The sequence below is a fragment of the Myxocyprinus asiaticus genome, chromosome 18 (assembly GCF_019703515.2).
Source record: "Myxocyprinus asiaticus isolate MX2 ecotype Aquarium Trade chromosome 18, UBuf_Myxa_2, whole genome shotgun sequence".
Classification (NCBI taxonomy): Eukaryota; Metazoa; Chordata; class Actinopteri; order Cypriniformes; family Catostomidae; genus Myxocyprinus; species Myxocyprinus asiaticus.
The window spans coordinates 48,287,590-48,431,768 of record NC_059361.1 but is presented as its reverse complement, the minus strand read 5'-3'; positions in this window follow the sequence as shown (position 1 = coordinate 48,431,768).

Sequence of the window (144,179 nt, the reverse complement as noted above, 5' to 3'; positions counted from 1 at the left end):
ATGGATTATCAGGGTGTAAACTGGGTGCTGTTGGGTGTTTGGCCAAACTCACTTTGGATCTCACAAGATGTGCCCATGCTTGAAACATCAGAGCTCTCTATCGGCCTGACCTCTATTCGGTGAGTCTAAACCATCCCCTCTCTGTGAACAATATAATTTGTTCTTTGGAGCCAAACAAACAACAGGTAAGCTATAAAAACATAAAGATTAAAGGAGCCTCCAGTCATGCTGAACAGAAACAGAGACAGTTTAAATTATTTCAAACTGTAAATCATGCCAAAGTGATTTGGGACTCAAGACTCAAACCAAAAGTTCCCTATCTGTCACTCACTCGACATTGGTGTCGATGTAGTGACACTAGGGGTCACTCTTGGGAGCCCAAGACACCTCTGGTCTTTGATAAAAGGCCAATGAAAATTGGCGAGTGGTATTTGCATGCCACTCCCTCAGACATATGGGTATAAAAGGAGCTGGTATGCAACCACTCATTCAGATTTTCTCTTCGGAGCCGAACGGTCATGCTCATTGAGCTGAATAGCACTGTTCATTCACCTCTGCTGGATCTGACGGCACATTTCAGCGGCTTCTCCCTCCTCTGCACTGGTGCACTGCAGAGAATGCCCCTGGGCGCTTCGGCAGAAAAACGAGAGAGTATATCTTCTGAAAGAGCATTTTTCCCCTCTAAAAGAGTATATTTCTCTAAAAGAGCGCACACACAGAACGTCTTTTTAAAGACGCGTCTTTCTAAAGATTCCTTTCCGATCGTGTGTTATTCCTGGTTGCGGTCGTTTTCTCTCAACTTCGGATGGTCATGATCGCTGTCTTCTTGTCTGGGACGACCCATACGGAGGCAGCGTTTATGAATGGTTCATGTTCTCACTGCGAGAACATGACCATGGCAACGTTGCGGTCGCGGCTTGCTTTCGCAAGAAAGCAAGCCACCCCAGCGGCTCCCCGCCTCGGTCCTCCTACCTACGGGTATGAGGTCAGCGTGGCTAGCACTGGGGGCGATTTGGGGACCTCAATGGGATCGCCTCCGCCGGGTATCCCCCTGCAGACCTCCCATTCCCCAGCACGCTCGTCTGCCCCAATCGGGCTTCTAGATGAGATCGCCGGCTCGTCGCACGGCGAGTCTGGCTTCTTGTTCGGGGCCCGCGAAGATGATGAGCTCTTGAGCGCAGCATCGGAGAGCGGGCTTGTCCAGTCGGACGCAGAAGCCTCAGCTGGGCTTCCCCCTTCGGGGACGGTCGCCCAGTCACAGGCCGATGCCGAAATGACAGACTTGCTTTCCTGGGTGGCTGCGAGCGTTGGGCTAGAGTGGAACTCTCCGCTCTCCCCTGAACCCTCGCGGCTTGATGATTGGTTTCTGGGCTCGCGGCGCCGTTCAAAACAGCTGTGCCCCGCTCCAGTGCCATTCTTCCTGGAGGTGCACGAGGAGCTGACGAAGTCGTGGGAGGCACCTTTTACTGCCCGACCCCGACTCCGCAGTTCCCCAGCTCTCACTACCCTCAATGGTGGGGCGGCCAGGGGCTATACGGCGATTCCCCTGGTGGATAAGGCGCTCGCTTATGCCCGCAGAGCGCCGCCACCTGGCGTGGATGCCCTAAGCTCCCGTCCAAGCCCTGTAGGCTCACGTCGTCCCTGACGGCTAAGGCCTACAGCGCTGCTGGACAAGCCGCCTCTGCCCTGCATGCCATGGCTCTCCTGCAGGTCCACCAAGCCAAGGCGCTGAAAGAACTGCATGAGGGTAGTTCTGCCCCAGATTTGATGCAGGAACTGCACTTGGCGACCGACCTCGCCCTCCGGGTGATGAAGGTCACAGCGTGGTCTCTCAGGCGGACGATGGCCACACTAGTGGTCCAGGAGCGCCACCTGTGGCTCAACCTGGTTGAGATGGGTGAGGCCGACAAGACACGGTTCCTTGCTGCCCCCATTTCCCAGGCGGGCCTATTCGGCGACACCGTTGAGGACTTTGCCCAGCAGTTCTCGACGGTAAAGCAGCAGACGGAAGCAATCCAGCACATCCTGCCCCGGCGCAGCTCAAGATCCCACACCCCATCTGCTCATCGCCAAGGGCATCCCCCTGTGGTGACTGCACCGGCTCCGCCGCAGCCCGCCCCTCCGGCCCGGCCCTGGCGTGGAGCCCACCGCAGGAAGCCGACACCACCCGTCTCACAGCCGGCGCCGAAGAACCCACGGAGGTCCTCGAAGCGCCCCTGAGACAGGCAACCCAGGGACTAGGGAACCCACTCACGTGGAGCTGGTAGAAAGACCACTCCATCACCCTGTGGAGGGCCGGGTGGAAAATCTTTTGTTGCCTTTTTGTTTGATTTCACCGCACGCCCAAGTGGCTGCGGTACCCAACAGTTAAAAAGAGTGGCTACCTTCCTCCCTGGGTCACATACCCGGTGTGTATGGTCGTCACCACGACTACCGTCCACTGGCTTTTTCTTGCAGGATTGGCGTTCCAGCGGTGCCCTTTCCACCCCTGAGTGCCCAGCTGTGGCATACAACCACCCCCGATGTGGCAGCCTCCACAGGTTACAAGGACAGGCCTCTTCCTCCCCATCTCAGGCTGTTCCGGGGGTGGTCACAAGGAGCCAGGTAAGTGCTTCGATGCCCCTAGACTCAGCACGGCCACGACGTGCTGTGGCACCTCGTGTTCTGCCCTGCCGCGCCCTGCCCCACCTGCCGGTATGTCCAACGACGTTGTCCCCTTGGTCCCCCTCGCGCGGAATTTGGACGCATGGCTTGCGCTTCCCGATCCATCGCGGTGGCTGGTCAGAACTGTCCGACTTGGCTACGCGATTCAGTTCACCAGGCGCCCGCCCAGGCCCGCGAAAATGCTGTTACCCTGCGCGCGGAGATTGCTACCCTCCTACGGAAGGGTGCGATAGAACCTGTCCCTCCAGCCGAGATGAAGAAAGGGTTTTACAGCCCCTACTTCATCGTACCAAAAAAAGGCGGTGGGTTGCGGCCAATCTTGGACCTGTGAGTACTGAACCGGGCTTTACACAGACTCCCGTTCAAGATTCTGATGCAAAGACGCATTCTAGCGAGCTTCCGGCATCAAGATTGGTTTGCGGCGGTAGACCTGAAGGATGCGTACTTTCACGTCTCGATCCTTCCTCGACACAGACCCTTCCCGCGGTTTGCGTTCGAGGGTCAGCCGTATCAGTACAAAGTCCTCCCTTTCGGCCTGTCCCTGTCTCCTCACGTCTTTACGAAGATCGCAGAGGCTGCCCTTGCCCCATTAAGGGAGGTGGGCATTCGCATTCTCAACTATCTCGATGACTGGTAATCTTAGCTCACTCTCGAGACGGGTTGTGCACACACAGGGACCTGGTGCTCTCACACCTCAGCCGACTAGGGCTTCAGGTCAACTGGGAAAAGAGCAAGCTCCTCCCGGTTCAGAGCATCTCTTTTCTCAGTTTGGAGTTGGACTCAGTCTCCTTGACGGCGCGCCTCATGAACGAGCACGCCCAGTCAGTGCTGGCCTGTTTGAAGGTGTTCAAACAGAAAACAGTGGTTCCACTGAAACTTTTTCAGAGGCTCCTGGGTCATATGGCATCCTCGGCGGTGGCCACCCTGCTCGGGTTGATGCATATGAGGCCGCTTCAGCACTGGCTCCAGACTCGAGTCCCAAGATGGGCATGGTGCCACGGGACACACCGCGTGGCCATTACGTCAGTCTGTCACCGTCTTTTCAGCCCTTGGACTGACCTCTCGTTTTTACGAGCAGGTGTTCCCCTAGAACTGGTCTCCAGGCACGTCGTGGTCACGACAGACGCCTCCAAAACGGGCTGGGGCACTGTTTGCAATGGGCACGCAGCCGCCAGCCTCTGGACGAGTCCACAACTGCGTTGGCACATCAACTGCCTTGAGTTACTGGCAATTTTGCTTGCCCTGCGGAGGTTCCGGCCATTGATCCAGGGCAAGCACATGCTAGTTCGGACAGACATCACGGCAGTGGTAGCATATGTCAACCGCCAAGGCGGTCTGCACTCTTGCTGTATGTCACAACTCGCCTGCCGAATCCTCCTCCGGAGTTGGCAGCACCTCAAGTCGCTGCGAGCCACTCACATCCCGGGTAACCTCAACACCACAGCGGATGCGCTGTCATGGCAGGTTTCCCTCAGGAGAGAGTGGAGACTCCACCCTCAGGTGGTCCAGCTGATTTGGAGTCGATTTGGTCGGGCACAGGTGGACCTGTTCACCTCCCAAGAATCCTCCCACTGCCCGCTCTGGTACGCCCTCACCGAGGCTCCCCTTGGCATAGATGCGCTGGCACACAGCTGGCCCCCTGGCATTCGCAAATATGCATTTCCCCCAGTGAGCCTGCTTCCACAGACCCTGTGCAAGGTCAGGGAGGACGAGGAGCAGGTCGTCCTGGTAGCACCCTACTGGCCCACCCAGACGTGGTTCTCGGACCTCACGCTCCTCGCGACAGCTCCCCCCTGGCAAATTCCCCTGAGGAAGGACCTTCTTTCTCAGGGACGGGGCACCCTCTGGCACCCGCGCCCAGACCTCTGGAATCTCCATGTCTGGTCCCTGGACGGGATGCGGAAGACCTAAGTGGCCTACCACCTTCGGTGGTAGACATGATCACTCAGGCTAGGGCCCCCTCTACGAGGCACCTGTATGCCTTTAAGTGGCGTCTATTTGCTAAGTGGTGTTCTTCTCGACACGAAGACCCCCAGAGATGCGCAGTTGGATCAGTGCTTTCCTTCCTGCAGGAGAGGCTGGAAGGGAGGCTGTCCCCTTCCACCTTGAAGGTGTACATTGCTGCCATAGCAGCACACCACGACGCAGTTGACGGTAAGTCCTTAGGGAAGCACGACCTGATCATCAGGTTCCTGAGAGGCGCCAGGAGGCTGAATCCCTCCAGACCGCGCCTCGTTCCCTCATGGGATCTCTCTGTGGTTCTTCAGGGTCTACAGCCCCCTTTGAGCCATTGCAGTCAGCCGAGCTTAAGGCACTCTCCTTGAAAACTGCCCTCCTGACTGCACTCACTTCCATCAAGAGGGTAGGTGACCTGCAAGCATTCTCTGTCAGCGAAACGTGCCTGGAGTTCGGTCCGGGCTATTCTCACGTGATCCTGAGACCCCGACCGGGCTATGTGCCCAAGGTTCCCACCACTCCTTTTAGGGACCAGGTGGTGAACCTGCAAGCGCTGCCCCAGGAGGAGGCAGACCCAGCCCTGTCGTTGCTGTGTCCGGTGCGCGCTTTACGCATCTATTTGGATCGCACGCAGAGCTTTAGAGTCTCTGAGCAGCTCTTTGTCTGCTTTGGTGCACAGCGGAAAGGAAGCGCTGTCTCCAAGCAGAGGATCGCCCACTGGCTCGTTGACGCCATAACCATGGCATATCTCGCCCAAAACATGCCTCCCCCGGTACGAGCCCATTCTACCTGTGGTGTAGCGGCTTCTTGGGCCCTGGCCAGAGGTGCCTCTCTAACAGACATTTGCAGAGCAGCGGGCTGGGCAACACCCAACACCTTTGCAAGGTTCTACAACCTCCGGGTGGAACCGGTTTCATCCCAGGTAGTGGCACACAACACAAGCGGATAAGCCTGGGATAGCCGGCCGGGTGTATCGCTTGCACATAGCGCCTTCCACCTCCCTTTGAGCTGAAGACGTGTGCGCTGTTAATTCCCAGTAGTGTTCAAAAAATGTGTTCCCTGGTTGACTTCCTCCGAGCCCTGTGGCAGTCGAGTTTTCGGAGAGACTCGCTGCCGGCCCAGTACACACGCTAACTAAGAGTCCTGTTCTGGGGTAGGTGCTCCGCATGTGGTGGTTCCCTGTAAGGCTAAACCCCATGCAATCTATATCTTCCGCTAGTTCGTTTCCCTGCTGGCAAACTGCGTCTTCCTTGGGCAGAGCCCCTCTGCCCCAGTCTCCATGTTTGTAGTAACTCCTCCCCCATTGGGCAGGATCTACCTTGAAGGCTCTCCACATGGTTGGAAAGACCATGTGACGTATTTTTCCACTTAAAAATACCCCCCCCCCCTCTTGGGGTGAGGTGTGGTCTCCGTGGTGTCCTTCCCTTGGGAGGGACACCCCCCGACTAGACCTGGCGGCCCAGTTGGATAATTCCCCTTCTTTTTTAGGGATTGGAAAAAGAGAAGGGGAAAAGAGGCTGCGACTGGGTTAAGCCTGTCTCTATCTTTGGGTAGTCGACTGGTCCCTAAAAAGGGCCGTTTGACACTCATAACTGTGTTGGGGGAGGTTACGTGTCGACCTGGTGTGTTGGCTATGAGGCACACAGCAAGTCTGCCCACTACACACCGCCAGTTCACGTAACACTGTTCAGCCTTGTGGCATTTTGTATAGGGACCCCTAGTGTCACTACATCGACACCAACGTCGAGTGAGTGACAGTTAGGGAACGTCATGGTTACTGGTGTAACCTCCGTTCCCTGATGGAGGGAACGAGACATTGGTCCCTCCTGCCACAATGCTGAACTACCCGCTGAAATGGCCGGACCTTATATCGGCTCCTCAGCGTAAAACCTGAATGAGTGGTTGCATACCAGCTCCTTTTATACCCGTATGTCCGGGGGAGTGGCATGCAAATACCACTCGCCAATTTTCAGAGGTGTCTCGGGCTACCAAGAGTGACCCTAGTGTCACTACATCGACACCAACGTCTCGTTCCCTCCATCAGGGAACGGAGGTTACACCAGTAACCATGACGTTATTCTGGGGGACACCTGAATATTAAAGTATCATATCAAAAGGGGATCAAGTTCAGCATCTGCTTACGAACTCAAACTTGGACTTTAGCATTAAGTGAAACCTGATTATCTACAAACACATATGATTGATGTTCCTGGTTATGTTTGTTACAGGAAGGATAGGCCATCACGAAGAGGGGGAGTCATGATTTATATCAAAGACTTATTAAATGTTCTGAAGTGAACTGGACGTTGTTGGTTTAGAATGTTTGATGATAAATGTTATAATGTCTCCAAAAATGAATTTTAATATTGTAATTATATAAAATCCACCCTCACATGATCTCATTTTACCATGATTTAGATTCATTGTTTAAATCTTTAATGGTCATATTGAAACAATTATAATTATATTTTCATATAAATTGGGCAAACATAGCAAGCAAAAATTGATAATCACAGCCAAGCATTAATGTAACAATTAATAAAAGGCACAACAAGGATAACTCGAACAAGTAAAACTCTTATAGATCTTACCTTTACAAATAAACCTGAACGGGTAATAAAAACATAGAAAAACAAACAAAAAAAGTTTGTGGAGTCATTTTTAATCAGATTTCTAAACCAGGGTTGGTAGGCATCCCAAAGAGTAAATCTACACAATTTGAAAATGATTTAAAAAAAATTTGAAAAATGTTTTACAAATTAATGATTTGGATAGAAATTGTGAAACTGATGAATAACTTTTTCCAGTGGTTTTCAAAGTTATATGCAGCCACTGAAATGCAGTCGACAACATGCATCTCTACCGTGGATAAACTCTGACATCCATCAATTAATGAAGAGGAGAGATCTTGCTCTGAAAAAGTCTGTGATTACTAAAACAAACAGATATTTTCAGTTTTAAATCCTTAAGAAATAAAAAGTAGTTAGTGAATTGCAAAAGGCAAAGACTGCTTATTTTAATCAATTGATTGCTGAATTGGGAGGAAATAGCTCATCTCTTTGGAAGCACATTAGCAACTTACTAAATAAGAATGCAAACAAAAAACCATTATTGGAGTTGAATATAATGGAAGAATTAAAACTGATAGCAAGAAGAACTCACTATAAATTTTAAACCAGTAAAATTACCACAATATATAAGAGACACACACTTGTCCTTTTATATTTCTGAGGTTGATCAAGATAAACTACTTTATTAATCAACTGAATGATTCAAGGTCTCAAGATATATTTGAATTGACACTGCATTTATATATATATATATATATATATATATATATATATATATATATATATATATATATATATATAAGCGGCAGTCTGCTAAATCCCATAGAAAATGTGATAAATGTATCTATTAGAGAGGGCAAATTCCCCCAAATTGGAAAACCTCTATTATAACCCCAATTTTTTAAAGCAGGAGCAGCAGATAAAGTTCAGAATTATAGACCAATTTCTATACTCTCTGTAACTTCATAAATCCTGGAAAAATTGGTAAATGAACAACTTAACTATCTGGAAAAAAATAAATGTCTTTATCCTAAACAATTTGGTTTTAGGCCCAAGTATTCAACTGAATTGGCAAACTGCTATCTTTGAAGGAGCATTAGATAATGGTAATGCAGTAGGCGCAGTATTTGTGGATCTCAAAAAGACATTTGATACAGTGAATCATAATATTCTCTTGCATAAACTTAAGGGGTTCAGTTTCTCTCAGCAGGTAGTAAATTGGCGTAGATCATATTCAGAATCTCGAGATCAATGCGTTAATAAATAGTTCAAGATAATCTTTACAAAATAATAAAATGGGCCTTCCTCAAGGGTCTTCCTTAGTTCCTTTGTTGTTTTCCTTATACATGAATGACTTACCAGATTGTTGTAAAGAAACTAGATGTCTACTATATGCAGATGACAGTAATTTATGTATCAGCTAAGACTCCTTATATAGCAGCAGATTTATTAGCAAATGAACTGACTGGGGTGTCTCAGTGATTGCAAAATAGCTGTTGGACTCTGAACTGCACCAAAAAAAAAAAAAAAAAAAAAAAAAAAAAATGTCATGTGTTTTTCAATCCAGAAGCAGGGAAATGAATGGTTTTATAACTAAGATCGATCAAAGGGCAAAAGGGGCAGTTAAAGATTCTAAACAAAAATTTGATGTACATATAAAGAGGCTGTGTAGAACCATCAGAACAAACCTGAATTGTTTTCATGTGATTAGACCATATATATATCCATTAAAGCAGCTAAATTATATATTCATGCAATGGTCTTTTCACATAAAATTATAACTAGAAGACAGGTATACAAAAGGAAGTCGAAATGCATGATTGCAGCATGTTTGCATGCACTATGAGAACTAAACAATCATTTTAATAGAGGAATCTGAATGTCAGTACAGAACTTTGCAATCTTCATGAAACAGCTCTCAACAAGCCCAAAAGCTAATTTTAAGTTCAGAAAGATGTTTGGAATCATTTTTCATCAGAATTCACTTCCTTTTCACTGAAACAAGACATTTTCTAATGCCACTAGAAGGCAGCTATGCATTGCAAAAGTAAGTCAAAATGTGTGATTGCAGCATGTTTGCATGCATTATGAGAACTAAACAATCATTTTAATGGAGGAATCTGAATGTCAGTACAGAACTTTGCAATCTTCATGAAACAGCTCTCAATAGCCCAAAAGCAAATTTTTAAACTCAGGAAGATGTTTGGAGTCATTTTCAATCAGAATTCACTTCTGAATTTCAAGTTTTCATTGAAAAATGACATTTTACTATTATAACTAGAAGGCAGCTATGCATTGCAAAGGGAAGTCAAAATGAGTCATTGCAGCATGTTTGCATGCATTATGAGATCTAAACAATCATTTTAATGAAAGAACCTGAATGTCAACACAGAACTGTTCAAACTTCATGAAACAGCTCTCAAAAGTCCAAAAGCAATTTTTTAATCTCAAAAAGTTATTTGGATTAGTTTTTCATCAGAATTCACTTCCTTTTGACTGAAACATGACATTTCACTATTGCAACTAGAAGGCAGCAATGCATTGCAAAAGCAAGTCAAAATGAGTCATTGCAGCTTGTTTGCATGCATTATGAGATCTAAACAATCATTTTAATGGAGGAATCTGAATGTCAGTACAGAACTGTGCAAACTTCATAAAACAGCTCTCAACAGCCCAAAAGCAACTTTTTAAGCTCAAAAAGTTGTTTGGAATCGTTTTTCATCAGAATTCACTTCCTTTTCAGTGATACAAGACATTTCCTAATGTCACTAGAAGGCAGCAATGCATTGCAAAAGGAACTCAAAATGCGTGATTGCAGCATGTTTGCATGCACTATGAGAAATAAACAATCATTTTAATGGAGGAATCTGAATGTCAGTACAGAACTGTTCAAACTTCATGAAACAGCTCTCAAAAGTCCAAAAGCACATTTTTCATCTCAAAAATTTGTTTGGATTATTTTTTCATCAGAATTCACTTCCTTTTCACTGAAACATTTCATTTCACTATTGCAACTAGAAGGCAGCTATGCATTGCAAAAGGAAGTCAAAATGCATGATTGCAGCATGTTTGCATGCATTATGAGAGCTAAACCATAATATTAATGAAAGAACCTGAATGTCAACACAGAATTGTGCAAACTTCATGAAACAGCTCTCAAAAGTCCAAAAGCAAAATTTTAAGCTCAAAAAGTTGTTTAGATTAGTTTTTCAAAAGAATTCACTTCCTTTTCACTGAAACAATACATTTCCTAATGTCACTAGAAGGCAGCAATGCATTGCAAAAGGAAGTCAAAATGTGTGACTGCAGCATGTTTGCTTGCATTATGAGAACAAGTTTTAAGCTCAAAAAGATGTTTGGAGTTATTTTCAATCAGAATTCACTTCTGAATTTCATGTTTTCACTGAAACATGACATTTTACTATTATAACTAGAAGACAGGTATGCAAAAGGAAGTCAAAATGAGCTATTGCAGCATGTTTGCATGCATTATGAGAACTAAACAATCATTTTAATGAAAGAACCTGAATGTCAACACAGAACTGTTCAAACTTCATGAAACAGCTCTCAAAAGTCCAATAGCAACTTTTTAATCTCAAAAAATTGTTTGGATTAGTTTTTCATCAGAATTCACTTCCTTATCACTGAAACATGACATTTCAATATTGCAACTAGAAGGCAGCAATGCATTGCAAAAGGAAGTCAAAATGAGTCATTGCAGCATGTTTGCATGCATTATGAGATCTAAACAATCATTTTAATGGAGGAATCTGAATGTCAGTAGAGAACTGTACAAACTTCATGAAACAATTCTCAAAAGTCCAAAAGCAACTTTTTAAGATCAGAAAGATGTTTGGAGTCATTTTTCATCAGAATTCACTTCCTTTTCAATGAAACGTCATGGTTACTGGTGTAACCTCCGTTCCCTGATGGAGGGAATGAGACATTGGTGTCGATGTAGTGACAGTAGGGGTCACTCTTGGGAGCCCGAGACACCTCTGGTCTTTGATAAAAGGCCAATGAAAATTGGTGAGTGGTATTTGCATGCCACTCCCCCGGACATACGGGTATAAAAGGAGCTGGTATGCAACCACTCATTCAGGTTTTACGCTGAGTAGCCTATATAAGGTCCGGCCGTTTCAGCGGGTAGTTCAGCGTTGTGGCAGGAGGGACCAACATCTCGTTCCCTCCATCAGGGAACGGAGGTTACACCTGTAACCATGACGTTCCCTATCTGTCACTCACTTGACGTTGGTGTCGATGTAGTGACACTAGGGGTCCCTATACAAAATGCCACAAGGCTGAACTGTGTTAGGTGAACTGGCGGTGTGTGGTGGGCAGACTTGCTGTGTGCCTCATAGACAGCACACCAGGTCGACACGTAACCCCCCTCCCCCCGACACAGTTATGAGTGTCGAACGGCCCTTTTTGGGAACAAGTCGACTACCCAAAAATAGAGACAGGCTTAACCCAGTCGTGGCCTCTTTTTCCCTTCTCTTTTCCACTCCCTAATAAAGAAGGGGGATTATCCGACTGGGCCGCCAGGTCTAGCCGAGGGGTGTCCCTCCCAAGGGGAAGACACCGCGGAGACCACACCTCGCCCCAAGAGAGGGGGGATATTTAAGTGGAAAAATACATCACATGGTCTTTCCAACCATGTGGAGAGCCTTCAAGGTAGATCCTGCCCAGTGGGGGAGGAGTTACTACAAACATGAAGACTGGGGCAGAGGGGCTCTGCCCAAGGAAGACGAAGTTTGCCAGCAGGGAAACGAACTAGCGGAGTATATATATTGCATGGGGTTTAGCCTTACAGGGGACCACGACATGCGGAGCACCTACCCCAGAACAGGACTCTTAGTTAGCGCGTGTACTGGGCCGGCAGTGAGTCTCTCCGAAAACTCGACTGCCACAGGGCTCGGAGGAAGTCAACCAGGGAACAAATTTTGTGAACACTACTGGGAATTAACGGCGCACGTCTTCAGCTCAAAAGGAGGTGGAAGGCGCTATGTGCAAGCGATACACCCGGCCGGCTATCTCGAGCTTATCCGCTTGTGTTGCATGCCACTACCTGGGATGAAACCGGTTCCACCCGGAGGTTGTAGAACCTTGCAAAGGTGTTGGGTGTTGCCCAGCCCGCTGCTCTGCAAATGTCTGTTAGAGAGGCACCCCTGGCCAGGGCCCAGGAGGCATGATCCTGGGCATGATATGCCATAGCTATGGTGTCAATGAGCCAGTGAGTGATCCTCTGCTTGGAGACAGCGCTTCCTTTCCGCTGTACACCAAAGAAGACAAAGAGCTGCTCAGAGATCCTAAAGCTCTGTGTGCGATCCAAATAGATGCGTAAAGCGTGCACCGGACACAGCAACGACAGGGCTGGGTCTGCCTCCTCCTGGGGCTGCGCTCGCAAGTTCACCACCTGGTCCCTAAAAGGGGTTGTGGGAACCTTGGGCACATAGCCCGGTTGGGGTCTCAAGATCATTGAGAGTAGCCCGGACCGAACTCAGGCACGTTTCACTGACAGAACGTTTGCAGGTCTCCTACCCTCTTGATGGAAGTGAGCGCAGTCAGGAGGGCAGTCTTCAAGGAGAGTGCGTTAAGCTCAGCTGACTGCAAGGCTCAAAGGGGGCTCTCTGTAGACCCTGAAAAACTACAGAGAGGTCCCATGAGGGAACGAGGCACGGTCTGGAGGGATTCAGCCTCCTGGCGCCTCTCAGGAACCTGATGATCAGGTCATGCTTCCCTAAGGACTTACCGTCCACTGTGTCGTGGTGTGCTGCTATAGTGGTTACATACACCTTCAAGGTGGAAGGGAACAGCCGCCCTTCCCACCTTTCCTGCAGGAAGGAAATCACCGATCCGACTGCGCATCTCTGGGGGTCTTACCGTCAGGAAGAACACCACTTAGCGAACAGATGCCACATAAAGGCATACAGGCGCCTCGCAGAGGGGGCCCTAGCCTTAGTGATCGTGTCTACCACCATGGGTGGTAGACCGCTTTGGTCTTCCACGTCCCGTCCAGGGGCCCGACATGGAAATTCCAGAGATCTGGTCGCAGGTGCCAGATGGTGCCCCGTCCCTGGGAAAGAAGGTCCTTCCTCATGGAATTCACCGGGGGGGCTATTGCAAGGAGCATGATGTCCGAGAACCATGTCTCGGTGGACCAGTAGGGTCTGTGCAAGTAGGCAAACTGGGGGAAACGCATATTTGCACAGTCCAGGTGGCCAGCTGTGTGCCAGCGCATCTATACCGAGAGGTGCCTCGGTCAGGGCGAACCAGAGCGGGCAGTGGGAGGATTCCTGGGAGGTGAACAGGTCTACCTGTGCCTGTCTGAATTGACTCTAGATCAGCTGGACCACCTGAGGGTGGAGTCTCCACTCTCCCCTGAGGGAAACCTGCCGTAACAGAGCGTCCTCTGCAGTGTTGAGGTCGCCCAGGATGTGAGTGGCTCGCAGCGACTTGAGGTGCTGCTGACTCCAGAGGAGGAGATAGCGGGCGAGTTGTGACATACAACGGGAGCGCAGACCGTCTTGACGGTTGACATATGCTACCGTTGCTGCGTTGTCTTGTCCGAGCTAACACGTGCTTGCCCTGGATCAACGGCCGGAACCTCCACAGGGCAAGCAGAATTGCCAGCAACTCGAGGCAGTTGATGTGCCAATACAGCCGTGGGCCCGTCCATAAGCCAGCAGCTGCGTGCCCTTTGCAAACGATGCCCCAGCCCGTTTTGGAGGCATCTGTCATGACCACGACAAGCCTGGAGACCTGCTCTAGGGGAACACCTGCCCGTAGAAACGTGAGGTCGGTCCAAGGGCTGAAGAGACTGTGACAGATCGGCGTGATGGCCACGCGATGTGTCCCGCGATGCCATGCCCATCTCGGGACTTGAGTCTGAAGCCAATGCTGAAGCGGTCTAATATGCATCAACCTGAGCGGAGTGGCCACTGCTGAGGATGCCATATGCCCCAGGAGCCTCTGAAAAAATTTCAATGGAACCACTGTTTTCTGTTTGAATGCCTTCAAACAGGTCAGTACCAACTATGCGCACTCGTTCGTGAGGTGCACCATCAATGAGACCGAGTCCAATTCCAAACCGAGAAAAGAGATGCTCTCAACCAGGAGGAGCTTGCTCTTTTCTCAGTTGACCCGAAGCCCTGGTCGGCTGAGTTGTGAGAGCACCAGGTCCCTGTGTGCACACAACACATCCCGAGAGTGAGCTAGGATTAGACAACCATCGGGATAGTTGAGGATGCAAATGCCTACTTCCCTTAGTGGGGCAAGGGTTTCCTCTGCGACCTTTGTGAAGACGTGAGGGAACAAGGACAGACCGAAAGGGAGGACCTTGGTACCGATACACCCGACCCTCGAATGCAAACCGCAGAAAGAGTGTGTGTCAAGGTAGAATCGAGATGTGGAAGTACGCGTCCTACAGGACTACTGCCACAAACAAATCTTGATGCCGGATGCTCGCTAGAGTGTGTCTTTGCGTCAGCATCTAGGACGGGAGTCTGTGTAAAGCCTGGTTCAGTACTCGCAGGTCCAAGATTGGCCACAACCCACCGCCTTTTTTCGGTACAATGAAGTAGGGGCTGTAAAACCCCTTCTTCATCTCGGCCAGAGGGACAGTCTCGTCAGACGTACTGGCGGTTGGGGCCTCGCGGTGGGGTGGAGCCTGAAGTGCCACACCGTGTCATGGCCGTGCTGAGTTCAGGGACATCGAAGTACTTACCTGGCTCCTTGTGACCACCCCCAGAACAGCCTGGGACAGGGGAGGAAGAGGCCTGTCCTCGTGACCTATGGAGACTGTCACATCGGGGGCGGATTTGTGCCACAGCTGGGCGCTCGGGGCGGAGAGACTGTCGCTGGAGCACCAAACCTGCCAAATAGAGTGGTGGGCGGTGGTTGTGATGATGGCCGTGCACACCGGATATGTGACCCAAGGAACAAGGAAACTGCTCTTGCTGAACTCTTGGGTACTTCAGCCACTTGGGCATGCAGCGCAACTAAATGCAAAGTAACAAAAGATTCTCCTCCCGGCCCTCGACCGGGGGATAGAGAGGTCTGCTTACCAGCTCTAGAGCAGCAGTTTTCGTCATCCCTGGGTCGCCCGTCTCAGGGGCGCTTCGAAGCCTTTCGCGGGTTCTTAGCGGCCGCGAGACGGGTGGCGTCTGCTTCCTGTGGTGGGCTCCATGCCGGGGCCTGGACACAGGGGCGGGCTACGGCGGAGCTGGTGCAGTCACCGCAGGGGGACACCCTTGGCGACGAGCAGACGGGGTGCGGGATCTTGAGCCGCGCCGGGGCAGGATGTGCCGGATAACATCCTTCTGCTGCTTCACATCTGAGAACTGCTGGGCAAAGTCCTCGGTGTCGCCGGACTGGCCAACTTGGGAAATGAGAGCAGCAAGGAACCGTGCCTTTTCGGCCTCTCCCATCTCGACCAGGTTGAGCCAAAGGTGGCGCTCCTGGACCACCAAGGTGGACATCGCCCGCCTGAGAGACCGCGCCATGACCTTCGTCGCCCGGAGAGCGAGGTTGGTCGCCGAGCGCAGCTCCTGCATCAATCCCGGGGTGGAACTACCCTCGTGCAGTTCCTTTAGCACCTTGGCTGACTTGCAGGGGAGCCATGGCATGCAGGGCGGAGGTGGCTTGTCCAGCGGCACCGTAGGCCTTTGCCGTCAGAGACAACGTAAACCTACAGGTTATCACTGCTCCGCGCCACTCACATGTTCTGCTACGGACTCGAAGACTTCACAAGCGTGCAACTGAAGGCCACGAGACCGCAAGCCACATGAAGTGTGCCATTTGGGACAGGGAAAGGTTGACTGCTGCGTCTTTTGTGGGTGGGTCATACAGTATTGCATGCGCATTTTAATTTATTACCTTGTTAGAAAGGTATTAGAGAATATTAAATATAAAGGCTACAATTCACTCTGATAAAAAACGCTGGACTGCAAAGGTGACTGAAAGTGAGACTGATTCTAATACATGTATTTCCAAAGTGTGGGCTGCTATACGCATTTATTGCAGGGAGGACACGAGTTCCTTGAAAAATGTTATTAGGTTATCTTAAAAGATTATAAAATTGAGAGCAAATGCATAGTTGTTTTTAAATCATGTTTAATATGGAGATGCATTGTTAATTTCACTGCAAAGAGCATTTGTAAATGCTTGTCTTATTTCATAAATAAAAATGTGGATAGTAGATTTTAAAACACAGACTCTCCCTGATTTCTTAGAGGGTCGTTGGATTATTAAATTTGAGAACCTCTGGATTTTAATTTGCCTAAATCATTCAGAATTCTTTATGGGATGAGTAGCATGCAGTTAATTCCCTTATTAAATATTTTAAGCACACAGTTTTTAATGCTATTATTTCGATTTTCAAATATTCAAATATTAAATATTTTAAAGTGATTCATTTCAAACCTTGTTGATTTGTTTTACGGCTCATAAACATAGGTGGAGCATGTGGCTGGTCAAGGGTGATGGGCAATGATGTGTGAATTGATACTGAATTTTATTGTCGCTCCGGGAAAACGCTGGCTCGTAATTGCTGGTCTAGGATCTATGAAATCTCTATGAAGTGATCTATGAAATCATTTAAAATTTTACAGCAAATATTAAAGAGTGCAGTTCTTAGATCAAAACATGGTTGCATTGAAAACAAGTTCATCTAAATTGGTAGCATTTATCTGTTTTTATTATTAATTATATCCATTCAATCAAACTCGAAACGAGCCAGCATTGACTTTAGCGAAAATACATTTATCCAACACATTCCTTAAACTTGTGAAAAAGACTGTCTCTACTGGACTTTATCTTAACTTCCAAAACTTTTCAAGTCATTGCTGCATGGCATTGTCAGTGCAGAGCGCTTATGGCGAATGGGATCCAAGTGTTTAGCGCACTTAACTTTTAATGCTTTTTCCAAATCAAATCAAATACCTTTATTGTCAAATCAACCATATACACAAATGCAACAGTGGGTGAAAGTCTTGGGTGCAGTTCCAAGCAACATAACAGTATGACAATTACAGTAAACATCTGATTTACACATAACACAGTTTACACAACACAATATACAATATATACCTAATAATATACAATATACAGTATACACAAAATAAGAAGACTGTATACAATAAAAATATTATAGAAAATAACCGCAAGGGGCGATCATCGGGGTCCAAGCACATGTGAAGAAATAAACAATATAATCAGAATTGACAGAAATGATCCAGTGGATGCTAAATAATACAAACTGACAGAATAGATCCTCCCTAAACTAAATTTGCTGAAAATTGTGTACCAAAATTTTGAAGCTGTAAAACACACATAAAGGAATCATAAAATTAATCCATATGACTCCATTGGTTGAATCCATATCTTCTGTAGCAAAATCATTCAAGAGTTATGGCCCAAAATGTGATATTTGTTTGTATTATTTGTTCTGTCTGAGTCAAATGAATGAAACCGGAAGTCTCTACTATGTTCTGGTGCAGAGATATATGTTTTGTTACTTGGTTGCTAGGGTAACCCAATCTGGTGGCTTAGCAGTTACCAAGGTGATACTCAAAAGGCTCCTTGCTACCCTGAGTCCAATGAATGAAACCAGAAGTCTCTACGACATTCTGATCCTGAGATCCCCATCTAAGCATATTGAATGGAAGTCAATGGGGTTTGGTTGCTAAGGTGCTCTAAATGGTTGCTAGGGCATGGCTAAATAGTTTATCAAGTGGATACATGAAGTCTGATTGCTCACCCAAGTAAAACAAGCCAACTGTCATTTCTCTAGGACACTCTGATCCAAAGATTTCACTCAGCATTTTTTAATAGAAGTAAATGGAGTTTGGTTGCTAGGGTGCTCTAAATGGTTGCTAGGGCATGGTAAGTAGTTTTTCAAGTGGATACATGAAGTCTGATTGCTCACCCAAGGAAAATAATCAAACTGTCATTTCTCTAGGACATTCTGATCCAAAGATATCACTCTCAGCCATTTTGAATGGAAGTCAATGGGGTCTGGTTACTAGGGTGCTCTAAATGGTTGCTAGGGTGTGGCTAAGTACTTTCTATGATGATCATTAAGAGATGTAGAAATGAGATGTGAGGAATCTGTCTGTGTCTCGTTTGGAAGGCTGCGTCCTCCGGAGGTCGCATTTGTCGGCCGTCTTGTTTCAGAAAAGCGAGTAGGACACTTCAAATGCAGCTTTCAAATGTGACCTTCTTTCTCAGGAATTCGAAGGATGCATGAGATGTATCCTTCGTGGGCACTCACAACCCACAATTCTTTGCTTCAACGGAAATATATAAAAATAATGCTAATTTGCCTGTAAATATGATGTTCAAACACAAGTAATGTTAATTCCCAAGTTGAAGTACCTCAGTAGATGGGTGCAGAGTATATAATATGTATAAAGTATTAGACTAAAAGTACACCTGTAAAATCTATTTTCTTTTCTCTTTACATCATTATAACTCTCCTAAATTTTACCTCATACATTCCCTTCCAGAGGGACTTTGTTCCCTTCTCACTCAAAGCGCTCGCGCTTGTTAAAGAGTGGCGTGCTGTCATAGTAACCATGTTACGTTCCATTTCCGTTTGTCCTACGAAGGCCGTCTCTTTTAAATGAGATTTGTTAAAAGGAGGACACTCAGTATACTGCAGCCTTCAAAGGACATGTCCTACCTAGCATGCAGCCTTAGAAATGAAACAGATCCCTGTCTCTGTGAGTCCGCTGGTTTGTTTTTGTTTGTCAACATGTTCTCTGTTAGAGTTCACGTGTCGCTGACTCGTGTAATCTGCATTGTTATAGAAGATGTGATTGTTTCCATAGTAACGCTGATCATGCCAGCTTGCTGCGAACAAGCAGCACCTGATCGCCATTAGTTCCCTAGCTATAATCTACCTCCGTCATATCAATATGGAATTAGTGCAAAATACAAAAGAGCACTTAAAATGGACTCCAACTAATATTAATAATCCAGAGGAACATGAATAAATTCTTGCAAAATACAAGAGCACTTGAACAGACTACAAATACTTTTAATAACAATCCATGTGAACATGAGATGAATTCATATAAATAATACAAACATTCATGTATTAATATAAATAGCTAAATGGAAGTGCATGTTTTTTTCCCAAATGTTTTTAAAATGAAAGAAACACGAGCACAGATTTTACGCATATGCAGCTACAATGAACCTAACCCTAACAATAAACGAATCACTCTCTGAGACTGCTGGTTATTCAGAGTCATATAAAAGATTCGTTCAAAATGAACTAATTGTTCATGAACGACCTGTCACTAGGAACACATTATAAATTAATATCACTTAAATGTGATGTAGTAATTTGACACTGACAGTACTCCACTACTTGTTGAAAAAGCTGCACAACTTTAAGAGTATAGACGTGTCACATTACTTCTGCTCCCACAGTATTAACTTAACTGCTCCGTATACTTACCTGTTCTCTCGCAAGTGATGGATGTCCCACAAAGTTACGAATTGAAGACAATACAGCTTCATGTGGCTCTTCAGTGGCCTTCCCCATACTCGAAAGCTCAAAGTCTTTTTTGCATAACTTACAACGAGCTCTATGTACATTGCTCATGTCTGGCAAGAGCCAACCATAATAAAGTGTCAATGTCCAGCTATGCTGGATTGAATTTACATTGACCAGACATGATAGTTATCTAAACCAAGACCATTACTAAGGTTCAGATTAGTTGATTAACAAAAAAGAGCACACAATATCAACTGAATCTGAGCGTGAAAATGTCACTACATTTTATCAAATTCATCCACCGCAGTGCTAGTTGTAAAATGGTGAGGGAGGGGAACTCCACTGTTAACACTATTTCTAGCTAGAAGGCAGCTGTACTGTCAGTCACACAGCCCTTCCAATCAAGGGCAGTTTGTATCCTGCCTGCGGGGAATATTACAAATATCATTATAGACTTTAATGACTTTTTTATAATTTGTACAAATCGCATACACATTCCATTTTTTATTTCAAGCACTTTTCCTTGTTTTTTGAGAAAACAAGCCGACATTCCAGGTTTTTCAGACCTTAAATTTGGAAAAGCTAAATTCAAGCACTTTAAGGACCTTGTGCAAACACTGCCTTTTTCATTAAGCAGATGCTTTTATCCAAAGCAACTGACAAACAGAAGCTATTCTTCCAAAGGAGAAAATAAGAATAAAAAAGCTGTAAATGTAATAATTTATTTGTCTGATTTACAAGGAGTGGCTGACTGGCAAAATATTTCAGAATTAAGTGTTAGTACTCATTGAAGACATTTCTTGTCATGTGGCTCCCTCTGGTGGACAAAAAATACAACAACCTATTTATGTACAGCATTACAGTTGTAAAATAAATAGCTATTTCTTATTTTATAGCTCTGCCAAATTGATGACAATTGGCATGTTACCTCAGAATGTTTTCAGAAAGTTTTTGCTCACAAGATACAGGCAAATTAGTAATTACAGGCCACACCCAAAAACATATTCACTTATATCTTTAAAACGATTTGACTTATCAAAATTCTTTTGATAACTTTTTGTCAGGAGGGTCTACAGATGATATATACCAAGTTTTGGGCAAATAGGACAAATGGCCTAGGACAAGTTAGAATTTTTTTTTTTTTTAAATCTAAATGGTAGAAAAGATTTCATGTGGAAATAAAAATCAATGTGATCATATCCTTTAAGGGCACTAACAGATTTGGAAAAACACAAAAATATATATATTCTAGCCTATACAGTTCTGAATTTATTAGCAAAAATGAAAATTAGCTTATTATAGCACCACCATGTGGCCGATTCTCACAAAAATTTGATATACAGCTTCCTGTAGAGATCCTCCTGGTGTATGTTTCAGAACCATCAGCCATTCACAATTCAAGTTATTACGTGCTGAAATTTGATTGGCTCCTGGTAGCCATTTATGTTAATTTGTCGAATCGAATTTTTAATATGTTAGTATTTGAACCAAATAAGATCCATATTTAATTTGAATTTTGTCACTCAAATGGCTGCAAAGTTATCACAGTTTTTTAGTTGTAGCGCCTCCTAGGGGTGGAATTGTACAAAACTTTTCTGACATCTTCTAAACGTCCAGTTGACTATGTGTCCAGAGTTTGGTTACGTTTAGAGTTTGCGTTGAGTACATATTGATCAATTACTCAAATTGCATTAAACCGAAGGAATTATATCGTTAATATCTTTGGAAAGATTTTACGTATCAAAATTCTTTGATTAATTTTTGTCAGGGGGGTGTGCAGATGATGTATACCAAATTTTGTGCCGATCAGACTAACGGTCTAGGAGGAGTTCGAAAAAGTAGGTTTTTCAAAGAATTCAAAATGGCAGAAAAAACTTATAGACGGAAATGAAATCGGAGATATACATTTTGTAGGGCATGACTCAAGGAATCAGAGGAAAAAATAATTTTGATTCTAGCCTTAATGTTTCCAAAGTTATGAACACAAATGCAAAGGTACTTATTATAGCGCCACCTAGTGTCTGACGGATTGGTGTATGGGTGCCTGAGTAGTGGAGGGGATTTGAAACCAACCTGCCTAGTTAGGAATCTCTATGACTTACGGTCTCTGACACCCAGACACTTTTAGGGCAGAAAAATAATAATACGAAGAAATATAGCTGCGAGCAGCAATTAACAGGGTTCAAGTGGTTTAAGGCCTTTAAGTACATGCGTAAAAAGGTGTTATTTTTTATTTAGTAAACATGTAACCACCTAGATCATAGATGGAATAAACCATTTACAGCCAATACAGTTAATTTACTAAGGAAATACATGGTTTTTAAAGATTTTTAAAGCTCATAGCGCCACCTATGGTCCGATCTCCATAAAAGTCTGCAAGTTTGTTTAGAATCACATGTCACATGTGCTCACCTAATTTTGTGAAGTTCTGAGTTTTTGTTTAGGAATTATGGGCTTATTTGTACACTTGACCACACCTATTTTCTAAATGACACTGTTATAGCTACCCAAAGGGTAAAGTGCAACATTTAGTTTTTTATAATTATTGACCTAGAGAGTCCAGAGAATTGTACTGCATTGGTTTTATTGAGGTTGAGCGAAAAACCTAGGACTAGTTCTCAAAAGTAGGTTTTTTACATAATTGTGAATATTTAATGAACGATTTGATTGACAGCAGTGGTTCTTGAGGCAAAGTTGTTCAGTGTGAGGAGATCTAACAAATGATATGAATTATAGCTTTGTCCCAATTCAGAGGTTGCATTGTTCAAAGGTCGCATTCGAAGACCGATTGCGTCACTGCTGCACGACAAATGCTGTCCGAATTCGAAGGCTCCTTTCCCATGGAATGAAGGATACAACATATGGATCCTTCGCAGCCTTGCCTAACCCATAATTCATTGCGTGCCAGTGACAACAGGATTTTTTGAGAGAAATTTGCTGAATTACACTTTTAAACGTGAGTACTGGGTTTCAACTTACTCAAATATCTAATTATACAAATGTAAAAAAAATAAAAACTTTAAAGTGGTTCAAATGTTGACATATCTTACTAAGATGTGATTATATATAGTTTATACTCTTTATTATATACAGAAATGGACCATGGTGAAAATATTTAGATAGTTTGTGAACCCTGTTTTGTTTTAGACAGTTTAACATAACTTTCAAAAAAGTCCAGTACAAATGTTACAGTCACTCGGCAGCTGTCACAGTTGTTAGGCGACAAGAACAGTCCTCCTTAGGCTAGACTGTCCCAAGTAACAATGCTCAGTCCGACCTTTGCGGCCTTTGAAGGAGTGGCCTTTGAAGTCAGAGTCCATCGAAGGATGCAGCCTTTGAATTGGGACACAGCCATTGTGTGTATGTGTGAAACACCACGTGATTACAGAAGTGTAAAAGTCGTTAGTGCCATCCATTGGCCGATTTCTTTCAAATTTCTCACAGACCTCTAGGGTCAGGAGTTGAACAGGCCCACCGAGTTTTGTGCCGATCAGCCTCCATTAACCTTGTCTAATAGGTGCTCAAACCTCTTTGGCCGATGGCGGCCATGTTTTTTGAGATATGCCAATGTCCTCACAAACACCCATGGCACCTTGGACAAAGACACTGCATGCCGATTTTCAACTCAATCAGACAAACAGTTGCGTAGTTAGAGCTGTTTTCATGTTTTTTTCCTGTTATAGCGCCACCAAGTGGCCAAACTCCGCGTTTTTCTGTGACCTCAGATTGAGCTCATACACATGTGTACCAAGTTTGGTGAAAATATCTAATTTCATTCGGGCGTTATAGCCATTTTAGTAAAAATGGCCCACCCTTTTCGAACGTTTTTGATAATTGTTAATAATCAGACTCCAGAGTGTATTTCTGCACTGGTTTGGTTACGATTGGGCAAAAAACCTAGGACTAGTTCGCAAAAGTAGGTTTTTAACATTATCTGAAATATTTACCGAACGGTTTGACACACACCAATGCTTCTGGAGGCAAAGTTGTTTAGAATGAGAAGAGCTATCAGGTGATATATATTACTTGTGTTTTTTCACAACACTGCATTATATACAACCATTAACACCTAAAACAATCGTGAAAGCACCACCTAGTGGCCGATTTTTTTAAACTTTGCACAACCCTTTCTGACCAAGAGTCAAAGAGGTCCACCAAGTTTCGTTCCGATCGGTCATTGTTAACCTTGTGTAATAGCTGCTGAAATTTGATTGGCCGATAGCGGCCATGTTTTTCAACATACGTGAATGTCCATATAGACAATGATGGCAGCTGAGACAAAGACAGTGTATGCAAATTCTGAAGTCAATAGGATTAACAGTTTCATAGTTACAGCCAATTTCATGTTTTTTTCTTTTTGGTATTATAGCACCACCATGTGGAAAAACCGCACCAACTTTTCTGGACGAACAAAGATTGACCTCTTACATAAGCATGCCAAGTTTGGTGAAGATATCTCATTTCCTACTTCCGATGTTTTCACATACCGTAGCTAGCTCGAGTCGAAAGTTCAAACTTTTTTTGATAACTTTTGATATTGAGACTCCATAGAATCGTTTGGCACTGGTTTGGTCCCGATCAGACGAAAAGCCTAGGACTAGTTCGCAAAAGTAAGTTTTATGAAAAATCCAAGATGGTGGAAAATTTAAATCAGAGATATCCGTTTTGTTTGGTTTGAGCCAAGGATTCCAATGGTATAAAACACTTGAGACAAACAGTCTAGGAGTTATGAGCAGTTTTGCATTTTTGATAGTGTAGTGCCCCCTTTTGACCAATTTGGCCGAGTCCGTGATTCTGAGTAGCGAGCAATACTACTACCATCTGACCAAGTTTCAAGTCTCTAGGCCTTACGGTTTGCTCTGCCCAATCAGTTTTATGGCGGAATAATAATAATAATAATAAAAATCTTAACAATTACATTAGGGTTTCAGCGCTAAGCACTTGAACCCCTAATAATAATAATAATAATAATAATAATACAAAACTTTACAATACAATTATAATAGGGTTTCAGCGCTAAGCGCTTGAACCCCTAATAATAATAATAATAATAATAAAAATCTTAACAACCACAATAGGGTTTCAGTGCTAAGCGCTTGAGGGTTTCAGCGCTAAGCGCTTGAACCCCTAATAAAAATGCTGACAAAAACAATAGGGTTTCAGCCCCACTGTAATCAGTGGAACTAAATATGAAGTGTTGTGTTGACATTCAGCTGTCAGTTGATAGTCAGTTACCAGTGTGTTATTAAGAAAAGTATAAAATGTGAGTCCAGTCTGAGGCTAATAAATTGTGGTGCTGATATATGTATCATGAGTGATCAAGAGTTCAAAAGTCTGATTGCTTGGGGGAAGAAGCTGTCATGAAGTCGGCTGGTGCGGGTCCTGATGCTGCGATACCGCCTGCCTGATGGTAGCAGTGAGAGCAGCCCATGGCTCGGGTGGCTAGAGTCCCTGATGATCCTCCAAGCTTTTTTCACACACCGCCTGGTATAGATGTCCTGGAGGGAGGGAAGCTCACCTCCGATGATGTGTCTGGCAGTTCGCACCACCCTTTGCAGGGCTTTGCGGTTGAGGGCGGTGCTGTTGCTGAACCAGGCAGTGATGCAGCCAGTTAGAATGCTCTCTCTACAGTGCAGGTGTAAAACCACTTAACTTTTAATTCTATTTCCAGTGAACACAGTCTGGGTTTATGCTTCACATGATTAGGACAGACAGAGTCTGATTTGTGAAAACTGGTGGCACATTTGGTGGCATTTGATTGAGTAGTACTCTCATGGCGAAATTGTCAGGATTCGTACAACCTTTCTAAATTTGGCTAATTCGTATGATATCGTGTGACTGCTCTCGTTTGAATTCCTACAACTTTCACTACAGCCAGTGACGTTGCTGGACATCGTTTCCATCTAATACGTGACAATTACTTATCATAATATTAATAAGCATGTCTTTATCACCTCGTGCGTGGAACTCACGCTTACTTCTGCATTAGACATTTGGGAATTTGCACGTGATGAAGTCATACGAGTTTATGCGAACAAAATCGTGCGACATCACACGAAATAGCCACCTCGTAAATTACATATGACTTTTCATGAGATCGGGTTGTTATATCTATTCACATTCAAATCAATAAAAATCTAACCAAACTATGAATGAGCCAGCACCGAGATGAGTTTGGTGAAAATAAATTAGTCAGACACATCTTCAAACTGACATTGTCGGTGCGGACCGCTGGCGTATTTGATTCAAGCGGTCCAGACATTTCTATTTTATTTTGCTTTGAAAATTATTTTTAGAAGTGAATTTAAAAAAAAAAAATAATAATAATAATAATCATAGCCTACTCATGGAAAAATTGTTTCTATACTAATTTAAATGTCTAAAATACAAAGCACTTTTGGAATATTTATGAACATTTCTGGGTTATAATTTGCCTAGGTTAAAGTTAAATTGATAGGTAACTGTATGCAGCCTAACTGATATTTTTAAAGGTATGTGTATGGGATCAAAATCCCGTCAAAAGTATTGCAGTCACGGATCCAAAAATAATAAGCGTGAATAAAAATAATAAAACCAAAATAATATGTGCAGATAAAAAAATATGCGCAAAAATAAGTAAATAGTGCAGAACAAAATAATAAGTGCGGATCAAAATAATTAGCGCAGATCAAAAAATAAAAAGCATGAATCAAAAATATATAAACACATTTAAAATATGCTGCAAAAAAACCAACAGAATTATGAAACCAGTCATCAGAATTGCAGACAAAATCATGTTTTCTTTGGTTATAATACTGTTTTTTGTGCTCTCTGACAATTTTGCTCATATTTTGATATTTGTTGTACGCTTACGCTGTATTTTTCTTTGCTTTTGTTTCCGAGTTCTGCGCTTGGTTTTCCAAAACTTGAGTAGTGTTTCATGTAAATCAGGGGGCGTTTTGCATCCCTATTGGTCCACTAGTTCTTGATCGACAGCTCCTCCTCTAGACAATCATTCGAAGAGGGGAGGTGTCGTCACTCCAATGCGGCTCCGATGGCTACTGCTCAATCACAAGATGGTAGATGAAGATGGATAACCGTCAGCAGGCAAATCCTGAACAATCACAGGTAATTGAATATAACTATATTATTTGTGGTTGATAGATACGCTGCTTGTGTCTATTTTGAGTATTTTCTGCCAGCTCAAGGAAACAATGTGTTGTCCGAGTATGAGAGATGAGATGACAGTCACATTTAAAGGTACATGCTCAAGTTTATTATTACACCTACATTACAAGTGTAGGTGTGATATTACAGGAGTCTGGTGGTGTAGGTGTCTGCTGTAGGTGTGAATAGTCCACTCCTCCATTAGGATAGCTTAATTCCTACAAGGAAATTTCTGATGCATATACCTTAGCTTACATTAACAATGGAATAGGGTACCATATACATTTAACTGCACATGTCCACATGTCTAAGTATTCAGCATTACTGCCTATAATGTCAGTATTATGTTACCAAATAGTTTTTAAATAAACCGCCTTTTTTTGCTTGAATATAACCAGTTAACTTGGCTGTTACACATTAAGCTCTGGGGTTTTAGGCCACAGTGTATGTGTGAAATTCAGACTTAGCTATATCCGCCATGTGCTGTCATATAGCCTACTGTACATGTAAATAATATCGCATTCCATATTTTTATTCCCTACCACAAATGGTTTATTTAAATCTCAAACAGCATATGTGGAATAAGAAAGGGAAGACTCTCTTTCTCTTAAAACAATGGTAAAGAACCACCAAGTAATGCTAATAAAAATAATACTAACAATATCCACTTTACAATATAAAGTAAAATAAATTTGACACAACATTAATGAACATAAATAAAATGATCTTTCACACACACACGAGTGCGGGACAGGATGTTTATTTGCACTCTTTGTATGGTGGACTTTATCAAAGCTCAGGTGAAATATCACCCATGAGTGCAACTACAGCATGACACGCAAACATCAGCAGTCTACTGCGATCAGCAGAAAAAATCAGCAGTAGTTTAAAGTTTTAAGAAACCTGACTGTCAGACACAAGTCAGTAAGACTCTTGTGGTCATAGATGTGAGAGACAAAGTGTCCTGAAAATGATAGAAATTCAGTTTTTATCCAAATGTCTTGATTGCAAATATGTTGGGTGGAAGTTCGCAAAGAGTAGGGGAGAGTGGGTCACACACTAATGCGGGGCTACTCACATCCCAGGTAACAATTTTAGGTTCTAAAAACGTTTTCCAAACGTTCTTTAAAAATGTTACTAAAACGTTAAAATGTCCAGTTTTCTTGTTGTGATTATAACGTCATTTAAAGGTTAAAAAAATGTTTCTTACAACGTTCTCCTAACTTTATTTTCACCCAAAATATAATTTTTTATATTCTATGAACTACAAAATGTCCAATTTTTTTCGTGATTTTAACGTTATATAAAGGTTACAAAAATGTTTCTTACAACTTTCTCCTAACTTTCACCCAAAATATAACGTTCTTTGAATGTTTATTTTTAATATTCTACGAACATTAAAATGTCCAGTTTTCTAATTGTGATTAGAACATTATTTAAAGGTAAAAAAAAAGAAAGAAAAAATTTTTTAAAAACATTTTTCAAACTTTATTTTCCCTCACAATATAACAGTTTAAATGTTTATTTAAGCATTATATTAACATTACAATGTTCTTGTTGTGCTTAGAATGTCACTGAAAGGATAATGTTTTTTTACATTTTGCTAACTTTATTTTCCCTCACAATATAATTCTTGGAATGTTTATTTGTAATATTCCAAGTACATGAAAATGTCCAGTCTTCCTACCATGAATAGAACATTTGAAGGATAGCAAAACAAACTTACAAACTGTATTCTTTCTCATAATAAAGAAATCATGTAAAATTAAGTTATATGAAACATTTATTAAAACTTTTTACAACCATAAATGTTCAAACCATTTTCAAAAAACTGGTTTAAAAGTATCAAAAACAAGGACAACAAATATAAATTCGGATACATCTAAAAATTTTCATGCAAAATTATGAAGCCTCAAATTAAATGTGTGTGTGTGTGTGTGTGTGTGTGTGTGTATTTTATAACATTAACAGTATATAAGTGTGTTGGGCCTCGTGTGTTCAGATAAAAGACAAAGGCAGGCCTAACAGTCATAAAAACATAACTCAAGCCCCCACCTTCTAAGTCAGATGTTGTACTGATAAAAATCGCGCCAAAATCAAACAAAGGAAGTCCAAAACAGATTACAGATCCATGAAGCCTTGCCCTCTAAAGGATCGAGCTCTCAACTCCTATTGGATGAGGCACACCACAGAACGTCCCTCAAACATGACATCATCAGGACTTCAAATAATTCTGAAATGCTTCCAAAGTTGCTTCCAGCGACTTAGTTCACCGAATACGGACGTAGCTTTTTGCTGCTCTCCGGTGCAACCTCGTGGCCTAAGGAAGTAATGTCCGACTTGAAACTGTAGCCATACAATCTCCATCTCGCTGGACGAGTTGAGATTACTCTGTGTTCAACCGAACACTCTAACGGATCCGAAGGAGACCGCCGAGCAATTCGCATCTTCATCCGTTGGCCTACAGAAGTGAAGAGATTAGAGATTTCTCTTCCATCTTCAATCAAGTCGACATTTCTGAGTTCTCCGCCAGCCCGCCGAGAATCAACAGCCGTGCCCGCCGACAGAGCGAGGAAACGCCCCCCCCCCCCCCCCATCACCCGAGTCAAAAGTGACTGAAAGGGTCCGGGTCAAAGTTAAATGACGGAGGAAAACACATTCTACCTGTGTCCTCACGCGATTCAAGTAAGAGGTTTACGTCTGGGCAGAGATAGAATATTATAGCGTGCTATTCTTGTGTTTCAAGGTTTTTGCTTGTACAGTTTACGGACCGCCATGTCTGCTAATTATTAATACTCAGGGTATTAATTATCACGAATTTGTTTTGCTGTATTGTGGTCCAACCAAATTGGACTGTTGTGCATTTTCGCCATCGCGGGTGAGACAGCAACTGAGTTCATCCATTAAAGAGTCAAATAACAAGGGACTTTTACGAGCCCCGCTCGTAAAACCGCGTCTCTGAGTGATGAACACGGCTGCTTTATCTCCAGCTGTCGCGAAATCAGCTTTCGGGCTGTCACTTAATCATCTCTCTCTCTCTCTCTCTTTCTCTCTCTAACCACACTGACACACACACACACACACTGTCACACACACACCTTATGTGTTATAGAATTATTTTTATTTCCATATCTAATCATATCACTGTTTAGTTTGTAGTTGTAAGTCGGAAGTTTATTGACTGCATTGTATTAATTATTAATTGATATTACTGCATAAATAAACTTTGTTTATATTACAAAGAGAAGTGTTTTGGTTTGTTTCGCATACGCCTGTGTCATGCTGACGGGATGTCAGTGCTCGGATTCAAACCTTCATTCATTGTTTTTTTCCCGAAAATCGATATTCTTCGGATGTCGATTTTCCTAAGAAAACAATCTAATATTGAGATTGTTTTAATATTCGGTTATTAGTCCCTGATTCCAGGGTGGTGCCCCATCAATGTTAATCCTTATTAATATTCTATTGATTTTTGATAATTGATAATTATCTTTGATTGAATTTGAATGATCAATAAGCTAGTGTTAATTTTAATGTTTCATCGATGTTAACAATTAATGATTATCTTTGATAAGTGTTGATTTTAAAGGATTAAAAAAAGCTAACATTGATTCTCATCAATGTTCTATTAATTTTAATAATTAATAATTATCTTTGATAATTATTAATTATTGCTAATAAACTAACTTGCTCCTAAACGTAGCACACTACATTTACTGGAGTCCCATATGAGGTTTTAATGAGTTAGATCCAATTAATTAATTTAAATATTGATTAATAACTACAGAAATAATTACCAATTATTTCTGATAGTAACACCGATCTAAACAACCAGTAAAGCCCTACAAGTGTGTGTACACATTACACACACTACTGGTGTCCACTCTCCTGATTCTCCACCTGTGAAGTGAACAGATTGCCTCAAGTTATTATTTTTAATGTTTTATTGTTATTATATTATGAGATTATCATAAGACATTCACTTTAGCTACTTCATGCAATTGAACTTATTTTATAATCTTTGCTCTATAGCTGAAGTGTGTCATTTCCCACCAAGGAAAATTGCTAAAACAACCATGTTTTATTATACAACCAAGCATGTTGGCCTGAATGTGTGCCTAAAACAATGTTTTGATTGCGCCACTGCTGCCACAGTGCAAGTGTTAGACCTTAAGGTAAAGTACAAAGAAAAGACAAATAAAAACCTTTAGACCATGTGGCTTGGATACCATGTCATCTAATGCCGTATGATATTATTATTATTATTATGATATATGGGGATTTTATGCGTGTCAAAAGATCACATATGTGCATTAAGCCTTACCAATATGCCAGTAAGTCATCGCCCACCATGTGGTACACATCCATGTTGTTATAAAAACTTACCCTTGTTCTGCGATGTGGAGCATACTTTAAGGTCTCTGCAATGCATTCAACAAACACCTTTATAGACACCTATGGATGCATCTTGCGGCATGCCTCTAAAAATATATTTTTCATAAATAATTTGTTTGCATCAAAAATAAAAACGTTTAAACACTTTTCACACCTGAAAATTTTAACTCAGGGTCATTCTTATTTTCAACTGACAGTACAATAACACCCTTTCTACACTGTTCAGGTCTGTCTACACTGGATGTGAAGTGAACATTCAAAATGACAAACTTTTACTATTTCTTCTCTCCCTGTTCTAGCCTATACTTTTCTGAATGACTCTGGAACCTCATATTGTTAGCACTTCTCATGTTATTGCTGATAAATGGCTTGTTGTATTCCTCATTTGTAAGTCGATTTGGATAAAAGCTTCTGTTAAATTTTACAGAATTCTGTTGATTTTAATTTGGTTGTGTATTTTTGATTTACTTGCTGCACATCTTGGCAAGGACACTCCTGTAAAATAAATGTTTAATCTCAGAGAGGTTATCCTGGTTAAATAAAGGTTATAATAAATGAATAAATGTAAATTTACATAAAGCACATACAATCAGCTTTGAACTTGAATAACCATGAATAACCTGCATCCTGTTTTATTTTCAAAAGAGGTATTTCATTGACATTTTGGAACCCTGTTCTATTGTTTGTGCAACGCAATGTGGCGACACATCCAGAGTATACAATCTAATTTTCCTTAACCCTGGTTTAACATCTCCTTTAAACTATGGATAAACTGTGTGAAAAGCCCTAAAGAGCTTAACAAATCAAAAATGTTCTAAAGAATGTATCCCATCATTTTACAGGTGCAATGAATCTGAATGAATTATGTTGGGATTCTGAAATAACCATTTAGCATAGATAGGCAAAAGTAAAAAATAATATCTTTGTGTATCAGAATATCTCTGTTTAAAATGGCCATTTCTTGAACAAATATGCTTGCTGATTAAACTTGTATAAAAGCAATATCACAGTTGAGGTACAGAAAATCTTTTAATTGAACACTTACGAATGATCACCGTGCAAATTTCCAGGTCTTCAAGGCTTTTCTTTCCTTTTCGACCCTTCATGCTGTACTGAGCCCACACATTGTTTGTGGCAACTGTGCGCAACACCCTCCTTACAGCATCACCTGGAGTTTTGCTACCAAGAAGGCTTAAGTGATGGATCTGAAATAAATCAATTATATTTTAGCGGGCTGCATTTTTCCCATTTCAATTCCATATAGACTTATGTGCAGACCACTAAAACAGGATAACATGTTGTAAAAAGCAAGTTTCTGGGACTTATGTGAATAAAAGAATGACAAATGCTGCATTCAAAATTTAAACAAAACATCAACAGACATATCATCTACTGGTAAATTTAAATAACTTACAGTTTTATTCTTATATTCGCCATCTTTTAACTTCAAGCACAAATCATCCAATTAATTTGTGCTCTGGCAAGGATTTAACAGAAACTCATCAGAAGAGTCAATTGGTGGGACAAGACCTAAAAGCATGGATTTGATATCTGAAAGTTTCTGGTCCACTTTGTCCAGTCGAACAAATATGGCTCGTTCCAGTTTCTTCAGTTCTTCTGAATTCTCTGACATTTGTGCTGTTAACAAGTTAACACAAAAGAGAAGGTTAAAAGTAGTGAAAGACACTTTATGGTTATTTGTGAAAAATTCACATCTTCATTCACAATGACTCATCTAAATTTCATTCAATTATAAAACATTTAATAATTATAATTAATTATAATTGTATTTATTTATCACACATTATACATTTGCACATATACAGTGAAATTCTTTTTTTTTTTTTTTTCACATATCCCAGCTAAGCTGGGGTCAGAGTGCAGGGTGCAGGGTTGGGTTGAGTGCAGGGTTTAAATTTGCAGTTCATAAGTCCATAGGACAGTTTGAAACAGATTTTTTTATTGATATCCCTGTTTTATGGTATAACAGGTTTAGTCGCAGAAAAATAAACTGACAAAAGTTAATGTAGCTCATTTCATCAATAGGGATGTGCCAATGACTAATTTAAGTGCTGTTTAAACAGAAATGTTGTAATGGACTAGTTTAAAAGTTAAAAATCCTTTTAGTAAACAATCAAAAACATTATGTGCATAGGCAATCCATTTGGAAAAACGTAATTGTATTATTCTAGTAGCCTAATCTGATACTATAAGCTTCAGGAAAAAATGGACTCGCTTTTCTGCTTATTTTATATTAGGCTATCAAAATGTCAAGGATTCACTGAATCAATATTAGTCAAAAATATGTATTGAATGATTAAGCAGTGCAGGACAATGCATACTCAAACATACTTATTGTAATATTTTATTTCCATAACATCACACCTACATCACTGAAATTAAGGAAATAAAATATTACAATAATTATGTTTTTTTTTTTGTTTTTTTTTAGCCATTTTCTCCCTTTTTCAACCAATTTGGCATGTTCAATTCCCAGTGCTCACCTTGTGGTGGTGCTATCTCAGTTGCCTCTGCTACTGAGGTGGTCATCTTTTCACGTGGCTCACTGTGTGTGATACCGTCGAGACTTGGCACGTGTGGAGGCCCGTGCTATTCTCCGCTCACAACTTATCATGCACCCCATTGAGAGCGAGTACCAATATCGCTACCCCCAGGAGGGTAACCTGTGACATGTGACTCTACCCTATCTAGCAACCGAGCCAATTTGGTTGCTTAGGAGGCCTGGCTGGAGTCATTCAGTACACCCTGAACTCGAACTTGTGATTCCAGGGGTGATAGTCAGTGTCATATTCAAAGAAATGTCCAGACAATCTAAATGAGTGATAACATTACTAGGGTACAAATTCAAGTATCTGCGCTTTTGTTCTCTGCATCCAAAATAGAAGTACTGCATCCCAGATTTCACCTCAAATGTAACAGTCTCACAAGTGCCAAGCAATGTTCTTGCAGTTCTAGGAAGTTCTGGGTGATGTTCTCCGAGAATCTTAAGAGAGGCCATCAACTGCATTGTGTTTGACCTGAAACTCATTGGCCCACTGTGCAAGCCTAACTTGTAAAGATGGTGTGTCATTTACAATTTCATCAGCCATATCAGAAGAATCTGAATCATAATTTCCTTGAGCCCCTTGAACATCAGTTTCAAATTCAAGGGATGTTCCCTCAAGGGGCTGTGTTCCCTGAAGGGGCCGTGTACTAAATCTCTCTAGACTATTTGAGGTTGTTTGCACTTCTAAATTTTCCATATGAGTCTGAACAGATTTCTGCTGGTCTCTTTTAGCTCTCTTCCAAATTGTGTTGTATTTTTGTTGTTCTGACATGTCTTCAATTACCACCCCCTCTAAAACTTCTTGAACTAAAAAGGGACATATCTTTTCCACATACCAAATCAGATTCCATAATATCTTTTTTGGCTGGATCACTGTAGAGAAAAAATAAAAATATGAAAATTTAGTGTAGAGACCCACTTATTGTGCCCTAACCTTTAAAGGCATGCAGGGAATTCCAAAACTCATATACTGACGTTAATTAACTGAAGAGTACAGGACTTGAGAATTTCATAAAGATGAACAAATCAAATCAACTCTTTTGTCACCTCTCTCTTTCTCTATATATTTTTCTCTCTCTCTCTCTCTCTCTCTCTCTCTCTCTATCAAAAAAGTGTGACATTTTATTGTTTCTCTGTACATTTCACATTCATAAATGTAATTTCACTAGTATGGATGTTACAGTATTTATGAAGAGACTGAACTTTTAATTTTGAAATCTAAAAAATCAACTAAACATCTGCTATATGCAGTATGTCTAGCAAAATCAGTTTTACAAAAACAACTACACAAACCACCAACATAAAATACAGCCCGAATACCACCTGTTCTGATAAGGTGGGGGGGATTCATAATAGCAAAAAAAAAAAAAAAAAAAAAATGCTTACTGTCTATGGCTCGTTGCAACATGAGTTTATTTATTTTGTATCATTTGGGTCATTCTCCAACTAAAACTATCATGTTTCTTTTTATATCTTTGTTATATTTAGTGCACTTCACATTAAATGTACCTATTCAAAGTATGTGTGCTAGATTTACAATAGAATATCCTGCTAAAAACATGTAAAATATACTTTCAAACATTAAATACACAGTAAGATAAAACAAACATAAACTTGGTAATCAACAAAACAAACAGTTCATAATGATTAAGAAAATTAGCCACTCTTATACACTTACCTGTCGATGAAATGTTTGAAGCGGTGATCAGACTGAACGACTGTTGTCTTCGCCCGCAACTGCGCAAGCGTGAGTCGTAATTGTGTGCTCAAAAAGCATTAAATGCAGCCCGCTTCTGACTGAAGTAGTTAAGATTAGTGAGCTGTTCTTTTTGAATGGATGTGTATGGATGACATGCTTCAGTATGCTGAATAAACTGCTTTTGTGAGGAAACAGCTCGACACTTAATCAACTGAACACCTTTCCGATAATATTTAATATATTTACATTAAACAATCCTTTTGAAGTAAACTATTTGTGGAGTTTACTAAGATATAACTGCTGTTTTATAAGAGAAGTCACGGATGAATTCTCTCCCCATTCATTTAAATGGCATTCGCAAACTGTCGTAAAATGACCCTTTTTGCCTCTTTTCTTCAATGCTTCAAAAATTATTGTTTAAGTATAGTTAAGTCACAACAAAAAGCGACAAATCCTCTGCCTCCAGTTGAGCATAACCAGGAATTAAATAGAAGGGCAACAACAACATAAAAGGGAATATATATATATATATATATATTTCACAAATTAACTTAAACTTATCCAAACTTACACAAGTTTCAATCATTTGTTATAGTTTTTGTTCTAAAGTCTAGTTCCTTATTTTCAAAAAAGAAAATACCAAATTTGACTATCTTCACTGTCAGGGGTGGAAGTTCAATCTCCCTGGTCTGTAACCAGCTCTGCACATCTCTCCAAAAATGCTGCACCAATTCACAATGAAAAAAACATGATCTAAATTTTTGATATCTGTTTAACAAAATACACAATCACATCAAAAATTTAATCTTGATCTTAAATAAATTCATTTGTTGGTTAAGACTTATTTTAAGACTAAAATTTAGAAGTTCACCTCTTTAACCTTAGGAGGAAATGGAAATGACACATAACTTTTCATTATTTTCTTAATCTCTACAGCACCAAATTCCTTAAGTACATATTTCCATCTTACAGGGTTCTGGCAACATACCTGTAAAATAATATTTGTAATTACCCTGTTGGTACATTAATTGTCACAAAATTCAATTCCTTTTTTGCAGAGTTGCCTCAATTCTGGGGAGACTTTAGAATGCACGGTGTATGTAACAACAAAAATGTAATACATTTTCAACATAAACATAATAACACAATTTCTAGCTACAATGTTTTAAGCAGAGAATGTCCCTGGAAAGAAAGTTAACATGTTAAGATATCACCTCAAGGTCAGGTCACATGAAACCATGTCAGAGATTTTGCACAAAGTAGTGATGGGAAGATCAGATCATTTTACTGACTTCAATCTCTGAGTCTCGTTCAGCAAAATGAACAAATCTTTATTCAAGTCATTTTGTTCATTTCGTACATTTGAGTAGAATTAAATTAAAATGTTACATTTTTAATAGCCAAATCCCCCCAACATGTCTACTTACGCAAATTTGATTATAGTCCCAATAAGGAAAAATTGATATTGCAGCCAAGGACAAATTATGAGAAACAGAAATTATTATTTCACCTCTGGAATCCTCTTGTCGAAGTCGTTCGTTCTTTTGTCACATGACGTGCATAGCGTATACGGCTGTCACGTGACAAAAGAACGAACGACTCGGACCAAAAGACTCGAGAGGTGAACTAATCATTTCTGTTTCCTGTTCAGTGCCTATGCGGTTTTCACGTAACAAATTAACGGAGGTTGCGCAATGCACTTGCGTGGCCAACACAAAATTAACGAATCACTCTCTGAAACTACTCGTTCTTCTGAGTCACATAAAAGATTTGTTCAAAAGGAACGAATCATTCATGAACGACCCATCACTAGTACAAAGTCACTGCATGACCTTTTAAATAATTTGATGATTAAAAGACATTCCAAGAATATTGTTCAAAGGTTTCCCCGAAACTATGTAAACACACACAATTATTTTTAACATCATCATCTTGTCTCGAGTACGCTGCAAAGCTCCGGGTTCAAGCTCTTGTCATTTCAAGACTGGACTACTGCAACACTCTCTTGGCCAGCCTTACAGGCAGTGCGACAAAGCCTCTGCAGATTATCCAGAACACGGCAGCACATCTGGTCTTCAATCAGCCAAAGAGGGCACACGTCACACCTCTCGTAATCTCAGTCCACTGGCTACCTTAGCCGTCCACATCAAATTCAAGGCTTTGACTTTGGCCTTCAGGACTGCACCTCCCTACCTCAATATGCAAGTGTATGTTCCCTCATGCCAGATACGGTCAATGAACAAACGTTGCCTGGATGTTCCTTCACAATGAGGCACAAAATCACTTATCAAAACCGTCACCCTCTTTGGTGGAACAAGCTACCAACCTCCACCCGATCTACATTACAACTTTCAAGAAACAGCTCAAGACTCTTCTGCATTCACTTGACTAACCAACAACCATAATCAAAGGCACTTACTATAAATCCTATTAATAAAAAAATAAAAATAAAACCTCTCTTTCCATTTTGCACATTTCACTTCTACTCTAGCTTTCACTGTACTAATCTTTAACACCCTGCTTGGCAATGTGTCCTATGAATATTGTTAGATCTTATGACAAATTGCTTGTGATGCTGAATGAATGAATGTTCATTCATTCATTCAAATTGCTTGTGATGTTCCTCATTTGTAAGTTGCTATGGATAAAAGATTCTAAGAATGTTCTCCAAACATTATGAGAATGTTTATCAGTAATTAGTAACATCTTGAGGATGTTCCACGAATTCTGTTTAAAGTATATTTTTCCGTATTCATCTGTTGTTAATAACATCAAAAGGATGTTTCAAGAACGTTGTTCTAAGAATGTTTTCACCTAACATTATGAGAACATTATTCAGTTGTTAATAACATCAACAGTATGTTCAAAGAACATTGTTCTAAAAACATTTTCTCGCAGCCTTATAAGAACAATCTTTAGTTGTTAATAACATCCAAAGAACGTTCCAAGAACATTGTTCTAAGAATGTTTTCTCCCAACATTATGAGAACATTCGCCAGTTGTTAATAACATCAAAAGGACGTTCCAAGAACATTTTTCTAAGAATGTTTTTTAGAACGTTATGTGAATGTTTATCAAACACTTATAACGTCATAAGAACGTTCCATGAACATTATTTTAAGAACATTTTATCCTAACATTTGCATAACCTTTACAGAACGTTAGTGAAAGTTGTGGGAACTTTCCCTGTTAGCTGGGATGGGTCAAACGTTTCCACACAAACTGGTTCATTTGTTCATTTGTTTTGCCTACTTGTTGCCATTACAAAACTGTGTAGAAAAATTGTAACAAATTTTCAAGATATGGCCAAATGTTCATTTTACAGAAGCTAAAGTAAAATTTCTCACGAAAGTTGATTTTCATCTCTGTTTTTAGTGTTTATTTAAAACGAGGTAAACTCAAAATCTGTTAGAACAAACTGTATTTAATTCCATGCAGTCAGATGTGTAATTTACATAATTCCCCTTTAAGTGTGTGCGTGTGTGTGTGTGTGTGTGTGTGTGTGTGTGTGTGTGTGTGTCATCAATCCATGCATTATTTCGGCCAGTCCTATGGATTTGTTGTGTATTTATTGTCAAGTGTCAAAATTATTGCTATATTATATATGACAAAGTTAATAAATGGCTTTTACTTTTATGTATTTATTTTAATTAGATCAGAGAATGTTGATAGAAGGGGATTTTTTTATTTATAAAATTATTTAAAATTAAATTCTTAATTTTAAGAATAGCTCCATATGTCATGTTACAATGTACCCCTCACCTGTTACGACTTGTCCCATCTCTTTCCTTCTTTCCAGGTAGATGGCAAAAAAAGTATATGCTGTACTCATGAAACAAGACCACATATTTGTACCAGACGTGTAAAATAAATGTGAAAAACGAAAAATACTTTGAACCCAAGTACATTTACACAAACTTATTTTTTAGTTTGTGCCCCACTCTCCCTACAGAAGTGTGTAAAAATTAGAAAAATTCTAACTGTAAGAATTGTAGAAATATTAGCAGTTTAATGTTTTTAATGATGTGCTTTCATAAAGGGGGAGCTTTTCTATTATTATTATTATTATTATCATCATCCATGTGATTCTCTAATCAGCCAATTGTGTGGCAGCAGTGCAGTGCATGAAATCATGCAGATATGGGTCAGGTGCTTCAGTTAATGTTCACATCAACCAACAGAATGGGGAACAAATGTGATCTCAGTGATCTGGACTGTGGCATGATTGTTGGTGCCAGACAGGCTGCTTTTTTTTTCTCCCCAATTTGGAATGCCCAATTCCCAATGCGCTCTTAAGTCCTTGTGGTGGTATAGTGACTTGCCTCAATCCGGGTGGCGGAGAATGAATCTCAGTTGCCTCCGCGTCTGAGACTGTCAATCTGCACATTTTATCACGTGGCTTGTTGAGCACGTTACCGCGGAGACATAGCACGTGTGGACGCCCACACTATTCTCCACGGCATCCACGCACAACTCACCACGCGCCCCACCGAGACCGAGAACCACATTATAGCAACCACGAGAATGTTACCCCATATGACTCTACCCTCCCTAGCAACCGGGCCAATTTGGTTGCTTAGGAGACCTGGCTGGAGTCACTCAGCATGCCGTGGATTCAAACTCACGACTCCAGGGGTGGTAGTCAGCGTCTTTACTCACTGAGCTTCCCAGGCCCCCCAGACAGGCTGGTTTGAGTATTTCAGTAACTGCTAATCTCCTGGGATTTTCACGCACAACAGTCTCTAGAATTTACTCTGAATGGTGCCAAAAAAAACAAAAAAAAAACATCCAGTGAGCGGCAGTTCTGTGGATGGAAATGCCTTATTGATGAGAGAGGTCAACAACAAATGGCCAGACTGGTTCATACTGTCAAAGTCTATGGTAACTCAGATAACCGCTCTGGGGTGTGTTTCCCAAAAGCATCGTTAGCCGACTATGGTCACAAGTTCCATTGTTACCAACTTAGTTCAAAGATTTGGTGTTTCCCAAAACCGTAGTCCCAACGAACATTCGCAAACTGCATCGCAAAGTTGTGTAGCTGGAACTACAGCTCTCTACCTGTGGTTAGAAGCATAGTTCATTGTTAGTTTGCATTGTCGACGTCATTGATTTTGCCGCAGCTGGGGTGTGTTCTATTCAGAGTTATCACACCTATGCCCTATTCCTTTCAAATACTTCACCATTCACTTTGAGGGCTTTGAAAGTCTTGAAGTTGTGGTGCTCAAAGTCATTTTTATTGGAAATTCAGTTTGAAACGATCTTCCAGCGTGAATGTCACAATTGTTCTCCATTCGAAATGCTCTCTGAAGGCATTATTTATGCTGTTTGGAACACAGGATTGGCTTTGTTTTCTCATAGAAAAGGTGGGTTATTTTATTATTTACAAGCGAATATCTTTGTTACAACATTTTCCAAAGATAAATTTCACATATGGCTATATATGTAAAACACAATATGCATGTTAATGGTTTTCACTGATATAAAAATGTATCTGTATGGGACAAATCTGCAGTAATTTGAGTATAGTGTCAGAAAAGCGCTATGTAAGTGTAAAATTAATTCATTTACATATTTCAAAATATTCACTTTCATATATGTAAAAAATAATTTACAGACGTGTTGCCATGCAAGGAGCAGACGTGTGAGTGGCGAGCTCTGCGCACTTTGCTAATTGTATTACTATTTGTGTCATAAACTTGTGGGATTCGATACACCCTGATTCTTAACTGTTCTAGGAAGACAATATGTCAAAAAAATACAAAATCCTCGGGCTCTGGAGATATTAAAAGACACTTACGTGCTCAGGCTGATTCCCCTGAGAAACAGGCCGAAAACCCTGGACTCAATTCGGATGGTGAACTGAAAGAAATCCACCATGAATTGATGAATGTGTCTGCAATGCTGATGAAAGTAGTTGCAGATTTGGAAGATCTTTCTGTAATACATCCATTGATTAATGCAATGGAGGCAAAATTCTCAGAGATGGTTACAAGATTTTCGGACATCGAGAGATGGATCGATTATCTGGCGTCATCAGAGAGGGAATTAGCTGCTAATCCACTAGTGACCAAAGTAGATTTGCAGAGTGTTTGGGAAAAATGGGAAGATCTTGAGAATCGTAGCATGTGAAACAACGTCCGAATTGTTAGAATTCCTGAGCACAAAGAAGGCAGAGATATGGTGAACTTCCTAGACGAGTTCCTCCCGAGTCTGCTCGACATAACAGGCCATAACTGGAAATCGAGTGAGCTCACAGGGTCCCGGCTCGCAGATCCGCGGAGGGAGACAGGACCCGATCAATTCTGGCCAAATTCCTGAGATCATCCGATAAAGATCTCGTGTTGCATGAGGCGAGGAGCAAAGGAAAGCTTTCTTGGAAAAACCACAGCATTTTCTTGTTCCCAGACTTTGCAAATTCGACAAGAGAGAAACGTGATCTATTCAAAGAATGCAAGAATCTCTTACATCAATGGAAGATCGCTTTTGCTCTGGGTGGCCGCAAAGTATTTACATGCTCACAACAAGCATTATCTTTCATAAAAACATTGGAGTGAGTAAGCCTTTTGGTGATTTTCATGTTGTTGTCTAGTGGACCTGTCTCATTAAACATACACTCGACTGTCCAAGGAAGCTGGGTGCCTTTTTCATTTCTCTTTGTGCTGGTTCCACCTAGCGGCTGAAGTTTGTTTGTGTAATATCATTTCTTCAGGACAGCTTGTGGATGAACTGCTCATTTTGGGTGCGTATGCCTCCTGTTGGCTGGAGTTGGTTTTATGAAATACTTCTTGCAGGGCATTGTTGGGCCTCATGTATTCAGATGGAAGACAAAAGGCAGGCCTAACACAGTCGTAAAACCTAACTCAGGCCCCCACATACCAAGTCATAAATTTTACTGATAAAAATCATGCCAAAATCAAACAAAGGGAGTCCAAAACAGACTACAAATCCCATGAAGCCTTGCTCACTAAAGGATCGAACTCTCAACTCCTATTGGATGAGGCACACGACAGAACGCCCCTCAACCATGACATCATCAGGAGTAGAAATACCTCTGAAATGCTTCTGGGATTTGCTTCCAGCAACTTTTCTTGCCGTGTGTAGACGCAGATCATCGCTGCTCTCAGGTGCAGCCTCGTGGCACAAGGAAGTAACGTCCGACTTGAAACTGTGGCCATACAATCTCCATCTTGCTGGACGAGTTGAGATTACTCTGTGTTCCACCGAACACTCTAACGGATCCGAAGGAGACCGCCGAACAATCCGCAACTTCATCCGTTTGCCTGCAGAAGTGAAGAGAAAAGATTTCTCTTCCCTCTTCAATCAAGTCAACGCCGCTGATTTCTCCGCCAGCCCGCCGAGAATCAGCAGCCGTACCGCCTGCCAACAGAGCGAGGAAACAGCCTCCCGTCATCACCCGAGCCTCAAGGAACCGAGTCTGAGTTAAAGGATGGATGAACACACATTCTGCATCCTCATGCAATTCAAGTAAGAGGTTTACATCTGGGCAGAGATAGAATATTATAGTGTGTTATTCTTGTGTACCAAGGTTATTGCTTGTACAGTTTACGGACCGCCATGTCCGCTCATTATTAATACTCAGGGTATTAATTATCACAAATTTGATTTGCTGTATTGTGGTCCAACCACACTGGACTGTTGTGCATTTCCGCCATCGTGGGTGAGACCGGCAAACTGAGTTTATCCATTGAAGAATCAAAGACCGGGACGGTTTACGAGCCGTCCACCACGTCTCTGAGTGATAAACTAACAGCTGCTTCCTCTCCCACGATCGCAAAACCGGCTTTGGGACCATCACTTTATTCTCTCTCTCTCTCTCTCGTACTAACCACACACACACGTGCGAGCGATCCCTCACAAACATTCTCGGACACATTTTTGGCTAGTAGATAGCTTTGTGATAAAGCTCAGCTTTGTCCCTAAGCTATCGTACAAGCGGATACACGTGGTAACTGGTAGACGCCATTGACTGGTTTCTCTCCGCCCACATTCATGGCCATATTCTCTGGCCGGAAGTATTGCGTGACATACTCTCCACGAGAGTCACGTCCGCCATTTTGTGCACGTCCCTCCTACACACACACACACACACACACACACACACTCACTCTCACACACACACCCCCTTATGTGTTATAGGATTATTTTAGTTTCCATATCTAATCATATCACTGTTTAGTTTGTAGTTGTAAGTCGGAAGTTTATTGACTGCATTGTATTAATTATTAATTGATATTACTGCATAAATAAACTTTGTTATATTACAAAGAGAAGTGTTTTGGTTTGTTTTGCATACACCTGTGTCATGCTGACGGGATGTCAGTGCTCGGATTCAAGCCTTCATTCATTGTTTTTTCCCCAAAAATCGATATTCTTCGGATGTCGATTTTCCTAAGAAAACAATCTAATATTGAGACTGTTATACTATCTGGTTATTAGTCCCTGATTCCAGGGTGGTGCCCCGTCAATGTTAATCCTTATTAATATTCTATTGATTTTTGATAATTGATAATTAGCTTTGATGATTGTTGAATTTTAATGATCAATAAGCTAGTGTTAATTTTAATTAATGTTTCATCAATGTTAACAATTAACGATTATCTTTGATAATTGTTGATTTAAAGGATTAGAAAAGCTAACACTGATTCTCATCAATGTTTTGTTGATTTTAATAATTATTCATTATTGCTAATAACCAAACCCGCTCCTAAATGTAGCGCACTACATTTACTGGAGCCCCATATGAGGTTTTAATGAGTTAGATTCAATTAATTAATTTAAATATTAATTAATAACTAAACAAATAATTATTAATTATTTCTGATAGTAACACTGATCTAAACAACCAGTAAAGCCCTACAGCACTGGAGTGAGTTTGACTGCCCGAAGAACTGAACGGCCTGTTTTTTTTAGTTTATTGTGCTGGTTCCATTAGAGGCTGGAGCCACACACCTGTTTTGTGGAGGCACATACCTTCAAGACAGTTAAGTGGATGAATCTACATGATTTTTTTGTGTTTATTCTGCATATGGGCTGGAGTTTGTTTTATAGACAATTTTTTGCTGTGTAATATGTCTCACAAAATTTGTACAGAAGCACCGGACTTGAGCAATCCGACGGCAAAGTTGTCACGGGGGCTCTCGTAGGCGTACATGGACTGTCTGAGTTTAGAGGGATGGACGCCGGTTGGCGCTGTCATGTGCGGGATTAATGTGCATGTTTTTCTGGTTAATGCGCACGTTTTTCTTTTTTCTGTTTGTTTGATTCTGGGGAAGTTCGGGGTTTGATTGTTGCACCAATGTGGAATGTGGTCTTTATAATTTAATTTTTGACACACAATCAATTTTTTTCTCATATGTCAAAATGTCAAATATTAGTATGAGTGGATTGCCTCTCACCACGTGGAATGTGAATGGGTTGGGGCACCCCATAAAAAGAAGGAAGGTTATTTATTTTCTTTAACGTAAGAAATATGATATAGTGTTTCTTCAAGAAATGCATCTTTCCCCGCAGGAAGCTGAAAAATTTGGGAAGGTATGGAGTGGATATGTTTTCTTTAGTACTGGCTCGAGTAAGAGCAGGGGAGTCATTACATTGGTAAGTAAACATCTACAATTCAAATGTCTCAAACAGATAAATTAGGAAGAGTCATTATTGTTTTAGCAGACATTCAGGGGCAAAGGTTGATTTTGGTTAATATTTACACACCTAACACTGATGATCAGGGCTTTTTTATAAATCTTGAAGGGATGTTGCAAAGCGCTGGCACCCCTCATGATATAATATTGGGAGGAGACTTTAATCTTTTGTTGGACTCAGTCCTTGATCATAGTGAAGCAAAATTGTGTAAGCCCCCTAGAGCTACATTGACGCTTCACAGGATGTGTAAAAATCTTGGTCTTACAGATATTTGGAGACTTTTGAACCCATCTGGTAGGGACTATACATTTTATTCATCAGTTCATAAGATATATTCTAGAATAGATGTATTTTTATATATCTAAGTCCCTCATTTCATCTGTTGTTGATTGCTCAATTGGAAACATCTTAGTCTCGGATCACACCCTGGTGAGTTTGGAGGTGTTGCCACATATGGAGAAAAATAAATCATATAGTTGGTGCTTTAATGTAACCCTTTTGCAAAATCCTGATTTCCAACAAATGTAAAAGGCTGAAATCGTTTATATGGAGACCAACTGGTCATCAGTATCATCTGTGGGCGTGGCTTGGGAGGCACTTAAGACGGTTCTTAGGGGTCGGATCATACAGTATGCCTCATTCATCAAAAAAATCCAATGCTCGAGAACTCGTGGAGTTGGAAGGGAATATTAAAAGTGCTGAGGCAGAGCTGAAGCGCCGAATGTCATCTGATGGCCTCAGAGAATTGACCCGATTTAAATACAGATATAATACTATTTTGTTGCAGAAGGTGGAGTTTTGGCTATTCAGGGCAAGACAGTCGTACTTTGAGTCGGGGGACAAAGCAGGGAAGCTTTTGGCTAGATATATAAAGCAGAGAGAGTCTTTTTCTACCATTCCCTCAGTGAAATCTGCTGGTGGTGAAAAATTTACCTCAGCCATTGCTATTAATAATGCTTTTAAAGAATTCTATCTTGATCTTTATAGTTCCACATCTTTGTCCACCGAAGAAGATATTAGAAACTTTGTCGAACCATTAGAACTCCCTAAACTGATGACTGAGCAAAAAAATTCTCTTGATTCTGAGATAACCTTGGAGGAGCTTGGCGAGGTAATTAAGGCCTTGCCCACAGGCAATGCTCCAGAGCCAGACGGCTTTGATGCTGAATTTTTTAGATCTTATGCTACAGAACTGGCTCCACTTTTGTTAGAAGTTTATACAGAATCATTAAAGAATGGAAAGCTTCCTCCAACCATGACACAAGCCTGATCAGTCTGATTCTTAAAAAGGACAAAGATCCAAGTGAGGGTAAGTGTTACCGTCCAATTTCCCTGATCCAGCTAGACGTATAAATACTGTCAAAAATTTTGGCTAATCAATTGAATAATGTTATGACTTCTCTTATACATATAGATCAGGTGGGGTTTATTCGTGGCTGTAGCTCTTCTGATAACATTAGGCATTTCATCAATATCATGTGGTCAGTGGCGAATGGTCAGACTCCAGTCACTCCCATCAGGGGGAAGATGCATTTTGCTTTACAAAAACATGTACCATTACAAAATCTAATGCAAAATTAGTTTCAGAGATCAAATTAGACTGAGCATCTTTGGCGAGATTTGAATTACTGCTGATATTTTTGTGCAGTTTGAAGTGTGTAGCACCTTAAGCTGTTCTTGCAGTTGAGCCTGCACAGTCTGCTGTTGAGAGCAATATAGGAAATATATGCATTTCATCAATATCATGTGGTCAGTGGCGAATGGTCAGACTCCGGTCACTGCCATCTCACTTGACGCCGAAAAAGCATTTAATATGGTAGAATGGGATTATCTTTTTAAGATTTTGGAAATATACGGTTTCGGGAATACTTTTATTGGATGGATTAAGTTACTTTATAGACACCTGGTAGTGGTTGTACAAACAAATTGATTAATTTCAGATTATTTAACTCTGAATAGGGGCACCCGGCAGGGTTGCCCTCTTTCCCCATTCTTGTTCTGTCTTGCCCTGGAACCTTTATCAGCTCTGACAGCGTACTGCCCAGTAATGGCTTTCCAGCCAGGCGCCTTCCAGTGGCCCAAACAGGGCATTAAGTATTTGGGCATTTTATTCCCAGCAAATTTGTTTGATTTAGTTGAGTTAATTTTGACCCCTTAATAAAAAGGTTTTCAAGTGATGTGAGCAGGTGGGCTTCATTACATTTATTTATGATTGGGAAGGTTAATATCATTAAAATGAATTGTATTCCAAAATTCAACTACCTACTACAGTCTCTCCATTGAAGTTTCCCTCTTTTATTTTAAACAGTTTGATAGTATAGCTAAATCCTTTATCTGGAATGGTAAACATCCTCAGATACATTTTAACAAGTTACACAGGCCATTTGACAAAGGTGGGTTTCGTCTCCCCAAAATTTTGTTTTACTATTATGCTTTTGGCCTCAGACATTTGGCGCATTGGACGCTTCCACCTGAGAGAGCTCCTCCCTGGCTCTTTATTGAACAGGAGGTCCTTGCCCCTATCTTGCCATTGCAAAGTCTTTCTACCAAACTGCTCAGAGAAGTAAAGACACATCCCCTTATTTCGCACATGCATTTAGTGTGGACAAAAGTTTCTTGTGCGTTCAATTCGGACATTTATCTGAACATTGCCGCAAGTATTTTGTTAAACCCTAAATTGTGCATTAACAAGTCCCCTTTCTGCTGGACAGAATGGATTGGGAAGTGTGTTACTATTGTAAGAGGGTGGCCACCCACTGGCCCAATAGCAGCATCCAATGGCATGGCTAAAGGTCTCCTGCGTGTTCTGTCTTATTGTGCACATTAAATAATACATTATTTTATTTGAGTTCCATGTTTTATTAATCTTATCATTAATTATTTTCTTTATTTCATCTGACTCCAATTATGAAAAACCTCATTGATATATCTATGCTCTGAATTTAAATTTTGTATCTTATTATTTTTAGTAATTCTCTCTTCTAGACTGCATTTGTTTTTTCAATGTTATTTGGGTCCTGTGCCGGCCGGACGCAGGTCCTTTAACTACAAACTCATCAGTTTCAGATATTAGTACATTTTAGACTAAATTCTTATAGGTTCTCGGCTTTATCCATTTAGTCTTATTTGGCTAAGTTCAGTATAGATTCTCGACTATAGTTAATAAGAAATATACTAGAAAACAGTCCTTCGGAATGAATCATAATAACAATTTATTTTACCAGGTAATAGTAATACATTCAAACAATCCAATTAAAATAATAAATCAAACTCAAAGCTATCAGTGAACCAAGCATAATAATAATAATAATAATAATTAAAGTTGCATTCCATTCAAACATTTACCAAACATAAAAAATTCAAATTGCAATTACCTGGTAAAGAAAAATGACACAATGTTTTGTGTGAGCTCCTCTGCCATCCTTCCTTAAGTACCAAACAATTCTATTGTTATTTCAGATGTGTGTGTGTTTGATGTTATATAGGATCTGGTTTTATGTTTACAAAGAATTCCATATGGTTCCTGTGGGAGGGACATACTGATACTTACAGAATTCTACTAAACTCTGAAACCTTACTAGTGATTTGGTTTTGCTGGAAGGGAATGAGACGGTGTTACCAGTCGCAATGAGATCTTTCAAATGAGACCAAATATACATGATCAAAAAACCTTTTACATTACAGAACAGGATAAGTCATAACTTAATTTTTGGTGTCCTTAAAGTGACCTGAGGTGAGAGAGAGAGCAGATGTGAGTGTGATTTGCATTTTATGGTCCCTAATCAGTGGGGTGTGTTGTCTCAGGTGGAGATGCCTTCTCAGGGGGTGCCACTTCAGTGCAGCTGTCCCTTTTTTTGTGTGAGTTTTATGACAATGTTATCTCACAAGTTCTTAACTTTCCTGGAAGTGATGCAGACAATTTTGTTCCAGTCTTACAGTTCCTCCACTTGGCCCCCTGGGGACAGTTCCAGAAACGTACAGGTGGGGTCATTGTAAAACGTCTGCTGGGTCTGCAGGATCATTCTTTGTGTCAAGTCCATTGTGTCTGCCACAGCTTGTGCGCTGTGCTCGTAGAATGTGTCATCCCACCATGGGGAAACTTCAGTGTCCAGGGGTATCCTCCCTAGGATGTTGATCTGACCCATAGAAAAGTCCTCTTTTACCTCCAGGCAAAAGGATTGATTGGCAGGACAGGTCAGTCCTCCATATGAGAAGGAACTCATGTCACTGACGACACACCACTGAGTAAGGGACACCTGGATTGCGTCAGAATGACCATGTAATGACTGAACGTTTATAAGCTTAGTGTCATTGGAAGAAAAAGGTTGTAATGTGTAACATGTGCAAATAACATAGTTATGCGTTTCATGACAACATGTGCGACTGTTAAACAAAGTCTCAGTACCTTTCACCTCATGTAACCAGTAAGGTGATCCCATTTGACTATCTGATCTTTTCACTATCACGCCAATCTGGCGCATAGTATTGGAATTTGGAAAAGCTTGATCTGGATGGATTAAAGGAAAGTTGGCACAGAATCTAAGATATTCATCACCAGTACACATCATTAATATATAGTTATAATAATAATTCTATGATTGTAGAATCACAGTTACATATATAATAATCACAGTGCTAATTCAGAATTATCCAATGTGTGTGATTTGCTGGTTAAGTCAAAATCGATGATACATGTCTATTTTCAAAATGTGTAGTGGATCGATAGAAGTGGCTGCACTTCATAACATCCACTTCTTATTACTTTTGCATTGTTATTAGTGATGTGTTGAAAACCAGGGGCTCTCTGGTCTGCAACCATGCCAACAACAATCAATTGGTTCAATTTATATGTAGGTGGAAATGTTGAAATTTGGGTGGCAAGTTTGCTTGTAATTAGTAATTAAATAATCGATGTGTGACTGTAGCCATGCACATGTCCCATGTACATTACAATGTTTCAAATAAGTTGTCAGAAAGTTGTAAATAGTGCTTGTCATGTGTGCCATAATTATGACTGTTTTATGGAAACAGGTTTCTAATGTCATATATGTGAGAGGCTATGTGTATGTGAGAGGCAGACCAGATCTTCAGTGGATAATAATTTCGGAATCTAGGCCATTATTTTGTTCCATGATGTGTAGTGGTGGAGCGTGGCTAGTTTTACTGTCTGCACCAGGTCAAGATGTCATGAGAGTGTAGTGATGAAAGTGTGTGCTCTGTATGTTCATGTCTGGGAGATGGGTGGAACCTGTTCTAGAGCAATTGGTGTTGCACAATTTGGTTCCGGTTCTAAACCGGGAGGCCATATAGCTATTTTTTTGTTTGTGTAGTGCTGTGAGGTGTAAATGGCCCCTTTAGATTGCCTTCACACCCATCTCCCGCATGGCCAATCCTTTGTCCTGGCTTGATGCAGGGGGATCAGAAACTTTTTGGCATCTGTCTCTCACGAGATTGCAACCTGATATGTGAACGGCCACAGAGGCACCGGTTCTGCTGGGGAACTTTGAGTATTTTAATCACCCTTCCACTCATTAGCTCAAATGAGCTGATGGCCATAGCTTTATTATTATTTTTTTATTGTTCTCAACACAGCTCTGTGGTCAAAGAATCAATTCACCTCTTTTGGTGATGTGTTGTCTGCTTAGCATTTTTTTAAGGGTGCTATTCACACATTTGATCATCTATGTTCTATGATCTCTGTGGTCTGTCAGGGTTGTGAAATTTCGGCCTGATGTTTAGCATTTTACACACACATTTTTCATTGTCTACACAGTAGAATGGTTCCCCTGATCAGATTTAATTTGAATTGGTGCTTCTCAGCAAGAGATGATTTGGTCGTTATCACGTGCCACTGTCTTTACAGCATTGATGCACAGCAAAACGACCGTATACACTCCCTCTTGGCACTGATAACCAATGAAATTCAATCGCAAGAATTTTTCAGTGCCTTTAAGGTTGTTCAGTTGGCAGTGTCATTACAAATATACATGTATAATATACCCATCTGCATGCCATGCATAACCTTTCCCCGTCTGTGGCCATGCTTGGCCATTATAATATAATGCATATTATAATGTGATTATAATACAATTATATTATATTAAAAATAGTATCAATTAAAATAATTTTATTACTGGTTTCTGGAGGTTTTCTGGAATGAGATATTTGTCATCTCGCAGCTCTTTTGAGAATACATGCCTTTGATTTGGCCCTGTATCAGATGCGCAGTGCTGTGCACAGCAACAGATCAGGCTGAAAGCCTTTGGAGATGCTCTTGTAAACACCCAATTACTGCAGGTACATATTTACATGGGTCAAATTTCTGCTCAAGCTGCAGAGCTTTTGTGATTACAATATGAAATTGAATGCAATTTTCTCGTTTTCTTGAGTTAAGATGTCACTAGGTGTATTCTCATGTGAATCTATTTGAATATGAAAGGGGGCGGGGCAGAATCAGAGGTGATGCTAGGCGCAAAGAGTGTTCTTGAATTTTAAAGGCCTAATTAAGTTCTTCAGTCTTTTTAAAGTTACTGAAGGTTAATGCTAATTGTGTAAAACTACTGAAAGTTTGGTAATTGTTTAAAATTACTGGTAGTCACATGGAATTTTGTACTCGGTATGGTTTAACTGCAGCTATATGGTAAATAGCACAGTGTGCCATATCAGAGACAAACATTTCCGACATAGTAACACATTCAGCTTGAAACTGATGAACAATTTCAAGAGAAACATGATTACAGTTATTTCAAATTTACACAAGACGAAAAGTCTAGAATGCCCGAAGCATTTACAACCTCTAATCTAAGTGTTTCTTGTAACACTTACAGCAGAAACAGTCAAGTGTTTTCAGAAATAAACTGCATTACCTATGTGTACATGCAGTATCACAAACAACTAGTGTTAGATTATATAATCCTATAATCTATGTAGTTCGACCTTTTTGCCCCCAGCACTGTCTGTTGTCCTCTCGCTCAGGAATATACACAGTGTCGAAGGTCTGTTGTCCTCTCGCTAAGTTTATTTATGCAGTAATATCAATTAATAATTAATACAATGCAGTCAATAAACTTCCAACTTCCAACTACAAACTAAACAGTGATATGATTAGATCTGGAAATCAAAATAATCCTATAACACATGAGGGTGTGTGTGTGTGAGAGAGCGAGTGTTTGTGTGTGTGTGTGTGTGTAAGGAGGGAAGCGCACAAAATGGCAGACGTGACTCTCATGGAGAGTATGTCACGCGAGACTTATGGCTGAATATGGCTGCGAATGTGGCCGGAGAGAAACCAGTCAATGGCATCTACCAGTTACCGCGTGTATCTGCTTGTATGATAGCTTAGGGACAAAGCTGAGCTTTAGCGTGAAGCTATCTAGGAGCCAAAAATATAAGTAATCTCAACTCGTCCAGCGAGATGGAGATTGTATGGCCACAGTTTCAAGTCGGACATTACTTCCTTGTGCCACGAGGTTGCACCTGAGAGCAGCGATGAGCTGCATCTACCCACTGCAAGCAAAGTTGCTGGAAGCAAATGCCAGAAGCATTTCAGAGGTATTTCTACTCCTGATGATGTCATGGTTTGAGGGACATTCTGTTGTGTGCCTCATCCAATAGGAGTTGAGAGTTCGATTCTTTAGTGAGCAAGGCTTCATGGGATTTGTAGTCTGTTTTGGACTCCCTTTGATTTTGGCGCGGTTTTTAACAGTAAGATTTACGACTTGGTATATGGGGGCCTGAGTTAGGTTTTACGACTGTGTTAGGCCTGCCTTTGTCTTCTATCTGAATACATGAGGCCCAACAGTGATGTCTGTGTCTACTGCATTACACATTGTTGTCATAATCAGAAGTTCTACCAGTATGTCACTTTCCCCACCAGGGGTAAGACACTTTGGACCATTGCTACAGTAACTTAAAAAATGCATATATTGCTGCTCCTAAACCTTACTTTGGTAAGTCTTACCATTTGGCAATTATGTTACAAACTACTTACATCACAAGGCTGAAAGCTAATCCAGTCACAGTTAGAACTGTGAAGACATGAACTGACAGTGCTCTGATGGACCTGCAGAGCTGCCTAGAGGCTACAGATATGAACATTTTTAAGGAGGCTACAAAAAATATTCATGATTACACAGAAATTGTTAGTAGTTACATTAACTGGTGTACCTCCATCTGTGTCCCCTCCCGAACTTTTCGTGTTTTTCCAAACCAAAAGCCCTGGTTCTACTCGGAAATATGCATGAAGATCAGGAAACGGTGTACAGCTTTCAAGTCAGGGGATGTGGTAGAGTATAAAAGGACCTGATACAAGCTACAAAACTCTATCAAAGCTGCAAAAAGGGCATACTCCCAAAAACTTGAGAAATGCTACCAGGACAACAATACACGAAGTATGTGGCAGGGAATTCAATCTGTTACTAACTACAGGAGAAACACAAGTAGGATAGAGACCAGAGACACCACACTACCAGACAATCTCAACAGTTTCTATGCCAGATTTGACAGATTGAATGAAGACACCCCCTCAAAATCCCTGTGTAACCCTGAGGAGACAGCACTGCAGGTGACACACATACAGGTTATCAGGGCCCTGAAGCAGGTAAACTCACAAAAAGCAGTAGGACCGTATTGTGTGTCGCCAAGAGTCCTGAAGGCCTGTTCTGACCAGCTGGCAAGTGTATATACAGACATTTTTAACATTTCACTCACACAAGCAATAGTCCCATGATCTTTTAAGTCCTCTATTGTAGTACCGGTTCCAAAAACAAACAAACCCATATACAATGAATGACTTTAGGCCAGTGGCACTTACATCGATTGCCATGAAATGTTTTGAAAAGCTGATTCTACAATCCATAAACTCTACGGTGCCAGAAACAGTGGATTCTCTACAATTTGCCTACTGCCGAAATAGATCAGTGGATGATGCAGTAGCACTGGTACTTCACTCCACACTGGAACATCTGGGCATGAATAGAACATATGTATGCATGCTTTTTCTGGATTACAGCTTTGCCTTTAACACTATCTGACCAACAAAACTGATTGTGAAGCTGGCAGACCTTGGAGTGCCAACATCCACATGTAACTGGATTTTGGATTTCCTTACAGACAGACCACAGGTGGTGAGGATGGGAAACAACATCTCTGCCGAGCTTACTATCAGTTCTGGAACTCCGCAGGGCTGCTGCCTCAGCCCTAAACTTTATGCCCTGTACACTCATGACTGTGTTTCTACCCAGGATAACAATCTCATCATTAAATATGCAGATGACACGACCATACTTGGACTCATTAAAGGTGGGGACGAGTCATTGTACAGGGAACTGGTGAGCAGAATCATAGTCTATGGTGAGGAAAATGACCTGGTTCTTAACATAGATAAAACCAAATAAATAATTATTGACTTTAGAAGGAAAGCTCCCCCTCTGCAGCCTCTTATCATTAAAGGGTCTGAGGTGGAGCAGGCTGATAGTCACAAGTTTTTAAGCCTTCACATGATGGTAAAACTGAGCTGGGCTGATTACACCATGGCCATAGTGAAGAAAGCACAGCAGAGGCTTTACTTCATCAGGCTGCTGAAGAACTCCGGACTCAGCTGTCAGCTCCTCACCCAGGCTTACAGAGGACTTGTTGAAAGTATTCTCACCAGCGTCATTACTGTATGGATTGGAAATACCACCCAGACTGAAAGAAGGTCACTTCAACGGGTCATTAAAACTGCAGAGAGAATCAACGTTGCAGGAGAAAAGCGCAGAGCATTCTTAGTGATCAAAATCACCCAGCTCACTCTCTGTTCAGGTGGAATATCTCAGGATATAACGTCTTGGTTACTGTCGTAACCTCCGTTCCCTGATGGAGGGAACGAGACGTTATGTCAATGTAGTGACACTAGGGGTCACTCTTGGGAGCCCCAAACACCTCAGATCTTTGAGAAAAGGCCAATGGGAATTGGTGAGTGGAATTTGCATGCCACTCCCCCGGACATACGGGTATAAAAGGAGCTGGCTCGCAACCATTCATTCAGGATTTGCGCTTAGGAGCCGAGACAGGGTCCCGGCCATTTCAGCGGATAGCTCAGCGTTGTGGCAAGAGGGACACAACGTCTCATTCCCTCCATCAGGGAACGGAGGTTACGACAGTAACCAAGATGTTCCCTATCAGTCACTCACTCAACGTTGTGTCGATGTAGTGACACTAGGGGTCCCTATACGAAACGCCACAATTAGCTGAATTGTGTTCCATGGATTGGCGGTGCAGGTGCGGGCAAGCCACTGCGTGCCTCGTAGCAAGTGCACCTGGCCCTGACGTAACCTCCCCCAATGCCCCACGAGCGTTGTACGGTCCCCCGCACCCTGGGGACAAGACTGCTCATAGTGGGGACAGGCCGCGCCAGCCGTGGCCTCTTCTCTTCTTTTTTTTCTCCCCAAGAATGGAAAATCATTCACACCTGACAAGGGGAAAGACACCACGGAGACCACACCCTACCTGAAGGGGAGGTAACGTGTGGAAATATGTCATATGGACTTACCGACCAGCGGTATCGCATGTGGAGGAAGTCCCCATGGTAGGTCCTACCCGGAGGGGACAGAGCTCTACAAACATGGCGACCGGTGGCAGAGGGAGCTCTGCCCAAGGAAGACACGAGTTTACCAATGGGGAAACCGTACCATGGAAAATACATCACATGGGGTTACTCACAGACAACCAGCACATGTGGAGCACCTACCCCAGTACAGGGCATACTAGCGCACATACTGGGCCGGCATGGAATTTCACCACCGAATTCGCCTGGCACAGGGCTAAGGAGGAAGGACATCCAGGGTTCACAGTCTCGTGAACTCGCATGGGGGAAAAGCGCACATCTTCCAATCCAGGAGGGGAAAGGTGCCGTACGCAAGCGATACACCCGGCCAGTTGCCCTGCATACTTAACTGTCGTACCTGACAACACACGGGACGAAACTGGCTCAACCCGGAGATTATAAAATCTCGTGAAGGTATTGGGTGTTGCCCAGCCTGCTGCTCTACAGATGTCTGCTAAAGAGGCGCTGTTGGTCAAGGCTCAGGAGGCCACCACACTCCTAGTAGAGTGTGCTTGTAGTCCCAAAGGGGGCGGCACGTCCTGGGCCTGGTATGCCAAAGCAATGGCGTCCACAACCCAGTGGGCGATCCTCTGTTTGGAGACAGCCCTCCCTTTCTGCTGTCCTCCAAAGCAGACAAAGAGCTGCTCAGAGCGCCTAAAGCTCTGCGTGTGATCCAAGTAGATGCGCAAAGCACGTACCGGACACAGCAAGGACAAGGCTGAGTCTGCCTCCTCCTGAGGCAGTGCTTGCAGGCTCACCACCTGATCCCTAAAGGGGTTGTGGGAACCTTGGGCACATAGACCGGTCAGAGTCTTGTAAGGGGAAAGTCACCCACTGGTCCAAGGACGGTATCCAATGGCGTGGCTGAAGGTCTCCTGAGGGTCCTGTCTTATCATGCGCGACATTAAATAATAATGAGTTCCATGTTTTATTAATCTTATCGTTAATTCTTTTCTTTATTTCATCTGACTCCAATTATGAAAAACCTTGTTGATGTATCTATGCTCTGAATTTTAGTAATTCTCTCTTCTAGACTGCATTTGTTATTTCAATGTTATTTGGGTCCTGTGCCGGCTGGACACAGGTCCTTTAACTACAAATTCATCAGTTTCAGGTATTAGTACGTTTTAGACTAAGACCTTACAGGTTCTCGGCTTTATCCATTTTAGTCTTATTTGGCTAAGTTCTATTATAGATTCTCGGTTTGCTGTTTAGCCCCAGTCAATTAAGTTCTGTTTTACAGATTCTCGGTCCTACCCTTAGTATTCCCGTTTAATTCTACTTGGCTAAGTTCTATTATAGATTCTCAGTTTGCCGTTTAACCTTTTACATACTTAACTAATGGGATACTTCTGAAGTAGCTTAATTAAGCCAACTCTGACCATAAATTTGTAGTTAATAAGAAATATACTAGAAAACAGTCCTTCAGAATTTACATTTACATTTATTCATTTGGCAGACGCTTTTATCCAAAGCGACTTATAAAAGAGGAAACCAGATCTGATTTACAGATTCCCCGAGCTTCTCTGCCATCATTCCTTAAGTACCAAATGATTCCATTGTTATTTCAGATATGTGTGTTTGATGTTATTTAGGATTTGGTTTACAATTTAGGGAGTTGTAAGTCGACCTTTGATTGAGTAGGTTGTATGATGTTTACAAAGAATTCACCTGATCTGCATACAGGATCTGGTCTCTGTGTGAGACTTGGGAGGGGCATGCCCTGGATAGAATACTGTATTTTACTAAGTTCTGAAATCTTACTTGTGATTTGACTTTGCTGAAAGGGAATGAGACCGTTTTACCAGTTGAACTAAGACCTCTTGAATGATACCAAACATGTATGATCAGAAAACCTTTTACATTACAGAACAGGATAAGTCATAACTTAGTTTTTAGTGTCCTTAAAGTGACCTGAGGTGAGAGAGAGAGAGAGAGCAGATGAGAGTGTGATTTGCGTTTTATGGTCCCCAATCAGTGGGGTGGTAGGCCACTTAGATCTTCCATGTCCTGTCCAAGGGCCAGACATGGAGATTCCAGAGGTCTGGTCACAAGTGCCAGATGGTGCCACGTAACTCACCAGGGAGGGGCTGTCGTGAGGAGTGTGAGCTCCGAGAACCAAGTTTGGGTGGGCAAGTAGGCCGCCACCAGGACAACCTGTTCCTTGTCCTCCCTGACCTTGCACAAAGTCTGTGCAAGCAGGCTCACTGGGGGAAATGCATACTTGCGCAGCCCCTGTGGCCAGCTGTGTGCCAGCACATCTGTGCTGAGGGGAGCCTCAGTCAGGGTGTACCAGAGCGGGCAGCGGGAGGATTCCTGGGAAGCAAACAGGTCCACCTGGGGGTGGAGTCTCCACTCTCCCCTGAGCATGACCTGCCACGACAGATCGGCGTGATGGCCACACGATGCGTGCCGTGGTGCCATGCCCATCTCGGGACTCAAGTCTGAAGCCAGTGCTGGAGCGGTCTCATATGCATCAACCCGAGCGGCATGACTGCCGCCAAGGATGTCATATGCCCCAGGAGCCTCTGAAATTGTTTCAGTCGGACCGCTGTTCTCCACCTGAATGACTTCAAGCAGTTCAGCACCGACTCATGAGGCACACTATCATAGAGACTAACTCCATCTAGAGAAAAGAGATGCTCTGAACCAGGGAGAGCTTGCTCTTTTCCCAGTTAACCCGAAGCCCCAACCGGCTGAGGTGCCTGAGCATCAGGTCCCTGTGCGCAGACAGCAGGTCTCGAGAGTGAGCTAGAATCAGCCAGTCATCGAGTTAGTTGAGGATGCGAATGCCCACTTCCCTTAACGGGGCAAGGGCTGCCTCTGCAACTTTCGTAAAGATGCTAGGCGACAGGGACAGACTGAAGGGGAGGACCTTGTACTGATATGGCCAGCCCTTGAAGGCGAACTGCAGAAAGGGTCTGTGCTGAGGTAAAACTGAGACATGGAAGTACATGTCCTTCAGGTCTACCGCCGCGAACCTATCTTGATGCCGGACGCATGACAGAATGCATTTCTGCGTCAGCATCTTGAACTGGATTTTGTGCAAGGCCCGGTTCAGCACTTGCAGGTCCAAGATTGGCCGTAGCCCACCGCCTTTCTTTGGCACGATGAAATAGGGGCTGTAGAACCCACTCTTCATCTCGGCTGGAGGGACAGGCTCTATCGCGTCCTTCTGCAGAAGGATCGTGATCTCCGCGCACAAGGGCGGAGGCGATCTCACCCCTCACCAAGGTGAAACGGATGCCGCTGAACCTGGATGGGCACCTGGCAAACTGAATCGCATAGCCGAGTCGGATGGTCATGACCAGCCATCGCAACGGGTTGGAGAGCAGTAGCCACGCCTCCAAGCTCCGAGCGAGGGGCACCAGGGGGACAATCGCATCTGACGTACCTGCGGGTGGGGCCTCACAGCGGGGTGAAGCAGGAGTTGCCACGTTGAGGAGCCTCATGTGCCGAGCTTTTGGCTGTGCTGAGGGAAATGTCAAAGCACTTACCTTGCTCTGCGTACCCACCATAGGACCGGTCAGTGACGGGGGAGGAGGGGGACCGTCCTCATGACTCATCACAACCACCTGAGCATGGGTGTGTGTGTGTGCCGCAGCTGGGTGCGTGGAGGCGGGGGGCCTGCTTCTGCCGTGCTGTCCCTGCCGTGAATGTTCGGTTTCCGCCAATCGTAATAACGGTGGCTGTAAACACTGGGTGTGTGACCCAGGGAATGAGGAAAATGCTCTTTCTTTGAAAATGTGGGTGCCGCAGCCCCTCGGGCGTGCAGCGAAATCAAAATCAAAGGAAACAAAGGATTCTCTCCCTGGCCCTCCACCGGGGGATGGAGTGGTCTGTCCACCACTTCTAAGCTTACAGCTGGTCTTCACATCCCTGGGTCGCCTGTCTCAGGGGTGCTTCAAAGCTTTCCTAGGGTTCTTGGTGCCGGGTCATGGGATGGGGGGCGTGAGCTTCCTGTGGGGTGCTCTATGTCGGGGCCGGGCCATCAACCCGGGCTGCGGCAGAGCCGGTGTCTTCACCGCAGGGGGACACCCTTGACAACGGGCAGACGGGGTGCGGGACCTTGATCTGCACCGGGGAAGGATGTGTTGAATAGCCTCCATCTGCTGCTCCTCGATGGTGTCGTCGAATAGGCCAGCCTGGGAGATGGGGGTGTCAAGGAAATGGTCCTGCATCAGTCCCGAGTCAGGACTACCCTCGTGCAGTTCTCTCAGTGCCTTGGCCTGGTGCACTTGCAGGAGGGCCATGGCTTGCAGGTCGGAGGTGGCTGGCCCAGCGGCACTGTATGCCTTGGTCGCCAGGGATGACGTGGACTTACAGGCCCTGGATGGGAGTCTCGGGCGATTCCGCCAGGTGGCGGTGTTTTGCAGGCACAGGTGCACCGCAACCACCTTGTCCACCTGGGGAATCCTCGTGTACCCCCTGGCCATCCCACCATCGAGGGTAGTGAGAGCAGAGGAGCTCAGAGATTGGGTTCAGGCAGTAAAAGGTGCCTGCCACGATTTTGTGAGCTCCTCGTGAACCTCCGGGAAGAATGGGACCAGGGCAGGGCGCGCCCAGGAACCAATCATCAAGCCGCGAGGGCTCAGGGCAGGGTGGAGGGTTCCACTCAAGCCTGATGCTCGCGGCCGCTCCGCGTCGGCCTCAGACTGGGCGACCACACCCGAAGGTGGGAACCCAGTCGAGTCCTCCGCGTTTGACTGGATCAGCCCGCTGGATTCCGCCAAATTCCACTTGCCAATTCCCACTGTCCTTTTCTCAAAGATCAGAGGTGTCTGGGGCTCCCAAGAGTGACCCCTAGTGTCACAATGTTGAGTGAGTGACAGATAGAGAACTTAAGACATCAAAGGCCAATGAGGATCGCCACTCATAAGGCACGTTTTTATAATTGTTTTTTCCAGCCACTGTCAGACTGATTGCAAAAGACATTGAGGCTGGAGGGAAATAATACACCTCCCATCTTACTCATAGCAGGGACATTTAATTCACACACTCACAATACTGGGTTGTATTTTCATTTATCTTACTGGCTATGCCAGATAGAGTTTTTAAATAATAATTTATTTAAAATGTTATTTGTTAAATCTGAATGAGTCCAGAATAATATGTATATATAGTTTTTATAAATATATATATATATATATTGTGTTTATTGTGTCATTCTTATAAAATTTGACTCTAAGAGTTTTGCACAAGAATTCCAATGTATCTGTACTGCTTTGTACCTGTGCAAATGGCAATTAATCTAAATCTAATCTAAATCTAAATCATGTGTAACTGACCTGTCAGAAATTTTATTTAGTAGAGCTGTCAGAATTAGCATGTTAACGCATGCGATTAATTAATTAAAAATGTTCAACACATATATTTTTCTTTATCGCAATTAACAGATTTACCGTTAATACAGCATAAACACTGGTGTGAAGGGTAGAATCTTTGTAACCTGTCTGCCCAGAGTCATTAAACTGACACACAGTAATGTCACTAGTGGAGCAGTGGCTGGGCAGCCAGTGAAATGGCTGATAGCTGCTGGACGGTGGGGAGCTATGTGAACTATACAGAGAGGTGTAGATTTCGTTCATGTAAGGGGGAAGTCACCCACTGGTCCTAGGACGGTATCCAATGGCGTGGCTGAAGGTCTCCTGCGTGTTCTGTCTTATCATGCGCGACATTAAATAATACTTTGATTATCCAATCTGAGTTCCATGTTTTATTAATCTTATTATTAATTATTTTCTTTATTTCATCTGACTCCAATTATGAAAAACCTCATTGATGTATCTATGCTCTGAATTTTAGTAATTCTCTCTTCTAGACTGCATTTGTTATTTCAATGTTATTTGGGTCCTGTACCGGCCGGACACAGGTCCTTTAACTACAAATTCATCAGTTTCAGATATTAGTAAGTTTTAGACTAAGTCCTTATAGGTTCTCGGCTTTATCCATTTAGTCTTATTCGGCTAAGTTCTATTATAGATTCTCGGTTTACCCCAGTCAATTAAGTTCTGTTTTACAGATTCTCGGTCCTACCCTTAGTATTCCCGTTTAATTCTACATGGCTAAGTTCTATTATAGATTCTCAGTTTACCGTTTAGCCCCAGTCAATTAAGTTCTGTTTTACAGATTCTCAGTCCTACCCTTAGTATTCCCATTTAATTCTACTTGGCTAAGTTCTATTATAGATTCTCGGTTTACCGTTTAGACTTTTACATACTTAACTAATGGTTTTCTTCTGAAGTAGCTTAATTAAGCCAACTCTGACCATAGATTTGTAGTTAACAAGAAATATACTAGAAAACAGTCTTTCAGAATGAATCATAATAACAATTTATTTACCAGGTAATAGTAAAACATTCAAACAATCCAATTAAAATAATAAATCAAACTCAAAGCTATCAGTGAACCAAGCATAATAATATAATTAAAGTTGTATTCCATTTAAACATTTACCAAACATAAGAAATACAAATTGCAATTACCTGGTAGTGAAAAAACTACATGCAAACGACGAAGTATGGGAGATCTGATTTACAGATTCCTTCAAACATTTATCAGTAGTAAGAAATACCTGGTAGAGAAAAAACTACATGCAAATGACGAAGCATGGGAGATCTGATTTACAGATTCCCCGAGCTTCTCTGCCATCCTTCCTTAAGTACCAAACGATTCCATTGTTATTTCAGATGTGTGTGTTTGATGTTATTTAGGATTTGGTTTCCAACTTAGGCAGTTGTAAGTCGACCTTTGATTGAGTAGGTTGTTTGATGTTTACAAAGAATACACCTAATCTGCATACAGCATCTGGTCTCTGTGTGAGACTTGGGAGGGGCATGCCCCGGATAGAATACTGTATTTTATTAAGTTCTTAAATCTTACTTGTGATTTGACTTTGCTGAGAGGGAATGAGACCGTTTTACCAGTTGCACTGAGACCTCTTGAATGATACCAAACATGTATGATCAGAAAACCTTTTACATTACAGAACAGGATAAGTCATAACTTAGTTTTTAGTGTCCTTAAAGTGACCTGAGGTGAGAGAGAGAGAGAGCAGATGAGAGTGTGATTTGCATTTTATGGTCCCCAATCAGTAGGGTGTGTTTTCTCAGGTGGAGATGCGCCTCTGCGTGAAAATTTTGTGACGTTGGTACTCACAGAATTCTTTGACTTTCCCGGAAGTGATGCAAACAATTCTGTGACAGTCTTACAGTTAAGAGAGTTATGATGGAAGGTAGATAACATGCCATGGTATGTCATAATGTTGCCTTAGATAAAACATTATCTTTGCCACAAGTTTTGTAATGCTACCAATGTTTTACAACACAATAATAAAAAAAAAAAATAAAAAAAAACTGAAACATGATAAAGATGTTTGTTTTACAAGAATAAAGAAGTCTGGTTTTGAAGAACTGCCGCTATCTTACACCCAGCTTCTTCTCTCTACCTCAAAGCTATAGTGTTGAAATCTGAAAAAAATAAAATCCGGTCAAAGGTTTCAGCTTTTACAACATTAAAGTGTTATAATAAGGTTATATAGCCCACATTAGCGTACACAAATGTATAACATGTCTCATAAATAAATGAAATACATGTACACATTAGCATTAACCAAGATTAACACATGATGTAAAAGTATTGTTAATTAAATCTGAACAATTTTAAAGGAATAGTTCACCCAAAAATGACAATTTTCTGATAATTTACTCACCCTCAGGCAATCCAAGATGTATCTGAGTTTCTTTCTTCATCAAAACAGAATTTAAGATTTTTAGGATTTCATTTCAGGCCTCCTCCTTTAAACAATGCTAGTGAATGTACTCCATTTTTTGACGGTCCAAAATGCATCAAAATAATCCACACGACTCCAGTCGACAAATAAAGTTCTTCTGAACCCAAACGATTGATTATTTTTAGAAACAAAACAATACTTATATACTTTTTAACTACAAATATTCGCTTCCGAACATCTCAGCTCATGAGAGGGATGATGTAAGGTCGTTGGTAAGGTCACGCGTCACGTGGAGGAGGAGGCAGGAAGCGCGTCATTGTTTACAAGATGAGCAGCACTGTAAAAAAGTTGAATTGTCTTTGTTGTAGATTTGTATAAGTGTATTGTTCAAAATGGTCGTTTGGTGTGTGTATCCTGGATGCTTCAACCTTCAGAAACCCCAAAGTAAATGCATGCTGGGAAAAATATTAACTTTTCATCGATTGCGTATACATGATCATGAGCGATTGAAGCTCTGGCTTATCGCGCTGAACCTGGATATCAGTACACCCCTGCATTCTCTCAAATATTGGAGGGTGTGCAGTGAACATTTTACCCCTGAGTATTTCAGACCATCGAAAGAAACAAAGGGTCAATATCTGAATTCATCGACTGTGCCCGTGCTGTTTTTCCAGCTAACTCAGGTATGTGTGAAAACTATGTCATTGTCACGCCTCCCTCAGTGCTCCGCTCCTCATCACCCGATTTCTAATTCACCGCACCTGCACTCAATTCACTCGCTCAACACTGCTTGCATAAATAACTCACCTTCATGATACTTCACTGTCAAGTCTCACACAAAGGACTTGCAGTGTTTACTTACCTGTCTGTATTTGCCGTTGATCTTCGTCAATATCTATTTAGTGCTTACTCTGCTGTTTTGCCTGTTACCTCTTCTTCAGTTTGTGAATCTTCTCTTCTGTGTGATATCACCTGTACCATTGATCTCACTGCGTAAACTCTGTAAATCCTGTGAATCTCAGTAAACGCTCTAGCACTTGGTTTCACTAACTACAACTTGCGTGGCTTGAATTCCTGACAGTCATATAGCCTATATATAGGCCCAAGTAGATAACGCAATGGCATTGCTCTGAAATAAAGGAAGGTTATTTACTGCAGTAATGTTTTTTTGTATTATTATTTGGAAATAATTTTTTTTATTGTTTTATATTGTTTTGAAATTGTTTTGGACTGATATAGTTTGTGAACGGCACTTGGTCTGTGGTCTGTGCAAGTTTCTCTTGTAAACAAAGACGCGCTTCCTGCCTCCTCCTCCACGTGACGTGTGACCTTACCAACAAGCTTACGTCATCCTTCTCATGAGCGTGCATCACAGAGATGTACGGAAGTGAATATTTGTAGTTAGAAAGTAAATAAGTATTGTTTTGTTTCTAAAAATAATCAACCGTTTAGGTTCAGAAGAACTTTATTGTCGACCGGAGTTCTGTGGATTATTTTGATGCACCCTAAATATGCATTTTGGACCGTCAAAAAATGGAGTACATTCACTAGCATTGTTTAAAGGAGGAGGCCTGAAATGAAATCCTAAAAATCTTAAATTCTGATTTAATGAAGACAGAAACTCAGATACATCTTGGATGGCCTGAGGGTGAGTAAATTATCAGCAAAATTTTCATTTTTGGGTTAACTATTCCTTTAAGTTATGCGCTAATAGCAGCTGGGCAGGAGGTGGCTAAGTGACTAGTGGCTGGGCGGCTGGTAGATGAGTCACTAGCAGCTAGACGGCCGGTGGCTGGGCTAATGGCAGCTGCGCAGTCGGTGGATGGGCTGATAGAAGCTTTGCGATTGGTGGCTGGGCAGCTGGTGGATGGGTCACTAATGGCTAGGTGACCAGTGGATGGGCTGATAGCAGCTGGGCAGGCAGTGGATGGGCTGATAGCAGCTGGGTGGCCAATGGATGGGCTAATAACAGCTTTGCAGTTGGTGGCTGGGCCAAGCCCTGCAAAGGGTGGTGAAAACTGCCAGACACATCATTGGAGGTGAGCTTCCCTCCCTCCAGGACATCTATACCAGGCGGTGTGTGAAAAAAGCTCAGAGGATCATCAGAAACTCCAGCCACCCAACCATGGGCTGCTCTCACTGCTACCATCAGCCAGGCGGTATCGCAGCATCAGGACCCGCACCAGCCGACTTCATGGCAGCTTCTTCCCCCAAGCGATAAGACTTTTGAACTATTGATCGCTCATGATACATATATCAGCACCAAACTTTATTAGCCTCAGACTGGACCCACATTTTATACTTCACTTAATAACACACTGGCAACTGACTATCAACCGACAGCTGAATGTCAATACAACACTTCATATTTATTTCCACTGATTACATTATTATTATTATTTTGTGTATACTCTATATTGCATATTATTTTTATTGTATACAGTCTTCTTATTTTGTGTATTTTGTATATTATTAGGTGTATACTGTGTTGTGTAACAAGATGTGTAAAATGTGTTATGTGTAAATCAGATGTTTATTGTAACTGTCATACTGCTATGTTGCTTGGAACTGCACCCAAGACTTTCACCCACTGTTGCACTTGTGTATATGGTAGAGTGACAATAAAGGGATTTGATTTGATTGATTTGGGCAGCTGGTGGATGGATCACTAGTGGCTAGGTGATCAGTGGATGGGCTGATAAAAGCTGGGCAGGCGGTGGATGGGTCACTAGTGGCTGGGCAGCCAGTGAAATGGCTAATAGCAGCTAGGTGGTGGGTGGCTGGGTGAACTATACAGAAAGGTGTAGATTTTGTTAAGATGGTTGTGATGGAAGGTAGAGAATGTGCCGTGCTCTGTCATAATGTTGACATAGATTAAAAAAAAAAAGTATCTGTACCACAAGTTTCGTAATGCTACCAGTGTTTTACAACACATTAATAAAAAAAAATATATAAAAAAAGTTGAAACATGAAAGATGTTTGTTTTACAGGAATAAAGAAATTATCTTACACCCAGCTTCTCTCTACCTCAAAGCTGTAGTGTTGAAATCTGAAAAAAATTAATTCTGGTCAAAGGTTTCAGCTTTTAAAATGATAAAGAAGTGTTAAAATAAGGTTATATAGCCCACATTAGCATACACAAATATATAACATGCATCACAAATAAATGAAATGCATGTATAAATTGTTAATTGAATCTGAACGATATTAAGTTAACACAGACGAACATTGTATGAATTATATTATTGTACTTGTATATTGTATAAACAACAATCATACAATGCTGTTTATATGACAACAGTTTATTACAACATGGAATATTTGGATTTAAATTTCTTTATTCTGAATTCTTGAAATGTTACTGATGTCTGTTTCACAGGAAAGAAGACTGACTGATTGTGAAGAACTGCCTCAATCTCATGCTCAGCTTCTCTCCGCCTCAAAGCTATAAAAATAAATAAATATATGTGTGAGGATTAAATGCAGAAGTATTCATTTTCATCAGCTTCTTAAAGTGGGAACAGGCCTGCTGGTGCTGACAGAACATTTGGGGTTAGGGTTAGGGTATAACCCTAACCCTAAGCTAACCCTAACGCTAATATTCTTTTTGTTTTTGTTTTACTAAACAAATATATATATATATATATATATATATATATATATATATACTAAGAGCCCAAGTTAACACACATATGTAAAACATGCATCACAAATAAATTAAATATATGCATAAATTAACATTTACTACATCATCTCGGTTAAAGTATTGATCATTTGTAGCAACTCATAATGTAGTAATAAAGTATAATGTAACAACTGCACATAATGTAATAAGTTAAATGTAATAAATGTCCATAATATAATAATTTTCTCAAAACATAATACAATTCTGAGCACATAATGTAATACATTTTTTCACATAAGGCATATTTCACTTAGGTTATTTTATGGGAAATTGATTACATTATGAACTCACTGTAGTAACTCAATATAATCACTGTACATAATGTAATAACAGCACACAATGTATAAGTGAAACATAATGTATATAATAAAATAATTACATTAAATATATAACATTATATAACATTAAATAATAAACATAATAACGTTGAGGACAAAACATAATTATATATATATATATATATATAATTATGTTGGGCCTCATGTATTCAGATAGAAGTCAAAGGCAGGACTAACACAGTCATAAAACCTGACTGAGGCCCACACAGTCATAAATCTTACTGATAAAAACCATGCCAAAATCAAACAAAGGGAGTCCATAACAGACTACAAATCCCATGAAGCCTTGCTCACTAAAGGATCGAACTCTCAACTCCTATTGGATGAGGCACATAACAGAACGCCCCTCAACCATGACGTCATCGGGAGTAGAAATACATCTTAAATCCTTCCGGGAATTGCTTCCAGCAACTTTGCTCACCGTGTGTAGACGCAACTCATCGCTGCTCTCAGGTGTAGCCTCGTGGAACAAGGAAGTAACATCCGAATTTAAACTGTGGCCATACAATCTCCATCTTGCTGGACGAGTTGAGATTACTCTGTGTTCCACCGAACACTCTAACCGAACACTCTAATGGATTCGAAGGAGACAGCCGAGCAATCCGCATCTTCATCTGTTTGCCTGCAGAAGTGAAGAGAAAAAGATTTGTCTTCCCTCTTCAATCAAGTCGACGTCGCTGATTTCTCCGCCAGCCCGCCGAGAATCAGCAGCCGGACCACCCGCCGCCAGAGGAAACGGCCTGCCGTCATCACCCGAGCCTCGAGGAACCGAGTCGGAATTAAAGGGCGGATGAACACACATTCTACCTGCATCCCCATACGATTCAAGTAAGAGGTTTACGTCTGGGCAGAGATAGAATATTATAGTGTGTTATACTTGTGTATCAAGGTTATTGCTTGTACAGTTTATGGACCGCCGAGTCCGCTCATTGCTGCTAATAATACTCAAGGTATTACTGTAATGTACTGCTATCACGAATGAGATCTGCTGTGTTGTAGTCCAACCACATTGGACTGTTGTGTATTTCTGCCATTGCGGGTGAGACCGGCAAACTGAGTTTATCCATTAAAGAACCAAAGACTGCGGGATGGTTTACGAGCCGTCCACCGTGTCTCTGAGTGATAAACTAACAGATGCTTTCTCTCCCACGATCGCGAAACCAGCTTTGGTGCCGCTTTATTCTCTCTCTCTCTCGTACTAACCACACACGCGCGACCCCTCACAAACATTCTCGCACACACTTTTGGCTAGTAGATAACTTCGTGATAAAGCTCAGCTTTGTCCCTAAGTTATCGTACAAGCGGAGACACGCGGTAAACGAGAAGACGCCATTAACCGGCTTCTCTCCGCCCACATTCGCGGCCATATTCTCTGGCCGGAAATCTCGCGTGACGTACTCTCCACGAGAGTCACGTCCGCCATTTTGTGCACGTCACTCCTTACACACACACACACACACACACACACACCCATTCAAACACACACACACACACACCTTCCTCTCATGTGTTATAGGATTATTTTGGTTACCATATCTAATCATGTCACTTTTTAGTTTGTAGTTGTAAGTCGGAAGTTTATTGACTACATTGTATTGATTATTAATTGATATTACTGCATAAATAAACTTTGTTATATTTCAAAGAGAAGTGTTTTGGTTTGTTTTGCATACACCTCTGTCAAATGCTGGCAGGGGATGTCAGTGCTCAGATTCAAGCCTTCATTGTTTCCTTTTGAATGTTCTCTTAAGAAAATCGACAATCTAATATTGAGACTGTTATACTGTCTGGTTATTAGTCCCTGATTCCAGGGTGGTGCCCCGGCGATATTAATCCTTATTAATATTCTATTGATTTTTGATAATTGATAATTACCTTTGATGATTGTTGAATTTGAAGGATCAATAAGCTAGTGTTAATTCTAATCAATATTCCATTGATTTTAATAATTAATGATTGTCTTTGATAATAATTGATATTCTGTTGAATTTGATGGTTATCTTTGATTGTTGATGTGAAGGATTAAAAGAGCTAACATTGATTCAGATCAATGTTCTATTGATTTTAATAACTGATAATTATCTTTGATAATTATTAATTATTGCTAATAACCAAACCAAACTGAACGTAGCGCACTACATTTACTGGAGCCCCGTATGAGGCTTTAATGAGTTAGATTCTATTAATTTAAATATTAATAAATAAAGAAATAATTATTAATTATTTCTGATAGTAACACTGATCTAAACAACCAGTAGAACCTACATATATATATATATATATATATATATATATATATATATATGTGCAAAATGTATGCTTATTAGGCTACATTGTGAACTCAAAAATATTTACATAAAAATGTAATAATTTTGTAACTGTGACCTGTTCCATCATTTTGAGTCACTTTGACCTACAAACACATTTTGAACTTTATGTACTGAATAAAAAAAATAAAGCCTTAGTTTTCCGATTATATAATTATTATGTTTCTAATCATTGTCTATGCTGTAAAAATGCTACAGTAAAAAACAGCATTTTACAAAACGGACAAAAACCATACTATGTACATTGAAAAACAAGTATGCAAGAAACATGAAAATAATGATAATTGTAGTAAAATGAACAAAGCATCGTATAATTTTACTATAATAACAATAAATTATTTTACAAGAAAACACATTGAATAATGCAGAACAAATTTGCTTTAATGTGTTTTTTTGCCAGTAAAAGTATGATTGGTGTATAGATGATGTGGCGAGGCAACCACATATTCAGCGTCTCGCCTGGCAGCAATGGCTCTCACCATGCCCACAACCAGGGAGTGGCCTAACCAGGGACACTGAAGCTCATCAACCACTCATTAAAACAGAGCTACAAGCCATACTCACGCCAGACTAGGGTGAGCAAGTTCCATGGTATATGACAAACAATTGTGTCATTTGTGACAAACATTTTTTGTGTGGCTAAAAAACAACAGGATGCTGCACTGAAGTTGAAGGAGTTGGGTGGTGTTGCTATAAAATGTCACATACCGGGATTTATCATGGGGGTACTGCTGTCTTTATGAGATGATGTGCTAAAAACACAAATAATGAGTGAAATGGTGACAGAGGTTAGGCATTTGTCAACCAGTAGAAATTGTAAAAGAGAAGCGAGTACCACTGTGGTGATAGCATTTAACTGCAAAAGTTTATCTGAGCATATCAAAATTGGATATGTATGCTATCCAGTATGACAATATTCATCCAGCGCTGAGATTCTTCAATTGCCAAAGATTAGGTCATGTTGCTGTAGTGTGTATAGGGAAAAGGAAATGTTGGAAATGTGGTGGAGATCATGAATATGGGCAGTGTGGAGAGGGGGTTGAACCCAAATGCTGCAATTGTGGTGGGCCTCACAGTACAGCTTTTCTAGGATGTAAGGTACAAAAACAAGCTACTGAAGCAATGAAATATAAAACATTACACAATGTATCATATGCACAAGCTGTGAAGCAAGGATGTTTGGAGATGTTGGGAAAACCTATCTCAGTCTAGGGGATCTTGCAGTCACAACTGCCCTTGAGGTGTAGACACGTTGGTGGTGCGTAAGATAAATTTTGTTGCATTCATTGCTGAAGTTATTAATTGCTCAGCCCAAACAGCTAAAAGAACTGAAAAACTGAAAATCATAATATCTAAAGCTGCTCGACTCCTGGGTATTACTGAAATTTCAGTTGAACAGTTGTACTTCTTGGGCAATCTGTAGGATCTGTAATGATTCATGATTCTTCAGGCAGTCAAAGAGGTACAATTATGAAATGAAATTTACAATATTACAATGGAATGCTTGAAGTTTAATTGTAAACCATCAAGAGTTTAAAAAATGTATACTTAAATTAACAGTGTTACCTGTTGATATACACTGGTGGCCAAAATTTTGAATAATGTACAGATTTTGCTCTTATAGAAAGAAATTGGTACTTTTATTCACCAAAGTGGCATTCAACTGATCACAATGTATAGTCAGGACATTAATAACATGAAAAATTACAATTACAATTTGAAACGAATGTTCAGAACTTTTTTGCTTTTTGGGGGTGGGGGGGGTCTTCCCTTTTTCCCCTAATTTGGAATGCCCAATTCCCAATGTGCTCTTAAGTCCTCGTGGTGGCATAGTGACTCGCCACAATCCAGGTGGCGGAGGACGAATCTCAGTTGCATCCACGTCTGAGACCGTCAATCCGTGCATCTTATCGCATGGCTTGTTGAGCGTGTTACAGTAGAGACCTAGCACATGTGGAGGCTCATGCTATTCTACGCGGCATCCACACATACACCTCACCACGTGCCCCACTGAGAGCGAGAACCACATTATAGCGACCACGAGGAGGTTAACCCAACATGACTCTACCCACCCTAGAAACCGGGCCAATTGGTTGCTTAGCCTGACTGGAGCCACTCAGCACGCCCTGGATTGAACTTGCGAATCCAGGTGTGGTAGTCAGTGTCTTTACTTGCTGAGCTACCCAGGCCATGTTCAGAACTTCTTAAACTACTTCAAAGATTTCTCATTAAAAAATCCTCCATGCGCAGCAATGACAGCTTTGCAGATCCTTGGCATTCTAGCTGTCAGTTTGTCCAGATACTCAGGTGATAATATTTCACCCCACACTTCCTGTAGCACTTGCCATATATGTCTTGTCGGGCACTTCTCACGTACCTTACAGTCTAGCTGATCCCACAAAAGCACAATGGGGTTAAGATCCATAACACACTTTTCCAATTATCTGTTGTCCAATGTCTATTTCTTTGCCCACTCTAACCTTTTCTTTTTGTTTTTCTGTTTCAAAAGTGGCTTTTTCTTTGCAATTCTTCCCATAAGGCCTGCACCCCTGAGTCTTCTCTTTACTGTTGTACATGAAACTGGTGTTGAGCGGGTAGAATTCAATGAAGCTGTCAGTTGAGGACATGTGAGGCATCTATTTCTCAAACTAGAGACTCTGATGTACTTATCCTCTTGTTTAGTTGTACATTTGGGCCTTCCACATCTCTTTCTGTCCTTGTTACAGCCAGTTGTCCTTTGTCTTTGAAGACTGTAGTGTACACCTTTGTATGAAATCTTTCAAACATTTTTTAGCCTTCATTCCTCAAAACAATGATTGATTGACGAGTTTCTAGAGAAAGCTGTATCTTTTTTGCCATTTTTGACCTAATATTGACCTTAAGACATGCCAGTCTATTGCATACTGTGGCAACTCAAAAACAAACTAAGACAAGTATAAGACTTCTTAGTTAAAGGAGGAGGCGAGAAGCAGATTTTCTGGTTCAGGTAAGCGTTTTATTCTCCCCACTGCAGCAAATGCACTCTTTCAGGGCTCTCAGCGTGTTCAACAACTCCGTCTAAACATAAACAACAACTTCAGACAAATAAACTCTCATCTTTACGATAATAAGCTCTTGGCTTCACAAACAGGTCTCTAGTGCCCAGGTACTCTCTCTTCTCTGAGTGCTGCGTGGCCCTCTTTATGCCACTCTCCCCATGCTCACTGAAATTAGAGACAGGTGTTAGACATAATTTGGCTCAGGTGTAAGCGCCCTTACCGCTTTCTCTCTCTGCGGAGATATGCTTGACCACGCCCCCGCTGCCACAACAATGTTAAGCTTCATTTAGCGAACCAAATAGCTTTCAGCTGTGTTTGATATAATAGCAAGTGATTTTCTAGTACCAAATTACCAATTTATCATGATTACTCAGGGATAAGGTGTTGGAGTGATGGCTGCTGGAAATGGGGCCTGTCTAGATTTGATCAAAAATGACTTTTTTCAAATAGTGATGGTGCTGTTTTTTTACATCAGTTGAATGCCACTTTGGTGAATTAAAATACCAATTTCCTTCCAAAACAGCAAAATCTGTACATTATTCCAAACTTCTGGCCAGTAGAGTACGTGTTCAGGAAACTTGGCTTAAACCGCAGTTGAATTTCATAATTCCTGGGTACACACTGGTGAGGAAGGAATAGAATTGGAACGGATTGTGGTGAAGGATGTGCAACTTTTGTGAAAGATGGTGTAGCCTTTAGAGAGATAATTACATAATCACAGTGTGAATGTGTAGTCGTGGTGTAGACATCTTTAGGCAGTGTAAAAGTAGTTAATTTTTATAATTCATGCAATAAATTATCATTAGAACTATTGAATAAAGTAGAAAGTAATGATGAAGGGAATAAGGTGTGAAGATTTTAACCATATAATGTTCTTTGGGGAAGTTCTCGTACAGATAGAAATCTGAATAGCAGTTGAAGAATATATGGAGGAGCATGCTTTAGTGTGTATAAAGGGAGGTAAGGGAACCAGACTAAATATGAGGGATTTATCAATGTCTTGCTTAGATCTCACTTTAGTACCAGTATCAATGGCATTAAAGTGTCAGTGGGAAGTTCTAGATCAGTCAACAATAGGGAGTGATCACTTCCCAATAATATGTTCTATAGGAATGGAAATTCATAGGAGATCCACAGCGATACAACACAAATGGAGGTCTGATAAAGCTGACTAGATAAAATTTAACACAATTTGTTCTGAGAGAGTGAAAGATTTTAATGTGGATGATGAGATGGATATATGTGCAGATAGATTATGTTCATTAATAATAAGTTCAGCGGAAGAGTCTATTCCTAAATCAAAGGGCAAGGGTAGGAGGAACGTTGGTGGAATGATGAATATTCTGAAGCAGTTAAAGACAGAAATGAGGCACCCAGGGTGTCAAGGAGAACATTAGTACCAGCAAACCTAATAATTTTTCAAAGGAAAAGAGCACAGGCCAGGAACGTTTTTAAACAAGCTAAAAGAAAATATTGGCAAACATTTTGCTCTACAGTAGGAAGGGAGACACAGCTAGGAGAAGTGTGGAGTGTTTTATAGAAGATAATTGGAGTTTACCGATCTATCAATATCCCAGTATTAACATGAGAAGGGAGAGTGGCAGTAACTGAAGGAGAAAAAGCAGAACTGTTAGTCTGCATGTTTCAAAGGGCACATAATTCAAATAATTTAGATGAAGAGTACAGAAAAAAAGGAAGGAAATTTTAGAGCAACATCAACAGTTATATAATCAAAAATCAAGTGATAAGGCAGCTTTAGATGCCACTTTTGAAATGTGGGAACACAAAAAAAGTGTACTGATAAGGGTTCAACAAACTGCTCCTGGAAAAGATAGGATTTGATATATTATGCATAAACATGCAGATGAAGTGGTGCTTAAAGCAGTTTTTTTACTTTTTAATAAAGTGTGGTTAGAAGAACAGTTGCCTAGGTCCTGGAAACAAGCTGTTATAATTCCTATTGCTAAACCACGGAAATCAAAATCAAATCAAATCAAATCAAATCACTTTATTGTCACACAGCCATATACACAAGTGCAATGGTGTGTGAAATTCTTGGGTGCAGTTCCGATCAACATAGCAGTCGTGACAGTGATGAGACATACGCCAATCTACAATAAACATCAAATTAACACAACGCAATTTAAACATCTGTTATACATAATTAAACTCGACTTAAAACATCAAATTAACACAACACAATTTAAACATCTGTTATACATAATTACACAACTTAAAACATCAAATTAACAACACAATTTAAACATCTGTTATACACACAATTACACTCAACAATATACAATAATAACATACATTGCACAGTATACAATATGCTGTTTTTGTTTTTTTTTTGTTTTTTTTGTTTTTTACTATATAGATACTATATAGATACACATTATTCAATAAAAATTAAAATATATATGAAAAAAGTATATATATAGAATGTACAGTATTGTACTGTATTGACATTCAGGCTGTCGGTTGATAGTCAGTTGTTAAGAGAGACATAATATAATGACAGTAATATAATTTATGACAGTCCGGTGTGAGATAAAAGAGTAATAAAGTGCAGGGATGATGTATTTTGATCGTGGGAGATCAAGAGTTCAGAAGTCTGATTGCTTGGGGGAAGAAGCTATCATGGAGTCGGCTGGTGCGGGTCCTGATGCTGCGATACCGCCTACCTGATGGTAGCAGTGAGAACAGCCCATGACTCGGGTGGCTGGAGTCTCTGATGATCCTCCGAGCTTTTTTCACACACCGCCTTGTATATATTTCCTGGAGGGAGGGAAGCTCACCTCCGATGATGTGTTTGGCAGTTCGCACCACCCTTTGCAGTGCTTTGCGGTTGTGGGCAGTGCTATTGCCGTACCAGGCGGAGATACAGCCAGTCAGGATGCTCTCCACAGTGCAGGTGTAGAACCGTGTGAGGATGTGGCGGTTCATTCCAAACTTCCTCAGCCGTCTCAGGAAGAAAAGGCGCTGATGAGCCTTCTTCACAACGACTTCAGTGTGGACGGACCATGTGAGTTCCTCAGTGATGTGGACACCCAGGAACTTGAAGCTGCTGACTCTCTCCACTGGTGCTCCATTGATGGTGATTGGACTGTGTTCTCTGTCTTTTCTCCTGAAGTCCACCACAAGCTCCTTTGTCTTACTGACGTTGAGGGAGAGGTTGTGCTCCTGACACCAGTGTGTCAGAGTGTGCACCTCCTCTCTGTAGGCTGTTTCATCATTGTCAGTGATCAGACCTACCACCGTCGTGTCATCAGCAAACTTAATGATGGCATTGGAGTTATGTGTTGCCACACAGTCATGTGTGTACAGGGAATACAGTAGTGGGCTGAGAACACAGCCCTGCGGGGCTCCAGTGTTGAGGGTCAGTGATGAGGAGATGTTGCTGCCTATTCTAACCACCTGGCGTCTGCTTGACAGGAAGTCCAGGATCCAGCTGCACAGCGAGCTGTTTAAGCCCAGAGCCTGGAGTTTCTCATCTAGCTTGGAGGGCACTATGGTGTTGAATGCTGAGCTGTAGTCTACAAACAGCATTCTCACATAAGTGTTCTTTTTTTCCAGGTGGGAGAGAGCAGTGTGTATTGTAGATGCAATGGCATCATCAGTGGAGCGGTTGTTACGGTAAGCAAACTGCAGCGGGTCAAGATTGAGTGGTAATACAGAGCAGATGTAATCTCTGATTAGTCTCTCAAAACATTTGCTGATGATGGGGGTCAGAGCAACAGGACGCCAGTCATTTAAACAAGTTATTTTCGATTGTTTTGGAACAGGCACAATGGTGGATGTTTTAAAGCATGTGGGGACTACAGACAAAGAGAGGGAAAGGTTGAAAATGTCCGTAAAAACACCAGCCAGCTGGTTCGCGCACGCTCTGATGACGCGGCCCGGAATGCCGTCTGGACCCGCGGCTTTGCGGATATTCACCCGTCGGAAGGATCGGGTTACATCCGCTACAGAGACGGAGAGTGAACTAACCTCTGTAGCTTCGGCCGTGAGAGCTCTCTCCGCGAGGGCGGTGTTATTTCCCTCGAAACGAGCATAAAAAGTATTTAGCTCATCCGGTAGAGAGGCAGCGGTGTTCATGGCGGAGTTTTTATTCCCTTTAAAGTCCGTGATGATGTTAATTCCCTGCCACATGCTTCTAGAGTTGGTGGTGTTAAACTGTCCTTCAATCTTACTCCTGTACTGGCGTTTTGCTGTTTTGATAGTTTTTCGGAGGGCATAACTGGCTTGTTTATGCTCCTCCGCGTTCCCGGAATTAAAAGCGGAGGTCCGCACATTAAGTGCTGCGCGAACATCGCTGTTGATCCACGGCTTCTGATTCGGATAGATTCGCACAGTTCTGGTCAGAATCACTTCCTCTACACACGTTCTGATGAAGCACATTACGCTATCAGCGTAAAGCTCGATGTCGTCATCAGAGGCGGACCGGAACATCTCCCAGTCCGTGCGATCAAAACAGTCTTGTAGCGTAGAGTCTGATTGGTCCGACCAGCACTGGATCGTTCTGAGGGTGGGTGCTTCCTGTTTCAGTTTCTGCCTGTAAGCGGGCAGAAGCAGAATGGAAGAGTGGTCCGATTTGCCAAATGGTGGGCGGGGGAGGGATTTGTAGCCATCCCGGAACGGAGAGTAGCAATGGTCCAAAACCCGGTCCCCTCGTGTGTTGAAACTAATGTGCTGATGATATTTTGGTGCGACTGATTTTAAACTGGCTTTATTAAAGTCCCCGGTCACAATGAACGCGGCCTCAGGGTGCGCGGTTTCCTGCTCACTTATACTCCCATACAGTTCCTTGAGTGCCCGGTCTGTGTCGGCTTGTGGGGGAATGTACACAGCAGTGATAATGACTGCTGTGAATTCCCTCGGTAGCCAGAATGGTCGACACAGAAGCATAAGAAATTCCAGATCAGGAGAACAGAAAGACTTGATAGAATGTATGTTCCTCTGATCACACCAGGATTTGTTGATCATAAAACATACACCACCTCCTCTAGTTTTACCTGAGAGGTCTTTCGCTCTGTCCGCTCGGAGCATGGAGAACCCCGCGGGTTCAATGGCTGAGTCTGGAATCTCCGCAGACATCCAAGTTTCCGTAAGGCAGATAACGCAGCAGTCCCTCGTCTCTTGTTGGAAAGAGATCCGCGCTTTCAGCTCACAGAGCTTGTTATCCAGAGACTGAACATTTGCCAGTAGAATAGTGGGTAGCGGGGGTCGATTTGCGCGGCGTCTTACTCTGATGAGAACGCCGGCTCTGTTTCCCCTTTTCCTCCTGCGTTTCCGCGGCCGTGCTGCCCAGACAAAGGGCTCCGCTTGCGTGTTTGTAAACAGCGGGTCGGCATTGAGGAATGTGAAGTCCGGTTTACGGTGTGAGATCGCTGAGCCAATGTCCAAAAGTGTTTGTCTGTCGTAGACAATAAGGCAGGCAACATCCAAGACAAAAAACATAAGAATTGTAAACAAAACAAACAAACCATTGCTAAGTTGTGTCGGAGCTCGCAACGCAGCAGCCATACTCGGCGCCATCTTGAGTCCAGAAAGAGCCTACAGTAGCAGGGAATTATAGACCAATTGCCCTCATTTATAACCTATGCAAACTGATGGAAAAAATGATAGTAAACTGTCTATATTATATTTTGGTGTGTAGAAGATTAACAGCATCCTATCAGTATGGATTGCATTCTGTCCGATCTACTTTGGATGCACTCGTTTTCTATTTTTATTCTGTTTTTGTTTTTATTATCTCTGTCTTGTTGTTTTATTGTTTGTGCACTGGAAGCTTCTGTCACCAAGACAAATTCCTTGTATGTGTAAGCATACTTGGCAATAAAGCTCATTCTGATTCTGATAAAGCTGAGACGGATGTAAAGAAAGCCTTAGCAATGAAAGAGGTACTGGTGGTAGTATACTTTGATATTGAAAAGACCTATGACATGGGAGAGTCGCATGGTACCATGCGGGAGTCGGATGTGTAAACAGCGAGCTCTGCGCTCTTTGCTAGTTTTTAATTATTTTTATGTCATAAACCAGTGAGATTCGATACACCCTGCTACATAACTGTTCTATGAAGTCAACATGGCAAAGAATTCAAAATCCTCAGGCTCTGGAGATATTAAAAGACACTTATGTGCTCAAGCTGATACCTCTGACAGGGCTGCAGACCAAGGACTCGGTTTGGACGGTGCGGTGGGAGAAATTCAGCGGCAACTGTCTAGCATGTCTGTGATGCTGATAAAGGTTGTTGCTGACTTGGAGGATTTGGCTATGTGTAAGCATACGATACGTTGATCGATTATGGCGATGGAGGCGAAATTCACTGAGTTGGTTACAAGATTGATGGACGTCGAGAGGCGGATCGATTATCTGGAGTCATCGGAGAGGGAATTAGCTGCTAATCTGCTAGCAGCCAAGGCAGATTTGCAACGCATTTGGGAAAAGTTGGAAGACCTTGAGAATCGTAATCGGTGAAACAACGTCCGAATTGTTGGAATCCCTGAACATGAAGAAAGCCGAGATATGGTGAAATTCCTAGACGAGCTCTTCCCGAGTCTGCTCGAGATAATGAGTGTCTTGACTGTCTGAGGAAGCTGGGAGCCTTTTTTGTGTCTTTCTGAGTTGGTTCCGCCTAGCGACTGGAGTGAGTTTTGTGGAATAACACTCCTTCAAGAAATTTTGCATTGACGGAGGATCGCTTTTGCACTGATGTCCCCGGCCAATTTGAGAATGGATACTAAGGATGGCCGCAGGGTATTTGCATGCCCACAGCAAGCGATGTCTTTCATAAAATTGATGGACTGTGTTTCTCACGTTGCCTCCAAGTGAGCTTGTCTCGCTGAACATACACTTGACCGTCCGAGGAAGCTGGGCACCTGTTTTGTTTCTTTTTGTGCTGGTTCCACCTAGTGGCTGGAGTTTGTTTTGTGGAATAACACTCCTTCGGGATAGTTTGTGGATGAATCTGCTAATTTTTTGTGTTTATGCCTCCTATTGGCTGGAGTTTGTTTTACAGAGTATTTTCTGTTATGTAATTATGCCTCACAAAATTTGTACAGAAGCACCAGACTTGAGCAATCCAACAGCAAAGTTGTTGCGGGGACTCTTGCAGGCATACATGGAGCTTGGCGAGGTAATTAAGGCTTTGCCTACAGGCAAGGCTCCAGGGCCAGATGGCTTTGCCGCTGAATTTTTTAGATCTTATGCTACAGAACTGGCTCCACTTTTTCTAGACATTTATACAGAATCATTAAAGAATGGAATGCTTCCGCCAACCATAACACAAGCCCGAATCAGTCTGATTCTTAAAAAGGACAATGATCCAAGTGAGTGTAAGAGTTACAGTCCAATTTCCCTGATCCAGCTAGACGTTAAAATATTGTCAACAATTTGGCTAATCGATTAAATAAAGTTATGACATCTCTTATACATATAGATCAGGTAGGGTTTATTCAGGGCTGTAACTCTTCTGATAACTTTAGGCATTTTATTAACTGTCATGTGGGCAGTGGCGAATGATCAGACTCCGGTCGCTGCCATCTCACTTGATGCCGAAAAGGCATTCGATATGGTAGAATGGGATTATCTTTTTAAGATTTTGGAAATGTACGGGTTAAGGAATACTTTTGTGTGGATTAAATTACTTTATAGGTACCCGGTAGCGGTGGTTAAAACAAATGGATTCATTTCAGATTATTTTACTCTGGATAGGGGCACCCGGCAGGGTTGCCCTCTTTCCCCCTTATTGTTCTGTCTTGCCCTGGAACCATTAGCAGCCACGATAAGAAAGGAGGCTGATTTTCCAGAGGTGGTGGCGGGAGGTGTGGCGCATAAGCTTTTGCTTTACGCAGATTATATTTTATTATTCGTCTCCGACCCTACTAGATCTATGCCTTGCCTCCATAGAATTATTAATTCCTTTTCTAAGTTCTCAGGATACAGAGTGAATTGGTCTAAATCCAAAGATTTGGCTCTGACAGAGTACTTCCCAGTAACGGCTTTTCAGCCGGGCGCCTTCCAGTGGCCCAAACAGGGCATTAAGTATATGGGCATTTTATGTGATTTAGTTAGTGTTAATTTTGACCCCTTAATAAAATGTTTTGAGCGATGTGGGCAGGTGGGCTTCATTACATTTATATATGATTGGGATGGTTAATGTTATTAAAATGAATTGTATTCCAAAATGTAACTACCTGCTGCAGTCTCTCCCTGTAGATGTCCCCCCTCTCTTATTTCAAGCAATTTGATAGCATAGCGAAGTCCTTCATTTGAAAATGGTAAGCGTCCTAGATTATATTTCAATAAGTTGCATAGGCCGATTGACAGATGGGCTAGGCCTACCCAAGATTTTGTTTTATGCATTCAGTCTCAGACATTTGGCTCATTGGTCACTTCCACTTGAGAGAGCCCCTCCCTGGTTTTGTATTGAACAGTAAGTTCTTGCCCTTATTTCGGTATTGCAAAGCCTTTCTATCAAACTAACCGGAGAAGTTAAGTTACACCCTGTTGTCTCGCATTTGCACTCTGTGTGGACAAAAGTTTCCAGTGTGTTTAATTTGGACATTTATTTAAATGTTGCCTTGAGCATATGGCTGAACCCCAAATTATGTATTTATGTCCCCTTTTTGCTGGTCAGAGTGGATTGTGAGAGGGGTTACTACACTCGGTGACCTATATGAGAGTGGAGTGTTGAGATTCTTTGAAAACTTGGTTCAACATTTTGGGATTCCCAGATTTCAGTTCTTTAGGTATTTACAGCTGCGCCACCTGCTCTGTACTGTTTTTGGGAGAAGTTTACACCCCTCTAAAGTGGCAGATACTCTGGGAGTGGTGATTTACTGCTTTTGGAAAAGGTCATAAGGCATCAATGTATTACTCCCTGCTAATTCTGAGTCTGGGGGATGGAGCTTTAACTTCTATCAAGAGATTATGGGAGAAAGATTTAAACTTGGTATTGTCATCAATATAGAGTGGTCATCAATATAGAGAATAAGCACATGAAAAAAAAACTTGGTCCTAACTAGCGTTATGATTGCCAGACAGATAGTTTTAAGGGGATGGAAGTCAGCTGGAGAGCCCCCATTTCAGGAGTGGTGTTCGGAGATGGGCCAGGTGGCAGCTTTTGAAGAGGGGTCATCCAGAAAACTGTGAAATTTAGACTTGTTTTGTGGGGAAATGGGGCAAATATCTGGTGTTTTTGGAGGGCTCTCGGGGAGGTGTAGTGGATAATGTGTGATTTTTATTATATTTTTGTTTTTGGTTTGTCTATAATCATGTGACCACTGGGGTGTTGTTGGGGTGGAGGGAAATAGTGTGGGTTAATCACAAAAAAAATAACTTTTAAAGACAACACATGTCAAGACACCTGTGTTTTATTTCATTCGCTGCCTCTAGCTTGTTTTTAAAGCAGGTGTGCCAAAGATAAGACGTTCTGAAAAAGTTTAGGCTGCAAAGAGGACTTAATTTGGCTTCAATTGTTACACATGATTCCAGATTGTTCTGCAAAAAAGTTTTTGCCCTTTATAAATGGTAAGCCAATTTTTTTCACTTCTGTGATGAACTGAATGGCCACCATACCTTGTAATAACTTTTTACGGTTCCAGTTATGTTACAAATGTTGCCTGTTATGTGCGTATAAAATATTTGCTCGGAAAATAAATTATAAAGAGTGATTTTGAGGTCTGGTTCAGGCTTAATATCTGACGGTACTGGTCAGGTCACATGGTCTCTGGTACAGGTCTGGTTTGTTTTCATTTTAAGGCCCGTGTGGCCTCTTGGAGAAAGGCATGTGTGATGATTAGCTGCTGACGTGTCAGTGTTTTAATTTCATGAAATCAGTTTATCTATACCTGGACAATATGCCAGTTTATATCAGAATTTTCTTTGGTCACATTTTAAAGTTAAGGGTTATCTCCTATAGTTTTATAGCCATAACATCCAGATGAAGATGCTGTGTATATTCATGGATAAGTGCACATATCCGTGAAAATCATAATGCATTTTCTACTTGGCATTTTTCATCCATTTACTATGAAATAAGAACATTACACTAACTGTATACAGTTTGCCATTTTATATTCATTTTTCATAAATGCAGTTACCTATTAGTATTGTCTCACAGTTGTCTGTCGTGGCTCTTCTGCTCTCGCCCGCTTCTGGTTGGGCTGCATGTTTTCCCCTGGGTTGTGTACGCACTCTGGGATTCCACATTAAAAGGTCTGGATAAAACAATGTAAATTTATTTAAATCCTTTCTATATAATTTTGTTTCTGCCATTCATTAAATATAATTTTAGAGTTAATTTCTTTATATTGAATTAATGCATTTTCATTGTTATTTAAATTCTGCTGTATAACTTTGTTTATTCAGTGATCCAACTGGTGGGTATTTAGTCCATTTAAGGCAGTCTCTTCCAGTCTTTGGAGAGAGTGGAATGTAAAGTGAACTGAATGTAGTCTTTTGTTTTTTGATGTTTGAATCAAAATAATTTTGTTGAAAAGCAACAAAGTATATGTTGCTCAGAGTTTGTAATATTTTGTTTTGCTTTTATTTTCTTTAATGCTGCTTAAGCTATTTGTGTTGTGAAAAGCGATGTTCAGATAAAATAGTAAATTCCATCCTTTTGAGTAGCTTTTTTTTTTTGTGCTATTTTCTTTGAACATATTTTTCCTTTTGCTTCTTTACTCAGGAAATGGGTGTATTTATTGTATATATTTTACTTTTCTCTATATTTCAGCTGCTATTGTTACTGTTCATTCTACTATATGGTTATGTAACCATCCAGCAGAGAACTCCCAGTAGGGCAAATCATACATAAATTTATAAAGGGAGGACTCTGCCAACTATAATTGTTTTAACCAGACTCAAACACTCAAACCATAAGTCCAAACACAGAAATAATTGCAGAAAAGTTTATCAAATATACCACACAAAAACCATCATTAATACAAAAACAAAGGGTCAACACAAAGAATGTTGCATGTATGTTTTTATTGTTGTTAGGATGAATAAATATACCAAGAAAATGAGCTTATCTGTTCATTGTCCAAGAGCTTGGGTGTAGGTGGAGATATTAAACAAGGGACGAGCAAACAGTCCAGTAGGAAATTAAGTAATAGCTCCCAACATGTGTTTTAAAGGAATTCAGGCTTCAGTTTAGGGTACGTTGCAGTAACTGCATCCTTGTAGAACTCAAACAGTAGATTTATCAGTAGATCCAATTTATCCAATGATAACATTGGCATGAAGCATTAAAATTCCCACAAGAAGCAGTACTGCATATGCAGTGGAAGTTGTCTCAACCCAATAGAATAAGAAAGATCAACATTGTGAATGAAGGATGAACAAGAAGTCGTTTTGGATGAGCTTAAAACAACAGTTTCTCAACCCAGACTCCACACAAGGTTAGCACAAGAGTTGACCAGGCTTCTCTCTAACCAAACATTTCTTGCTCTACTTCTGTCTTTTATCCAGAGAAGTGGTAGTCTAGAGAGCCCCCTGGAGCATGGTGGTGGTACTACAGCTTGAAACAATAGTAACTGCTCTATGGGCCCTTACCCTTATGTAGCTCTACAGAAATGGAGCATTTATCATGACAATGTTTACAATATACAGTATATAACACTGTGTGCTTCTAAGGAAAGCAGAGTTAAGGTTTACATTTATATATTGTGGTTTTATGATATCAAAATGCACAACACACAGATTCATGTTCAGTCTTGTGATTAAACTGATTTTATACAGTTCCTATTTTCTCTTTTCAAAACGTAGTACTTGTTGCAGTTTGTTAATTTGGTATAAGTTGATTAACGCTGTAAAAGTGATAATTTATAAGAACCCGAGGTAACTGTTCATTTATTACATCTATTCTTAATGGCTTTGGTTTCAGGAGTTTAATAACTTCATGTATGCTGCACGCCCCATACTTTATTAATTTAATTAAATCATTACATTTATGATTTTCTGCGGAGCTGCTTTGAAACAATGTGCATTGTGAAAAGTGCTATACAAATAATAATGACTTCATTCCGTAACAGCAGCAATGTGACTTCAGGTGCATCACTATCTTCAGAAGTGCAACCCTACTCCTAAACATTGACTCGTTTCTCATCATTTTAAGAATTCATAGCCTGATGTGTTCTGATTTTTGCATGTCTTATAGCTTTTAAACAGCTTTTCAGATACCGTTTACTATCAAAATGGGATTAGATCAACTATGTCAGTGCCACCTACCTCTAGTTGGGAACTGTAGAGATTTTATTTATTTTAATCTTTTCAATTTTGTTGTAACTATTCTTTGTTTGAGTTTGTAACTGTTAAAGAAATGTTTAACTGAGGGTTAAGTTTTTCAGTTTGTTCCTGCTGGCCAGCACTTGTGTAAACTTTGTTTCCCAATATGCCTAATAAACATCCCTTGATTGCAACATCTATAGTTATGGTGGTTTTAAAGTTCATACCCTGTACGACCAGGGTTATGATCAGTGTTCTGTTCTTGTATGTGCTATTGTAGAAGGCCGTTTCACATTCTTTAAAGGGGTTTTTATGTAGGAACTCTGTTTCTTTGCACTTTATAGCAAAATGCTTTAACAAATTCACAAAACAAATTTGGATTCATCTTCAGATGTTGGAAGTGATTGTTGGAATTTTGGTTTGGTAGCATCCTGTGGTAAATTTTGGTTTGCAATTCTGGTGATGTGTGTTATTTCTTTCTTAATATTACCTTTTTTGGTGTGACCCTGAAAATAAAAAAAATAGCTCAATGTCAAATTATTTTCATTTGTAAATCCTGATAATGCACATCAAAAGTTATGTTTTTATATTCGTTGAAGTTCATTCCGAATTTTTTTCTTTTGGTTTCCCTTGTTTCTTTGCAAATGTGTTTTCGATTCCCTTGTTTCTCATTTTTTCCCCCTAGTTTATTTGCCCTTTTTATTTCTCTCATTTTGTTCCTTAGCCCAGTTTGTTTGCCCAGTTTTTGTTTTCCTAAACCAGTTTATTTAAGCAAAAAATTTTTGGAAAGAGTATGTGTGTGTGTGGGGCCCAGTTTTTGTTTCCCTTGTTTCTTTGCCCAGTTTTTTTTGCCTAGTTTTCCTTGTCCAGTTATTTTTATTTATTTTTTTTTTCTCAGTTTTATTTGCCTGGTTTTATTTTTTCCTTGCCCAGTTTATTTGTTTCTTTCTTGTTTTTTCCCCTTGTGTTGTTGGCCAGTTTGTGTCTGCCAAGTTTATTTGACCAATTTTTGATTTCCTGTGTTGCCCAGTTTTGTTTCCCTTGTTTTATTGCCAAGTTTGTTTTCCTCATCCGGTTTTGTTTTCCCTTGTTGCCCAGTGTTTCTGAATTGTAACTGCTTCAGAGTTGTAACTGTATTTTATTTTTTTTTAATTAACATTTTTTATTAAATCATACTATAACAATGAAATGCAACACACACACACACACACAAACATATATATATATATATATACATATATAAAAATATAAAAAAACAACAACATTTAACCCCCCCCCCCCCAAAAAAAATAAATAAATAAATAAAACAAAAACAAAACAACCCTGTGGTCAAACATAAGTAAATATATAGAAATAAAATCAAACAGACACACATATATATATAAAAAATATACATACACACACACACACACACAAAAAATAATCATACTAACTATATTACACTACTCTCTCCACACCCCACCCGAGAGCCCTCCAAAAACTCCAAATACCTGCCCCATTTCCATATAAACATATCCATGACACCTTCTCATAAGCTGCCACCCTCCCCACCTCCGTGCACCACTCCAGATATAGGGGCACACCAGCTGACCTCCAACCCCTCAAAATAACCTGCCTGGCAATCATCACACAGGTCAGAACCCAGTGGGGGTGTGCTACTCCCAAAAATAGAACAAAGCAGGTGGCGCAGTTGTAAATACCTATAAAACTGAGATCTGGAGATCTCAAAATGTTGGACCAAGTTTTCAAACGATCTCAACACTCCACTTTCATATAGGTCACCAAGTGTAGCAACCCCCCCTCACAATCCACTCTGGCCAGCAGAAAGGGGAATTGCCAATACACAATCTTGGGTTCTTCCATATGCTCGAGGCAACATTTAAATAAGTGTCCAATTTAAACAATCTGGACACTTTAGTCCATACCGAGTGTAAATGCGAAATAACGGGGTGTGACTTAACTTTTCCGATTAGTTTGATAGAGATGCTTTGTAATGGTGAAATAGGGGCACTGTTCAATAACAAACCAGGGAGGGGCTCTCTGAGGTGGAAGTGACCAATGAGCCAAATGTCTGAGACTGAACGCATAGTAATAAAACAAAATCTTGGGTAGGCCTAGCACACCTTTGTTGGCTTATGTAACTTATTAAAATGCAATCTGGGATGTTTACCATTCCAAATGAAGGACTCTACCATATCAAATGCCTTTTCGGCGTCAAGTGAGATGGCAGCGACCAGAGACTGATCATTCGCTACTGACCACATGATATTGATGAGATGCCTGATGTTATCAGAAGAACTGCGGTCCCGAATAAACCCCACCTGATCTAGTATAAGAGATGTCATAACCTTAATCGGTTAGCCATCATTTCTGACAACATTTTTACATCTAGTTGGATCAGGGAGATTGGACGGTAATTTTTACACTCGCTTGGATCTTTGTCCTTTTTAAGAATTAGACTGATCCGGGCTTGTGTCATTGTTTATACTTGAATGATTCAGTATAAACTTCTAACAAAAGTGGAGCCAGTTCTGTAGGATAGGATCTAAAAAATTCTGCGGCAAAACCATCTGGCCCCAGAGCCTTGCCAGTAGGTAGGGACTTAATTACCTCTTCAAGCTCCTCCAAGGTTATCTCAGAATAAAGAGCGTTTTTTTTGCTCAGTCTTCAGTTTAGGAAGATCTAATGGTTCCACAAAGTTTCAAATATCTTCATCAGTAGATGAAGACGAGGAACTATAAAGATCAAGATAGAATCCTTTAAAAGCATTATTAATATCAATGGCTGAGGTAAAAATTTCACCACCAGCAGATTTCACTGAGGGAATGATAGAAAGAGACTCTCTCTCTGCTTTATATGTCTAGCCAAAAGTTTTCCTGCTTTGTCCCCTGACTCAAAGTATGACTGTCTTGCCCTGAATAACCAAAACTCTACTTTCTGCGACAAAATAGTATTCTATCTATACTCCAATCAGGTCAATTTTCTGAGGCCATCAGATGACATACAGTGCTTCAGCTCTGCCTCTACACTTTTAATATTTCCTTCCAACTCCACGAGTTCTCGTGCTTTGGATTTTTTGATGAATGAGGCATACTGTATGAACAGACCCCTAAGAACCACCTTAAGTGCCTCCCAAGCTACGCCCACAGAGGATACAGAGGACCAGTTGGTCTCCATAGAAACACTGATTTCAGTCTTTAACATTTGTTGGAAATCAGGATTTTTCAAAAGGGATACATTAAGGTGCCAACTATATGATTTCTTTTTCTCTCTATATGGCAACACCTCTAATCTCACCAGGGCGTGATCAGAGACTAAAATGTTTCCAACTGAGCAAACAACAGATGAAATGAGGGATTTGGATATATATATAAAAAAAAAAAATTCTAGAATAAATCTTATGGACTGAAAAAAAACAAAACAAAAAACATTTATAGTCTCTACCAGATGGGTTCAAAAGTCTCCAAATATCTGTAAGACCAAGATTTTTTACACATCCTGTGAAGCATCAATGTTGCTCTAGGGGGCTTACACACTTGTTTCACTATGATCAAGGACTGAGTCCATCATAAGATTAAAGTCTCCTCCCAAAATTATATCACGAGGGGTGCCAGCGGCTTGCAACATCCCTTCAAGATCTATAAAAAAGCCCTGATCATCAGCGTTAGGTGCGTAAATATTAGCCAAAATCAGACTTTGCCCCTGAATTTGTGCTAAAACAATAATGATTCTCCCTAATTTATCTTTAATCTGTTTGAGAAATTTGAATTGTAAATGTTTATTTACCAATATAATGACTCCCTTGCTCTTACTTGAGCCAGCACTAAGGAAAACCTGTCCACCCCATATCTTCCCAAATGTTCCAGCTTCCTGCAGGGAAAGATGTGTTTCTAGTAGTAACACTAAATCATATATCTTACGTTTAAGAAAAGAAATAACCTTCTTTCTTTTTATGGGGTCCCCAACCCATTCACATTCTACGTGGAGAGAGATAGTACACTCATACCAACATTCGAAATTGATATAATAGAAAAAATAAATTGTGCCAAAAACAAAATTATGAAGACCACATTTCAACATCAATCCAACAATAAAACCCCGAACTCCCCCCCGAACAAAACAAACAGAAAAGAAAAACGTGCACATTAACCCCACGCACGAAAGTGCCAACCGGCGTCAATCCCTTTAAACTCAAAGAGTCCATGAACTCCTTCGAGAGCCCCCGTGACAACGGGCAAAATTATATAACATCAAATATTTTGTAAAACAAACCCCAGCCAGTAGGCAGAATAAACACAAAGAATGTGTAGAATCATTCACAGAACTGTCTCAAAAAGATGTGTTCCTTCACAAAACAAGTTCCAGTCAACATAAAGCCGTTCAGTTTCCTTGGTCAGACAAACGATTCTTCAGTGAGCCAGCTGATGAGTGCAGCAGATGACAATCATTCCAATGTCCCACGAAAATACTCCACAAATCATACTCCAGCCAACAGGAGGCATAAGCACGAGGAACTGACAGATTCATCCATGACTGTCCCAAAGTAATGTTATTTAACAAAACAAGCTCCAACCGCTATGCGGAACCAGCACAAAAGGAAACGCATCCCAGTTCCTCGGATGGTCAAGAGTCAATTCACTCGTGGGCGTGTATTCACAAGAGTCAATACACGCTCACACATCCTTTGTGTGGGCGTGTCGATATTTTGTGGTTATCCATTCATTGTAAAAGTGACTTTCCGTCAATGCAAAAAAGTTTCTTTAAGGAAAAGGTGTTAATCCACAAAACAAAAACTCCAGCCGCTTGGTGGAGCCAACGCAAAAGGAAACAAAAATGGTGCCCAGCTTCCTCCAAAAGCCAGAGTATGTACAGTGAGTCAATCCACTCACAAGAAAAACACTCAAATGGTTACTCACCCATTGTCTGATTGGGACATGTAAATACTTTGCTGCTGTCCCTGGTGTTTATTCTCAGTTACTGGCCAGAAACATCAGAGCAAAAGTGATCTTCCGCTGATGTAAGAGTTTCTTGCATTCCTTAAACCGATCGCGTTTCTCTCGTCGAGTTCACAAAGTCCGGGAACAAGAAAATATTGTAATTCTTCCAAGAAAGCTTTCCTTTGCTCCTCGTCTGGCGCAACACGAGATCTTTATCGAGTGATCTCAAATTTGGCCAGAATTGGGGCCTTCCTCCCTCAGTAGATCTGTGAGCTGGGACTCTGTAAGCTTGCTCGATTTCCAGCTTGTGGCCTGTTGAACAGACTCGGGAAAAACTCGTCTAGGAATTTTACCATATCTCTGCCCTCCTCATGCTCAGGAATTCCAACAATTAGAATGCTATTCCCAAGATCTTCAAGCTTTTCAAGAACACGTTCCAAATCAACTTTGGTCACGGGCGGATTAGCGGCTAATTCCCTCTCTGATGACTCCAAATAATCGATTCGTTTTTCAACATCTGTCACTCTTGTGAATAGCTCAGAGAATTTTTTTTCCATCGCCATAATCGATCGACGTATTACAGCGAGATCCTCCAAGTCCGCAAGTACCTTCGTCAACATCACCGACATGTTGGACAGTTGACGCTGGATTCCTTCTCCCACCACGCCATCCAAATCGAGTCCCCGGTCCACAGACTTGTCTGGGCTTTCATCTGGAACCCGTAAGTGTCTTTTACTGTCTCCAGGTGCCCGAGGATTTTGACTACTTCTGTTTGTGTAACTGGGTGTATCGAATTTCACCGGATTATATCATGAAAATGACAAAAAATTAGCAAAGTACGCAGAGCTGTCTCTCACATGTCTGCCGTTCGCATGGCGTCACCCCTCCCCCTGTAAATCAGATGTTTATTGTAATTGTCATACTGCTATGAATTTCTCCCACTGTTGCACTTGTGTATAAGGTTGACTGACAATAAAGGGATATGATATGAAAATGCCCTAATCACTCCAATGTTTTGCAAGAAATATTCCACAGAACAATTCCACAGAACAAACTCCAACCAATAGGAGGTGTAAGCACAAAGAACATGCAGATTCATCCACAAACTGTCCCGAAGGAGTGTTATTCCACAAAACAAACTCCAACCACTAGGCAGAACCAACACAAAAAGTAACAAAGGCGGCGCTCGGTTCCTCGGACGGTCAAGTAAATCAGTGATTCAGGTCCACTCAGCTGTATAGACAGTATCACACAATAATGTACTCATTTCATTGACTTTATGAAGGACAATGCTTGCTGTGGGCATGTAAATATTTTGCGGCCATCCTTAGTATCCATTCTCAATTTGGCCGTGCAAATGCGAATCGATCACGTTTCTCTCATCGAATTCGCAAAGTCTGGGAACAAGAAAATGCTGTGGTTCTTCCAAGAAAGCCTTCCTTTACTCTTCGCGTAACAAGAACTTTATAGGATGATCTCATAAATTTGGCCAGAATTGATCGGGACCTGTCTCCCTCCGCGGATCTACAAGCCCGAACCCTGTGAGCTCGCTCGATTTCCAGCTTATGGCCTGTTATGTTGAGCAGATTCAGGAAGAGCTCGTCTAGGAATTTCACCATATCTCGGCCTTCTTCGTTCTCAGGAATTCCAACAATTTGGACGTTGTTCTGCTGGCTACGATTCTCAAGGTCTTCCAACATTTCCCAAATGCGTTCCAAGTCGGTCTTGGCTGCTAGCAGATTAGCAGCTAATTCCCCCTCCGATGACTCCAGATAATCGATCCGCCTCTCGACGTCCGTCAATCTTGTAACCAACTCAGTGAATTTAGTCTCCAGTGATCGATCGATGTATTACAGCAAGATCCTCCAGGTCAGCAATGACCTTCAGTTGACGCTGAATCTCTCCCACAACCCAAATGGAGTCCCTGGTCTGCGGCCCTGTCTGAGGTATCAGCTTGAGCATTAAAGTCTTTTAACCCTCCTGGGTCGACGCATAACAGTGGAAAAATCTTAAAATACTCTGTCATTTTTGGGCATACAGATAAGACATCATTAGAAACTATAAAGGGTCTACTTTTATTTGTGTACACTCACAATAACAAAACCTTGTGCTTTTGTAAAAAAAATAAACAGGGTGCGCTTTCAGCAGTCTCTGTCCCCGTGAGCATCTTTCTGAAACGCGTCACAAAAATAAACTGAAACTCTGCGAATATTTATCACACAAACATTAAACATATGTCTACTTTTAAATAAAACAATTCAAATTTAAAACAAATATTCTCCTGCAATGTAATCTGTATGAAACAAAGCGATGTACAGTTTCTCCTGGCTCAGCTAATTATCCCTAATGTGATCACACCCAACAGCATAGCGTACTATTCATATGGTAATGTGCTGATGCTATCAATGCAAATGCTAAACGCCCCCAACAGTGCCTTAAAAAGCATCAAGTTCATCATCAGATTCATTCACTTTCCTGCGCGTTTGGAAGATGGCACGCTACACAGGTGAGGAAGAGTTCACATTTTCCTCAGAAGAAGAGTGGGAATCCAACGAGGAACGTTTGCATTTTGAAGAGTGTCTTGATCCAGCCGAGGATACAATTTCGGATGAGAAAGTCATTTAGTTTTACTTTCATATTATTTGGCATGCTATTTTATATAAACATGGACATATTTTACTAGCTGGACTATTTCCAGACTTGCCAGCCAGTATTCAGAGTATTGAAATGTCCTAATAGGCAAGTTTTAGTTGCATTTAAATGTTGTTTCGGCTAAAGCAGGTATTTAAATTGTATGCTCTATGATATAAATATGATATGTAATATGATATAAAAATAATATGAATGTTTAGATTATATTTTAACTAGTGTTTATGCTGCCTCATTATCATCAATGAAGCTTGTGCTTGCAAAGATCTGTTTGGGTGTAAATGTGTAAAATGTGCTGTAAATATGCCCATATTAGAAAATCAGCATATTAGAATGATTTCTGAAGGATCATGTGACACTGAAGACTGCAGTAATGATGCTGAAAATTCAGCTTTGATCACAGGAATAAATTGTATTTTACAATATATTCAAATAGAAAACAGTTATTTTAAATTGTAAAAATATTTCACAATATCGCTGTTTTTGCTGTATTTTGGATCATATAAATGCAGCTTTGGTGACTTTTTAAAAACATTTGTAAAAAAAAAATAAAAAAAATAAAACTTACTGATCTAAAACTACTAAACGGTAGTGTAGGTCTAAAGTTTAAGTCTTTATGTAAAGAAAATGTATAGTTAAGTTACTTTTTAACTTAAACTTGATTTTGTGAATAAGCTACAAACATTCATTCTCTCTCAGGGGAGGGGTCTTTGTCTCCTCGTGTGAATCACATCAATATTCATGATCATTCACGCCTCCTCACATATGGCCTAACACTAAGTGTCTTACAAAAGTTAAATGACTATATTGTTTTGTATGAATGAGTGATCAGGATGGGTTTCACATTTTTGTAGCAAAAACACTAGGCTACAAGATCCAGTCCTCAAAAGTCTTGTGAACAAATGTTTAGTATTTGTTATATGGCCTTATTTCAGTGACTCAAAAACCACACATAAACGTTATTTTCTCATGTACATACATGTTGCTTACATATTATTGTAGCCCAGTTTGTGCTGAATACAGTGTTATCAGACTTTAGCCATTAATATGTTTTTAAGCAACTGAAAAAAGCACAAATGTCAAGGCATGTCAAAATTACTCCAGGGCCCGAAACACCCTCAGAAACCTTATGTTTCCAGAGCCCGAGGATTTTGAATTCTTTGACATGGTCTTCATAGAACAGTTATGGAACAGGGTGTATAGAGTCTCACCGGTTTATGACACAAAAAGTATTAAAAACTAGCAAAGTGCGCATAGCTCGCCGTTCACACTTCCGAACATTTAACTTGACAGTGTCTTAAAAAAAATAAATAAATATAAATGGGGCAGGGGCATAAGTAGGCACATTTATTACAAACCCAAACCCAAACCCATAATTTTAAAAATTACCCGAATGCTGCAGTTTCTTAGTTTGTGTTGCAGACCTCTACTTTCTCCGCAGGTCCTAGACAAGGATCCAAATCTTCTACATTCATGGATTTGTCCTTTGCAGGTTCAGGCAGAGCAGTTTTCATATGCAAATGTAAATTTCTCAACATCCCAATATACTTGGCTATGTGATCAGATGGATACGTTTCAAAGGCAAGACAAATAAATATTCTAGCGACTTGGTCCAAACACTGGGATAGTAGGAACAATCAATGTTTGTCCACCCATGACATGGATTTAAAACAGAAGACACATACATGTAGGGCTTTACTGGTTGTTTAGATCAGTGTTACTATCAGAAATAATTGATAATTATTTCTTTAGTTATTAATTATTTAAATTAATTAATTGAATCTAACTCATTAAAACCTCATATGGGGCTCCAGTAAATGTAGTGTGCTACGTTTAGGAGCGGGTTTGGTTATTAGCAATAATTAATTTAAAATCAATAGAACATTGATGAGAATCAGTGTTAGCTTTTTCTAATCCTTTAAATCAACAAAGATAATCACTAATCATTAACATCGATGAAAATTAACACTAGCTTATTGATCATTCAAATTCAACAATCAAAGATAATTATCAATTATCAAAAATCAATAGAATATTAATAAGGATTAACATTGACGGGGCACCACCCTGGAATCAGGGACTAATAACCAGATAGTATAACAGTCTCAATATTAGATTGTTTTCTTAGGAAAATTGACATCCGCAGAATATCAATTTTTGAAAAAAAATAAAAAATAAAAAGTGAATGAAGGCTTGAATCCGAGCACTGACATCCCGTCAGCATGACACAGGTGTATGCAAAACAAACCAAAACACTTCTCTTTGTAATTTAACAAAGTTTATTTATGCAGTAATATCAATTAAAAATTAATACAATGCAGTCAGTAAACTTCCGACTTACAACTACAAACTAAACAGTGATATGATTAGATATGGAAATCAAAATAATCCTATAACACATGAAGGTGTGTGTGTGTGTGTGTGTGTGTGAGAGAGAGAGAGAGAGAGAGAAAGAGCGAGTGTGCGCGCGTGTGTGTAAGGAGGGACGCGCACAAAATGGCGGATGTGACTCTCGTGGAGAGTATGTTACGCTAGACTTCCAGCCAGGGAATATGGCTGCGAATGTGGGCGGAGAGAAACCAGTCAATGGCGTCTACCAGTTACCGCGTGTATCCGCTTGTACGATAGCTTAGAGACAAAGCTGAGCTTTATCACGAAGCTATCTACTAGCCAAAAATGTGTGCGAGAATGTTTGTGAGGGGTCGCGTGCGTGTGTGTGTGTGGTTAGTACGAGAGAGAGAGAGAATTAAGTGACGGCCCCAAAGCCAGCTTCGCGATCGTGGGAGAGAAAGCAGCTGTTAGTTTATCACTCAGAGACGCAGTGGACGGCTCGTAAATCCTCTTTGATTCTTTAATGAATAAACTCAGTTTGCCGGTCTCAACCGCGATGGCGGAAATGCACAACAGTCCAATGTGGTTGGATTACAATACAGCAAATCTCATTCGTGATAATTAATACCCTGAGTGTTAATCGCAATAAGCAGACTCGGTGGTCCGTAAACTGTACAAGCAATAACCTTGATACACAAGAATAACACACTATAATATTCTATCTCTGCCCAGACGTAAACCTCTTACTTGAATCGTATGGGGATGCAGAATGTGTGTTCATCCGTCCTTTAACTCCGACTTGGTTCCTCGAGGCTCGGGTGATGACGGGAGGCCGTTTCCTCGCTCTGTCGGCGGGCAGTACGGCTGCTGATTCTCGGCGGGCTGGCGGAGAAATCAGAGACGTCGACTTGATTGAAGATGGAAGATAAATCTTTTCTCTTCACTTCTGCAGGCAAAACGGATGAAGATGTGGATTGCTCAGCAGTCTCCTTCGGATCCGTTAGTGTTCGGTGGAACACAGAGTAATCTCAACTCGTCCAGCGAGATGGAGATTGTATGGCCACAGTTTCAAGTTGGACGTTACTTCCTTGTGCCACGAGGTTGCACCTGAGAGCAGCGATGAGCTGCATCTACACACGGCGAGCAAAGTTGCTGGAAGCAAATCCCGGAAGCATTTCAGAGGTATTTCTACTCCTGATGATGTCATGATTGAGGTGCATTCTGTCGTGTGCCTCATCCAATAGGAGCTGAGAGTTCGATCCTTTAGTGAGCAAGGCTTCATGGGATTTGTAGTCTCTTTTGGACTCCCTTTGTTTGATTTTGGCATGATTTTTATCAGTAAAATTTATGACTTGGTATGTGGGGGCCCGAGTTAGGTTTTACGACTGTGTTAGGCCTGCCTTTGTCCTCTATCTGAATACATGAGGCCCAACAACATATTGAAGGGGTGGATGCCTGAATCACCACCTCATCCCTATTCACTGGTGGCCAAAAGTTTGGAATAATGTACAGATTTAGCGGTTTCGGAGAAAATTGGTACTTTAATTCACCAAAGTGGCATTCAACTGATCACAAAGTTTAGTCAGGACATTACCATTGTAAAAAAAAAACAAAAAAAACACAGCACCCTCACTATTTGAAAAAGTTATTTCCAGCAGCCATCACTCCAACACCTTATCCTTGAGTAATCATCCAAAATTGCTAATTTGGTACTAGAAAAATCACTTGCCCTTATATCAAACACTGCTGAAAGCTATTTGGTTCATTAAATTAAGCTTTACATTGTCTTTGTTTTTGAGTTGCCACAGTATGCAATATACTGGCATGATTATGAATGTTTCTGCCAATTTAACAAGAATACTACTTCAGCTCTCCTCAGAGAAAGTACATTTATCTCTGTGTTTTACATTCCAATAGGATAAGGCCAGTATCCAACAGAAGCTTTGTAGTGTGTTTTTTCAAAGTATTTCTGTTTCATGAGTCCAGTGGAGTTAGAATAGCAGTCTAGAGTTGGACAACTGGACATCAGACACCTATGGATGACCATAAAGGGAGGAATGTCCATGACCCGACTCGGACCGTTGAAGCCTATATACAGAACTAAAGAGTCATACAAAGTCAATGAGAGAAATGACATACAAGATGACCATGTTCAGATGTGTTCTATAATTATCTATGCTTGTAACCAATCTGAATCCTAGAAGACTATAGCATTGACGTCAACTTGATGCTGTATCTGACTAGAAGTATTGATGTTTTTGGACCAGAGTTCAGTTTGCAATTTTGCATGCGTTTCTCTTGTCTTCGAACTCAGGAGGCTTTTGTACTGCTGACTTCTGCCATTTGATATTGCAAACAACTTTCTTCAGTAAAAACTTCAACTAATTGATTGAAACTCCTGGTCTTCATTCCAAGCCTACTGGTCTACGGGCCCAAGTCACACCCCCACACACCATAATTTGGTATCACCAAAGCACTTTTGAAGTGTGTCAATCTTTCATCCATTGCACTTCATCTGAAATTTTACTGTACCATGAACAAAATTAAATAGTGGCCGTGTATTGGGGGCCTGGGTAGCTCAGTGATAAAAGATGCTGGCTTCCACCCCTGAGTTCGCTAGTTCGAATCCCAGGGTGTGCTGAGTGACTCCAGCCAGGTCTCCTAAGCAACCGAATTGGCCCGGTTGCTAGGGAGGGTAGAGTCACATGGGGTAACCTCCTCATGGTCGCTATAATGTGGTTCGTTCTCAGTAGGGCGTGTGGTGAGTTGAGCGTGGATGCCGCGGTGTATGGCGTGAAGCCTCCACATGCGCTATGTCTCCGTGGCAACGTGCTCAACAAGCTACCTGATAAGATGCCCGGATTGAGGCGAATCACTACACGACCACTAGGACCTGAAGTGCATTGGGCATTCCAAATTGGGTGAAAAAGGGGGGAAAATATCCCCCCAAAAAATAGAATAAAAATTGTGTCCGTGTATTTTCAGCATAATCATAGGAACTGCAGGTTTATGTTGTTTGATTTATCCAAGTGAGACCTAACTTGTGTACATTTACACTAGGGTTAATCCTTTGTTCTACTGACCTGACTTGTTGGTTGTGATTCAAATAACATACCTCGTGTTGTGATGCTTATGCTGATCATGTGACTTTTTCACTAGGAAGAGCAGGGCCAATGTGTCCTCATCATAAACTTCCCTAGAGTGAGAGCACAGTTAAAAAATAAATAAAAAAATAAAAATAGTGAACAATTGTGCAACAGACATAACCACTTCCAAATTGCTTGATAATTGACAAACACACCACAGAGGGTTCTCTATAGCCTGTGACAGTTCTAATGTCCACTCTTAACCTAATGTAAAAGGTAAACCAAAATTGAATATTCAGTCCCTGGCATGCTAAAGAATGCATTAGCAAGATCAGTTACAGAAAAAGATGCATTTCCAGGAATGCATGTTAAAATATAAGCTCATTTTAATATTATTCCTGACCTTGGATGCATTGCCCCATTCACCTCCAGTCAAATAAAGTCCATTTTAATTGTATAGTGGTTTCACAATACACACGGTTTTAAAGTGACTGTGACTAGGAATGGGAAAACTCCACAAGATGTTAATTTTGTAGAAACAAAATGGCATGTTATATTGTGTTTATCACATTCCATGAACAGAACAAATTAGTGTCATTTAATTTGTTACACAGACATAAATGCTGAGAATCTAATGTTAGCCCATTTTCATATCTCTCCCTAAACATGTTAACTGGCTAATTTTTAGTCACAACAAATTGATGTCTACCAATGTGTGAGCCTCATCTCAAGTTAAAATTTGCACTCGCAGTCTCAGAATGAAAACTATGCATTTTGTAAAAATCTTCAACCCTTCTGCTCTGGAAGCTCCACTTTTACACAGCTGAAAAAAAAAAAAAAAAAAAAAAATGCCATTATGGCAAAACAATCACGCAACAATTGGCCTCAACCTGACATTAAACAGCATTTTTCTCTCAAATAAAAGTTCCACTCTGAACAAAGATCATTGGTCAATGTGTACAACTAAAGTACAGTGGTCACAAAGAACAGCAGGAAAAAAGTACTCAAACTGCATTAGTTTGAAAAAGGGTAAAAAGTACAACAAAATGTGTTTGGACATCCCAGATAGCACTGCTGGATCAGTTACCCAAGAGTGAAGGCTACAATCACACCAACCAGACACTACAGAGAGGAAAGATCATCCCTCAGAACTCAGACCAAGCTTTGATATTTATGAGGGTTAGTAAATGTGCATCAGAGCTCTGCATCAAACTATCCTAAAAATCAGCAATACTGTCACAACTGCCACAAATTCTGCGAAAAGTAAAGCAATTATGAAGTCAAACCATTTTTATTTGTATAGCACCTTTTACAACACATCTTTTCAAAGCAGTCCTCATTGAGCAGTTAAAATGTAGAAGTAACTATGAAATTATTATATACATGAAGCAAAAAGATTATATTGTTAAAAAAAAAAAAAAAAAAAAAAAAAAAATGTATTTTTTGGAACAACTCACCCAGTTGCTGCTATTTCACATGAGCGTGCCCAAACTACAGGTGTGACTCCAGCTTTTATAAATGTAAGAGCACTGCTGTGATTGGCCGGGCTGATGGGAGCAATGAAGTCCTGACCAATCAAAAAGCTGAAACAAATTGATTATTTAAACCTGGGGTTGGATTCATGAAACATTCTTAAGAAAAAAATTCTTCTTAACTACCATTTTCTTCTTAATTTCTAACTTAAGAAAAAAAGTTAAGAATATTTTGTATTCCCGAAAAACTTATTAAAAAAGTTCTTACCTTTTTTCTTAAGATTGTTCTTCAAATTCTCGGGGAAAAAAATGGTCTTTACAGTAAATAACATCTTAAAGTTAGTAAAAACTCACAGTTGTCTTAAATCCTTAAAGCTAAGATGTTTAATGAATTTACTTGGTTCTTTCAATATGTTACACATTCTATCATGTTGAGTCAGAGGTAGCAATTGTCTGTTTACATAGAAATGTAATTTTAGACCAAAACACGTTTTTGACTGTTTTGTGTTATATTTAATATTTATTTTTCAGCTTGTAAACCATGTAAATGTTATCACCAAATTCAAACAATAAATGTTGTTTTGAAGCTTCTTAATGTGGTCTTTATATTCCAGTGCACGATGCTCGGAAGACAATGGTTTAACAAGCAAAACTGCAATGCTCCCGTTAAGGTTAGCAGGTGTTCGATTGTCACCTGAGATGTCTCATAGTAACCTAATTGATACATGATGCTGCAATACTAGTATTTGTTGTATGGGTGTAAGATTAGTGTAAGGGGGAAGTCACCCACTGGTCCAAGGACGGTATCCAATGGCGTGGCTGAAGGTCTCCTGCGTGTTCTGTCTTATCGTGCGCGACATTAAATAATACTTTGATTATTTGATTTGAGTTCCATGTTTTATTAATCTTATCATTAATTATTTTCATTATTTCATCTGACTACAATTATGAAAAACCCCGTTGATGTATCTATGCTCTGAATTTTAGTAATTCTCTCTTCTAGACTGCATTTGTTATTTCAATGTTATTTGGGTCCTGTGCCGGACGGACACAGGTCCTTTAACTACAAACTCATCAGTTTCAGATATTAGTAAGTTTTAGACTAAGTCCTTATAGGTTCTCGGCTTTATCCGTTTAGTCTTATTTGGCTAAGTTCTATTTTAGATTCTCGGTTTACCGTTTAACCCCAGTCAAATAAGTTCTGTTTTGCAGATTCTCGGTCCTACCCTTAGTATTCCCGTTTAATTCTACTTGGCTAAGTCCTATTATAGATTCTCGGTTTACTGTAAAACAGAACTTAATTGACTGGGGTTAAACAGATTCTCAGTCCTACCCTTAGTATTCCCGTTTAATTCTACTTGGCTAAGTTCTATTATAGATTCTCGGTTTACTGTTTAGCCTTTTACATACTTAACTAATGGGTTACTTCTGAAGTAGCTTAATTAAGCCAACTCTGACCATAGATTTGTAGTTAACAAGAAATATACTAGAAAACAGTCCTTCAGAATGAATCATAATAACAATTTATTTACCAGGTAATAGTATTACATTCAAACAATCCAATTAAAATAATAAATCAAACTCAAAGTTATCAGTGTACCAAGCATAATAATAATTAAAGTTGTATTCCATTCAAACATTTATCAAACATAAGAAATACAAATTGTAATTACCTGGTAGAGAAAAAAACTACACACAATGTTTACTGTGTGGATCTTCTGGCTACAGAGAGACTTTTATAAATATAAACTACATGCAGCGGTACAGCATGGGAGATCTGCTTACAGATTCCTTCAAACATTTATCAATAATAAGAAATACCTGGTAGAGAAATAACTACATGCAAATGACGAAGCATGGGAGATCTGGCTTACAGATTCCCAGAGCTTCTCTGCCATCCTTCCTTAAGTACCAAACGATTCCATTGTTATTTCAGATGTGTGTGTTTGATGTTATTTAGGATTGGGTTTCCAATTTAGGGAGTTGTAAGTCGACCTTTGATTGAGTAGGTTGTTTGATGTTTACAAAGAATACACCTAATCTGCATACAGCATCTGGTCTCTGTGTGAGACTTGGGAGGGGCATGCCCTGGATAGAATACTGTATTTTATTAAGTTCTTAAATCTTACTTGTGATTTGACTTTGCTGAAAGAGAATGAGACCGTTTTACCAGTTGCACTGAGACCTCTTGAATGATATCAAACATGTATGATCAGAAAACCTTTTACATTACAGAACAGGATAAGTCATAACTTAGTTTTTAGTGTCCTTAAAGTGACCTGAGGTGAGAGAGAGAGAGAGAGAGAGAGAGAGAGAGAGAGAGAGAGAGAGAGGAGCAGATGAGAGTGTGATTTGCATTTTATGGTCCCCAATCAGTAGGGTGTGTTTTCTCAGGTGGAGATGCTCCTGTGTGAGAGTTTTGTGACATTGGTTCTCGCAGAATTCTTTGACTTTCCCGGAAGTGATGCAAACAATTCTGTGTCAGTCTTATATTAGAAAAATACTATAATTTACCATATTTTGAACAATGGTCTCTGCGTACATTTGATTAACAGTTTTATTATCTTGTAATGTAGACAAATTTACTCATTGATTGATATTATTTAACCCTTTGGCACATATAATCACATTGTTGTGTTCACCTAAAACAAAGCCTTTAAGACCCAGGGGAAGCCTGTGCCAGCTGGTTGCTTCCAGAGTGGGCGGAAATAACTCAAAAGTGCTAATCCCATTGGTTAGTGCTCACATGTCACAGTCCACGTTCAGCAAATCAGTTTGAGTGAACACAGACAATGTAATTAATATTAATTACAAAAGCCAGCTAGGCAATCTACCAAGACGTGAGAAAACAGAGAAGTCATCTTTGACTAATGCAAGTTAATGTTGTTAAACAGATGAAAGCATTATAAATTTTGGCAACTTTTAACAAGTTTTAAATCTTTGAATTCTTTATTGTTAGTCTTTTTTTTTTTACTGAAACACTGAATGACCTATAATCTCTCATGTACAAACCCCATCCAAAACAACGAAGAATACAGACATCTGGGGTTTCTTAGATAGATTATTGTTGTCACACACATGACTCTAATATCACAGTATATATCAGGGGTGATCATTACATTGATCTCGATAACAGGTAAAAAGGGAAAAAGGATAGAGAGAGAAAAGACACAAATAACAAAAATATTATAGATTTACTTTTTATTTCCCCGCTACTGTAGCCGCATGCTGTAAGTCATAGCATATGCTCATGTTATTGCTTCCTGCATTGCATGCCACATGTTTACTATAGCTTCTTCTGTCAGCTGTGAGGGATTTACATGTGATGAATGTAATGAATTAGTCAGGCTGACGGAGAAGGTTAGAGACATGCATCCAAATGCTAGTGGAGGTCAGTGAGAAAGATACTGGTAAGCAAATATAGATAGCCGGTAGATACTGTTTCAGATGTGGGTAGAACAGCAAGCAACACACACACTTTGGTTCTGGCTGTAGAGACCCTGCAGCAGGGTGTTTGGGCGACGTCTCGGCAGCATACTCGCTCAGCAAAGTGACACCACTCTCCCGTTCCTGTTAGGATTTCCAATCGATTCTCCCCACTCAGTGATGCACCTTCTGAGAATCATGTTGAAAGCACCATTGTTATAGGAGATTCTTTTGTAAGGAATGTGGAAATACAGACTCCAGCCACTATTGTTAAATGCATTTCGGGGGCTCAAGCTTCTGACACCAGATCAAATTTACAAGTGCTGGCTAATGCCAAACGTAGATTTTGTAAAATTGTTATTCATATCTGCACTAATGATGTCCAGCTTCACCAGTTGGAGATCACTAGAGATAATGTTAAAGAGGTATGTGAACTTGCAAAAAATATGTCAGACACTGTAATATGCTCTGGCCCCCTCCCTGCTCATCATGGTGATGAGGTTTATAGTAGATTAGCATCACTGAATGGCTGGATGTCTGAGTGGTGTCTGGAGAATAGCATAGGATTTATAGACTATTGGAAGATTTTTTGGGGTAGATATCACCTGCTAAAGAGAGACGGACTCCATCCCTCCAGGGAAGGTGCCGCTCTCCTCTCTAGTAATTTGGCTCATAGTCTTAATAATGATAGTATTTGACTAACTGGGGCCCAGGTCAGGAAGCAGACAAACTGGCTAATCCAAAAGTATGCTAGCTGCCTTGAGACATCACACAGATCACATAAACTACAACACATAGGGGCTGTATCACCTATATAATCGCATATAAATTAACATATCATACCTCTTCTTCAATACATTACATCACCTGCACATAACTGTATATCTGTATATAAAATATTCTAACAACATTATTGTGCTATTGTATATTTATCTTTTTTTATCTGTTATATTGTATTTTTTTAGTATTTCTTTATGTCACTATATGTATGTAAGGATTACACGGGCGACCACCATGTGTCGTGGTGTATGTTTATTGTTAATTTAATGTCTTTCATTTGTTTATGGGTTTTGTAGTTCTTCGTCATGGTCCTTGTGTTCATTAGTTTTAGGTGTCCCTTGTTTCACTATTAGTTTTCTGTGTATTTAAACCCTGTGTTTTCCCCTGTTCATTGTCGGTTCTTGTTCTTTTAATTCAATCTGTAATGCTGGCAGACTGGATCCAATTGCAGTTTCTAATAAAAAGTCAGAAAAAAAAAAAAACACTAGAGACTGTGCAAAACTAGACCACAAAGCACATTACAGACTGAATTAACAGAACAAGAATTGACAATGAACAGAGGAAAACACAGGGATTAAATACACAGAGAACTAATAATGAAACGAGGGACACCTGACACTAATGAACACAAGGACCAATGAACAAAGATCATGAAAAAGAACTTCAAAACCCATAAACAAACAAAAGACACAAATGAACAATAAACATACATATCGACCCCTGGTGGTCGCCCGGGTAATCCTTACAATGTATATGTTTAAATGTATATGTTTGTATGTATGTATATATGTTGCATTCTCTTGCACTGGAAGCTTCTGTCACCATGACAAATTCCTTTTGTGTGTAAGCATACTTGGCAATAAAGCTCATTCTGATTCTGATATAGACAGTGTCTGTTCCCCGAACTACCAAACACAAACCCCTCACTAAATCATTTAGAAAAAAATGGATTAAGGTAAACTTGAAAAAAAAAAATAAAATTGAAGATAAACACCATATAAATGTAAGACTAATAAACATTAGGTCTCTTTCAACCAAAGCACTAATTGTAAATGAAATTATTACAGATCATAGTTTGGATGCACTCTGTTTGACTGAAACCTGGCTTAAACCGGTAAAGTCATTTAGTTTAATCATAATCAGCTTTATTGCCAGGTGTGCTTACACATACAAGGAATTTGTCTTGGTGACAGGAGCTTCCAGTGCACAACAATACAATACAGCAACAAGACAGAGATAATAATAAAAAATAATAAAACAATAAATAGAATAAAATAAAAATTGAAGAAAATAAAGTATATATATATATATATAGAATACACAATAAGACTAATATATATATACACATACACACACATTCACATATATACATACATACCTGTACATACACATATGTAGTGCAAATTTAAATTCAAATCTGTTATATACAGTGCAAGGGAATGTAATGGCAGAAGAGGTAGGAACAAAAAACTGTTCCTGTGCCTGACGGTTCTGGTGCTCAGTGCTCTGTAGCGTTGGCCAGAAGGCAACAGTTCAAAAAGGTAGTGGGCAGGGTGAGTGGGGTCCAAAGTAATTTTTCCAGCCTTTTTCCTTACTCTGGAGGTGTACAGTTCTTGAAGGGAAGGCAAGGGGCAACCAATAATCCTCTCAGCAGTCCGAACTGTCCTTTGTAGTCTTCTGATATCTGATTTCATAGCTGAAACAAACCAGACAGTTATTGAAGTGCAGAGGACAGACTCAATGACCGCTGAGTAGAACTGTATCAGCGGCGCCTGTGGCAGTTTGAACTTCCTCAACTGGCAAAGGATGTACAGCTTCTTCTGGGCCTTTTTCACAATGGAGTCAATGTGTGTCTCCCACATCAGGTCCTGTGAGATGGTAGTGCCCAGGAACCTGAATGACTCCACTGCTGCCAAAGTGCTGTTTAGGATAGTGAGGGGGGTCAGTGTTGGGGTGTTCCTCAAAAAGTCTACAATCATCTCCACCATTTTGAGTGTGTTCAGCTCCAGGTTGTTTTGACTGCGCCAGACAGCCAGCTGTTCAACAGTTCTGTATGCAGACTCATTGTCATTTTTGATGAGGCCGATTGTATTATTGGTTGCCCCCTGCCCCCCTTTCAAGAACTATACACTTCCAGAGTGAGGAAAAAGGCTGGAAAAATCACTCTGGACCCCACTCACCCTGCCCACTACCTTTTTGAACTGTTGCCTTCTGGCCGACTCTTCAGAGTTCTGAGCACCAGAACCATCAGGCACAGGAACAGTATTTTTTCCGTCAGGCTATCCATCTTATGAACAGTTAAATTGCCCCATTGAGCAATAACTATGTGCAATACATAGTTTAGTCTTTTTTATATTTATCCAACTTATCCAACCTCTTCGGCCATTTCATTCCTCTGAAAAAAAAAAAAAAAAAAAAAACATTTGCACTGTACATAACAGATTTTATTAGATTTGCACTAGCCATGTGTATGTGTGTATGTATGTATGTATGTATGTATGTATGTACGTATGTGTATAATTAGGTTTATTTTATTTTTTTTATTATTATCTATGTCTTGCTACTGTTTTTGTATTGTTTTTGTATTGTTGTACACTGGAAGCTCCTGTCTCCAAGACAAATTCCTTGTATGTGTAAGCATACTTGGCAATAAACTGATTCTGATTCTGAATAGTTGTGTTTTGTTTGAATTCCCCATTATGGTAATTAGTGTTCTCTTGAGCTGGCACCTTGGACTTTCTTTATTATTATATTATGTTCTTCCAGCCAGTCAATTTGTGTTTAAGTAAACCACAAGTTGTTGCACTGTGCTACTTGGAAGACAAAACCTAAGGTCAGACTGAATGTCTGATTCTACCTTCCAAACGGCACTATATGTGGCAATAGTGATGCATTACACATAAAAGCAAAAACAGTAAAGGATATTTCAGAAAAATAATATCAACAAATTAAGTGTTTGATGTTTTTGATGAATTTACAGCATAAGTCAAGTTGTTAGCTAGAAACAAAGATACTTTTAACAAACATACTTTTACGTAAAAAAGTAAAAGCTGAACATTAAAATACAAGTAGTTTAGACTGCAACAAAAACAATATAAAAAAAACCAGTAAATATTAAAACAAAGTAATTTATTCATGCCGCAGTGCATGCTGGGAACTTAGCTGTTAATTTCAACAACAGTAGATAGTATGTAATTTGACAGCTAAATTCTGCTAAATTACAGTTGTATACTGTAGCTGTAAAAACAGTATCTAGCTGTTAATTTCAGCAACAGCAAGACACCCTTAATTTTACAGTAACTTGCTGGCAACCCTGCTGCCAGTTCTTTACTGTTTTTTATTTTTATTTTTATTTTTTTAATTAAAAGTTTTTATTGATTCCATATAACATATATATATACCCGAACATTAACCACCCCACCCCACCCCACCACCCAACACAAACAGATACCCCAGTGGTCAAATACAATTGACAAAGACACACAAACAAACAATAAAACAGAAGAAAATATTTAGAAATACATAAAAAAAAGTATATGTTCAAAAACAAAAAGGCTACAACATACACATTTAAAACAACACATCTCCCTCCACTGCCCCTCCCCGAGAGCCCTCCAAAAAGGCCAATTAGCTGCCCCACCTCCTGATGAACGTATCCATGTTGCCAAGCCTGCTATATGACAACTCTTCCCAAGCTGCCACCCTGCCCATCTCTTCGCACCACTCATGAGATGAGGGGGATTATGCTGACTTCCATACTCTAAGGATAACCTGTCTACCCACCATAACACCGGCCAGGATCCAATTCTTCATGTACTTATCTCCTACATCAATGACCACCCTGTCACCCAAAATACAGAGCCTGGGTCAAAAGGAGATCCAAGTACCCACTACATCGGCCATAAAATTCTGGACCCTCAATCAGAACTCCTGTATTTTACGACACCCCCAAAAAACATGGGTGGTGACTCCATAGTTGTAACTCAAGATGGCGCCGAGTATGGCTGCTGCGTTGCGAGCTCTGACACAACATAGTAGTGTTTTGTTTGTTTTGTTCACAATTCTTATGTTTTTTTGTCTTGGATATTGTCTGCTTTATTGTCTACGACAGACAAACACTTTTGGACATTGGCTCAGCAATTTCACACCGTAAACCGGACTTCAAATTTCTCATTGCCGACCCACTGTTTACAAACACGCAAGTGGAGCCCTTTGTCTGGGCAGCACGGCCGTGGAAACGCAAAAGGAAAAGGGGAAACAGAGCCGGCGTTCTCATCAGAGTAAGACGCCGCGCAAATCGACCCCCACTACCCAGTATTCTACTGGCAAATGTTCAGTCTCTGGATAACAAGCTCTGCGAGCTGAAAGCGCGGATCTCTTTCCAACGAGATACAAGGGACTGCTACATTATCTGCCTTACAGAAACTTGGATGTCTGCGGAGATTCCAGACTCAGCCACTGAACCCACGGGGTTCTCCGTGCACCGAGCGGACAGAGCGAAAGACCTCTCAGGAAAAAGTAGAGGAGGTGGTGTATGTTTTATGATCAACAAATCCTGGTGTGATCAGAGGAACGTACATTCTATAAAGTCTTTCTGCTCTCCTGATCTGGAATTTCTTATGCTTCTGTGTCAACCATTCTGGCTACCAAGGGAATTCACAGCGGTCATTATCACTGCTGTGTACATCCCCCCACAAGCCGACACAGACCGGGCACTCAAGGAACTGTATGGGAGTATAAGTGAGCAGGAAACCGCGCACCCTGGGGCCGCATTCATTGTGACCGGGGACTTTAATAAAGCCAGTTTAAAATCAGTCACACCAAAATACCACCAGCACATTAGTTTCAACACACGAGGGGACCGGGTTTTGGACCATTGCTAATCTCCCTTCCGGGATGGCTACAAATCCCCCCCCCACCCACCATTTGGCAAATCGGACCACTCTTCCATTCTGCTTCTGCCCACTTACAGGCAGAAACTGAAACAGGAAGCACCCACCCTCAGAACGATCTAGTGCTGGTCGGACCAATCAGATTCTACGCTACAAGACTGTTTTGATCACACGGACTGGAAGATGTTCCGGTCTGCCTCTGATGACGACATCGAGCTTTACGCTGATAGCGTAATGTGTTTCATCAGAACGTGTGTAGAGGAGGTGGTTCCGACCAGAACAATACGGATCTATCCGAATCAGAAACCATGGATAAATAAAGATGTTCGCGCGGCACTTAATGTGCGGACCTCCGCTTTTAATTCCGGGAACGCGGAGGAGCATAAACAAGCCAATTATGCCCTCCGAAAAACTATCAGAACCGCAAAACGCCAGTACAGGAGCAAGATTGAAGGACAGTTTAACACCACCAACTCTAGAAGCATGTGGCAGGGAATTAACATCATCACGGACTTTAAAGGGAATAAAAACTCCGCCATGAACACCGCTGCCTCTCTCCCAGATGAGCATACGTTTTATGCTCGTTTTGAGGGAATAACACCGCCCTCGCGGAGAGAGCTCTCGCGGCTGAAGCTATACAGGTTAGTTCACTCTCCGTCTCTGTAGCGGATGTAACCCGATCCTTCCGACGGGTGAATATCCACAAAGCCGCAGGCCCAGACGGCATTCCGCGCCGTGTCATCAAAGCGTGCGCGAACTAGCTGGCTGGTGTTTTTACGGACATTTTCAACCTTTCCCTCTCTTTGTCTGTAGTCCCCACATGCTTTAAAACATCCACCATTGTGCCTGTTCCAAAACAATCAAAAATAACTTGCTTAAATGACTGGCGTCCTGTTGCTCTGACCCCCATCATCAGCAAATGCTTTGAGAGAATAATCAGAGATTACATCTGCTCTGTGCTGCCTCTCTCTCTTGACCCGCTGCAGTTTGCTTACCGCAACAACCGCTCCAATGATGATGCCATTGCATCTACAATACACACTGCTCTCTCCCACCTGGAAAAAAAGAACACTTATGTGAGAATGCTGTTTGTAGACTACAGCTCAGCATTCAACACCATAGTGCCCTCCAAGCTAGATGAGAAACTCCGGGCTCTGGGCTTAAACAGCTCGATGTGCAGCTGGATCCTGGACTTCCTGTCAAGCAGATGCCAGGTGGTTAGAATAGGCAGCAACATCTCCTCATCACTGACCCTCAACACTGGAGCTCCGCAGGGCTGTGTTCTCAGCCCACTACTGTATTCCTTGTACACACATGACTGTGTGGCAACACATAGCTCCAATGTTACGACGGTGGTAGGTCTGATCACTGACAATGATGAAACAGCCTACAGAGAGGAGGTGCACACTCTGACACACTGGTGTCAGGAGCACAACCTCTCCCTCAACATCAGTAAGACAAAGGAGCTTGTGGTGGACTTCAGAAAAAAAGACAGAGAACACAGTCCTATCACCATCAATGGAGCACCGGTGGAGAGAGTCAGCAGCTTCAAGTTCCTGGGTGTCCACATCACTGAGTAACTCACATGGTCCATCCACACCGAAGTCATTGTGAAGAAGGCTCATCAGCGCCTCTTCTTCCTGAGATGGCTGAGGAAGTTTGGAATGAACCGCCACATCCTCACACGGTTCTACACCTGCACTGTAGAGAGCATCCTGACTGGCTGCATCTCCGCCTGGTACGGCAATAGCACCGCCCACAACCGCAAAGCACTGCAAAGGGTGGTGTGTGAAAAAAGCTCGGAGGATCATCAGAGACTCCAGCCACCTGAGCCATGGGCTGTTCTCACTGCTACCATCAGGTAGGCGGTATCGCAGCATCAGGACCCACACCAGCCGACTCCATGATAGCTTCTTCCCCCAAGCAATCAGACTTCTGAACTCTTGATCTCCCACGATCAAATACATCAGCACTGCACTTTATTACCCTTACTCTTATATCTCACACCGGACTGTCATAAATTATGTTTATTTCTGCTAAAACAATAATGACTCTTCCTAATTTATTTTTAATCTGTTTGAGTCACATTTGAATTGTAGATGTTTACTTATCAATATCCTTTGCTCTTACTTGAGCCAACACTACAGGAAACACGTCCACCCCATATCTTCTCAAATTGTGCAGCTTCCTGCGGGGAAAGATGTGTTTCTTGAAGAAACACTATATCATATTTCTTACGTTTAAGAAAAGAAATAACCTTCCTTCTTTTTATGGGGTGCCCCAACCCATTCACATTCCACGTGGAGAGAGATAGTACACTCATACCAACATTCGACATTTTGATATAATAGAAAAAATAAATTGTGTGCCAAAAACAAAATTATGAAGACCACATTTCAACATCAATGCAACAATAATACCCCGAACTTCCCCCGAACAAAACAAACAGAAAAAAGAAAAACGTGTGCATTAACCCCACGCACGAAAGCGCCAACCGGCGTCAGTCCCTTTAAACTCAAAGAGTCCATGTACGCCTACGAGAGCCCCCGTGACAGCTTGCCATCGGATTGCTCAATTTTGCCTCACAAATTTGTAAGGCAAAATTACATAACATCAAATATTTTGTAAAACAAACCCCAGCCAATAGGCAGAATAAACACAAAGAACATGTAGACTCATTCACAGAACTGTCTCAAAGGAGTGTTCCTTCACAAAACAAGTTCCAGTTGATATAAAGCCGTTCAGTTTCCTCGGTCAGACAAATGAATCTTCAGTGAGCCAGCTGATGAGTTCAGCAGATGACATAATCATTCCAATGTCCCAAGAAAATACTCCACAAATCATACTCCAGCCAACAGAAGTGTTGGGCCTCATGTATTCAGATAGAAAACAAAGGCAGGCTTAACACAGTCCTAAAAACATAACTCAAGCCCCCACCTTCTAAGTCGTAAATTTTACTGATAAAAATCGCGCCAAAATCAAACAAAGGGAGTCCAAAACAGACTACAGATCCATGAAGCCTTGCTCACTAAAGGATCGAGCTCTCAACTCCTATTGGATGAGGCACACAACAGAACATCCCTCAGGAGTTGAAATAATTCTGAAATGCATCCAGAATTCGCTTCCAGCGACTTCGTTCACCGAATAAAGACGTAGCTTTTGCTGCTATCCGGTGCAACCTCGTGGCACAAGGAAGTAATATCCAACTTGAAACTGTAGCCATACAATCTCCATCTCGCTGGACGAGTTGAGATTACTCTGTGTTACTCTGAGATTACTCTAACGGATCCGAAGGAGACCACCGAGCAATTCGCATCTTCATCCGTTTGCCTACAGAAGTGAAGAGATTAAAGATTTCTCTTCCATCTTCAATCAAGTCGACATTTCTGAGTTCTCTGCCAGCCTGCCGAGAATCAACAGCCGTACCGCCCGCTGACAATCAACAGCCGTACCGCCCACCGACAGAGTGAGGAAACGGCCTCCCGTCATCACACGAGTCTCAAGGAACCGGGTCAAAGTTACAGGACGGAGGAAAACACATTCTACCTGTGTTCTCATGTGATTCAAGTAAGAGGTTACGTCTGGGCAGAGATAGAATATTATAGTGTGTTATTCTTGTGTTTCAAGGTTTTTGCTTGTACAGTTTAAATCAAATCAAATCAAATCAAATCACTTTATTGTCACACATATACACAAGTGCAATGGTGTGTGAAATTCTTGGGTGCAGTTCCGATCAACATAGCAGTCGTGACAGTGATGAGACATATACCAATTTACAATAAACATCAAATTAACACAACACAATTTAAACATCTGTTATACATAATTAAACTCAACTTAAAACATCAAATTAACACAACACAATTTAAACATCTGTTATACATAATTACACAACTTAAAACATCAAATTAACACAACACAATTTAAACATCTGTTATACACATAATTACACTCAACAATATACAAATAATAACATACACTGTACAGTATACAATATGCTGTTTTTGTTTTTTTTGTTTTTTTTTTACTATATAGATACTATATAGATACACATTATTCAATAAAAATTAAAATATATATGAAAAAAGTATATATATAGAATGTACAGTATTGTACTGTATTGACATTCAGGCTGTCGGTTGATAGTCAGTTGTTAAGAGAGACATAATATAATAACAGTAATATAATTTATGACAGTCCGGTGTGAGATAAAAGAGTAATAAAGTGCAGGGCTGATGTGTTTTGATCGTGGGAGATCATTAGTTCAGAAGTCTGATTGCTTGGGGGAAGAAGCTATCATGGAGTCGGCTGGTGCGGGTCCTGATGCTGCGATACCGCCTACCTGATGGTAGCAGTGAGAACAGCCCATGGCTCGGGTGGCTGGAGTCTCTGATGATCCTCCGAGCTTTTTTCACACACCGCCTTGTATATATTTCCTGGAGGGAGGGAAGCTCACCTCCGATGATGTGTCTGGCAGTTCGCACCACCTTTTGCAGTGCTTTGCGGTTGTGGGCGGTGCTATTGCCGTACCAGGCGGAGATACAGCCAGTCAGGATGCTCTCCACAGTGCAGGTGTAGAACCGTGTGAGGATGTGGCGGTTCATTCCAAACTTCCTCAGCCGTCTCAGGAAGAAGAGGCGCTGATGAGCCTTCTTCACAATGACTTCAGTGTGGACAGACCATGTGAGTTCCTCAGTGATGTGGACACCCAGGAACTTGAAGCTGCTGACTCTCTCCACTGGTGCTCCATTGATGGTGATTGGACTGTGTTCTCTGTCTTTTCTCCTGAAGTCCACCACAAGCTCCTTTGTCTTACTGACGTTGAGGGAGAGGTTGTGCTCCTGACACCAGTGTGTCAGAGTGTGCACCTCCTCTCTGTAGGCTGTTTCATCATTGTCAGTGATCAGACCTACCACCGTCGTGTCATCAGCAAACTTAATGATGGCATTGGAGTTATGTGTTGCCACACAGTCATGTGTGTACAGGGAAAACAGTAGTGGGCTGAGAACACAGCCCTGCGGGGCTCCAGTGTTGAGGGTCAGTGATGAGGAGATGTTGCTGCCTATTCTAACCACCTGGCATCTGCTTGACAGGAAGTCCAGGATCCAGCTGCACAGCGAGCTGTTTAAGCCCAGAGCCCGGAGTTTCTCATCTAGCTTGGAGGGCACTATGGTGTTGAATGCTGAGCTGTAGTCTACAAACAACATTCTCACATAAGTGTTCTTTTTTTCCAGGTGGGAGAGAGCAGTGTGTATTGTAGATGCAATGGCATCATCAGTGGAGCGGTTGTTGCGGTATGCAAACTGCAGCGGGTCAAGATTGAGTGGTAATACAGAGCAGATGTCATCTCTGATTAGTCTCTCAAAACATTTGCTGATGATGGGGGTCAGAGCAACAGGACGCCAGTCATTTAAACAAGTTATTTTCGATTGTTTTGGAACAGGCACAATGGTGGATGTTTTAAAGCATGTGGGGACTACAGACAAAGAGAGGGAAAGGTTGAAAATGTCCGTAAAAACACCAGCCAGCTGGTTCGCGCACGCTCTGATGACGCGGCCCGGAATGCCGTCTGGACCCGCGGCTTTGCGGATATTCACCCGTCGGAAGGATCGGGTTACATCCGCTACAGAGACGGAGAGTGAACTAACCTCTGTAGCTTCAGCCGTGAGAGCTCTCTCCGCGAGGGCGGTGTTAGTTCCCTCGAAACGAGCATAAAAAGTATTTAGCTCATCCGGTAGAGAGGCAGCGGTGTTCATGGCGGAGTTTTTATTCCCTTTAAAGTCCGTGATGATGTTAATTCCCTGCCACATGCTTCTAGAGTTGGTGGTGTTAAACTGTCCTTCAATCTTGCTCCTGTACTGGCGTTTTGCTGTTTTCGGAGGGCATAACTGGCTTGTTTATGCTCCTCCGCGTTCCCGGAATTAAAAGCGGAGGTCCGCACATTAAGTGCCGCGCGAACATCGCTGTTGATCCACGGCTTCTGATTCAGATAGATTCGCACAGTTCTGGTCGGAATCACTTCCTCTACACAAGTTCTGATGAAACACATTACGCTATCAGCGTAAAGCTCGATGTCGTCATCAGAGGCGGACCGGAACATCTCCCAGTCCGTGCGATCAAAACAGTCTTGTAGCGTAGAGTCTGATTGGTCCGACCAGCACTGGATCGTTCTGAGGGTGGGTGCTTCCTGTTTCAATTTCTGCCTGTAAGCGGGCAGAAGCAGAATGGAAGAGTGGTCCGATTTGCCAAATGGTGGGCGGGGGAGGGTTTTGTAGCCATCCCGGAAGGGAGAGTAGCAATGGTCCAAAACCCGGTCCCCTCGTGTGTTGAAACTAATGTGCTGGTGATATTTTGGTGCAACTGATTTTAAACTGGCTTTATTAAAGTCCCCGGTCACAATGAACGCGGCCTCAGGGTGCGCGGTTTCCTGCTCACTTATACTCCCATACAGTTCCTTGAGTGCCCGGTCTGTGTCGGCTTGTGGGGGAATGTACACAGCAGTGATAATGACCGCTGTGAATTCCCTCGGTAGCCAGAATGGTCAACACAGAAGCATAAGAAATTCCAGATCAGGAGAACAGAAAGACTTGATGGAATGTACGTTCTTCTGATCACACCAGGATTTGTTGATCATAAAACATACACCACCTCCTCTAGTTTTACCTGAGAGGTCTTTCGCTCTGTCCGCTCGGAGCATGGAGAACCCCGTGGGTTCAATGGCTGAGTCTGGAATCTCCGCAGACATCCAAGTTTCCGTAAGGCAGATAATGCAGCAGTCCCTCGTCTCTCGTTGGAAAGAGATCCGCGCTTTCAGCTCGCAGAGCTTGTTATCCAGAGACTGAACATTTGCCAGTAGAATAGTGGGTAGCGGGGGTCGATTTGCGCGGCGTCTTACTCTGATGAGAACGCCGGCTCTGTTTCCCCTTTTCCTCCTGCGTTTCCGTGGCCGTGCTGCCCAGACAAAGGGCTCCGCTTGCGTGTTTGTAACCAGCAGGTCGGCATTGAGGAATGTGAAGTCCGGTTTACGGTGTGAGATCGCTGAACCAATGTCCAAAAGTGTTTGTCTGTCGTAGACAATAAGGCAGACAACATCCAAGACAAAAAACATAAGAATTGTAAACAAAACAAACAAACCATTGCTATGTTGTGTCGGAGCTCGCAACGCAGCAGCCATACTCGGCGCCATCTTGAGTCCGTCCATTCGTGTTTATGGACCGCCATGTCCGCTCATTATTAATACTCAGGGTATTAATTATCACGAATTTGTTTTGCTGTATTGTGGTCCAACCAAATTGGATTGTTGTGCAATTTCGCCATCGCGGGTGAGACAGCAACTGAGTTCATCCATTAAAGAGTCAAAGTACGCGGGACTGTTTATGAGCCGTCCACCGCGTCTCTGAGTGATGAACTAAACAGCTGCTTTCTCTCCCACGATCTTTAGGGCTGTCACTTCTCTCTCTCTCGTACTAACCACACACACACACACACGCACGCGACCCCTCACAAACATTCTGGCACACATTTTGGCTCATAGATAGCTTAAATGCTAAAGCCCAGCTTTGTCCCTAAGCTATCGTACAAGCAGATATACGCGGTAACTGGTAGACTCCATCAACGCCCCCATTCACGGTCATATTCCCTGGCCGGAAGTCTCGCGTGACATACTCTCCATGAGAGTCACATCCGCTATTTTTGTGCGCGTCCCTCCTTACACACACACTGTCACACACACACACCCTATGTGTTATAGAATTATTTTTATTTCCATATATAATCATATCACTGTTTAGTTTGTAGTTGTAAGTCGGAAGTTTATTGACTGCATTGTATTAATTATTAATTGATATTACTGCATAAATAAACTTTGTTTATATTACAAAGAGAAGTGTTTTGGTTTGTTTTGCATACACCTGTGTCATGCTGACGGGATGTCAGTGCTCGGATACAAACCTTCATTCATTGTTTTTTTTTTTCCCAAAAATCGATATTCTTCGGATGTCGATTTTCCTAAGAAAACAATCTAGTATTGAGACTGTTTTACTATTTGGTCATTAGTCCCTAATTCCAGGGTGGTGCCCCGTCAAGGTTAATCCTTATTAATATTCTATTGATTTTTGATAATTGATAATTATCTTTGATGGTTGTTGAATTTGAATGATCAATAAGCTAGTGTTAATTTTAATTAATGTTTCATCGATGTTAACAATTAACAATTATCTTCGATAATTGTTGATTTTAAAGGATTAAAAAAGCTAACATTGATTCTCATCAATGTTCTGTTGAGTTTAATAATTAGTAATTATCTTTGATAATTATTAATTATTGCTAATAACCAAACTTGCTCCTAAACATAGCACACTACATTTACTGGAGCCCCATATGAGGTTTTAATAAGTTATATCCAATTAATTAATTTAAATATTAATTAATAACTACAGAAATAATTAGTAATTATTTCTGATAGTAACACTGATCTAAACAACCAGTAAAGCCCTACAGGAGGCATAAGCACAAGGAACTGACAGATTCATCCATAACTGTCCCGGAGTAATGTTATTTAACAAAACAAGCTCCAACCGCTAGGCAGTATCAGCACAAAAGGAAACGAAACACGCATCCCGGTTCCTCGGATGGTCAAGAGTCAATTCACTCGGAGGCCGCATAAAAGTATATCCCATGATTTACACAGTCCGCCAACTTTATAAAAGACATCCTTTGTGTGGGCATGTAAATATTTTGCGGTCATCTGTTCATTGTAAAAGTGATCTTCCGTCAATGCAAAAGTTTCTTTAAGGAAAAGTGTTAATCCACAAAACAAAACAAACTCCAGCCAACGCAAAAGGAAACAAAAATGGTGCACAGCTTCCTCCGAAAGCCAGAGTATGTACAGTGAGTCAATCCACTCACAAGAAAAACACCCAATGGTTACTCACCCATTGTTTCAATAAAAGACATTGCTTGACTTCATGAATTTCTTTACTGATAAAATTGAAATCATCAGAAATAAAATTGTAATTATGCAATCGTCTGTCACAGTACCTCAGTGTCTCTTAATTTTCCTCACAAGCACCTTCAATCCTTTGCTGTCATAGGTCATGAAGAGCTAACAAAACTTCAAAAGCCAAAACATGTATGTTAGATCCGATACCAACTAAGCCCTTAAAAGAGGTATTCCCTGTAATCTCAGAACTTCTTCTTAATATTATTAACTCCTCGCTCTCTGTAGGCTGTATCAGTATTAATACCTCTGTGCACAATGGTTGAGATTTAGGCCTATTCCAAAAATTTTAATTATTGTTTTTTATGCACGTCACATTACTTTTTTTTAACAACAGAAATTTTATAATTGTAGATTTTTTTAGTTTAACATTATTTTCTGCTTTTATGACTTTTCTGTGTTTATTATTTTATTAACTTCTTAAATTTGGTTTACTACTGTACTTTACAGTATCTCTTTTTAATTGCAAATATTAGATTATTTCCATTACATTTCTTTAGTTTCCATACTTTGTAAAAAAAAAAAAATAATATATATATATATATATATATATATATATATATATATATATATATATATATATATATATATATATTTAGGTTTTTGGTCCAATAATTAGTACCTCTGTTTTATTGGAATTGAGTACAAGGAAATTTCCGGACGTCCAATCTTTGATTTTATTGATACACTCTGCTAATGCTTTATTGATGCACTCTGATACACTCGGCATAACAGTGGAAACTTATTCCATGATTCCTGATCATATCTCCCTGGGGAAGCTTATACAAGGAGAAAGGCAGAGCCCCTAAAACTGATCCCTGTGGCACTCAATACTTAACTTTTTTTTTATTTGACAATTCCTCATTTACACAGACAAAGTGGTAGCGGTCTGCTAAATATGACCTAAACCATGCTAATGCAAGTCCACAAATGCCAACATAGTTCTCAAGCCTATTCAAGAGAATATCATGATCTGTGGTGTCAAAGGCAGCACTAAGATCTAAAAGCACTAGAAGAGAAATGCAGCTGTGACCAGATGATAAGAGCAAGTCATTTGTAACTCTGATAAGTGCAGTCTCTGTACTGTGATGGGGCCTAAATCCTGACTGAAATTGTTCATATACAATATTTCTCTGTAGAAATGAACATAATTGGGAGGACACTACCTTTTCTAGTATTTTCGACATAAACGAGATATTTGAAATCGGTCTATAATTAGCCAAATCTCCAGGATCAAGTTGTGGCTCCTTAATTAGCGGTTTGATAACTGACATTTTAAAATTTCTTGGGACATGTCCTATGGATAGGAGGTGCACACTTTGACATGCTGGTGTCAGGAGCGCAATCTCTCCCTCAATGTCAGCAAGACCAAGGAGCTTGTGGTGGACATCAGGAGAAAAGACAGAGAACACAGCCCCATAACCATCAATGGAGCACCGGTGGAGAGAGTCAGCAGCTTCAAGTTCCTCGGTGTCCACATCACAGAGGAACTCACATGGTCCGTCCACAATGAGGCCATTGTGAAGAATGCTCACTAGTGCCTCTTCTTCTTGAGACGGCTGAGGAAGTTTGGAATGAACCACCACATCCTCACACGGTTTTATACCAGCACTGTAGAGAGCATCCTGACTGGCTGCATCACAGCCTGGTAAGGCAACAGCACCACCCTCAACCTCAAAGCCCTGCAAAGGGTGGTGCGAACTGCCAGACACATCATCGGAGGTGAGCTTCCCTCCCTCCAGGACATCTATACCAGGCGGTGTGTGAAAAAAGCTTGGAGGATCATCAGAGACTCTAGCCACCCGAGCCATGGGCTGCTCTCACTGCTACCATCAGGCAGGCAGTATCACAGCATCAGGACCCGTACCAGCCGACTTCATGACAGACTCTTCCCCCAAGCAATCAGACTTTTGAACTCTTGATCTCTCACGATCAATATACATCAGCACTGCACTTTATTAATCTCACACTGGACTGTCATAATTATATTCTCTCTTAACAACACACTGGCGACTGACTATCAACCAATAGCTTGAATGTCAATACAGCACAATACAACCTACTGTATATTTTTATTTATACTATTTTTTATTGTATACTGTGTACTCTATATTGTATGTGTATTCTATATTGTGTGTATTGTATACTGTACATTGTATATTTGATATGTAAATTGTGTTGTGTAAATCTGATGTTTATTGTAAATTGGTATATGTCTCATCACTGTCATGACTGCTATGTTGCTATGTCCAAGACTTTCACCCACTGTTGCACTTGTGTATATGGTTGAGTGACAATAAAGTGATTTGATACCTTCTCTTTTGTCTGGCTTAACTGCACAGACTAAGTACTAAGCACACATCTGCCTGCAATAAGTTTCACAGGTAGAAACATTGCTGCAGATTCAGTCTGTGTAACCTGCAAACTCCATATCTCCACAGGGCTCCCAAAAAATGTCTGTCTAGGTGAGGGTGCAACCATGTTACCTTTACAACAACATGTTGTTTGGTCAATGTGTGCTGCAACATCTATATTTTTCTGGGCAATAATATGGAGATGTTCAACAGCTTTCTGTAGCCAAAGCTGTCTATACAGAGGAGATACCTGTTATTTTTTGTGTTATTTTTTCTGAATTCCATATCAACAATTTATTTACATTTTATCATCAAAATGGTGTTTAATTCCTTTAAACTTTAATCAAATTAAAGTATAAAAAAAAATAATTTTTAACATATTGTATTATTTTTTATCAAATTAAGTGATTTTATACAGTACCTCACAGCACAATCCAAAATACAACATAGCTATTGGCGAATACCAAAGATGTCACTTTTTTTTACGACCACTTCAGATTTATTGAACCAAGCTCAATATTTTGTGTTCAGATGGCAAATGGATGAAAAAGTCACCAAGTCTTGTACTTCTCAAATAAAGGAAACTATTTTTATTAAATGAGGAAAATATATTTCAGTCAAAAATGACTGAATACTATAGCAGGGTTAAATATAGCACATGATTATGGCAACTAGTGGGTCCTGTTATGTTTTGTCTGACACAATAGATACATTTTTTCTAGATGACTTAAAAGATCTTGTGTTTGGTAGTTCAGGAAACAGTCTCTACTTTCTATAAGATATCTAGGTGATACAATCTCTATGTGTTGTAGATCATGTAACATATATGTCACTGGGCAGCTAGCAGAGAGTCAGATTAGCCAGTCTGTCTGCTTCCTGATCTGGGCCCCGGTTAGTCAAAAAATAACATTAGTAAGAATATGAGCCAAATTACTAGAGAGGAGAGCATCACCTTCTATGGAGGGATTAAGCTTGTCTCTATTCGACAGGTCAGGTCTATCCAAAAATCATATGCTATTCTTCTGACACCACTCAGTCATCCAGCCATTCAGTGACAATAATCTACAATAAACCTCGTAACTGCAATTAGCAGGGAGAGAGCCAGAGCATATTATTTGGTCTGACATCATTTTTGCATGTTCACACATATCTTTAATGGTATCTCTAGGGATCTCCGACTGCTGAAACTGGACATCATCAGTGCCAACATGAATTACAATCTTAGAGAATCTACATTAAGCATTAGTCAGCACTTTTAAATTTGATCTGATGTCAGGTGCTCTGGCACCCGGGAGACATTGACTAAAGTAGCTGGAATCTCTTCTTTTTCTGTAAAATAGAATACCCTATTACCAGGGTGCTTTCAACAGGAGTCACTGAGTGGGGAGAACCTGTTGGAAACCATAAATGGAACAGAAAAGTGGTCTTGCTTTGGCTTGTGGCTATGCTGCTGAGTGGTCACCCATTCATCCTGCTGTAGGGGCTCTACTGCTGGAACCAGAGAGTATGTATGGCTTGCTGTGTTATCCACATTCAAAACAGTATTTAGCGGCTTCTCTTTCTGACTAACCTCCACTAGCATTCAGGTGCGTGTCACTAACTAATTAGACTTCTCCATCTAAAGAAGTGTTTCTTAATACTGTTCTTGGAGATCCCAAAGCACTGCACATTCTGGATTTCTCCCTAATCTGACAGACCCAATTCAGATCATGGAACTCTACTAATGATCTAAAGGATTGAATCAGGTGTGTTAGTTTAGGAATATTTATAGAAAGTGAAGTGTGAAGGGTCTCCATGTACAGGATTGAGAAATATGATAAAGACATTGCTCTTGATTTTTTATTAAATCTTTTTATTTTATTTTTATTTTTTATTGTTGTACTATATGTAGGGGAGACACTTATTACTTCAGTGACTTTCTCAGGGTAGGTTAACTTTTAAAGTCAATATCTGTATACACGTATCACAGTCTTGACTACAAAAAAAAAAATAAAAAAAAAAATAAAAAACAACAACTATTGAACACTCCATTGAAAAAAATAGACAGTTCATTGTCATATTAACACACATAGACCTTTAGTGATCAGGGAATGGAATTGTTTATTTCTGTTATTACAAATGGAATCTTTACTTCAATACAATGAGTACTGATTAATAAATATTAAATACAAATATCCGAGTAATATATATCAAGTATTTTTGTACTTAATAATTAATTCTGGTTGTAGTAGGGTTTGTGTGTGTGTGTGTGTGTATTTGAGTATTGTAAACTATGAACTTTTCACTTAAGTTCTATTGTAGAAAAATTTTTTTTTTTTTTAAGAAGTAACCTAGTAATGCATTCTAACTTGAACTCTAACCTGAAAAATAACCCTAACAGTAACACACACTTTTTATTTAATTTTTTTTCTCACTATATATTTAACAGACATTTTTATTCAGACCTGTCCAATCAAGTAACTGGAGTACCTAGACTCGGTTAATCCAATCTGGATTTCCAAACCTGTAAACTTTGAACATTTTGTTCAACCTTTACACTACATAACCCTATTACACTACAACCTAACCCTGTTTCACAAATCATGAAAATTTCAGTCACAGGTGGCCTCATATATGAAACGTGGCATAGATTTTATCCTAAAAGTGTGACTAAAAGTCAGATTTGGAATGGAATTATGGTCCAACATTGGCCCAAAATCACTTACAGAATGTAATCCGTATCCACCCCAGAAAGAGGCCAAAAAAACTCAGCCACACTTATCCTGTCCCCCCACTATGCAGCCATAATTGGACCACAACTGTGCCAGAATCCCCAGACATCAGCCAGAAAACAGCCAAACAATTTGCCGCTGCCACACCAGAACTCGGCCACAACTCATCCTACATCCCCAGAAAGCAGTCATAATTGAACCACAGTTATGCCAAAATCCACAGATGTCAACCAGATAACAGCCTTAACATTACCAAGCCCCATATGTAATATATTTTCTTATTTTATCAAAATAAGTGGCAAAAAAGCAAAAGGTAGAGTTTTTTTTTTTTTTTTTTTTTTAATGTAATTTTTTTATTAAAACATTAATTAAAATGATCAAAAACAGGAATAGGAACTCAATGAAACAAGTAGAATACTGGCCAAGTAAAAGCATGCACTCAATACCTCACAAAGCATAATAATGAGCCTTTATAATAATGAGCACTGCGATGAGCTACAGCTGCTGTCAATAAGCCGGGGATGGTGACTGGCTGTTTGGTAATCTGATAGCCAGACTCGCTGGCGAGGGTGGAATATCAGAGTTGGGTGGCGGCGACGGTCTGCAAACCTCTTCAGAGTCTGGATGGCTCATTGGAGTTGCACACGAGCGGTCTCTCATACTTGTTTGCTCATTCGGAACCACTCATCCAAGGCTGGGACATCACTACACTCAGTCTCCCATAGGAACAGTGGTGGATGGTACCCTAGAACACACTGGAATGAGGTTAATTTCAGCGAGGAATGAACCAGAGAATTTTGGGCATACACAGCCTGCTTAGAAGATACCTGCTTCAGTCAGATTTATTGTTCGAGCAACACTGCCATAGGTAGCGCCCGACCTCTTGGATCAGTTTCTCTGATTGTCCATTTGATTCGGGATGATAGCCTGAGGACAAGCTGACATTGACACCAAGGTGCTTACAAAACTTCCTCTAGACTTGGGATGTTAACAGTGGTCCTCTGTCTGAAACTATGTCCTCAGGGATGCCACAGCTCCTGAAAACATGCTCAAACAGATATTCTGCTAACTCCATTGAAGTGGGTAGTTTAGCAAGAGGAATGAGATGGTACATCTTTGAGAATCTATCAATGACGACAAGAACTGTAGTATAGCCATTAGATTGGGGCAGCTCGGTTAGATCGTCCATTGCTATGCGAGGCCATGGTCAATGGGGAATAGGTAAGGGTTCAAGATTACCTTTGGGTAAGGATCAAGGGTGTTTGGACTGGGCACACACAGGGCAGGACAGCACAAAATCTTTCACATTGTCATTGAGGGATGGCCACCAGAACTTGCGGGTAAGTTATTTTATGGTCTGTGTTATGCTTGGGTGACCAGAGCTAAGGGAAGTATGGACCCACTGCTTGAGTATAGGACGAATGCTAGCTGTGACATAGTTAGGTGGACTAGGACCAGAGTGAAGTGAATTTTCCAGGGCATCCATTATCTCCCATCTAATTGGTGCTGTGATACACAAGAATGGCAGAATTGTGTCTGCAACTGGAGAGCTATTGGGGGTTCAAACTGACGAGAGAGAGCATCTTCCTGGTCGATATGTGACTGTGAAATGGAACCGTGTAAAGAAATGCCCACCTTGCCTGCCTCGGGTTGAGTCTGCGTGCCTCTTGGAAATATTCCAGATTACAATGATCTGTCAGGACCACAAATGGATGAACTGCTCCTTCCAACCAATGCCTCCACTCTTCGAGTGCCAACTTAATGACTAGGAGTTCTCGGTTACCCACATCATAATTACGTTCTGCAGAAGGCAGCTTATAGGAGAAAAATGCACAGGGAAACAGTTTAGAAAGTACACCATGACAAAATCATCAACATGCTAAGAGAAACAAATCGTATGGTCAAAGTGTTCTGCTGATTCTTCTTCTGCTTAGCAGTGACATACAGATGAATCCAGGACCATCAACAAACCATCCATCCAAGTTGGAATGTGCACTGTGGTGCAAATATCAATGGATTATCAGGGTGTAAACTGGGTGCTGTTGGGTGTTTGGCCAAACTCACTTTGGATCTCACAAGATGTGCCCATGCTTGAAACATCAGAGCTCTCTATCGGCCTGACCTCTATTCGGTGAGTCTAAACCATCCCCTCTCTGTGAACAATATAATTTGTTCTTTGGAGCCAAACAAACAACAGGTAAGCTATAAAAACATAAAGATTAAAGGAGCCTCCAGTCATGCTGAACAGAAACAGAGACAGTTTAAATTATTTCAAACTGTAAATCATGCCAAAGTGATTTGGGACTCAAGACTCAAACCAAAAGTTCCCTATCTGTCACTCACTCAACATTGGTGTCGATGTAGTGACACTAGGGGTCACTCTTGGGAGCCCAAGACACCTCTGGTCTTTGATAAAAGGCCAATGAAAATTGGCGAGTGGTATTTGCATGCCACTCCCCCGGACATATGGGTATAAAAGGAGCTGGTATGCAACCACTCATTCAGATTTTCTCTTCGGAGCCGAACGGTCATGCTCATTGAGCTGAATAGCACTGTTCATTCACCTCTGCTGGATCTGACGGCACATTTCAGCGGCTTCTCCCTCCTCTGCACTGGTGCACTGCAGAGAATGCCCCTGGGCACTTCGGCAGAAAAACGAGAGAGTATATCTTCTGAAAGAGCATTTTTCCCCTCTAAAAGAGTATATTTCTCTAAAAGAGCGCACACACAGAACGTCTTTCTAAAGATGCCTTTCCGATCGTGTGTTATTCCTGGTTGCGGTCGTTTTCTCTCAACTTCGGATGGTCATGATCGCTGTCTTCTTGTCTGGGCGCGACCCATACGGAGGCAGCGTTTATGAATGGTTCATGTTCTCACTGCGAGAACATGACCATGGCAACGTTGCGGTCGCGGCTTGCTTTCGCAAGAAAGCAAGCCACCCCAGCGGCTCCCCGCCTCGGTCCTCCTACCTACGGGTATGAGGTCAGCGCGGCTAGCACTGGGGGCGATTTGGGGACCTCAATGGGATCGCCTCCGCCGGGTATCCCCCTGCAGACCTCCCATTCCCCAGCACGCTCGTCTGCCCCAATCGGGCTTCTGGATGAGATCGCACGGCGAGTCTGGCTTCTTGTTCGGGGCCCACGAAGATGATGAGCTCTCGAGCGCAGTATCGGAGAGCGGGCTTGTCCAGTCGGACGCAGAAGCCTCAGCTGGGCTTCCCCCTTCGGGGATGGTCGCCCAGTCACAGGCCGATGCCGAAATGACGGACATGCTTTCCTGGGTGGCTGCGAGCGTTGGGCTAGAGTGGAACCCTCCACTCTCCCCTGAACCCTCGCGGCTTGATGATTGGTTTCTGGGCTCGCGGCGCCGTTCAAAACAGCTGTGCCCCGCTCCAGTGCCATTCTTCCTGGAGGTGCACGAGGAGCTGACGAAGTCGTGGGAGGCACCTTTTACTGCCCGACCCCGACTCCGCAGTTCCCCCGCTCTCACTACCCTCAATGGCGGGACGGCCAGGGGCTATACGGCGATTCCCCTGGTGGATAAGGCGCTCGCTTATGCCCGCAGAGCGCCGCCACCTGGCGTGGACGCCCTAAGCTCCCGTCCAAGCCCTGTAGGCTCACGTCATCCCTGACGGCTAAGGCCTACAGTGCTGCTGGACAAGCCTCCTCTGCCCTGCATGCTATGGCTCTCCTGCAGGTCCACCAAGCCAAGGCGCTGAAATAACTGCATGAGGGTAGTTCTGCCCCAGATTTGATGCAGGAACTGCACTTGGTGACCGACCTCGCCCTCCGGGTGACGAAGGTCACAGCGTGGTCTCTTGGGCGGACGATGGCCACACTAGTGGTCCAGGAGCGCCACCTGTGGCTCAACCTGGTTGAGATGGGCGAGGCCGACAAGACACGGTTCCTTGCTGCCCCCATTTCCCAGGCGGGCCTATTCGGTGACACCGTTGAGGACTTTGCCCAGCAGTTCTCGACGGTAAAGCAGCAGACAGAAGCAATCTGGCACATCCTGCCCCGGCGCGGCTCAAGATCCCGCACCCCATCTGCTCATCGCCAAGGGCATCCCCCTGTGGTGACTGCACCGGCTCCACCGCAGCCCGCCCCTCCGGCCCAGCCCTGGCGTGGAGCCCACCGCAGGAAGCCGAAGAACCCACGGAGGTCCTCGAAGCGCCCCTGAGACGGGCAACCCAGGGACGAGGGAACCCACTCACGTGGAGCTGGTAGAAAGACCACTCCATCACCCTGTGGAGGGCCGGGTGGAAAATCTTTTGTTGCCTTTTTGTTTGATTTCACCGCACGCCCAAGTGGCTGCGGTACCCAACAGTTAAAAAGAGCGGCTACCTTCCTCCCTAGGTCACATACCCGGTGTGTATGGTCATCACCACGACTACTGTCCACGGGCTTTTTCTTGCAGGATTGGCGCTCCAGCGGTGCCCTTTCCGCGCCTGAGCGCCCAGCTGTGGCACACAGCCACCCCCGATGTGGCAGCCTCCACAGGTTACAAGGACAGGCCTCTTCCTCCCCATCTCAGGCTGTTCCGGGGGTTGTCACAAGGAGCCAGGTAAGTGCTTCGATGTCCCTAGACTCAGCACGGCCACGACGTGCTGTGGCACCTCGTGCTCCGCCCTGCCGCGAGGCCCCACCTGCCAGTATGTCCAACGACGTTGTCCCCTTGGTCCCCCTCACGCGGAATTTGGATGCATGGTTTGCGCTTCCCAATCCATCGCGGTGACTGGTCAGAACTGTCCGACTCGGCTACGCGATTCATTTCACCAGGCACCCGCCCAGGTTCAGCGGTATTCACTTCACCTTGGTCAAGGGCGAAAATGCTGTTACCCTGCGTGCGGAGATTGCTACCCTCCTACGGAAGGGTGCGATAGAACCTGTCCCTCCAGCCGAGATGAAGAAAGGGTTTTACAGCCCCTACTTCATCGTACCGAAAAAAGGCGGTGGGTTGCGGCCAATCTTGGACCTGTGAGTACTGAACCGGGCTTTACACAGACTCCCGTTCAAGATTCTGACGCAAAGACGCATTCTAGCGAGCGTCCGGCATCGAGATTGGTTTGCGGCGGTAGACCTGAAGGATGCGTACTTTCACGTCTCGATCCTTCCTCGACACAGACCCTTCCTGCGGTTCGCGTTCGAGGGTCAGCCGTATCAGTACAAAGTCCTCCCTTTCGGCCTGTCCCTGTCTCCTCACGTCTTTACGAAGATCGCAGAGGCTGCCCTTGCCCCGTTAAGGGAGGTGGGCATTCGCATTCTCAACTATCTCGACGACTGGTAATCTTAGCTCACTCTCGAGACGGGTTGTGCGCACACAGGGACCTGGTGCTCTCACACCTCAGCCGACTAGGGCTTCAGGTCAACTGGGAAAAGAGCAAGCTCCTCCCTGTTCAGAGCATCTCTTTTCTCAGTTTGGAGTTGGACTCAGTCTCCTTGATGGCGCGCCTTACGAACAAGCACGCCCAGTCAGTGCTGGCCTGTTTGAAGGTGTTCAAACAGAAAACAGTGGTTCCACTGAAACTTTTTCAGAGGCTCCTGGGGCATATGGCATCCTCGGCGGTGGCCACCCTGCTTGGGTTGATGCATATGAGGCCGCTTCAGCACTGGCTCCAGACTCGAGTCCCAAGACGGGCATGGCGCCACGGGACACACCGCGTGGCCATTACGTCAGTCTGTCACCATCTTTTCAGCCCTTGGACTGACCTCTCATTTTTACGAGCAGGTGTTCCCCTAGAACTGGTCTCCAGGCACGTCGTGGTCACGACAGACGCCTCCAAAACGGGCTGGGGTGCTGTTTGCAATGGGCACGCAGCCGCCAGCCTCTGGACGGGTCCGCAACTGCGTTGGCACATCAACTGCCTTGAGTTACTGCCAATTTTGCTTGCCCTGCGGAGGTTCCAGCCGTTGATCCAGGGCAAGCACGTGCTAGTTCGGACGGACATCACGGCAGTAGTAGCATATGTCAACCGCCAAGGCGGTCTGCGCTCTGTCACAACTCGCCTGCCGTCTCCTCCTCCGGAGTTGGCAGCACCTCAAGTCGCTGAGAGCCACTCACATCCCGGGAAACCTCAACACTACAGCGGATGCGCTGTCATGGCAGGTTTCCCTCAGGAGAGAGTGGAGACTCCACCCTCAGGTGGTCCAGCTGATTTGGAGTCGATTTGGTCGGGCACAGGTGGACCTGTTCACCGAGGCTCCCCTCGGCATAGATGCGCTGGCACACAGCTGGCCCCCTGGCATTCGCAAATATGCGTTTCCCCCAGTGAGCCTGCTTGCACAGACCCTGTGCAAGGTCAGGGAGGACGAGGAGCAGGTCGTCCTGGTAGCAGCCTACTGGCCCACCCAGACGTGGTTCTCGGACCTCACGCTCCTCGCGACAGCTCCCCCCTGGCAAATTCCCCTGAGGAAGGACCTTCTTTCTCAGGGATGGGGCACCCTCTGGCACCCGCGCCCAGACCTCTGGAATCTCCATGTCTGGTCCCTGGACGGGATGCGGAAGACCTAAGTGGCCTACCACCCGCGGTGGTAGACATGATCACTCAGGCTAGGGCCCCCTCTACGAGGCACCTGTATGCCTTTAAGTGGCGTCTATTTGCTAAGTGGTGTTCTTCTCGACACGAAGACCCCAGAGATGCGCAGTTGGATCAGTGCTTTCCTTCCTGCAGGAGAGGCTGGAAGGGAGGCTGTCCCCTTCCACCTTGAAGGTGTACATTGCTGCCATAGCAGCACACCGCGACGCAGTTGACGGTAAGTCCTTAGGGAAGCACGACCTGATCATCAGGTTCCTGAGAGGTGCCAGGAGGCTGAATCCCTCCAGACCGCGCCTCGTTCCCTCATGGGATCTCTCTGTAGTTCTTCAGGGTCTACAGAGAGCCCCCTTTGAGCCTTTGCAGTCAGCCGAGCTTAAGGCACTCTCCTTGAAAACTGCCCTCCTGACTGCGCTCACTTCCATCAAGAGGGTAGGTGACCTGCAAGCGTTCTCTGTCAGCGAAACGTGCCTGGAGATCGGTTCGGGCTATTCTCACGTGATCCTGAGACCCCGACCGGGCTATGTGCCCAAGGTTCCCACCACTCCTTTTAGGAACCAGGTGGTGAACCTGCAAGCGCTGCCCCAGGAGGAGGCAGACCCAGCCCTGTCGTTGCTGTGTCCGGTGCGCGCTTTACGCATCTATTTGGTTCGCACGCAGAGCTTTAGAGTCTCTGAGCAGCTCTTTGTCTGCTTTGGTGCACAGCGGAAAGGAAGCACTGTCTCCAAGCAGAGGATCGCCCACTGGCTCGTTGACGCCATAACCATGGCATATCTTGTCCAAAACATGCCGCCCCCGGTAGGGCTACGAGCCCATTCTACCCGTGGTGTAGCGGCTTCTTGGGCCCTGGCCATAGGTGCCTCTCTAACAGACATTTGCAGAGCAGCGGGCTGGGCAACACCCAACACCTTTGCAAGGTTCTACAACCTCCGTGTGGCATGCAACACAAGCGGATAAGCCCAGGATAGCCGGCCGGGTGTATTGCTTGCACATAGCGCCTTCCACCTCCCTTTGAGCTGAAGACGTGCGCCGTTAATTCCCAGTAGTGTTCAAAAAATGTGTTCCCTGGTTGACTTCCTCCAAGCCCTGTGGCAGTTGAGTTTTCGGAGAGACTCGCTGCCGGCCCAGTACATGCGCTAACTAAGAGCCCTGTTCTGGGGTAGGTGCTCCGCATGTGGTGGTTCCCTGTAAGGCTAAACCCCATGCAATCTATATCTTCCGCTAGTTCGTTTCCCTGCTGGCAAACTGCGTCTTCCTTGGGCAGAGTCCCTCTGCCCCAGTCTCCATGTTTGTAGTAACTCCTCCCCCATTGGGCAGGATCTACCTTGAAAGCTCTCCACATGGTTGGAAAGACCATGTGACGTATTTTTCCACTTAAAAATACCCCCACCCCCCTCTTGGGGTGAGGTGTGGTCTCTGTGGTGTCCGCCCCTTGGGAGGGACACCCCCCCCGACTAGACCTGGCGGCCCAGTCGGATAATTCCCCTTCTTTTTTAAGGATTGGAAAAAGAGAAGGGGAAAAGAGGCCGTGACTGGGTTAAGCCTGTTTCTATTTTTGGGTAGTCGACTTGTCCCTAAAAAGGGCCGTTCGACACTCATAACTGTGTTCGGGGAGGTTACGTGTCGACCTGGTGTGTTGGCTATGAGGCACACAGCAAGTCTGCCCACCACACACCGCCAGTTCACGTAACACTGTTCAGCCTTGTGGCATTTTGTATAGGGACCCCTAGTGTCACTACATCGACACCAACGTCGAGTGAGTGACAGATAGGGAATGCCATGGTTACTGGTGTAACCTCCGTTCCCTGATGGAGGGAACGAGACATTGGTCCCTCCTGCCAAAATGCTGAACTTCCCGCTGAAATGGCCGGACCTTATATCGGCTCCTCAGCGTAAAACCTGAATGAGTGGTTGCATACCAGCTCCTTTTATACCCGTATGTCCGGGGGAGTGGCATGCAAATACCACTCGCCAATTTTCAGAGGTGTCTCGGGCTACCAAGAGTGACCCTAGTGTCACTACATCAACACCAACATCTCGTTCCCTCCATCAGGGAACGGAGGTTACACCAGTAACCATGACATTATTCTGGGGGACACCTGAATATTAAAGTATCATATCAAAAAGGGGATCAAGTTCAGCATCTGCTTACGAACTCAAACTTGGACTTTAGCATTAAGTGAAACCTGATTATCTACAAACACATATGATTGATGTTCCTGGTCATGTTTGTTACAGGAAGGATAGGCCATCACGAAGAGGGGGAGTCATGATTTATATCAAAGACTTATTAAATGTTCTGAAGTGAACTGGACGTTGTTGGTTTAGAATGTTTGGTGATAAATATTATAATGTCTCCAAAAATGAATTTTAATATTGTGATTATATAAAATCCACCCTCACATGATCTCATTTTACCATGATTTAGATTCATTGTTTAAATCTTTAAATGGTCGTATTGAAATAATTATAATTATATTTTCATATAAATTGGGCAAACATAGCAAGCAAAAATTGATAATCACAGCCAAACATAAATGTAACAATTAATAAAAGGCACAACAAGGATAACTCGAACAAGTAAAACTCTTATAGATCTTACCTTTACAAATAAACCTGAACGGGTAATAAAAACATAGAAAAACAAACAAAAAAAGTTTGTGGAGTCATTTTTAATCAGATTTCTAAACCAGGGTTGGTAGGCATCCCAAAGAGTAAATCTACACAATTTGAAAATGATTTAAAAAAAATTTGAAAAATGTTTTACAAATTAATGGTTTGGATAGAAATTGTGAAACTGATGAATAACTTTTTCCAGTGGTTTTCAAAGTTATATGCAGCCACTGAAATGCAGTCGACAACATGCATCTCTACCGTGGATAAACTCTGACATCCATCAATTAATGAAGAGGAGAGATCTTGCTCTGAAAAAGTCTGTGATTACTAAAACAAACAGATATTTTCAGTTTTAAATCCTTAAGAAATAAAAAGTAGTTAGTGAATTGCAAAAGGCAAAGACTGCTTATTTTAATCAATTGATTGCTGAATTGGGAGGAAATAGCTCATCTCTTTGGAAGCACATTAGCAACTTACTAAATAAGAATGCAAACTAAAAACCATTATTGGAGTTGAATATAATGGAAGAATTAAAACTGATAGCAAGAAGAACTCACTATAAATTTTAAACCAGTAAAATTACCACAATATATAAGAGACACACACTTGTCCTTTTATATTTCTGAGGTTGATCAAGATAAACTACTTTATTAATCAACTGAATGATTCAAGGTCTCAAGATATATTTGAATTGACACTGCATTTATATATATATATATATATATATATATATATATATATATATATATATATAAGCGGCAGTCTGCTAAATCCCATAGAAAATGTGATAAATGTATCTATTAGAGAGGGCAAATTCCCCCAAATTGGAAAACCTCTATTATAACCCCAATTTTTTAAAGCAGGAGCAGCAGATAAAGTTCAGAATTATAGACCAATTTCTATACTCTCTGTAACTTCATAAATCCTGGAAAAATTGGTAAATGAACAACTTAACTATCTGGAAAAAAATAAATGTCTTTATCCTAAACAATTTGGTTTTAGGCCCAAGTATTCAACTGAATTGGCAAACTGCTATCTTAGAGTTTGAAGGAGCATTAGATAATGGTAATGCAGTAGGCGCAGTATTTGTGGATCTCAAAAAGACATTTGATACAGTGAATCATAATATTCTCTTGCATAAACTTAAGGGGTTCAGTTTCTCTCAGCAGGTAGTAAATTGGCGTAGATCATATTCAGAATCTCGAGATCAATGCGTTAATAAATAGTTCAAGATAATCTTTACAAAATAATAAAATGGGCCTTCCTCAAGGGTCAATTTTAGTTCCTTTGTTGTTTTCCTTATACATGAATGACTTACCAGATTGTTGTAAAGAAACTAGATGTCTACTATATGCAGATGACAGTAATATATGTATCAGCTAAGACTCCTTATATAGCAGCAGATTTATTAGCAAATGAACTGACTGGGGTGTCTCAGTGATTGCAAAATAGCTGTTGGACTCTGAACTGCACCAAAAAAAAAAAAAAAAAAAAAAAAAATGTCATGTGTTTTTCAATCCAGAAGCAGGGAAATGAATGGTTTTATAACTAAGATCGATCAAAGGGCAAAAGGGGCAGTTAAAGATTCTAAACAAAAATTTGATGTACATATAAAGAGGCTGTGTAGAACCATCAGAACAAACCTGAATTGTTTTCATGTGATTAGACCATATATATATCCATTAAAGCAGCTAAATTATATATTCATGCAATGGTCTTTTCACATAAAATTATAACTAGAAGACAGGTATACAAAAGGAAGTCGAAATGCATGATTGCAGCATGTTTGCATGCACTATGAGAACTAAACAATCATTTTAATAGAGGAATCTGAATGTCAGTACAGAACTTTGCAATCTTCATGAAACAGCTCTCAATAGCCCAAAAGCAAATTTTTAAACTCAGGAAGATGTTTGGAGTCATTTTCAATCAGAATTCACTTCTGAATTTCAAGTTTTCATTGAAAAATGACATTTTACTATTATAACTAGAAGGCAGCTATGCATTGCAAAGGGAAGTCAAAATGAGTCATTGCAGCATGTTTGCATGCATTATGAGATCTAAACAATCATTTTAATGAAAGAACCTGAATGTCAACACAGAACTGTTCAAACTTCATGAAACAGCTCTCAAAAGTCCAAAAGCAATTTTTTAATCTCAAAAAGTTATTTGGATTAGTTTTTCATCAGAATTCACTTCCTTTTGACTGAAACATGACATTTCACTATTGCAACTAGAAGGCAGCAATGCATTGCAAAAGCAAGTCAAAATGAGTCATTGCAGCTTGTTTGCATGCATTATGAGATCTAAACAATCATTTTAATGGAGGAATCTGAATGTCAGTACAGAACTGTGCAAACTTCATAAAACAGCTCTCAACAGCCCAAAAGCAACTTTTTAAGCTCAAAAAGTTGTTTGGAATCGTTTTTCATCAGAATTCACTTCCTTTTCAGTGATACAAGACATTTCCTAATGTCACTAGAAGGCAGCAATGCATTGCAAAAGGAACTCAAAATGCGTGATTGCAGCATGTTTGCATGCACTATGAGAAATAAACAATCATTTTAATGGAGGAATCTGAATGTCAGTACAGAACTGTTCAAACTTCATGAAACAGCTCTCAAAAGTCCAAAAGCACATTTTTCATCTCAAAAATTTGTTTGGATTATTTTTTCATCAGAATTCACTTCCTTTTCACTGAAACATTTCATTTCACTATTGCAACTAGAAGGCAGCTATGCATTGCAAAAGGAAGTCAAAATGCATGATTGCAGCATGTTTGCATGCATTATGAGAGCTAAACCATAATATTAATGAAAGAACCTGAATGTCAACACAGAATTGTGCAAACTTCATGAAACAGCTCTCAAAAGTCCAAAAGCAAAATTTTAAGCTCAAAAAGTTGTTTAGATTAGTTTTTCAAAAGAATTCACTTCCTTTTCACTGAAACAATACATTTCCTAATGTCACTAGAAGGCAGCAATGCATTGCAAAAGGAAGTCAAAATGTGTGACTGCAGCATGTTTGCTTGCATTATGAGAACAAGTTTTAAGCTCAAAAAGATGTTTGGAGTTATTTTCAATCAGAATTCACTTCTGAATTTCATGTTTTCACTGAAACATGACATTTCAATATTGCAACTAGAAGGCAGCAATGCATTGCAAAAGGAAGTCAAAATGAGTCATTGCAGCATGTTTGCATGCATTATGAGATCTAAACAATCATTTTAATGGAGGAATCTGAATGTCAGTAGAGAACTGTACAAACTTCATGAAACAATTCTCAAAAGTCCAAAAGCAACTTTTTAAGATCAGAAAGATGTTTGGAGTCATTTTTCATCAGAATTCACTTCCTTTTCAATGAAACGTCATGGTTACTGGTGTAACCTCCGTTCCCTGATGGAGGGAATGAGACATTGGTGTCGATGTAGTGACAGTAGGGGTCACTCTTGGGAGCCCGAGACACCTCTGGTCTTTGATAAAAGGCCAATGAAAATTGGTGAGTGGTATTTGCATGCCACTCCCCCGGACATACGGGAATAAAAGGAGCTGGTATGCAACCACTCATTCAGGTTTTACGCTGAGTAGCCTATATAAGGTCCGGCCGTTTCAGCGGGTAGTTCAGCGTTGTGGCAGGAGGGACCAACATCTCGTTCCCTCCATCAGGGAACGGAGGTTACACCTGTAACCATGACGTTCCCTATCTGTCACTCACTTGACGTTGGTGTCGATGTAGTGACACTAGGGGTCCCTATACAAAATGCCACAAGGCTGAACTGTGTTAGGTGAACTGGCGGTGTGTGGTGGGCAGACTTGCTGTGTGCCTCATAGACAGCACACCAGGTCGACACGTAACCCCCCTCCCCCCGACACAGTTATGAGTGTCGAACGGCCCTTTTTGGGAACAAGTCGACTACCCAAAAATAGAGACAGGCTTAACCCAGTCGTGGCCTCTTTTTCCCTTCTCTTTTCCACTCCCTAATAAAGAAGGGGGATTATCCGACTGGGCCGCCAGGTCTAGCCGAGGGGTGTCCCTCCCAAGGGGAAGACACCGCGGAGACCACACCTCGCCCCAAGAGAGGGGGGATATTTAAGTGGAAAAATACATCACATGGTCTTTCCAACCATGTGGAGAGCCTTCAAGGTAGATCCTGCCCAGTGGGGGAGGAGTTACTACAAACATGAAGACTGGGGCAGAGGGGCTCTGCCCAAGGAAGACGAAGTTTGCCAGCAGGGAAACGAACTAGCGGAGTATATATATTGCATGGGGTTTAGCCTTACAGGGGACCACGACATGCGGAGCACCTACCCCAGAACAGGACTCTTAGTTAGCGCGTGTACTGGGCCGGCAGTGAGTCTCTCCGAAAACTCGACTGCCACAGGGCTCGGAGGAAGTCAACCAGGGAACAAATTTTGTGAACACTACTGGGAATTAACGGCGCACGTCTTCAGCTCAAAAGGAGGTGGAAGGCGCTATGTGCAAGCGATACACCCGGCCGGCTATCTCGAGCTTATCCGCTTGTGTTGCATGCCACTACCTGGGATGAAACCGGTTCCACCCGGAGGTTGTAGAACCTTGCAAAGGTGTTGGGTGTTGCCCAGCCCGCTGCTCTGCAAATGTCTGTTAGAGAGGCACCCCTGGCCAGGGCCCAGGAGGCATGATCCTGGGCATGATATGCCATAGCTATGGTGTCAATGAGCCAGTGAGTGATCCTCTGCTTGGAGACAGCGCTTCCTTTCCGCTGTACACCAAAGAAGACAAAGAGCTGCTCAGAGATCCTAAAGCTCTGTGTGCGATCCAAATAGATGCGTAAAGCGTGCACCGGACACAGCAACGACAGGGCTGGGTCTGCCTCCTCCTGGGGCTGCGCTCGCAAGTTCACCACCTGGTCCCTAAAAGGGGTTGTGGGAACCTTGGGCACATAGCCCGGTTGGGGTCTCAAGATCATTGAGAGTAGCCCGGACCGAACTCAGGCACGTTTCACTGACAGAACGTTTGCAGGTCTCCTACCCTCTTGATGGAAGTGAGCGCAGTCAGGAGGGCAGTCTTCAAGGAGAGTGCGTTAAGCTCAGCTGACTGCAAGGCTCAAAGGGGGCTCTCTGTAGACCCTGAAAAACTACAGAGAGGTCCCATGAGGGAACGAGGCACGGTCTGGAGGGATTCAGCCTCCTGGCGCCTCTCAGGAACCTGATGATCAGGTCATGCTTCCCTAAGGACTTACCGTCCACTGTGTCGTGGTGTGCTGCTATAGTGGTTACATACACCTTCAAGGTGGAAGGGAACAGCCGCCCTTCCCACCTTTCCTGCAGGAAGGAAATCACCGATCCGACTGCGCATCTCTGGGGGTCTTACCGTCAGGAAGAACACCACTTAGCGAACAGATGCCACATAAAGGCATACAGGCGCCTCGCAGAGGGGGCCCTAGCCTTAGTGATCGTGTCTACCACCATGGGTGGTAGACCGCTTTGGTCTTCCACGTCCCGTCCAGGGGCCCGACATGGAAATTCCAGAGATCTGGTCGCAGGTGCCAGATGGTGCCCCGTCCCTGGGAAAGAAGGTCCTTCCTCATGGAATTCACCGGGGGGGCTATTGCAAGGAGCATGATGTCCGAGAACCATGTCTCGGTGGACCAGTAGGGTCTGTGCAAGTAGGCAAACTGGGGGAAACGCATATTTGCACAGTCCAGGTGGCCAGCTGTGTGCCAGCGCATCTATACCGAGAGGTGCCTCGGTCAGGGCGAACCAGAGCGGGCAGTGGGAGGATTCCTGGGAGGTGAACAGGTCTACCTGTGCCTGTCTGAATTGACTCTAGATCAGCTGGACCACCTGAGGGTGGAGTCTCCACTCTCCCCTGAGGGAAACCTGCCGTAACAGAGCGTCCTCTGCAGTGTTGAGGTCGCCCAGGATGTGAGTGGCTCGCAGCGACTTGAGGTGCTGCTGACTCCAGAGGAGGAGATAGCGGGCGAGTTGTGACATACAACGGGAGCGCAGACCGTCTTGACGGTTGACATATGCTACCGTTGCTGCGTTGTCTTGTCCGAGCTAACACGTGCTTGCCCTGGATCAACGGCCGGAACCTCCACAGGGCAAGCAGAATTGCCAGCAACTCGAGGCAGTTGATGTGCCAATACAGCCGTGGGCCCGTCCATAAGCCAGCAGCTGCGTGCCCTTTGCAAACGATGCCCCAGCCCGTTTTGGAGGCATCTGTCATGACCACGACAAGCCTGGAGACCTGCTCTAGGGGAACACCTGCCCGTAGAAACGTGAGGTCGGTCCAAGGGCTGAAGAGACTGTGACAGATCGGCGTGATGGCCACGCGATGTGTCCCGCGATGCCATGCCCATCTCGGGACTTGAGTCTGAAGCCAATGCTGAAGCGGTCTAATATGCATCAACCTGAGCAGAGTGGCCACTGCTGAGGATGCCATATGCCCCAGGAGCCTCTGAAAAAATTTCAATGGAACCACTGTTTTCTGTTTGAATGCCTTCAAACAGGTCAGTACCAACTATGCGCACTCGTTCGTGAGGTGCACCATCAATGAGACCGAGTCCAATTCCAAACCGAGAAAAGAGATGCTCTCAACCAGGAGGAGCTTGCTCTTTTCTCAGTTGACCCGAAGCCCTGGTCGGCTGAGTTGTGAGAGCACCAGGTCCCTGTGTGCACACAACACATCCCGAGAGTGAGCTAGGATTAGACAACCATCGGGATAGTTGAGGATGCAAATGCCTACTTCCCTTAGTGGGGCAAGGGTTTCCTCTGCGACCTTTGTGAAGACGTGAGGGAACAAGGACAGACCGAAAGGGAGGACCTTGGTACCGATACACCCGACCCTCGAATGCAAACCGCAGAAAGAGTGTGTGTCAAGGTAGAATCGAGATGTGGAAGTACGCGTCCTACAGGACTACTGCCACAAACAAATCTTGATGCCGGATGCTCGCTAGAGTGTGTCTTTGCGTCAGCATCTAGGACGGGAGTCTGTGTAAAGCCTGGTTCAGTACTCGCAGGTCCAAGATTGGCCACAACCCACCGCCTTTTTTCGGTACAATGAAGTAGGGGCTGTAAAACCCCTTCTTCATCTCGGCCAGAGGGACAGTCTCGTCAGACGTACTGGCGGTTGGGGCCTCGCGGTGGGGTGGAGCCTGAAGTGCCACACCGTGTCATGGCCGTGCTGAGTTCAGGGACATCGAAGTACTTACCTGGCTCCTTGTGACCACCCCCAGAACAGCCTGGGACAGGGGAGGAAGAGGCCTGTCCTCGTGACCTATGGAGACTGTCACATCGGGGGCGGATTTGTGCCACAGCTGGGCGCTCGGGGCGGAGAGACTGTCGCTGGAGCACCAAACCTGCCAAATAGAGTGGTGGGCGGTGGTTGTGATGATGGCCGTGCACACCGGATATGTGACCCAAGGAACAAGGAAACTGCTCTTGCTGAACTCTTGGGTACTTCAGCCACTTGGGCATGCAGCGCAACTAAATGCAAAGTAACAAAAGATTCTCCTCCCGGCCCTCGACTGGGGGATAGAGAGGTCTGCTTACCAGCTCTAGAGCAGCAGTTTTTGTCATCCCTGGGTCGCCCGTCTCAGGGGCGCTTCGAAGCCTTTCGCGGGTTCTTAGCGGCCGCGAGACGGGTGGCGTCTGCTTCCTGTGGTGGGCTCCATGCCGGGGCCTGGACACAGGGGCGGGCTACGGCGGAGCTGGTGCAGTCACCGCAGGGGGACACCCTTGGCGACGAGCAGACGGGGTGCGGGATCTTGAGCCGCGCCGGGGCAGGATGTGCCGGATAACATCCTTCTGCTGCTTCACATCTGAGAACTGCTGGGCAAAGTCCTCGGTGTCGCCGGACTGGCCAACTTGGGAAATGAGAGCAGCAAGGAACCGTGCCTTTTCGGCCTCTCCCATCTCGACCAGGTTGAGCCAAAGGTGGCGCTCCTGGACCACCAAGGTGGACATCGCCCGCCTGAGAGACCGCGCCATGACCTTCGTCGCCCGGAGAGCGAGGTTGGTCGCCGAGCGCAGCTCCTGCATCAATCCCGGGGTGGAACTACCCTCGTGCAGTTCCTTTAGCACCTTGGCTGACTTGCAGGGGAGCCATGGCATGCAGGGCGGAGGTGGCTTGTCCAGCGGCACCGTAGGCCTTTGCCGTCAGAGACAACGTAAACCTACAGGTTATCACTGCTCCGCGCCACTCACATGTTCTGCTACGGACTCGAAGACTTCACAAGCGTGCAACTGAAGGCCACGAGACCGCAAGCCACATGAAGTGTGCCATTTGGGACAGGGAAAGGTTGACTGCTGCGTCTTTTGTGGGTGGGTCATACAGTATTGCATGCGCATTTTAATTTATTACCTTGTTAGAAAGGTATTAGAGAATATTAAATATAAAGGCTACAATTCACTCTGATAAAAAACGCTGGACTGCAAAGGTGACTGAAAGTGAGACTGATTCTAATACATGTATTTCCAAAGTGTGGGCTGCTATACGCATTTATTGCAGGGAGGACACGAGTTCCTTGAAAAATGTTATTAGGTTATCTTAAAAGATTATAAAATTGAGAGCAAATGCATAGTTGTTTTTAAATCATGTTTAATATGGAGATGCATTGTTAATTTCACTGCAAAGAGCATTTGTAAATGCTTGTCTTATTTCATAAATAAAAATGTGGATAGTAGATTTTAAAACACAGACTCTCCCTGATTTCTTAGAGGGTCGTTGGATTATTAAATTTGAGAACCTCTGGATTTTAATTTGCCTAAATCATTCAGAATTCTTTATGGGATGAGTAGCATGCAGTTAATTCCCTTATTAAATATTTTAAGCACACAGTTTTTAATGCTATTATTTCGATTTTCAAATATTCAAATATTAAATATTTTAAAGTGATTCATTTCAAACCTTGTTGATTTGTTTTACGGCTCATAAACATAGGTGGAGCATGTGGCTGGTCAAGGGTGATGGGCAATGATGTGTGAATTGATACTGAATTTTATTGTCGCTCCGGGAAAACGCTGGCTCGTAATTGCTGGTCTAGGATCTATGAAATCTCTATGAAGTGATCTATGAAATCATTTAAAATTTTACAGCAAATATTAAAGAGTGCAGTTCTTAGATCAAAACATGGTTGCATTGAAAACAAGTTCATCTAAATTGGTAGCATTTATCTGTTTTTATTATTAATTATATCCATTCAATCAAACTCGAAACGAGCCAGCATTGACTTTAGCGAAAATACATTTATCCAACACATTCCTTAAACTTGTGAAAAAGACTGTCTCTACTGGACTTTATCTTAACTTCCAAAACTTTTCAAGTCATTGCTGCATGGCATTGTCAGTGCAGAGCGCTTATGGCGAATGGGATCCAAGTGTTTGGCGCACTTAACTTTTAATGCTTTTTCCAAATCAAATCAAATACCTTTATTGTCAAATCAACCATATACACAAATGCAACAGTGGGTGAAAGTCTTGGGTGCAGTTCCAAGCAACATAACAGTATGACAATTACAGTAAACATCTGATTTACACATAACACAGTTTACACAACACAATATACAATATATACCTAATAATATACAATATACAGTATACACAAAATAAGAAGACTGTATACAATAAAAATATTATAGAAAATAACCGCAAGGGGCGATCATCGGGGTCCAAGCACATGTGAAGAAATAAACAATATAATCAGAATTGACAGAAATGATCCAGTGGATGCTAAATAATACAAACTGACAGAATAGATCCTCCCTAAACTAAATTTGCTGAAAATTGTGTACCAAAATTTTGAAGCTGTAAAACACACATAAAGGAGTCATAAAATTAATCCATATGACTCCATTGGTTGAATCCATATCTTCTGTAGCAAAATCATTCAAGAGTTATGGCCCAAAATGTGATTTTTGTTTGTATTATTTGTTCTGTCTGAGTCAAATGAATGAAACCGGAAGTCTCTACTATGTTCTGGTGCAGAGATATATGTTTTGTTACTTGGTTGCTAGGGTAACCCAATATGGTGGCTTAGCAGTTACCAAGGTGATACTCAAAAGGCTCCTTGCTACCCTGAGTCCAATGAATGAAACCAGAAGTCTCTACGACATTCTGATCCTGAGATCCCCATCTAAGCATATTGAATGGAAGTCAATGGGGTTTGGTTGCTAAGGTGCTCTAAATGGTTGCTAGGGCATGGCTAAATAGTTTATCAAGTGGATACATGAAGTCTGATTGCTCACCCAAGTAAAACAAGCCAACTGTCATTTCTCTAGGACACTCTGATCCAAAGATTTCACTCAGCATTTTTGAATAGAAGTAAATGGAGTTTGGTTGCTAGGGTGCTCTAAATGGTTGCTAGGGCATGGTAAGTAGTTTTTCAAGTGGATACATGAAGTCTGATTGCTCACCCAAGGAAAATAATCAAACTGTCATTTCTCTAGGACATTCTGATCCAAAGATATCACTCTCAGCCATTTTGAATGGAAGTCAATGGGGTCTGGTTACTAGGGTGCTCTAAATGGTTGCTAGGGTGTGGCTAAGTACTTTCTATGATGATCATTAAGAGATGTAGAAATGAGATGTGAGGAATCTGTCTGTGTCTCGTTTGGAAGGCTGCGTCCTCCGGAGGTCGCATTTGTCGGCCGTCTTGTTTCAGAAAAGCGAGTAGGACACTTCAAATGCAGCTTTCAAATGTGACCTTCTTTCTCAGGAATTCGAAGGATGCATGAGATGTATCCTTCGTGGGCACTCACAACCCACAATTCTTTGCTTCAACGGAAATATATATAAATAATGCTAATTTGCCTGTAAATATGATGTTCAAACACAAGTAATGTTAATTCCCAAGTTGAAGTACCTCAGTAGATGGGTGCAGAGTATATAATATGTATAAAGTATTAGACTAAAAGTACACCTGTAAAATCTATTTTCTTTTCTCTTTACATCATTATAACTCTCCTAAATTTTACCTCATACATTCCCTTCCAGAGGGACTTTGTTCCCTTCTCACTCAAAGCGCTCGCGCTTGTTAAAGAGTGGCGTGCTGTCATAGTAACCATGTTACGTTCCATTTCCGTTTGTCCTACGAAGGCCGTCTCTTTTAAATGAGATTTGTTAAAAGGAGGACACTCAGTATACTGCAGCCTTCAAAGGACATGTCCTACCTAGCATGCAGCCTTAGAAATGAAACAGATCCCTGTCTCTGTGAGTCCGCTGGTTTGTTTTTGTTTGTCAACATGTTCTCTGTTAGAGTTCACGTGTCGCTGACTCGCGTAATCTGCATTGTTATAGAAGATGTGATTGTTTCCATAGTAACGCTGATCATGCCAGCTTACTGCGAACAAGCAGCACCTGATCGCCATTAGTTCCCTAGCTATAATCTACCTCCGTCATATCAATATGGAATTAGTGCAAAATACAAAAGAGCACTTAAAATGGACTCCAACTAATATTAATAATCCAGAGGAACATGAATAAATTCTTGCAAAATACAAGAGCACTTGAACAGACTACAAATACTTTTAATAACAATCCATGTGAACATGAGATGAATTCATATAAATAATACAAACATTCATGTATTAATATAAATAGCTAAATGGAAGTGCATGTTTTTTTCCCAAATGTTTTTAAAATGAAAGAAACACGAGCACAGATTTTACGCATATGCAGCTACAATGAACCTAACCCTAACAATAAACGAATCACTCTCTGAGACTGCTGGTTATTCAGAGTCATATAAAAGATTCGTTCAAAATGAACTAATTGTTCATGAACGACCTGTCACTAGGAACACATTATAAATTAATATCACTTAAATGTGATGTAGTAATTTGACACTGACAGTACTCCACTACTTGTTGAAAAAGCTGCACAACTTTAAGAGTATAGACGTGTCACATTACTTCTGCTCCCACAGTATTAACTTAACTGCTCCGTATACTTACCTGTTCTCTCGCAAGTGATGGATGTCCCACAAAGTTACGAATTGAAGACAATACAGCTTCATGTGGCTCTTCAGTGGCCTTCCCCATACTCGAAAGCTCAAAGTCTTTTTTGCATAACTTACAACGAGCTCTATGTACATTGCTCATGTCTGGCAAGAGCCAACCATAATAAAGTGTCAATGTCCAGCTATGCTGGATTGAATTTACATTGACCAGACATGATAGTTATCTAAACCAAGACCATTACTAAGGTTCAGATTAGTTGATTAACAAAAAAGAGCACACAATATCAACTGAATCTGAGCGTGAAAATGTCACTACATTTTATCAAATTCATCCACCGCAGTGCTAGTTGTAAAATGG